General features: G+C 46.3%; 3 protein-coding genes across 8 annotated transcripts in view; all 3 read left to right on the top strand.

The window, feature by feature from the left end:
* Nucleotides 1–28,948: 28,948 nt before the first annotated feature.
* LOC119405361 (uncharacterized) lies at nucleotides 28,949–32,001 on the top strand. 4 transcript variants are annotated; one of them, XR_007417483.1, is made up of 9 exons: nucleotides 28,949–29,410; nucleotides 29,488–29,595; nucleotides 30,135–30,274; nucleotides 30,351–30,467; nucleotides 30,542–30,725; nucleotides 30,961–31,053; nucleotides 31,213–31,339; nucleotides 31,422–31,471; nucleotides 31,531–32,001. XR_007417483.1 is itself a non-coding variant. In XM_049418946.1 (3 exons), exons 1-3 carry the CDS (start codon nucleotides 29,403–29,405, stop codon nucleotides 30,609–30,611), a joined length of 594 nt encoding a protein of 197 aa, XP_049274903.1. In that variant the 5' UTR covers nucleotides 28,949–29,402; the 3' UTR covers nucleotides 30,612–30,933. The 4 variants fall into 4 exon arrangements, 1 of the variants encoding a protein (XP_049274903.1); XR_007417482.1 differs by having other exon boundaries at nucleotides 28,949–29,595; nucleotides 31,531–31,751; nucleotides 31,830–32,001; XR_007417481.1 differs by having other exon boundaries at nucleotides 28,949–29,595.
* Nucleotides 32,002–33,311: 1,310 nt separating this feature from the next.
* Nucleotides 33,312–80,310, top strand: LOC119404619 (GTP-binding protein 2). 3 transcript variants are annotated; one of them, XM_037671186.2, is made up of 12 exons: nucleotides 33,312–33,478; nucleotides 41,143–41,347; nucleotides 43,049–43,224; nucleotides 43,974–44,128; nucleotides 50,688–50,887; nucleotides 51,882–51,976; nucleotides 56,016–56,105; nucleotides 58,615–58,833; nucleotides 63,292–63,420; nucleotides 63,625–63,850; nucleotides 73,516–73,739; nucleotides 79,343–80,310. In XM_037671186.2, the coding sequence occupies exons 2-11, from the start codon at nucleotides 41,197–41,199 to the stop codon at nucleotides 73,728–73,730; spliced, it is 1,656 nt and encodes a 551-aa protein (XP_037527114.1). In that variant the 5' UTR covers nucleotides 33,312–33,478; nucleotides 41,143–41,196; the 3' UTR covers nucleotides 73,731–73,739; nucleotides 79,343–80,310. The 3 variants fall into 3 exon arrangements, with proteins under 3 accessions (XP_037527114.1, XP_037527112.1, XP_037527115.1); XM_037671184.2 differs by having other exon boundaries at nucleotides 79,336–80,310; XM_037671187.2 differs by having other exon boundaries at nucleotides 73,516–73,766; nucleotides 79,336–80,310.
* A 15,817-nt stretch (nucleotides 80,311–96,127) lies between these two features.
* Nucleotides 96,128–134,136, top strand: part of LOC119404618 (mediator of RNA polymerase II transcription subunit 8) — a 43,168-nt gene continuing 5,159 nt past the window's right edge. The window contains exons 1-5 of the mRNA XM_037671182.2: nucleotides 96,128–96,333; nucleotides 96,440–96,558; nucleotides 103,091–103,235; nucleotides 105,344–105,484; nucleotides 110,722–110,806. Of these exons, the coding sequence (XP_037527110.1) occupies nucleotides 96,328–96,333; nucleotides 96,440–96,558; nucleotides 103,091–103,235; nucleotides 105,344–105,484; nucleotides 110,722–110,806 (496 nt within the window). The 5' untranslated portion in view covers nucleotides 96,128–96,327. The remainder of the gene's footprint in view (nucleotides 96,334–96,439; nucleotides 96,559–103,090; nucleotides 103,236–105,343; nucleotides 105,485–110,721; nucleotides 110,807–134,136) is intronic.

Below are 134,136 nucleotides of genomic sequence, written 5' to 3'. Positions count from 1 at the left end.
CCTTTGGCACAGCGTTTCTGTCTATCTATCTACCCGGGGGGGGGGGGGCAAACACATTTGCTAATAGTTTTTTCTGTCTGTCTGTCTGTGCGCTCGTCAGCTCAAAATTGTCAAGCCTGGTGAGGGGCCCTCTAAAAATTACACCACTACATTATTAAATTCGAAGCATTTGTTAGCGAACCTAGGGCACTTTGGTCGTTTCTATCTATCTATCTATCTATCTATCTATCTATCTATCTATCTATCTATCTATCTATCTATCTATCTATCTATCTATCTATCTATCTATCTATCTATCTATCTAGCCGCCTACGTCTGGGTGCTCTTATGATCGCCTCCTCAACTTGGTGTAGACCAAAATTGGCATGGCAGGGTAAGAGGATTTGACGAATATGACTGTCGGGTCATGACATGAATAACGTGAAAATCCTGTCGCGTACGTCGCCAAACCCTTTCCCCCGGACACGTGTGGCACATGACCGTTTACCACGGGCCGCGGTGTACGGGTATGCGCCACGGGTGATTGACAGTTTATACCTACCCAGGAACGGTGAGAACAGACATTGGTAACTTAGATGACACAGCGTTAGGAAAAACCGACATCGGCAGCGTTGACCCGACGAATAGAAAGAATAAGAATTAGGATCCCAGCAGGAATCGAACCCAAGCATTCTGCATGGCTATCAGGTATTCTATGACAGAGCCACGCCAGGTCTATAAACTGGTTTGGAAAAATTGCCTATGCAGGCGTGTTGTACGTGCAACGTCAATTGTGTTAGTGGTGCTGGCTACCTAATTTTACAAGAAAGCAATAAATACTACATATGTACTCGTACGATGCAGGCGTCATATCACATTAACGTCTGTGGTTCGAGAGCTGGCTCCGCTTTTGTAGCTGTCTAATAAACAGTTCACTTTTATTCCTATGATTCAGCAAGCTATGTTGAAGCATTGCTCGACCCCGGTGGAATACATTAACTAAAGTTACGTGTGATATTCACATGATTGCACTATATAAAGAGCACTCAGTTTTGATAATACTGACGTATGCACTGTAACGTGAGGGCTGACGTTACCGTATCACACGTAGCTTTAGTTAATGTACTCCACCGGGGTCGAGCAATGCTTCAACATATAGCTTGCTGAATCATGGTGCGACGGTCGCACCATAAGTTACCCTTTAAAGGCCAATGTTGTCGACGTGCCTGGTAAGCCCACGATGAGCACATTGATACTACACTTACAAAAACACCTCGATCCACCTCGTAACGCCTGGCTCAAAGCCATAAAGTACAGCATAGAAGTACTCGCTGACTGCTTCGCATGAAACCGATTCCCACAATGTGTGGGATCTGCCGATTTTTTTTAAATGCGAAGCATTTCTTAGCGAACCTCTGGCACTTTGGGCGTTTCTATCTACGTATCTATCTATCTATCTATCTATCTATCTATCTATCTATCTATCTATCTAGCTAGCCGCCTACGTGTGGGCGCTCTCCTGGTCGTCTCCATAGGTTGTAATATACCAAAATTCGCACAGCATAGGATGAGTGTATAACGAACACGATTCACTGGTCATGACGTGAATAACGCAAAATACCTGTCGCGTACGTCATGAAATCCTTTCCCTCAGTCACGTGTGGCACATACCCGTATACCAGAGTTCATGTTATGCGGGTATGTGCCTCAGGTGATAACATAGTCTCAGTCAACGCAGTAACCGCGAACATACACAATGACACGGAAAGAAAGTGACAATAATAGTGATTGCTGGGGTTCTACGTCCCAAAACTACGATATGACTATGAGAGACGCTGTAGTGAAGGGTTTCGGAAATTTTGACCATCTGGTATTCCTTAACGTGCACTGACATGGCACAGTACATGGGCTTCTAGCATTTCGCCCCCATCGAAATGCGACCGCCGCGGCCGGGATCGAACCCGCGACCTTCGGGTCAACAGCCGAGTACTGTAACCGCTACACCACAGCGGCGGACGCAAGAAAAGTTAGGGATCTGTAGACAAAGCACCCCTGAAAGACGCTAGGCTACCATCCACTCGTCCACGTGGTCCGCAACTTCGACCACGTGGATTACGCAAAAACCGGGGTCACTGCTTCCTATAATAACCCTGCCGAGAGGACCATGTACCTCATGATTACCGGTGACTTCAGCATTGATTTATGAAACCCAACAACGCCTGGTTCTTAGATGGCATAAAAGACGGCTTGGATGTGGAGAGTGCATCACAAGACCTCGGTGCAATGTCCAGGACAGGAGGCATCATAGATCACTTCTTCGCAAGAGCCATCTGCGTTTCAACTAGCTCTTCTATACCTCGCATTTCACAACACTTAGACCGTTCGCAGTCGCGATCACGAACGGACCCGATAACAAATCCTGTCCAGCTGCTGGTGCTCCCTGATCACGGTGATGATGACCTCATTCAAGAACTACATACAATGCATACAAGTTCGTGAAACGTGCGTGCGTTCTCCGTCATAACGGATAAGTATAAGCATTTAAAACAACTGTAACGCAACTGTAACAACTGCAACTGTGACTGTAACGTACGTGCAGTGTGCCTGCTCGTGCCACTCGGCTGTGTATATATAACTAGGGAAACTTTTCTGAATAAAGCTTAGTTGCGAGTAGCGCCTGTCCTGTGCATCTGTGTTCCTTCATTTTCCTATTCGAATTCGCGCTATCGAGTATTGAAGAATATAAGCACTACATATCAGCTTAATGCGTCAGGCGTTGGTAACACCTATGTTGCTGTTGGCATCGTTAAGCAACTGTAAACAACTGCTTATATAATACATATGCGAGTCTTCAAAATATGTATGCGTATACCATTTGCACATTTCTCGAGCGTCATTCCCCAACGTCTCGCTCAATGTGAAAAATTGCGACACAGCCACCTTCGTGCCCATGCTTCGCATAACATCGATTCCCACGGTAGGTGGGATCTGCGGAATTTTTTTTGCGTTATTCATGTCATGACCAGTGAATCGTGTTCGTCAGGGGCGTAGCCAGAAATTTTTTTCGGGGGGGGTTCAACCATACTTTATGTATGTTCGTGCGTGCGTTTGTATGTGTGCGTGCCTATATACGCAAGCAAAACTGAAAATTTTCGGGGGGGGGTTTGAACCCCCCCAACCCCCCCCTTGGCTACGCCCCTGGTGTTCGTCATACACTGATCGCCTGCTGTGCCAATTTTGGTGTAATACAAGTTATGGAGACGACCAGAAGAGCGCCCAGACGTAGGCGGCTAGATAGATAGATAGATAGATAGATAGATAGATAGATAGATAGATAGATAGATAGATAGATAGATAGATAGATAGATAGATAGATAGATAGATAGATAGATAGATAGATAGATAGATAGATAGATAGATAGATAGATAGATAGATAGATAGATAGATAGATAGACAGACAGACAGACAGATAGATAGATAGATAGATAGATAGATAGATAGATAGATAGATAGATAGATAGATAGATAGATAGATAGATAGATAGATAGATAGATAGATAGATAGATAGATAGATAGATAGATAGATAGATAGATAGATAGATAGATAGATAGAAACGCCCAAAGTGCCTGAGGTTCACTAAGAAATGCTTCGCATTAAAAAAAAACCACATATGGTTATGTTATCGAGCTTCGCTGTCGTTGCTCACGATAGAGCCGCAGAATACTACGATCGCAAAGAAAAGCCACGGCAGCGTTGCGCAAAGGAGAAGGACAACAAGAAGCTCATTCTAACATGGAAATTCACTGTATTGGAGAAAGGTAGCGACTATGTTTATGGAGAAGCCCGCTCCAGTGAGACCGCCTCAGTCGACGGACACGGTGGGACGCGCGGCTGTCACGTTGCAGGCGGAACAGGAACGCATGGTTATGTGTTCGTTGCGTTTCTTGTGCGTTTATGAGTTCTTTGCAACCGTTTCTAATCTTTGCAGGAGCACGTGTTTCCGTCTTTTTTCGGCTATCAATGATGTAAGAGCGCGTGATACTTGGTGAATGTTTAAAGATTGATTGTTCTTTCTAATCAAGTTAGTTGCGAGACGGCGCTCTGTGGTGTGTAGTACCTTTCTTTTGTCCTTGTTTTTGCGCCTCCCGCTTCAAAGATGCATGAGCTACAGCCCGTTCCGCTCGCCGCCAGCACCTTGAACAAACAGGAACCGCCGTCGGCGGGAGGCAAGTTACTCTACCGTGGAGAACTCGGCTGAACACATGAAGTCCGATGGAGTACGACTTCACTGTGCAATACGCGACAACGCCGAGTGTAGACTTGCAGCCTCAGTTAGCGCGCGTGCTGCTTTTACTGCATTTGTGGACGCCTTGTGAAGTAATTACATGTGAACACTTTCGGGTTTTGTCCGTCCTCCTGCTTCGAAAAGTTGTGGAACAACTTCCTCAAGTGTAAATGCCGCCAAGACATTTGAGCGGTCACCCCAGCCCCGGGAAAAAGAGAGGTGCTTTTCATTTGGTTTTCCGTTTCCTTTACAGTCATAATTGCTACAGCACAGTTAAAAGACCCTCTATGCTATAGCCTAAACGTCTGTTGGATTCATTTGGTTGTGTCTAACAAAGAAACGAGCTTCCCAGGAAAAAAATTTTTTTTTTCCTTCTTTAGCTTCGTAGGTCCTTAAAAAACCTGGAGGACAGCCGAGCTTCGTCTTCAGGACTAGAAGGCGAACCGGGCCCTTCTCAATCGGTAGCCTGGCTTCGCTTCTCGCTGGACACCGTGCCGCAAGGAACGTCTCTGCATGTGCCCGTAAATAGACTATCCTAAATGCAAGTGACAACATGATTCTTCCTTTTGCGAGTTGGTGAGGTACCCACGACGGTTCCGTAAGGCAACACGCGCACCTGCGCAGCGGCACACGTTGTTGATGCTGTTGTTGATGATGATGATAATTAGTTACGCTTTGGTGCTTTGTACCAATTGATGGGCCTTGGAATCAACCAGTCGCGGCGCAATTCACATGTTTTGACGCCCGGTGTGATTCGACGTTTCTGCCACTCAGTGTCACCTCCTCGCGCTACATAACATTCATGTGGCGTTTTCTTTCTTTTTTTCTCGAAGTAAATTCGAGCGCGGTCGCGGCTCTGTGGTGGAACACCTAGCATGCTTGCCACGCAGGAGTCCTGGATTCGATTCCCACTCGAACCGAAGGTGTTTATTATTTTATTTATTCGCATCTTTCCCGATTTTTCGCTCACAGACAACGACACCGACATCGACGCCGGAATTTCTGCGAAACGAGCTCTTTGACGCTGTCGCGTTAAAATCCTGCCGCCCGGTTCTCGGCCCCTCTGCGGGTGGTTGTTGACACGCGTTTATTCACATTTGTGTCCTTGGAGGGCGGCGGTGATTGTAAGGGGAGAGGCGGCATCAAAAAAAAAAAAAAAAGTAGGGGGTACAGGAAAAAAAGCAGCATAGGCGTGCGCACGGGGGAGGGGGGGCAGGGAGGGCGGCCGCGCCCCCTATTCACCTAAGAGGGGGGCGCACAAAGCCAGCCCCACACATTGACATAATAGGGAGGGGGGGGCGCTGAGACTTGGGGGGGGGGGGGGGCAATGTCAGAGCCATACATGGACATAATTGGGAGTGGGGGGGGCGCTGCGACGAACCTTCACCCCCCCCCCCCCTGAAGTGGAACCCTGCGCACGCCTATGTTAATGAGCGTCTTGCGAGTTGACGTTCTGGCTGTCACGCCTGAGACGGAGCCTGGTGCCAATGCCTGGAGCCTTGGGGTCGTCCAGATACTAGTGATGCAGAACTATCGGTAAATTGACTATCGATAGCATCGATAGTTTTTTTTTTTGAAACTATTGATAGTGTAGACAAACTATCGATTGTACTACTATCGACAAACTATCGATAGCGCAATCGGTAGTAAATATGGTTAATATTAATAGCAATATTACTGCCACGCGTGTTTATTGCTTTGTTTTGATGTATTCGGGTTTCACCCACAAACACTTATCAACGTTTGACGCAGACCTCACCGTAATGTTTGAGAAGCTTCACAATTGTTTGAGATCATTCTGTTTTAAAATTACGCGCCAGACACGAATAGTCAAGTTCATTCGAGAGCTTACGCAAGCACCAGCGATAACGCTGGAAGGTTCGATGACTGATGTATAAAAGACGACGCGTTCCACCGATGATCAGATTACTCGACTGCCGACGACTGCTCTCGCCGCTGTATCAGTGAGCAGCCTGTATCGCTTGTATTTTGAGTTTTGATTTTCTGGCCACAATATCACCCAAATAAAGAGCTCCGTATTTCTTAGCCTTGTTGCAGCATTCTTCACCGTCACAACCACGTGGCAATACTATCGATAGTGGTGTGAATAATGATGTAGTTGCGGGCCGGCCATATTGCCAAAATATTTGCTATAACCTACTATTAGCTTCGCTTAATTTATGAGCAATTCTTGGCGAAAGAAATAAATTACTTCCGCAGTGAAAATGGCGGAATATGTCCATCAATAAATCAATGAATTCACATCCAAAAGCAACTAGTTACGCCTTACAATTAACAAACTTAGTTTATGACATCTTTTTGTATTTTGAAATCATAAAGTGCTATATAAATTTGAAGCTGCGCAGTTCCACTACATGTAACGCCTTCCTTTCCGCTAAAGCTGAATGGTCTGATTTTATGTGTCAGCAAAGCACTCGGGTGAAGAACACACGCACGTCAGCTTCCTTGCCCTTCAGCCTGCTCTTCCAGCTCCCCTATATATGTGCCACGCGCGCGGGGAACCAAGTTTATTCTGCAATGAGTTCGCGCTGTTGATTTCATACTATCGATAGTACCATCGAATTCTTTACTATCGATAGCGCTATCGATAGTACTTTTTACCATCGACAGTTCAATAGTGACTCAGCTATCGATAGTATCGATAGTACCATCGATAGTTTTGCACCACTACCAGGTACTCGAGCAGCGACCGCCATATCTCGTTGGCGGCGGTCTTTATTGTAAGAAACTCTATGGCGGCGGTGCTGCGCCCGGCTAGGCCTGGAATGAAGTTGGACGCCATTCTGGTGGGATTGTGGCAATGACCCGTTGCCTGGGTCCAGAGTACAGTTGCAGTGGCTGCAGATGTTCGGGGTGACGACAGCCTTGATTTCCGCGAAGGCGTTACACGAGGAAGGGCAACAGAGCGGAAGAACCCTTCTTCGCGGGTGAGTGCCGTCAGGATATCATCATCATCAACATCATCGGAGCAGGCCGACAGCACTTTCTGGCTGCTGGGGTGAACGCGTAGGTTCTTGACTGTGGCGCGGCACAAAATATATTTTCAAGTGTTTCTGGTAATTGACAGTGAGCAGAATTGGAACCTGTGTCACTGCAGCGTACGCACGGGAGCGTCAAAAATGGATTTCCTCGATTGCACCATTTCCTAGCAGACCATTAACCGATGAGGTTGTGTTAGGCCTGACGCCAACAGCGACTGGATGCACGTCTTTAGAGTTACGTGAGGGGACTGTATTCTCACCTGCCCAACTTACCATCGCCGCCCTTTGCCCTGCAGAGTAGCAGGCCAGAGCAAACTATCGCTCAGGCCGACCTCTTTGCCTTCCTGTAACTAAACCTCTCTCTTGAGTCTGGCGCAAAATCTATTTCGACAGAAGAGCAGTACCCCCTTTTCGGAAGCTGGGCCTGGAAGAACCGGTTATTATTTCTTTCGGGGCCACTACTCTGGGATACAGCCACAGGGATGTTTTCTTCGCCATTGAGGAATTCATCAGCGAGACTTATAGAATTGTCTAGCTAAACTCTGCCTGCCTTAAATAGTTCATTACCAATAAGTGGTACTTGAAATCAATATATTAATATATAGCTTCTAAGAATGATACACTACAGAAAATATTGGATAAGTTCACCCACTACTCGGCCAATCCGTTGCATTGGGCCATGGTAGAGGAAAATAACGACAACGGCACTCCCGGAAAGGTATACGGGGGAATCAGACTCCGCGCATGTGCAACGTGGAACGACACGGTCGAGGTAGCATGTCATCACGAAAGCGCATTTCTGATGAATACAAAGTTGTCTCACTGAGGCCCTTTCTTTTTGATACAGGAAGCAGTTTATCACTTTTGTCGAGAATCAGCACTTGCGCAAAACGTGGCACACAACAGCAGGCGTTACAATGCGCAGGAAGATGCACAGTGACAGTGCGCATCTTCCTAACTCAAAATAGACAAAGCATGACAATAAATCACACCTAAGAAGCCACACAGGAATTCGAAGCAAAAGCAAGTCCGGTTGGGTCTCCGGGTGATGCGCTTTGCTTCGTGCGAAGAACAGGGATATCTGGAGTCATGCCGCGGTGCCTCCACGTAAGAGGCTAAACTTATAATTTGGAGGAGGCCGGACTCTCCAAAAGTTATAGATACCGGCTGTTTCACGTGAAAGGTGGTTAATCGGAACTGAATGAAACCAAGGACATACGGTTTGCCAACCTTGGCGCTCGTTATGGTATTCTTTATCATAGGCGTATCTACCGGGGGGGGCAAGGGGGGCGCTAGCCCCCCCACTGAGAAATGTAGGGGGGGGGCGGAGCCCCCCCACTTTCGACAGTGGTTATTATCGGCGGCAGACTGGGAAGCTAACAAGTCAGGCAAAGTTTTACTTGAACGCAGCAATAACGTAGTTTTGTAATAAAATTTGTCCTACGATTCTGCTGTGACGACTGTCCTCCGTGTGTAATGACCACGCACTACCTGCGGTGCGGGCTGCATATTCCACGCTTGTGCGTCTTGCGCTCGAGCATTGCAAATGAGGCTATCGCTCAGCAGGAGCTCTATAACGTTACAGCAATCTGTCATGATTTTAGTTTGTCCTGCCTGGCCTGTAATTTATGTAATCCGCGTCGCAAATATGGGCGGGAACCAGCAAACGTTTTAGAGCCCGATCAAGCGCTCTCCTTTTTCAGAAAATTCAGTTCTTTGAAAACGAATAGCATCGCCACTGCTCCATATTCAAGCTGCTGTGGGTTGAGTGTGCAGAAGTGTCCAGTATTTTAGTTGTGTCTAGCCAGGACAGCTAAAAGAGATTCCCACTTTAGTCTCCGATTAGCCTGCTTCACTTGGCTTATCATATGGTAGCCTGCAGCGATCGTAGCGGCTTGTAGCAAGGCAGTGCACTCGAGCACATTGAGAAGCCCAGCTTTCTAGTTTGCCCCGTTACTTGATCTACGTCACCATTGAGATGATCAGCGTTCACGGTTTTCTGGACTAGGAGGGCTGCCTACCTGCAAGGGATTGTGTCTGTTCTTAATATTGTTTATTTCTCTCTCTACCTCTTTGTCAGCAACGATGAATTCACAGAGAGTTGTACACGCGCAGAAACAGCTCAGCACTACAACAGAAAGTATCTATTATACACATATGAATCCATCTCGCCCGCCGGTATAAGCAGCCGATGCCAATGCTATTGGCGGGCAGCCATCTTAAATTACGTTCAGAGCGAGACACAGTCTGGCTATTCCAAAAAAAAAAAAGTTATTGTTCAGAAAAGTAATGTGCTGCTTATTGTGCACACTTCATTTTACACCGCGAGCTTTTGCAGACTTGTGACGTCGCGTAACAATTGGAGGCGATTTTACGGCACAATGAAAATTTTTGACGAATAGCGAAGAACCAATGACAAACAATACGCCGTATTGAAAATAGATCATTATTATGTTTTTTCACGCAGTGGTGCGTACGTGGTAATTACGCGGTGGATCACTTACGCGTCATTTGTTGCGTCATTTTACGAGCAGGCGCTGTGAGCATAACCCAGAAAATTTCTACCAATCATTAACAGCTAACGACCTATACGGAAGGAAACAATGCGGGGTAGTTTAACGTTACAATCACCCACATTTCTTCAAGAAAAATTCGAGCTTACACAGTTTACGTAGGCTATTTACATGGAGGAACCGGAGGGGACGAGTAAAGGACCACTTCACCGCTTTTCCGTCCACCCCCACCCAAGCTGGGAAAAGTAGGAGGGCAAGGAACGCCACCTAGTATATAAATTCCTAATCATTTATAATCTTATAACTATACACTACCAGCTCAATGTGGTTAGCTTAAGTATTAATCGACTGAACTTGGTCTTCTTCTGAAGGAAGACTTTATATTAGAGGGCTCTAACAGTATAGAAATTGGCACTCAGCTTATTCTGAAGACTTGTGCGAAGTACCCTGCTTTGTCAGCCACATGTGTTTAAAAACTTGCAGAGCGCTTGAGCTTCGCCTTCAAGAGTAGAACGCGATAGAGTAATCGGGCCTCCCCTACGTCTTCTCTGGACCCCAATAAAGTTTGCATCATCATCATCGTGCGCATCGCCTTCTCAATTGCTAGCCTGGCTTCGCCTCTTGGTGTATGCCTCAACCATGCCGTGAGGAAACGAACGAGTGTGCGCGTGACATTGGCAGTTTCAAAGTATCCTCTAATGCCTACTGCAAGTACAGTTGTTGAAGTGCCCACTACGCCATAATTATTCATTTTGCTAATCAGTGAAGGGCCCACTACGCGTCCGTAAACCAACACGCGAACTTAGGCAGCTGTTCACTTTGTTGATGTTTTTGCTGCTGCTGATGATGATTACAAATGTCTGAGCGCTTTGTGATGGGTGGACCTTTAAAGCACCCACTCGTTGCGCGATTCACATGTTTTGACGCCTAGAGCGATTCTACGCTTCTGCCACGCAATATTGCATACGTTAGACACACCTCCCACTACGTGACATCCATATAGCGTTTTTTTGAGAAGCAGTTTAAAGAAAAAAGCGTGGCTCTGCGGTAGAAGCCCTGCTTGCCACATAGACGGGGTGGGCTCGATTGTCACATGAACCCAAAAATTTTTATTTATTTTATTTGCGTCTTTCTGAATTTTTCGGTCACGGACAAGATGATTTTTCGCTCACAACCAATGACGCCGTCACCGAAGCCGACACCGTAATTTCTGCGAAACGAGCTCTTTAACGCTGTCGCGTTAATAAGTGAGCATTTAAGGTACTAGAGTCATAGCAGGTTGTTCATATTCGTCGTATCTACAACGCCAAACTAAGACTGGGAAGTTTGCTGACGGAATGCTCAGATGGTCATGTTAAATTTGGGTGCACGTTTTAAACTTCGTGGTATTATTTCCAAAATGTTATTAAACAGTGCTGTGTTGTCGCGGTATATTGCGGCCTAGCCTGAACAATCTGTTTGTGCAGATTATTCCTTGATTTAAAATAAACAGTTTTGAAAAGCAAGTCATCTGATCAGCTCTATGAATATAAAAAATCGCCTGAACATATATATATATATATATATATATATATATATATATATATATATATATATATATATATATATATATATATATATATATATATATATATGTATATATATATATGTATATATATATATATATATATGTATATATATATACATATATATATATATATATATATATATATATATATATATACGGCGGACAGAGTGAGCGACGCCAGCCCCCCCACTCGCGAACGAGTTGGTACGCCACTGTTCTTTATATTAATGAATGTTGGGGTTTTTACGTCGCAAAACCAAGATATGATTATTAGGGACGCCGTAGTGGAGGGGTCCGGAAATTTCGGCCATCTGGTGTTCTTTAACGTGCACCTAAATCCAAGCACACGGGCTTCTAGCATTTCGCCTCCATCGAAATGCCGCCGCCGCGTCCGGGATTCAATCCCGCGACCTTCGGGTCAGCAGTCAAGCACCATAACCGCTAGACATCCGCGGCGGGTCGGTATTTTTTATATTGCGCTTGATTAGTTAATTAACTAATTTGAATTGTGCAATATTTTTAACATTCACTTTAGGGCCGAGTGCGTATCGTTACGCTGCAGAGGGCATTCCAAAACGACCGATCTATAATTAAAGGGGTCATGGCGCTGGACGACACGGACAAGTAAGACAAACGAAACGAGCGCTGATTATGTCCGGAAAGCGCATTATTTGTGACCACGAACAATTCACTTTTCTAGATGCTGCTCGTTTTCATGTGCGATGATGAGTGTGCGTGGTCACAAATAATCTGCATTCCGGAAATGAAGAACCAGTTGAACGCTCGTTTCGTTTGTCACTTCCTCGTGGTGACCCCTTCAAATGTATCCAACCAATTCCTTCAAGAGGCCGTACTTTCAGGGTTTGATAAATTTCTTTCTTTATTTTGTGGCAACGGGCATGCTGCGTGCTGATATTTTCCTGCGTTTAAAGAAAGCTCGCGAAATGTGAAATAAAGCCACGTAACCGCGCTCGTGCGCTGTTGCAGGTCGGTTTCACAGTGCATTTTTGACGGTGGCAAGGAAGCGCCGTCGTCCCAGCTACGCGGTGCCTGCCCCACCGCGCTGCAGTGTCGTAGCGCGTAAGCGCAGCCACGTGGTTTCATTTCCTATTTCGCTGGCTTTCTTTAAGCGCCGGAAAATATCCCCATGTCTTTGAACAGCGGAGCTGTTTGAGCCGAACGCGCAGGGCGGACAGAAATTGATCGTCACCGTCCTCCTCTGCTTCAGAACACGTGCGCCGATTTGTTGGGCGAGAGAATGAGCAGAGAGAGAGAAATTCTCGCGAGAAAATTTCTCCGCGTGGCGAGATTCGAACCCACGTGCCCTCGATCCGAAGGCGAGCGTCTTAACCACTCGGCTATCCAGGCACGCTAGCAGAGTATAGCATAGCCTTGTATAGTATAGCAAAGGGGTGGGAAAGAGGAGTGAGGCTGAGGGAGAAAGGTTAGAGAGAGATGGAAGGGGAGAGAACGACTACAGAGGGAAGGTATAGAGAGAAAGATAGAAAGACAGAGAGATCAAGTGATAGAAAGAAACAGATAGAAAAAAGTCACAGTTTCGCCGCAACGGCGAAGCAATGAATGCGATAGCAATAAATTGCAATGTAACGCGAAGAACGGAAAGCAGCTCGAAATTGCCAGCGCGTCGCTCGAGCCCAAAGAACGCACGCAGGACGAGCGCGAACTATCATGCGTCACAGCTCGACACTTGAAGCGCACTGCTCAAACATAAAGCAGGACGCACGAAACGAACGAACAGGTACACACAGGACGAGCGCGAACTGTCACAGCTGTTACTTATTTCGGTTTGAACAGCGCGCTCCTTTCGCAAACGCGGCCGCTGCAGCGAGCGAGGTGACCTTCGTACGCTCTGTGACTTCAGCGCGGACATCGCGGGGAAAGCACAAGACATACAATTCCACACTCCACTCCCCCTGGCGCCCCCTTCTTTCCTCGAGATGAGCTCACGAAGGCGACCACGCGTTCGCAGGAGCGGGGTCTTTAAAGCGCGCCACGCGCGCACTTCGCGCAATCTATGTGATGACTAAGAAAGCATGCTGAAGTAAATGGTGTATATAAAAAGCTCGCCGTTAGCAGGCTGAAAGACGGTGCTGTTCGTGGCCTAACCGTCTAACGCCGCGCGCTGCGACGCGAGAGGTCGCCCGTTCGATTCCGCGCGTCGGAAAGTTTTTCTGAATTATTTTTCTTTGTGGCTTATATATATATATATATATATATATATATATATATATATATATATATATACACATACATACATACAGATACGGTGCATGACGGCGACGGCAAAAATCAGCCGAGACTGCCCATATATTTGCTATCGCAATTAAAAGAAAGAGAGCACAGCCGTGTGTAGTATAGAATAGCAAGGGGTGGGAAAGAGAGAGGATAAAAGCCTAGCCAAGCCAGGACCAGCGAGGTGCGCACCTACTATTGCGCGACTTAGTGCAACACATGTTTCGCAGGACATGTTTCGTATGAGCTTTTTAAACTCATCGATGATCACACAGAACTTAGATGCCCTGTTCTACTTTGGTTTCACTCGAGGATGGGAGGATGAATGACTTATCTGCGAACTGTACTGTTGAAGTCTTCTGCCACATTTACAATGTCGTCAAAATGTCTAATAACGTTGCCCTGCTTATCTTTTACCATGGGCATTATCTCTATCTCGTTAATTATATCTGTCTATCGTTGTGGTTCCGTATACGTCACTAAATTTTTTGTTGTTGATCAGCTTTGACAGTTCAGCAAATTCCATTCTGCCTCTTGATCGAGGTATAGCCATTTCCATGTGTTGTCGTTCCTTCATTAAAAGTCATTTGTGGTTTGAAAGAGTTTGCTTACTTCTTCCTTGGTGCTTTACCTCCGAATCAGTCTTGGTTGTGTTGAATGCACACCAACTTGCCCAAGCGTCAACCCTTGCAAACCCCAGCAACACATTGCAGCAAAGAAACGCGAGGCCAGAATTTTTGCGTCAGTATACCCCTTCAACAGATATATAGAACTGAACACGCAACCGTTATTTGACAAGTGCCACCAACCAATAATGCGCATTTTTAACTCGCGACACTGTACACACCAAAATCAACCGCACTGGACAACTCGTCCACCACAAACGTACGTAGTCAGAGAAAAGCTCGCAAGAATTATCGTGCAAAGGTAGGTTACTTGGTTACCACACGTTTAACTAATCTTATAATCTCGACCTGTACTGGGTTTTGGCATTGTCATTGGTTGGTTAGTTGGTTCATGGAGTTTATCGTCCCAAAGCGACTCAGCTAAAAGAAATTCGGAAGGCGGGGGAGGGGGGGGGGCACGGGCCCGGTGTGCCACCCCCTGGCTACGCCACTGCCTACCAAGCGCATTCCTGCTGGAGTCTCAACTGCACTTTTGATATTTCTATAACTGTCATCACCATCATCTTATTAAGGCGAAAGCCTTGCCTCATCAAAAGCGAAAATTGACCGGCGGCGTCAGCACGAGTGGTGCAAAAATTCATCACGCAATGACATCACCACATGACGTCACCACCATGTCGCATGTCACAAAAAATTTGTGACGTCACTATGTCGTCAACGTGACGTCACATGGCTACGTCATCACATGACATCGTCGCTTGTCAAAGGCGATCCGATCACGGAGGCAGTGGAAAGCCAGGCGAGTTTGCAGAGAGCTTGCCATGTCTCCTATATCCTGGAGAGGCCACGTTATAGGTGCGGAGGGGGGCCTTTCCTCTCCTTGTTCTAATTGATTAAAGAATAGTATGTGTGCATTCCAATACGCTCTAACCACTGGCGTAGCCAGAGGGGGGTGGTTAACTTCCCTCCCACCGAAAATTTTCAGTTTTACATGTGTGTATACACACACACACACACATAGGTGTGCGCAGGGTTCCCCATTAGGGGGGGGGGGGGCTGTTGGTCGAGTCCAAAGGACAACATGCTTCACTATGGATGAAAAAAAATGAAAATGAAGCGATGACGTGCTTCTCACACTGCCCTGCCCCCTTGAAGTAAAGACGGGAAGCAATCAGTTTTTTAAATGCGCTTTGCCATGACTACAGACTTTGTCCCCCTGGCTCTAACATATCGCGTTGTCTGTGCAGTGTCAGGTTTCCGTATCTTGCTTTGTATACGCCGCCTCGAAATTGGAAACAACATGGATTCTTTCCCCAAGGTTTGACGCGTAGCGCGTCGAATAAATGACGACATTGGATAATCATCGATTCTGATCGATCTATGCATGAGTAGTAATATCAGGTAGGTCGCAAGAGACCGGACGTGCTGATTTAGATGGAAGCATTTGTAGCCAACAGAGCAAGCTTGCTTGGGTGACATTTCTAAAGACTATGGGTAATTACACATTGACAGAGATCAATTACAACACGGTTGTTGCTTTTCCGAGCGTCGTTATAAGTCCAAATCACGAGCGTCGACACAGCCGCCATGGCGGTGAATTTTGTGAGGCCGTAATGTTATTATTGAAAGATGCGATCGGTAGACGCCCCCGGCAGGTCGGCCGACAATTAGCCGTCCGGTTGCCCGGCGCCGTTCACCGGGGCGCGGCGCTGCTCGTTAGTCGGCTGACCGTCGCGCATCGATCCAAGAGGGCGTTCCAACATGGCCGCCGTGTGACAGCCCGGGGATCTCTTTATTACGCGCGGGAAAATACCGTGGGCCACGTGCCGCCGGCAATTAGGCGGCTCTGCGCCCGCCTGTCGCGCGCGCCACTAATAGTGCCAAGAATTTAATAAATCCCGTCTCCCACTGACAGGCCGGATTACAGCTGTTCGACCATGCATGTGCTCCTCCTGTTGATCGAGCGCCGCTGCCGGCAAACATGGCGGCTCCCTCCTCCGGCGGCGGCGGCAGGTGTGCAGCGAGTGTGGACGCATTCTTGCTGAATCGCTGACGTCATCCCGTATCGCAATACTGCAGCATCTATGACGTCGCGTGAATTAGCAATTGTGCTATCATAAACACATAATGAGAGACGTGAGTTGGGCTAGTTGGTGCGCATTAACTGCAGACACGACTGAATAGCGCAATAAAAACCACAGACAAGGTAGAGACGACAGACGTCCTGTCTGTCGTCTCTACCTTGTCTGTGGTTTTTATTGCGCTATTCAGTCGTTTCTGCAGTTAATCGTAAACGCGTTCTGCTTCATTGCGTCTTGCTTTACACCCAGTTCCTTTTTCCTTCTCTTGTTTTCGTGAACTTGTAAAACATCAGCTTTGAAAACACAATTTGTTCTTGTGATTCTAACTTAGAACCCCGCTAGCCTCTAACCAGCGTTGTGTATTTTTCTAATAAAAATCGATGGTGATGATGAATGACATGCACCCGGGGGTCTGTTCTGACCATTCCTTCTAACACTGTTGCAGCAGCGAGCCATCCAAGACACCGTGCTGCAGAACCCGTGACGCCACGTGCCAGCCACAATAGATTCGGCAACGCAGTGAAGAAAAGCTCGAATGGCCAAACAGGAATAATCCAGTCCTGTGCCGAGTGATCACAGGCGCTCCGAGGTGTGTTTGGAAAGAGTGCGTGGAAAAGGCATTATGCCATGTGGCATTCTCGCTACTTGGGTGCAATGGCTCGTCGCCAAATCTGGTCTTTAGTGCGAAGCATTCTTACAAACGCGTGTTCTTCCGCTTTAAATTTTTTTCTTAATTTTAAGTTTTAAGTAATTAATAATAATATCTCGGGTTTAACGTCCCAAAACCACGATATGATTATGAGAGACGCCGTAGTGAAGGGCTCCGGAAATTTCGACCACCTGGGGTTCTTTAACGTGCACCTAAATCTAAGTACACGGGCCTCAAACATTTTCGCCTCCACCGAAAATGCAGCCGCCGCGGCCGGGATTCGATCCCGCGACAAGTTTTAAGTAATTGTACATTCAGACCACGCAACGCGGTTTTAGGTCATAAATCATTACGATATATGTAGCAAATTATTAATAACAATAAAACTCGGCTCGGTTTGTACGTTGCTGTATCTGAATTTTTTGGTCTCTGTGCTGCACCTCACTACACCGGTCGCCGTGCAGTTGTGTTATCATCAGCATCATTTTTTTTTTTGAAGAGCCCTGTCGGGGTTAAATAGGAAGTAAAACAGATCGGCTCACAACATCGATCGAGCGCAGCTCTCAGGGAAACGCATTGCTTGAGGTGCTAGACAAAATGTCACAGGGAAAAAGACAGCGTAAGCTAGGTCATTATGAATATTACAGCTTGAGGTGATCAGCAAGCAACTGTTCGAACACGATGGTGTTACGCTCGGTGAAAACTTTGTCTGGCAAGATGCTCCACTCCGCGATGGCGATAGGCAAAAACGGTATATAAAGTTCCTTGCAGCTTGCGGCCGCTTCTACGTATAGGGCAGCTGTGTTAATTATAAGAGATTAATTGAGCGTAAGAGGTCATTAACCGGAGGCTCACCACCATATCTTTCGATGAATTCGCGGTCTTATGCAGGCACAAGGATGAAGATGGTCGAGGCGTGGCATATACCGATAGTATATATGCCAACCGTTGATTAACTTGCATAAAGAGCAAAGAAAATGCCTGGACAGTTATGTATCGCGTACACCCCCACGTGTGCCAGAATGACAGGTGGCGCTCCTTTATTACTGCGCATGCGCGGGCAAGTTTTCCGTCGCGGTGCATGGTACATGCGCCTTTCCAGTCGATTATCGGTGTTTGTGCCGTCTCCATTTCTTCTAGCTACGTGTTTTTATATGATGAACATTCACCAACTAGCTCAACTTTCTGGCAGAAGAGTTGAGATCTGGGCCAGTTGGTTCATGATACTTGACGAAAGCCAGCAAAAGAACGGGACACGAGAAAAGGCAGACACACACACCGCTGGAACTAACAACTGTGACTTTATTGAAGAAAAACATTCAACGAAGAAACCTCACAACGCATGTGCAGCACGTCTGTATCACCGACAACGTCACCCGGTGAAAGATTACGCAATCATCTTTCTTGCCATCGTTGTAACACACTAAATTCCTTGTCAATGAGGCAAATTGACGGTGTGCTTATACATCTGTCTCCGCTTTTCCTAATGAAGTATGCCTCCACAATTTCCCTTTCTTCTTTACCCTTACCTCTTCCCAGATAAGTGTCATTGTGGGTAGCAACCGCATTCCCGACAGTGACGTGCAAGATTCGCCCCATCATTCGAACTCAAAGAAGCGTGATGTTCACGCAACCTAGTATTAATACATCGGCCGGTTTGGCCGATGTAAACCTTATCACAGGTCAACGGAATGTTGTACACAACACTTGTAGCACATTTCGTGAAACAACGCTCGTGTTTCGTAGTGCACACCGGATTGCTAGTCATTCCACGAGCCACACGTGAGCATAGGCTAGCAAGTTTGCAGGGAGCTGAAAGAACAATGTTTACGCCCTGTCGCGCGGCAACCTTTTTGATATTATGTGAAACCTTATGTATGTAAGGTAGGATTTCAAACGGTTTCTCCCGAATGCGTTGTGCTGGCAGACCAGTGCTATCTTGCGGCCTCTTAATCTTTTGTAGCACAGATTCTGCCACCGCGTACAGCAGATCCCTTGGGTAACCAGCAGCTTCCAGCCCCTCGAACTGGTTGTCTAGGCTGGTCTTCATAGCGTGAGGGCAACTTTTTTTCAGAGCATTTAAAAAACAGTTTGAAATAATGCCTCTTTTAACAATCTTTGAATGTGCTGACCCAAACGGCAAAAGAGCTTTCTTACTCCTAGGCATAAAACACCAACAAAGATGGTCATCACCATGAAAAGTTAATTGAAGCTCTAAAAATCTGATGGACCGGTTGCATGGAAGTTCATGGGTGAAGCTAAGAGCGTCAGAAGAAGCCTCAAAAGCTTCCACGACCTGGTGTACAACCCCAGGTAAGGAGTCAGATGAAGGCACTTTTAAAACAATGAGAAAATCATCGACGTATCTAAAGATACGGCACACACGTTCATGATCTATCAAGCCCCGAATCGAGTTGTCAAAACGAGCTAAAAATATATTGCACAGCACAGGAGCAACGCATGACCCTATGCAAATACCCCTTCTTTGCAAGAACATCGACCCCTTAAAATCTACAACCGTGGATGACAGATACATCGTCAACAATTCTAAAAAGGCATCAACAGACACACCACAGTCATTCTGGAAGGCGATCGGCCCCGAGAGTTCTATTACATCGCGTACCGCCAAAAGCAGTTCGTCATGTGGAATGCTGTAGAATAAGTCTTCAACGTCGATTGAAAAGGCGAAATTAGCTCCTGGAATTCCTTCGTCGAGCACCTGCACGACGTCATACGCGCAGTCGACACCGTACGGGTCTTGGACTCAACTCAACTTTCTGCCGGCTGCTTGGAGAGCACTACCCCAAAAAAAAAGGGAGTGGCCTGTGTGGTAGGCCGAAGTGGTATGCAACGAGGCTCGACAACCACGACATGAGACGGGTCAAACAGCTTGTCGGGTATTTTGTTGTTGTAGTTGCTGTTGTTCGGGCCCCACCGGCCCCTTTTAAATCACCTAAGGACCCAAGCGCCCGCCTCCTAAATTGGTGCTTCCTCAAACAGGTGCTTTCACCAAATAGTCCTCAACCCGCCCACACCGAAAAAAATACCAGGCCACAAGCCTGCCCACGATATACCAGCTCAAAGTGCACAAATAAGTGGGTCCAAGTCGCAACGCTTGGCTCAAAGCAACGAAAAAATGCGGTGTATAGGCCTACAGCTTGGCATATGACATCGACTCCCAGAATGTGTGGGATATCTACCGTAATTCTCATTCATTGTTAAGCATGTTGTCTACTAGTTGGACTCGACCAACGGGAGGGGGGTCCCTGAGATAAAACTAGCTCCCCCCCCCCCCCCCGATTGGGAACCCTGCGCACCCGTCAAACAGGCACGCGTGCGGGTCCACTGGGTATCTGTTGATGCCACTACCCTTTTCATCAACTTTATCATGATTCAATTCCTTCTGGCGATTTCTCTCGCACCCTGCAGTCATTTTTAACTCGACAGCGTTAAAGAGCTCGTTTCGCAGAACTTACATGCGTTTAACGCATGTCATATCGCGCGGCAAAAGCGTACAATCGCACCAGGCATCCATTGCGCGACGGGTTAGTGTTTTAAAGGCCCACCCTTTTCAAAGCCATAATTAGTCAGCAACAACATCCACAAAGTGTGCAGCTACGAATGTGCGTGTACTTCGCCAATTCGCACAAGGAAGAATTACAGGCTGCACTTGGTAACCAGTAGGCATTCTAGGCATTCTAGTTTGAAACGGCCAATGTTATGCGCACAGACGTTCGTTTCCTTGCGGCACGGTTCAAGTGTTTACGAAGAAGGCGATATGTGCACATCGCGTTCTACTCTTGAGGCGAAGCTCAAACGTCCTCCAAGTTTTAGGAGCTGGCTCACCAGGTTCTTAAGCTGGGGCCAAGTCCCGTGCCGTAACCTGCATCTATTCATTCAAAGCGTCGTGGAACGCGAAGAGGAGCGCTACGCGCGTCGTGTCTTCCCTCTAGCCTGGACGGTATACGTCTTCATATGATGTCACGTCTTCATATGACGTCACGTGTCACGTCTTCATATGATGGTAGAGGACTAGCTTGTACGGAAGATTCACGGGTTTTCCCGATCCTCTCCGAGCCAGCTCCTCAATCATCATTTCCTTCGTGGATATTTTTTCCTTTTCCGACATGGGACTAGCCAACGGCTGGGTAGGGGCCTACCTAGTTGGGCCGCTGCCTTGCCTCTCAGGACCACAATAAAGTTGTCTGTCTGTCTGTCTGTCTGTCTGTCTGTCTGTCTGTCTGTCTGTCTGTCTGTCTGTCTGTCTGTCTGTCTGTCTGTCTGTCTGTCTGTCTGTCTGTCTGTCTGTCTGTCTGTCTGTCTGTCTGTCTGTCTGTCTGTCTGTCTGTCTGTCCTCGCTGCTATCACCAGCTAGTACAAAGTTACAACGACCGACAACGCCGACATTCTCATCGTTCTTCAAATTCATTTATACCACGCACTGTCGTCGAATGTAAGCGCTTGCCATCACACGTAACTGCTCAAGAAAACGCAGCAGAATTCCCGGAACTTGTGGCGCACACCCACACTGGCTGACCTAATTGATGAAGAACAAGTTTTACGACGCAGCTGTTACGCTCGAGGTTTGCCGTGTGTCAGAAAATCATCATCGTCATGAACCGGCACGCGCCCTCTTCGTCCTCCTCTGCTGCTTCACTCCCACGAACACGCGTGCGCCGATTTGTCCGGAGTGGGATGCGACACGGGCGAGAGAACCAGTAAGGAAAGGCGAGATTCGAACCCGCGTAGCCACGATCCGAAGGAAAGCGTCGTAAGAACTCGGCGATCCAGGCACGCTATAGCAGAGCATAGCATATCCTTACACAGTATTGCCACGCTCGCAATTCTTACCGCAGATGAGATTGTCGACGGCCGATGCTCTGTTCACCGCCATCAGTGCGCAGCGTGTATCGCTTCAATTGTACTTTGACTTCTCATTTACCGGGTACAGGTTCGCCCAAATGAAGAGTTGCATGTCCGACTACCGTCTTGTAACAGGGGGAGAAGGATGGGAGAACGAGTACAGAGAGAGATGGAAAGAGAAAAATAGACAGAAAGACAGGGATAGAAGCCGGCCACAGACATAAAAAGAGGTAGAAAAAAAAAGGGGTCGCAAAGAGAGAGGGTCAAAGCCAAGCCAGGCCCAGCTCTGCCTTGCGCGACTTGCGCTAATTTTGTGATGGCGCGCTCACACATGAAGGGCCAGGGATCGGGCGGAAGGAGGCTATAGAATAGGGATCTGTGAAGTTAAGACATCGATGCGTGGTCACTTTTCAAGCGTCTTTGTTTTCACAGCGTACATTCACACGATGATTTTCCTCCTGTTCTTTTTGGTCCACATTTCGCGTTTGTATTGTTCTTCAGTCCCTGTGCATATCTGTAAGGCTCTGTAATTTTGTGCATTCTAATTACAATACACAAAATTACAAAAACCCTGCAGAAATGCACAGAAACTTACAAAAGAAAAAGAAGACTAATGCTAAATGTTCGAACATACTCATAAATGCATAGCAAGAGTATGCTTACAAAAATACACGTCTAAATGTGTATTTTCGCAAATATTCATTTACTATTAAAACTCAATCTAACGAAACCCGTCCTTACGAAGTTCCCGATCTAACGAAGACATATTCATTATCCAGCAGGTTCACGTAGGGTTCCATGCTGTCATCAACCCGAAGTAACGAAACTAACTTTGTCAAACCCGATTTAACTTTTCCTGAAGCAAAAGAGTACTACAAAAAGGGGTGATTTCTTTCGAATTTCGAAGTTTTTCTTCGAGCGTGCGCGTTGAAACATCTAGCCGCCCAGGTCACAAGCCTTGTTTTATTTTGACGACTCTGCAGCACGCCGTGCCCGTGAGCGGAACAACGCTGACGGCGTTAGGAACGGCGGTGGTTAAAAAGAAACGCCTCCTGCGTTCGTTATTTCATGCGTTACGCGACATATATTGCAGCTTCTCGCAACTTTCTTGCTCTGCCTGCTCGCACAATCACTGCATTCGTTCGCTATCCATCTTTATATATCGGCACGTATAAGCGACCTGGAATGCATCGACCGGACATGGGAGGCTCTGTGTTCAAGCATCCAGGCCGCTATTTGCCGCAAGTATACCATGCCGCGGTGGCCTTCAGGTGACGCTGCGTTACATTTTTAGGAGCGAAGCTCCTTAGGCCTTGAGCAGTTTGGTACTAGCGCATCAAAAATTCGAGGTTAAAATAAATAAGCTCTGCGCACAACTTGTTAGAGTGGTCATCTTCACTTTCACCACCTTTATCGTGGATTGTGAAATGACAACCATTATTCTAGCGCACTACGGGCGCTTTGTCGAAGGTAGTAGCAGACGGTCTCCCCACCCGGCGCCGGCTCAAAAAGACAATGAAACGCTGCACGCGCCGAACCCCGCGCGCGGCGTTCCGTCGCCGCCGTCGAAGGTCCCCGCCGCATCACCGCTCGCACCCCTCTCCCTGCGCTGCGCTGCTCGCACCGCACACTCACTCGCTCAGTCGTTCCCGCCATCGAGCGCAGCAGACGCTCTCCCCACCCGCTCCCTACCCTACCGCCTTCATGAAAGCCAGCAGCGAGATCAGGCGCATAGTCGTTTGCTTCCCATTTCTATAAGGAGCTTCGCTCATCGTTTGTGTTCGTACACGGAACAACTGCTGTTTTTTTTTTATTCTGAAGAACCTAGAAATCCGTTGCTCGATTTTACGAACTTCCCGACTTAACGAAATTATTCAAGCGTGGTCATCACGTCGTTAAATCGAGTTTCAACTGTATGCCTAACGCCTCGAAAGTAAAGGTACCGATATTCAAGCGTGGTCATCACGTCGTTAAATCGAGTTTCAACTGTATGCCTAACGCCTCGAAAGTAAAGGTACCGATATTCAAGCGTGGTCATCACGTCGTTAAATCGAGTTTCAACTGTATGCCTAACGCCTCGAAAGTAAAGGTACCGATACGGAGGAGCTTCAACTCGCACACATTTACCACTTACCCTCAAATGGCAATGTGTATTGAATTGTAAGGACAAGAATTTGCAAGCTGCGCGTCTCTCATAAATCTGACTTCGCGGCGAAAACATGCTACTACATCATGAACCCTTTATGAAGGCATTATTAACAGCGCAGCGGTTCTTAGTCGAGGCTTCCCCGTCCGATGGTCTAGCGCTGATCACGTGGCATCGCAGTGTGGCGAGAGTGAGGCTCCGTAGGAAGGGGAGGGCTGCCGATCGGGAGTGGCGAGGGTGAAGCTTGACGGGTGAACCAATGAGAGGCGCGCTAGGAAGGGGGGAGTGAGGTCTTGCGGAAAGAGCGAACCAATGAGAGGCGCGTCAAGAGGGGCGAGAGTGAGGCTCAGCGGATTAATCCAGCCGTTCTGCGAGAACTAGGTCAGTGAGTACACGCTGAGCCGTGCTTCCGAAAGGGTTGCAGAAAAAAGTGCCTCTTCAATCAAGCACTTCCTCCTCAGTGAATGTCTAGTGTAAAGGAGCCCTACAGCGTTGCTTCTTTGTGAGTTTTCATAATGGCCTTGACTGCTCCCGAGCCACCTGACGCGGGAACGGACATGTCGTCGCCGAGCCAACCACGATGTTCGCGCAAGAGAGGCCGAAGCTAAGCGCCATCGAAGGGAAGACTTGAAAAAGTACGAGAGCCTGATGAAGGAGGGACATCAGCCTCCCTGTTTCGACCGTGTACGCTGGCTGGGTTTTTTAGCCAGACTTTTAAGTCAGGCTTACGCAGCACAGTTCCAGAAAGGAAGAACATTCAATATGGAATAAATGCTAAGAACCATTGACAGTGTACACCTTCAATTACACGCCAACATATTGCCACGGTGTTACAAACGCAGTCTTCTCTCGGTCTCTCTCGTCGACTTCAATTTGCCAATAGCCGGTCTTGACAAGTTATTTTAACCTCCTCGGGTCTTGAGGTCCATAGACGAAAAGTACTTCTCGTTGTGGAGTCGATCCAAGGCGTCGTCTATCCGTGATAGAGGATACACGCAGTGGCGTATCAACTTGTTCTCGAGTGGGGGGAGCAAACCTCTCGCACTTCGTCGGCCCTGTGTGTATATCTATCTATCTATCTATCTATCTATCTATCTATCTATCTATCTATCTATCTATCTATCTATCTATCTATCTATCTATCTATCTATCTATCTATCTATCTATCTATCTATCTATCTATCTATCTATCTATCTATCTATCTATCTATCTATCTATCTATCTATCTATCTATCTATCTATCTATCGAAAAAAGACGATTCTGGGTCCGGGTATGTATACGCAGTGAAACAGACACGCGTACGAAGAGATTTATTGACGTTTCGGCCGCGGGTCTTGCCTTCATCAGGAACAGGTATAAATTCTGATGAAGGCCGGACCCGCGGCCGAAACGTCAATAAATCGCTTCGTACGCGTGTCTGTTTCACTGCGTATATATATATATATATATATATATATATATATATATATATATATATATATATATATATATATATATATATATATATATATATATATATATATCGGACGCGTTATTCGAAGGTCGCAGGTTCGGTCCCTGCCCGCGGCAAGCTATCTTTTCGTCCACTTTTCTTTCTTCACAATTACCTTACATTTACTACTAAAAACATCCCCTATACTTTCCTTGGCATTATTGTCTGTTAGTTCTCATTAATATTGATTAACACTTCTTTCCTTCATTCATAGCGAGGGTCTCGTTCTGGCAGACTTGATGCTTTCAGGTGGTATGCGAGGGATTATTGGTCAGCTGCCCGCTCGTAATAAGTTCACGTGGTACGTGATGCCAACAGGCAGAAAAAGAGTGTTCCACACTCGCCGTCATGGCTACTGGCGGCGCTGACTGACGCTCCCACGTTTAAATGCACACATATACCCTATAAAGTGGACGGGGGGATGGCCGCCGCGGTAGCTCAGTTGGTAGAGCATCGGACGCGTTATTCGAAGGTCGCAGGTTCGGTCCCTGCCCGCGGCAAGCTATCTTTTCGTCCACTTTTCTTTCTTCACAATTACCTTACATTTACTACTAAAAACATCCCCTATACTTTCCTTGGCATTATTGTCTGTTAGTTCTCATTAATATTGTGTATAACAAAGAAAACGAGCCCTTGAAATTAACACTTCTTTCCTTTATATATATATATATATATATATATATATATATATATGAGAGAGAGACTTACATTAGCACTCAATTTAATGTCATTTTTCATCTACAGAAAGAGAATTTGCTTAGCAGCGTTTAATAACACTGTAGTTAACCTAGCACGCACTGGGACAACCAAACATATACGTGTCATGCATGTAACAGCATTACAAGCTATACGACCTCTATGATTGGCTTAAAATGCCACCATCACGGAAATTGACAAGAACTTGGAGGACGCTTGAGCTTCGCCTTCAAGAGTAGAACGCGATAGCGTAATCGGGCCCCCTGCGCATCGCCTTCAACCGTGCCGCAAGGAAAGGACCATTTGTGTGCGTGACATCGGCTGTTTCAAATTATACTGCAAGTACTGTTGCGAAATGCCCACTTCGCGCCGTAATTCTTCCTTCTGCAAATTGTTGAAGTACCCACTACGCGTCCGCAAGGTGCACAATGGGTGGTCAGCTTGAAACCACCTACTTGTTGCGTAATTCAAAGGAATGGCGCGACTCTGCCACGCACATGCGTCTCCTCCCACTATGCATGACACATATAGCGCTTTTTAACGACGCAGTTTCAAGCACTGGCGTCGCTCCGTGGTAGAGCAATTGCCAAGCAGAACGCCTGTGTGCGATTCTGACCCGGACCGAAGGTTTTAATATTTATTTATTTGTATCTATCTCGAATTTTCGCTCACAGACAACGCTGATTTTTCGCTCACAACCAACGACGCCGACAGGGGATTTTTTTCGAAACGAGCTCTTCCACGTTACCGCGTTAATAAGCGTTGTAATATACAGAAAACCTTGGCAATATGGGGCAATTTGATAGTGCGTAGAAAGCACTCCAGGCGTGCTTTCTGGACAATGTCAAATTCCGCCGTCAAATGTTATAATGGCGGGTTTAAGTGAATCAGATTTGAATGGATGGATGGATGGGAAAAACTTGATTTCGTCAGATAGTGGGTGCGAACGGTTCCGTGCCATCAACCCAAGGTCCGCGGCGGCCTGTGTGGCCCACTCCACGACTGGGTCCGAGCTGGCCACTCCCACTGCTCGAGAGATGGATCACGCATATACCGTGTCCCACGTGATGTGGTTGCCACTGCCTGGCACCATTTGCATTCCGGCTTAATCTACTCCGGGTATATATTTTACTCAACACGGGTTGGGAAAAGATCTCTGCAATTTTCTCCAGACGCATTCCTGCGCCTTGCATGGTCAATCAGAGATGTTGTAACAGCGTTCTGGGCAAATCATATTGACCAATGGCGGAATTTGACTGTGTTCCCAGGTGAAAATTTGAAGTGGGATTTCAAGTGGTTCCACTTGCTGCCAAGTGGTCTCTAAAGTGGTACCACTTGCAGCCAAGTGGTCCCTTAAGTGGTCCCACTTGCTGCCAAGTGGTCTCTCAAGTGGTCCCACTTGCTGCCAAGTGGTCTCTCAAGTGGTCCCACTTGCTTTCAAGAGGGACCACTTCAGAGCAAGTGGAACTGTCCCATTTGCTGCCAAGTGGTCCCACTAAAGGGTTCCACTTGCCACAAAGTGGTCCCACTTGCTTTCAAGTGGGACCACTTCAGCGCAAGTGGAACCTATACAGGTTCCACTTGCCACAAGGTGGTTTTCTGCCCCACTTGTTACGGGACTGTTCCACTTGCAGTTTCTGAAGTGGTCCTACTTGCTTTCAAGTGGATATTAAGACGGTACCGCTTGGACCATAACAGGTTCCATTTGCTGCCAAGCGGTTTGGTATTTTGTGCTTCTGTAATCATGCTTTACAGAACGAGTTAAACATGCTCAAGTTTTGCTATATCAAATGCATGCCACATGCACTTGCAGTAACTATTGACACTTTCCTGTACTTCAAAAAATTTATTTATTCGGCACAAAAAGGCACAGACAGATATTTACACGATTTACACAAGTAATAGCATAAGTATATGTGAAAAACGGAACTTATAAAGCTTTTAGTTTCATATACACTCACCCAAGCAAAATAATCAACAGTAGATCTTATGTATATGCGTAATTGAGTACCATTAAAGGGGGATGCATATAGAAAATCTGCAACATATGACAAATTTTCCAAACAAGAGGTTTCTCAGAAATTGATACAGTCACTTTAGCTAAGCAAGAGGCCATAGGGCCACGATAGAATTTGAAAACGTGTAGTCCTTTCCACAGCACATGCCAGACACAATGTTGCGCTCACTTAAGCTGCCACCCGTCTTGGCCAGCAGCCGATTACAAAACGGGCAGTAAAAGTAGAACTTCATGTCTTCTGGTGAGGTTGCACAGAACTTTCGGAAAAGGTACTTGCTGTCTGGAAGCACACTTGAGCCTAAAATATTATTACACAATCTCAGGAGATCTTCTACAGCGGTCCATGACAGACCATGCTTTATGGCGAAGTCCATAACAAGTACAAGTGCATCCCCAACAGACAAGGAGTTTGTGTTGCCAAGCGGGCGCGCAAACTCCAATCGGAAGAAGTCCGAGTTTGGGAGTCCATCACACGGCTGCGTCGCATTAGAGAGATTATCTTCGGCGAACTCATCGTCAGTAGTGTAGCAGTCACTAGCCGACTCATCTCCCACAAATGAACTCACGTAGTTTTGTCGTCCAATATCCTCGGCTGACTCACCAGCTTCATTATCGTCCGAGGATTCAGAAGCGCTTGAGACCGTACGTTCTCCCGAAAAAACGTCCGTAGAAGGCTGTGCAGGAGCATTCTTCCTTACTTTGTGTTGCGTCGATTTTGGCAAGCGGTCATTCCACGCTTCAGGCTCCAGATATCGCTTGCGGGTTTTTTGACTCGTGTTCATCACGCCTACCACAGATTGTCTATTTTTGCTGATGAGCACGCTGCAGCGGTCTAAAGACGTCCAAGTCAACAATGAATAATAAAAAAGTCAACGGTAATCGAACATCAATAGCCATGTACGCACGCGTGCGCGTTCAAAGACGGTGGCAAAGATTACCGACATTGCTTGACACGGCTTGGCCTTGGCTTGACCGTAGATGCACAGAACACTTATGTAGATACGTGGACTATTTTTTTAGTGCTAGACAAATTATTATTAGGCCCCTGCAAGTAGTACTTTATATTATATATTCTGTTCATTTCATTAAATCAATAGCAATTTATATTTTGACGTTATGACTTGTTTTAACAGTAATCTCTAGCCAAGCCAAAGACGAAGCGCCACGTTTTGACTTTGTCGACGGTCGGACACTTTTGTCTCGTGGTGCACGGCGTGTGAGCGTCAGGATGTTCGCGTTAGTGCGATTCTTGAACAGTTTTGATAAGAAAGAGTATATAATACCTGCCAATATCATTAAGGAGTTTTACCCAGAAAGCAAGGAGGACTTCATTAAAAGTAAAGTCTACAGGACAGAGTGGGTTGATCATGAAGACCCGGAAAACACAGGATCGTACACGTGTAGAATTCTGCTGCTGGCAGGTAAGTAAATGAAGCTAGAAATTTATTGCGATTCGACACATGCTATATATATAGGTAGCGTCATTGCATGCCAAACGCATCACCCATCATATCGGGCTCTGGCCACAACCTGTGCCCGCGCTGACGCGATAGCGCGTGGGCGATCGAGAGGCTGGCATATGATTCCACGTGCGTATACAGTCATGTGATCTACAACTAATGCTATTCGTTATTGGTATATGCTTGTAGGATTAATATAGGAGTCATCATCTAAATTATGTTGCTTGCTGAACAGTGCTGGCCGCGTTGAATTAACCAGCATTACTCTCGTTGGGAAAAATTCGGACATTTTTATTGTATCGCAGGGTATGTCCTTTCAGTAATGTCGATATATTATGGCTTGTTGCCTTTTTTATCTTAAATTTAATACCTATGCTGAATTGCGTTGCGCTTTTCACTGGCGCAAAACTGCTAAACACACACACACACAGTGTTTATACGTATAGCAGCTTTTCCAGACTAATATTGGCGCATTTTGACTTCATACGTGTGCCTAACAGACTCGGAACAAGAGCGACATAAACAAAGGGGCAGCAAGCGCCTTCCACGGCCTCTGATACACCAGTCAGATATTGACCAAGAGGAAGAGCTCATTGACCTGCAGCTGTCAGCAGTAAACACCAAGCAGACTGCAAAACAGGTATTACCCTAATTGCGCTAAAATTTTGCCACGTTTCTGTCGAAAATTGCTTATTGGTCTTCATTTCTTTTTGCAGGCACACAAAAAAATGAAACAGGATCAGGCAGCATCAAGAAGTGCTGTTTATGAGGAAATTTTGAGCAAGCATGCCTCTCGTGCCCTTGAAAAAAATAAAGCCGCCCGAGCTTTGCAAGTAGGCATTAAAATGTACACTTCTCAGTTTTATTCAGCACTTTTCAACTCCTTACTCTCTTTTCTTGTGCACAGACACCCTCAAACAGGCGTGTGGAGTTCAATGAAGACACCACAAACAAAGAACGCAAACACAAGCAAATGAGGAAAGAGACTTGACAACCTTATGAGAGTGTGCTGAAAGAGCGCAATGAACTGCGACAAGCGGTTGCCAAAATCAATTAAAGAATTGATCGAATAGACGTGAAGCTTTCAATGAGTAAGTATACTGCCATTTCTTATATTGCTATATCTTTGTTGTCAAAGGCTGCTTTGGTAGAACCTCTAAAAAAGTGTCAATGGTCTGGACAGCGTGCGCTATACCATTTCTAATGCTTGCGGCTGTTCGTGCTTTATTTGACACCGATAGCACAACATCTTATTCTATGTGCTCTTTAGATTTATTTATAGTGTTACCGGCATATATTTCTTAAGTGTTCTTTCTATACCTGCAGTTGTAGAAATGCTACAGGCGAGAAGTGCCCCTCAGCCTCAAAAGGCACAAAAAAGTGCCCCGCTTCTCGAGCAAGCACAACAGTCCCCTACAGGTAAAGTCTGCACAACTGCATGAACATTAATGTTTCTAAACTTTTTTTGCTGGTCAAAAAGCTGAACCCTCAGCTTTTTGACTAGATATTGAGAATTAGAGTTGTATCTTGATAACAGCCACTGTAAATTGTTTGTACACTTCTCTACTGTGGGTGCAGATCTGTGGGAGGATGGCCAAGACCTTAATGGTTTGGATTACAAAGTTGAACCGTCACACACAGCCCCCACCACCAGCAGCACACGTGGACACTACATCCAAGCCTGCTGCAGACGCACTCCCCACAGGTAGAAGCCCAAACGCTTTAAATGCCATTATGTTGCTATTATTTTGCTGTGAACATCAACTTCACTCCTTATTTCTCATCAGCTGCAGACCCAAAAGCCCACACTCCTTTTACTGACATTGGTGATGGCAAGGTAAGTGCATGACTGTGTTCCCTTCATTTCTTTTTTAAAGATTTTGTTTTCATTTACAGTATCACGTGAAAGATGGCCTCATGATTGGAAGCAAGCAGGCAGAAAAAATCCTGGGCCATAAAAAAACCTTCACTCGTAAAGAATATGGCCCAAGCCATATGGGGTCGCGAAGGATTGGCGGAGCGAAGTTATGGAGGCAAATTAGCCCCCAAGGACTACAAGAACCCCAACGCAGTCGTGCGGAAGCAACTGAGTCCACACAAGGTTGCTTTGATTATTGGTAAGATTGTGGTCAATTTAATTGTGCTGTACATAATTATGTATCCCACGGCTGTTTTAATTTCTGCCTCCTTTGCAGACACCGTGACACATTGGGGGTCGAGGCGCGGAGTCCCAGTTAAGGAAACGCTGGACAATTTGTCTACCATTTTGTCTCAAAAAATTCAAGACGTCAGGAGGACAAAGAGAAAGGAAGATTGAATGCTTCAAAAATCTTTTCTTTTGACTTCACATTATTTCCTTTTTTTTTAAGTGCCATTCACTTATCAATAAATTATTGTAAAAACAAGTTTTTGTTTCTAATATTCATTGAAGTGCACCAGTGGTTCCTAAGACCACTTGGCAAGAGGATACGTTAGGCAGGCGGTCCCACTTGCGAAGTGAGACCACTTGGCAAGTGGAACCACTTGAAGTGGATTATTGAACCTGGATTTGAAGTGGAACCACTTGGCAAGTGGTTCCACTTTGCAAGTGGGACCACTTGCCAAGTGGGACCACTTCAAATCCAGGTTCAATAATCCACTTCAAGTGGTTCCACTTGGAGAAAATTTTCGCCTGGGTTCAGAATAGCACCCCAGATTTCCGAGCCACTCGATCATGTGCTTCGGCGCATAACGTCAAAATACTGTGATAATTAAACAGGCGGGCACACGTACGGAATTAACGAGAAAGCGTTTCTTTCTCTCTCTCTCTTCTGTAATGAAAACAGCAAGCGTGCGGACGGTCCGGGACACTGATCTGCGATAGGAAACTTGAAAGCTCAGGCGACGCATAAACAGCTTGATTTGTTGTAATGGTTCGTGGTAAATTTATGTTTTGCGTGGTATTTTTGTTTTAAGGTATGTATAGGTAAAAACTTTATTTTTCCTCTTAAAATGAAAGACGCAAGGGGAAAGAGATAGGGTGTCCTCCGCAACCCTCTCTGCCCAACCAGCTAGGATGGCCTCCTGGACGTCGGGTCTTACAGGAGCAGGTTATAGGGTAGAGAGAGGGGCACTTGAGCAGTCGCCACCTTAGCGGCGGACGGCCGAGGTGCTAGGCAGCTAGTGGCTGCAGATGTCATGAAATGCTAGAAGGCGATCCCGCGCAGCAAAGCGAGCCGTTGCCGAAACGGAGTTTGGCTCGTTTGCCTCGGCTCGGACCGTAAATCCCCGGGCGCTGTTGTGAGCCGCTTCGTTACCGGGAAGGCCCGCGTGCTTGGGAGTCCATAATAAAGCGGTATCTTGTTGCAGGGTATGGGCCAGGACTCAGGAGGAGAGAAAGGGCTATTGTGGATACCCTACCCACTCCGAAATTGTAGATGGCAGGTTTAGAGTCACTGACAATGAGAGCATAATTTGGAATGGTAAGGGCTAGAGCAATGGCCGTTTTATCCGCCTCCTCAGAAGAGGAAGCATAAATTGAGGCAGCAGTAGTTATCTGGCCTTGAGAGTTAACAACTGAGAGTGTTTTATTAAAATGCTGATAGAGTCGCCTTGCATGTTTAAATTTCGCGCCTTAAGCACAGCGGTCGATTGCAGCGCCTTCTCCTTGGTGTCATCGCAAGTGTGATCGTGGTTCCACACCATGATGCAATGCATGCCAGCAGCTGATGTCAACATGGCGTAAGGTGCCCTGCTCTTGCGATTGCATTGGGTCGTTTGGATGCCTGTACAACTCTTGCCGATTGTCAGCGAGCGCACCAAGTTGATGCGATTACGCAGCCGACCATACCAGCGTTTCCATACGGTGAGCGTTGTCTTGCGAGACCATTATCGGCCCGCGCGAAAGCAACGGCTGTGACATTAGTGACGGTATCATTGAATTAAGACATCACATAAACAGTTGACGCTGTGTGCACGGTGTCAATCACGCTGATACATGTTATTGATGTGATGTGCGTTGGACACGCGCAGGATCGTCATGCCAGTGCGCTTGCTTGCACATTACGTCCCGTTGCATCAAAACCAAGGTCGCGCCTTGGTCGCGCGCGTAGAGTTGGCACGCAAATATTTGGCAGTGCTTGAAATTCGCCTGCGTGCATTGAACCCATGGTTCTTCGTTGCGGTTCTTTCCGATTGAGGGGTGGACGCAGGCGATCACGCTTACATGGTTTTGCCCAACGATGTATTATGCGCAAACCGGTTTTATCGCCCAGCTGCTGCTGCAGGTAATTTAGGCAGTGCCTGGGTAACCTTTGCCAGTGCCTCTGGCCTGCTGCCGGCGTCCTTACCAAAGTGTGGGTTCGTTCACACTGGTCACACGGTACACTTTCGACCGCGATCGAGTATTTTGATTACGAGTGGCTTACTTACGCGGGACGGCCAATCGCCGTTCAGAAATTCGATGCCGATCGGGGCTCGATCGCGATCGAAAGTGCGTGTATGACGCCCAAATTACTTTCTGCGCTTGCCGTTGTCAGATGGGAAGGGGAGCTGACACCCCAAGGCACCTTGTCCTAGAGCATAGTCGGCCCCGGAAGGTCTCCCTACCCTGGGGTTACAGAGCGGGAGTTTTTGATTCGGGCAACAGTCCTAACAAGGGTGCCGCTGCTTGGTGCAAAGAACAGGCGTAGCCAATTCGTAATACCACAGTACACTTATACCCGCTTTGAGGTCTTGAGCCACCGAGGCTTCTGCCCTACCCGGTCTCGGGGGGCTGCTAACGCGACGAGATGAATCGCCACGCACAGAACAGACGCAGCCAAATGGTGCCTCGTGGCCAGAGGCCAGGTCGGATTGCTGCCGCTCAAGTGATGCGAGAGCACACAATAGTGGGGACTTCATCCGTCATCACCACGGTGAAGCAACCGAGGTCGTGTGCACTCAGGCTGGCTCGAGCCATCGGCCCCCTGAACACAAAAAGCACGCAAGCCAAGGGTGACTGGCATGCGAAGCCGAGTCGAGCAGCTCAAAAAGGAGCCATCAAAGAGCGAAGCTTTTACGCCTCACAAATGGGCATTTAACTAGGTGCCTGCGAGTCAGAGTTGCCAGTTCCGCTTATAATAAGTGGATTTGGGCTTCTTTTTTCCCCGAGTCACTTGTAGAATTTCTCAGTCGCTTGTCGCGTTTTTTTGGGCTTGTTTGCATTTTTCAGCAAATATAGATATTTTAGTGATCATCACGTTCCCCTATAGCGTGGTTGTCGATGTCTTTGAGTAGTAGAGTGTTGAAGTCAAACATACGTTGGGGGAATCAATCGGTCGCCTTAAAGGAATACTGAACAAAACTTTTTCCGCCATGATTTTCAGTCAATTCAAAGATTGCGTGCTGCAATCGATAGAAACAATCTTCATTTCAGGCAGCAACTAGAGGGAGATAATGAATTTAAAGCGTTTTTCACAAACTGCCGCGTCTAGCGACCGCACCGAGAACTAGAGGAAGTGACGTTTGGTGACGTTACATGCACCTGAAACGGGCATGCCAACAACGCCAGCCATCGCCCGCGTCTCTCAACCCAGTCAGCTTCCACTGCGGTTCCCAAAATCACTGTAGGAACAGCATGGCAGGAACAATGTTCCTGGCTGGGGTAAAGTATCCGGGCTTTGTGTAAGGTGGAAAGTGGGATGAAAGGAGAGGTGGAGAAAGATAAGCGGTGGACAGGAACAAGTGCACCCTGCATGCGCCTCAGAGAATGTGATGTCACGGCTCGCGCTTGTGTGCAGACGCCGTGCGCTGACAATCCACCAAAAAAATAGAGCCAACTGTTCAAAAATATGCAAAATAAACTCTGTTTATTGGAAAATTCGCTTCTTCCGAGTAGAGTTTCGATATTTTCATCAGTTTGTCCAATTTTTGTTCAGTATCCCTTTAATAATGCACTGGTAAATGTACATTCAAACGGAGACTACCCTGGAGACAACGTTAAAAGTTAATATATGCGCTTTCGTTCCTATTGCGCATATTTTCGCTGCACAAAATAGTTAAAAAGATTTCTTCAACTCCCCTTCGCATTTAAGTGACGTTTTTATATTAAAAATATTTTTAAGAATAGTAAAATTTATCCAATTTCCGCTTCTTTTGGGCTTCTTTGCAAAGCCGCACCGCTTTTTCTGGGCTACTTTTGTGACGATTATTCGCTTGTTAGCTCGGTAGCATCTAGCAACACTGCTGCGAGTGTGCAGAAATGCTGGTGTACACAAATAAAGCCCTCGAAGGTGCGCTGGTCAGAGGCATAATTTTATGCGCCGTTATCCCACAATCGATCTTGGGCTTGTCGGCGATCAGCCGTTTCTGATATCTGATCTGTTGTCATGTCACGTTGCCACATTTCATTGTTGCCTGGATATGAACCCATCAGTGTCTCCGTTGCCTGTCGCAACTCAAGTGTTGTGCTGCTAAACACTTGAGTGACGGTCCCCTGCATCGAGGAAGGAAACAGTTAGGAGGGAGAATTGCGTAATGCGATAGAAAAATATATATATAGTACGTCGTGCACACACATTCCAAGTTTTGCTTGCCCCGGTTTTCCTGATAGGGCAAGGGCGCCTTTATTTCTTTCCTGTTCAGATATTGGTCAGTTGATAAAAGCTGCGAAGGTTTTGCAAAACCAGCCATGCTGCCTCTACAGTTAACTGTTAATTGTCGAGCCCCTGGGCAGAACATGCTTTTCTCACATTAGTATGGGACGGAGGATAGGAAACACACTTATCTCTGCAACCCATGTAGGAGCACAGTGTGTTGTCATCTAGAAGCTAAAAGGTGGTGAAAGAAGAGAGCACCCCTCTCCCCATTAGAAAAACTGGAAATGGAAGCCATTACTGCCCTCGTTGGAGGCAGACGCTTTAACCACCGCTGCAGTTCACACTAGCAGTAACAAGCTGATCCGAACTTGGGTTCCATGCTTGTGCCTCGGCACAGGAGGCGACCCTTTTGACTTGGGCAAGGATGGCTCGCTGCTTGTTTTCGTCAGGTATCTTAGCAGCTGGCCATAGAATGTGGCCAGTTGGCTACAGTTTTGGCAAAGTGGGTCATCATCAGTGCACACCAGCGTCATCTTCATTTGCCGCTGCAATGCCATGCCTCGTGTTGCATAGCTCGAGGTGTGAGCCAGAACAGAACACTCCACAATCACGGCTGAGCAGGACACCACAGCCACCGCCGCACCGTTTCGGTTTTCACCTCTCTCCAAATAAAGTGGCGACAATGGCATGGCCACAGAGTCATGAATGTTGGCAAAACTATCGGGAAGCTCATTCAATTGACACTTGGCAGCTCGAATACATTGATGGCTTGTCTGAAAAGACAAGCAAAGCTGTGTTGATTATGAAGCTAGCAACATGTGCAATGGGTTGTTGATGACGGCATGGTGCGTGCTGTGAACCCTTTAACAAATTTGAATAAGCAGATCGGTGGTATTCAATCTCTTTCGCCAGTTATTAGAGCCTTGAAAAATGAAGTCGAGGGGTTCAAGTCAGAGGTACTATTGGTTCAGAAGAGTCATTCTGAATTAACGCGAATAAATGATGCACAAGAAAATGGAAGCCGAAGAAACAATCTAGTTATCGATGGCATTGATGAGCCCAGTGGTGAAACCAAGGATAGCCTTCTCGGTCTAATGAAGAATGATCTGCTGTTAACAGTATAGAAGATGCTAGAAAAGGAAGGCAAATCAAGGACGGCCGGTCATTATGAAACTGTTGGATTATCGCAAAACGGTATTGAAAGCATGTTCGAAATTAGAAGGTTCTGTGATTTCAGTCACTGAAGATTTTTAACAAAAGTTCGAGAAACTAGGAGAAAATTGTGGCAGAGGTTCTTTGAGGAGAGAAAAAAATTGAGCTAAAGTAAAACTAGCTTTTGATAAATTGGTCATAGCCATCTTACCTTGGGATGAAGCCACTGACGAGCATCAGAAGATCACTAGAAGGGGTAATGGGCCAGGGCAGAAAATGAACGGTCCAAGTATTTTTAACAACTGCTTAAAACTCTTTTGGCTTTACACAACCCTGAATTTGTCGTACTAACAGAAACCTGGTTGGGGCTGATGATATATTTGACAGCAAAATAACTCCTAAAGATTGCAGAATATCTCATAATGATCATAACAGACGAGTCGCAAGCTTATTTAAAGCTTCTCTTCAGCTGTTTAGAATGCCTGATGTAGAGGCCTTGTTTTGCAAAGCATATGTGAATAACACAAGATACGTACTTGGAGCTTACTATCGACCCCCTGACCTTATGGTCTTGAACAACTTCAGCCTTATATGCAGTGTCATGTTAAAATTGATGATAGACTAATCCTAACTGGCAACTTTAACATACCTAATGTTAATTGGGATACTTTTGCAACTCAGTCTTCCAAATCTCCTAAACCTGAAGCACTCGACATTGCCTATGATTTTGATCTCCTACAGGTTCATACCTGTAGAAGTGTAGAACAGTGCATTTGTGAAGAAAATTATGAAATCAAGTTTAGGAATGAATGCGGAAGTGGAAAGTTTTGCAGAAATACTGATTTTTTATTTAATTCTACTTATGTCGGGTGGAATGATGCAATGTATGTGCAAAAACCCGGCCCATGTATAGGTTCAAAGGTAGCCCCCTTACTCAGTGATATTTTTCTGGCACGAGTGAGCCAAAAAATTCATTATGCCATTCAAGGCATGGATAAAAGAATTTTCTGCTTTGTTGATGATTTTTTATTATATTTGATGGGGCTGACTGTGGGTCCAATGCTTTGAATGTACTGAAAGTGTTTTGTGAATGTGGCCTGGGACTCAAGTTCACCCATGAGATAGCAAAAGACAAACAACTGCAGTTTTTAGACCTTTCACTAAGAATTTTGCCTTGCCGCATGTGCTGGATGTGCAGCCCTAGATCGGAAAAGCCCCTGCTCCAGTACAAGTCGGGGCATTCAAAGGTTGTTAAAAATGGAATAGCAGTGTCTTGCCTTCGAGGGGCTATGGTGAAGTCTTGCTATCATGCAATGAAAGAAAGCTTTTCAAAACAAGTGGCACGGCTATCCTCAGCAGGTTTCCCGGAACAGGCTATCACCAGAGCTGTTGATAAAGTTATAAGGATAGTGAAGGGCGTGCAAGCATCACCTTCAAGGAACCGCTTCAGTAAAGATAAAAAGCACTGTATGGTTTTGCCATACGTTCATAAATTTTCTCACGGGTTAAAAAAAGTTGGCGGAAGGTATGGGATTAAGCGCCGCCATTAAGGCTCAACATTTGTGCCAGGCCGTTGCTAAAAAGTTAAAAGCAGGGAAAAGAAAATGTAGCTGTGGCTTAAAAGAAGAATCGAAGCTAACGAAATGCCGAAAAGGAGTGCTATATCGGATACCGTTAACATGTGGGAGCATGTACAGTATGGTCCACTGTTAAAGGGAATGCTCGAATGAGCAACTTTCATTTTGTTGGCCCCCTCACGGCTAGTGGCTGCGGAAAGATTCTTCGTGCACGTTACTAGTCTATCGTAAGGGTTTGGAACTGTCAACCACCAGTAGTGTTATGCAAATCCAAGACATTATGCTTTTGTAGGAGAGCGATATTCGTACATACCCGAAACGCAGGCGTTCCCTTTAACAGTGGACCCGTCTGTACGTAGGACAGACTGGCCACTGTATCAACACACGACTAAAAGAGCATACAAGATTTCTGTGTGCCGTTTTTTGTTGACACAAAAATCTTGTTTGTTCATAATGACAGCTACACAAGAGAAGTAGCTGAAGCATTCCACATATCAAGGAAAGCAAGTGATTGCGTTAGCCAACCTTCCCTGGCGTTATCTTCAAAGGAAATGGGCCTCTTAACCAGGGGTGACTAGGGAGCTCACACGAGACTTTGCCTTACGGTTTGACAAGTGAATCATCTTTGACAACGATCATGAGCGCTCGCCTTAAAAAAGTATGTGTCGTTTTTTTTTTCATTAAACCAGTTGCAAGTTCAGCGGCGTGTGAGTCTCTTCTTCCTTCGTCTCGTGTTTAAGAAAGCGCTGTTTTATATTTTTACCATGGAACCTCACCAACTCGCCCGATTTGCGTGTCTTCTTCATTCCTGTCCAGCCTAAGTGCTTGCCACTTTTGTCATCCCCACCATGCTGTAATGTGAAGCGTGGAATTATTCAAGCGAAAGCCTCATCAGATGCGAAAAGTGACTGTCGGCGTCAATACAAATGGTTAAAAAAAAAATCAAACAAAGCAAAAAAGGCAACTAGCATGCCTCGTAGTTTCATGCATCATACAAGATGCCTAATGTCCATTAAAGCACTACAAAGGGAAGTAAGAAGCGATTGAGAGTAATTAATGAAGTGATTGACAAAAATGAGGAAGTAAGAGAAGTGATTGAAAGTAATTAAGAAATAATTGAACGTAATCGAAAGTAACATCAATATATAGTACAGACATTAATGCTTTGTGCGACAGCGGGACACATACATCCCACTTTTCCGTCTGCAGGAAAAATATTCTCCCAGATCACTTATTGCAATTAGCGCAACGATAAGTCACTCATGTCTTACCGAAGTCTTCGTATTCTCGAGGAAAAATCTTTTAGCGCACTTTCTAAGGGCGGAAGTAGTGTTGCAGGGACGTTGAATTTCGATCAATTTTTCATGACAGCTTCTGAATGTTGTTCTTCTTCAGATAGAAAGAACCTACCAATCAAAATACCGGATAAATTCCTCTTTTTCTAGTTTTTCAGAGAGGTGATTTTAGCTTCCAGTCACCATGTGTTTTGTAGATTTGAGGAATAACTTGGCCGATAAATGCATCAAAACAATCACCTGCGATATTGCCATGCTCATTCCTCAGCGTAATTGTGAATATTGGTGTGTGAAAATATTTTTCTTGATATTATATTCTTCTTGAAAAGTAGGCGCATATTCAAGGACAACAGTGGTACTTGACAATTTCAACAGCCAAAGCAAGGACAGGCGAATAGAGAAAAAAATGGTTGGTGCATGTGGTGAAGTAAACTTTACTGGAACAGACCACAGTGCAATGACGGCTTACAAGAGGTGCAGGTGCTGGTGGTGTTCTACTGCCGGAATGAGATCCCCACAACTTTCCTCAGCACACCTTGAGAAGCGATACTCTGTGCGACTTGCTTCGGCTGTTTCATCCAAAATATCTGTTGATGCAATCTCAAGATGGTGCCTTCATGAGTCAGTGGGACAATGTTTTCCCACTTTTTGAAAACACTCTCGTGAGTCAGTGGGCCCCACTTTTTTTCAGTAAAGTGCTGGCTTGATCTTGATGAAATTTGTTTTATACTATTTCTTTGTAGCTTATATGAACATACCACAGCCGGTTTTCATATGATCATGTAAAAAATATAGGCAAACCCACCAAGGGTTAAAATAGCACAGACGTAATCGCTTTCACCATCAAGTCATCTTAGCATGCGATAAGTGACACTGATTTTTTTTATACACTATTCTGTCTTATGTTTAACCTGGTTAATTTTGTAGGTCCTCATGAGAATGTCTGAGTAAAGGACCTTTGGTGACACCAGCTATCCTGCAATGGAGTCTCTGTTTGGGCCTGATTCAGAGGAGCTGTGGCTGCCCCCAGAGGCAGCCGAAGGAAATGTTGAGTACAAACTGAAGTTGGTCAACCCATCACAGAGCCGCCTGGAGCACCTTGTCACCCAGATGAAGTGGAGGCTACGCGAAGGTACGCATTCAGTTCCCCACTAGATGCCCCTGACCTCCAGGAATTTCCTCTTGCGTGCAGCCCACAGGAGGGGCAGGCACTCCTCCTAATCATCTATGTGGGATGCCATGCCAGTCCTACACTGTCCAGTAATTTATTGTGCAGGGTTATGGCCATGCAGGTTTTTGATGATAGTGGCAGATCCCTGATGTGGCATTCCAAGAACTGTTTACTTGTCCACTTCAACCCCGGCCAGTCAGGACCAAAGGTGTGAGGAGCACATCATTGCTTCGTTTTCATTTTTGCATCCATTGCAGGCTTGTTTTGTTCCGAACTCTACAAAAAAAGGGACGGGATGCCGGTGGTGAAACTTGGCTCGTTCTACTGGAGAACCCAGTGCACACCTGTGGTATAGACTAACAACGGTTGTTTTATGCTATTATATGACACCAGCTTCCAAGATAATAAATTTTTTCTGTTTACCATTGGCAGAAATGCAATGCAAGTCTCGTTCTCCCGAGTTTAAGAAATGATGGCACATAGTTAGGTGGTTCTCATATAAACAACTGCAGTTTATAAGCCATAAGCATGGTATTTTTTGTTGGATGTTTCTTCGCCTTCAGCTACAGTTCAAGCTGGAGAGCTTTAGTGAGTCATGTTTGAGGGCCCACCACAGTACTAACAATTGCATTGAAGGGTTCAGTCATCTGGTAGTTTCTTGTCTAGATGTAGCAACTCAAATGAAAATGCTCTACACTTTTTTTTTGCTTTCAGTGCCAGAAGTGTTGTGTAGCGTGGAGGCATACTTGACTACTTGACTGCTGTTCAAGAGATGTCAAACTTCTTATAGTGTTGCCGTGGTTACACCTATCTGCTGCTCAAAAACATGAACGAATGTACAGTTACAAATGACTGAAAATAATAAGTGAATTGCCACTGCTGCATTTAAAAAAGCTGTTCACAATGAATTAGTCAAAAAAGTACATTGCTTTTGGACGTTTTCTGCACTGGAAGAGTTAAAGGCAACAAAATTTTGCTTTAGCTGAAATGGTTGGTAAGCAACATATACTACGAGTGAAACAATCTTGGTGAAGCTGGTAACTTTCTGATTAGCAGCCTCGCAATAGTGTCTGAGCAGATGATGCCAGCTGTTAGAGAATATGACCCAACCTCCAGTATGTCGCCTCCCATTGCACCTCCTCATCTAGGCGGTCACACCTAGGAAGCACTAGACAGTGTGTGTATCACTTTTACTGAGCAGTAGCGGCATGACCTTTTTCCCAGTTTTGCCGTTGAAGATATTTACACTTACTAGCCTTTCGTGATGCATCTACTCATATGTCAAACACAGTTTTTCGTGAAGGCTGCTCTGTACTTACGCTACCAGAAAATAGGCTGCTAATGTAGCCATACATCTTGTTCAGTAGAATTAGCTGTTGGACAAGTTTCAATTTATAGAACATATCTGCAGTGGGCTTAAATGTGCTCATAGAAATCCGGAAAGACTGGTTTTCCGGCTTCGGAAAATGAACTGGTGCTGTGTCGAGGAAACATGAAAGAAAAGATGATGTCTCTGTGCCGCATTTTTTCAGTGTTTCCCAATGATGAAACGGCCCATCTGAAATATTTATTTATTTGAACTAACAACTAGTGTCAAGTGACGCTAGGCAGACTGCATTGGCCACCGTAGTCTCTGGATTATTGCATGTTTGTTGCGTGCAGGCCAAGGTGAGGCCATCTACGAGATTGGCGTGGAGGACGGAGGCCTGCTGGTGGGACTGAGTGCAGCCGATATGGCCGCCTCCTTGGCCACTCTGCAGTGCATGGCCACCAAACTGGGTGCCTCACTGACTGTGCTGCGTGAGCGCTCCATAGGCAATGCTCGCAAGGCAGCTGAGGTGGGCATGACAATCATCCTATAGGGCCTCCTACCAACGATCTCCTATTATCCATCTTATGCCATCCCGATTCTCAAATGTGTCTTTCTTCCCTTGGCAGCAGTTCTGCCATTCTCTCAGCCCCTGACCATGTCATTTTGTCATTCTGAGGATGGGACCCACTTTATCGTCATCCTGTGGCACAGAAGCATGGCCAACCAGGAGAAATGGTCATATCTAACAGCTGTCCCACTGAGAAGTGCTGGAAAAGTGCAGCTTATAGCCAACATGTATAATTGGGGATGTGGACACTATTAGAAAGCTTGTGTTTTAGCACCCTTCTGTTGCGTTATTCTCAGTTATAAACCATAATAATATTTCATTGTATTTTGAAGCACATTTCAAATGATTAGCATGTAGTTGATCTACTTAGTTGATGTACCTGCATATGCATCTGCAAGATCATGCATCATCAGTAAACACTGTTGGATGCATTCATTGTGTGTATCTTGCTCTTGTCTTCTGCACTGTGCTTAGTTTTTTTTTAATGTAACCAAGAACAGTTTTATGAGCCTCTGATATCAAGGATCAACTGTATTTAGTAACCAGTGTCAATGGCACACTGCCACCAGTCTACGTTGGGCATAAAAAGTGAGCCTTTCATATGGTGTATGCCTGCCCATCTTGACTGCTACCATCACGGTACCAGTGTTTCATTTGTATGGGTTGTGTCCTTTGCATTGTACAGACATCTGTTTTTGGTACGACAGGTGCTGGTGCGCAAGGTTCCGGAGGACCAGCAGAGCATCGAGATTCGGGTGGCTGTGCTGGGCAGTGTGGATGTCGGCAAGAGCACTGTCCTGGGTGTGCTCACACAGGGAGAACTGGACAATGGCCGTGGTAGTGCACGGCTCAACCTATTCAGGTGAGGGCTAAGTCACCATCCGATTCCTTGTTGTCCGACTGGGAGCACACCTCATTGGCATGGGGAGTGCCTCTCGCTTCTGGCTACCCGGGCATTGCCAAGGGGTCTGGTTCAGGTTTCTTCACTCACTGCGTGGCCCTCTTCCTTTGGCTGCTTGGTTCTGGAGACTCACCAGGTCTTGCAGCACTTGGGAAGTTGTCTGGCTAATAGACCTCAAAAAGAGACATCTTTGTGGGCACTCGATGAAATGTCACATCGGTGCTTGAGGACTCTGGTTCTCTTTGATTGTGACATTACTTTCTAAAGCCCATTGCACCTTGCGAGATGGCATGATTCAAGAGGCGGTGAAGATTTCAAAGGTTGGGCCACATCACATACCGACTGATGGCAGAAAGGGAATGCCACAACTGTGCAATTTCACCATGGGCCCCAGCAGCTAGATGTGGGAGGGTGTCTCATGGACCACGGTGCAGTGATTATTTGCACTAGTACAATAACCCCCTGAAATATGGAGGAATTATCGCATTCTTCCTTTTTTTTTAAAGAGTCCATAACTAAACAGTTACTCAGCTTCAATTGTATTTTTAAATAGTCGTTTATTATGACAGACATATGGAATCCCGCTTTTGTTTGGGGAGCAAATTGTTGTAAATGTAGTACTTTTCCTCTGTTGCCTGCCATTGCTGTAGCCCAACTGAGGTATCTGTAATGATATTGTGAATGGAGCAAGCTGCCATTAGCCTAAACTTAATTGCTGCAATGTGGTTGTAAAGAAGAGTCTAGTCTTCGTAGTTCACAAATAAACTTGCAAATTATTCCTATCAATCCAATTTGCAATGGTTTTTACCATCTTTTCTCAAATGTATTTCATTTACTCAGGATTTTACTAGCCTCTCCATTTTGCTTTCTTTATGAATGCAACACTGTTATTTGCTGTTTGAACGGAATCTTGGGACAGAGTGTTGATATTCTTACATCTCTACAAAGGCGTTTTTACTTTCAAGCATGCTTACTAGAAAGTGACAGCATATGGTCTCACTGTCAGCCCCTTTAGAGATCAGACGGATAATCAGATAAGTTGTGGGATTCAGGCTTGCCCGTCGCCATTGCGCGGGTTTTTTGCCTATTTCTGCCGTCCACATGACATATCATTAAAGCCCTTGAAACTTCGTAAAGTAGCAACACACATGGTTAAAAGCGCGCCTCCTTTCTTTTCTCCCTCTCTGCACTCTCCGAGGCTGACGCCGCGTCGGTATTGGCCAGCTGCCATCACGTGGGACCGTGCGCAGCGTTCGTTTGTTTACAGTGGCTCTCGACTGCCATCTTTTCTCATGAATCGTAGACTCGCTGGTGCACAGCGCATGTGTTCTATGGATACGCACTTGTCATTTCGTACACGTGCTGTGAAATAGTTTTCACGCAAGACCGACACCACTGTTGGCTGCCATGGGCGGCTGCTGCACCTTCCGATGTCAGAACAAGTCTAGCGAAGGCAAAAAGCTCCTCATGATACCGTCCGGTAAGCGCAACAAGTTGCGACGAAAGTCTTGGTTGCACATAATCGGAAGGGAGAGCTTCAGGCTGACATTTTTTACTTGACTATGCGAGGTAAGTTGTGAGACTCTCATACTATAAGTACGCGTTGAGGCTCGCGAAGTTCGATGCTCGCTCTGCGCCGTAGTAAAGCGGGCATCGCACTGCAGTACGTCGCCATCTCTCACGCACATTTTATTACTGCTTCTGCGGGGTATTTACTTTGTTTTTGTTTCTTTATCAACAATACATGGTTACGTTTTCTGCTTGACGTGACATGCCGACTGGTTCGAGTTCACAGTATTGGTTTGTGCGCAGCTAGCATCGTGCACGCGGACTGACGATCAACGATGTGATTGCGGAACTTCAGAGATTCGGTGCAGCTCTTTTGAATAAACTAAGCTTGAGTGCGAAAACTCGCATTAAGGATTTATACTCTCAGTTTGTTTTTGTTGTGTGCTCGTTTAATTAAGAGGAAATAGCTTTCTCTGGCTTTTTTACGTTGACTGATCGGCCGGTGGAAGCTTGCGACGCAAAGGTAGCTATGCAAAGCGTGCGTGCCCAACCGAGTCGCAGGGTGCGTTCATCGTTTAGGAACCTCACGTATACGGGCCATGTTGCATGTAGGTTTATGTGCTATTTCGTGTGAAGGTTTATATGAGCGAGTGGAGGTCTTGCGAAGAAAACGTTTATGGTGACACACTAGTTTTTACATTCGCTTTCTCGCGCATTCAGCGATATAGTTCATATGTAAGGTACATCTACAAGGTGCACTTGCGCAATATGGTTGGTGTGTGTAAAGCCCCTATACCTTCAGAAAAGTACAGCTTTCTCTTGATCTACGCCGCTTTCTCCTCTCCACGGATAGGGCGGCTGCGGTCACGTGGTAGCGCGCGCCCTCTTTCTCGATATTTTGTTTCCTTTGCCTCTCGGCGCCATGTTGAACGCTCCAACGTTCCATGTGCTGTGTGTTTGTCCCATGTGAAGTGCACGAAGTGTGAAGTGCACGTGTGCGTCTCGCTCGTTTTGTCGCGATGCTTTGTTGCTGTGCGTTTGGCTGCCATAACTATGACACCCAAGGGAAAAAGTTTTCTGCCATTCCTCACGGAAAAGAGAATGTAGGTCGTCGCAAAGTCTGGCTCCACAGAACAGATTGAGCAAACTTCGAGCCGAGATCGGCGCAGCTTTGTGAGATATGTGCTCATGCGTTTTAACTCTTGACAGGCGTCTTGCTTTGCCGTGTAACATATGTGGTGTATTACTTACTTAATGTCCCGCGAAATTTTGCGTAATTTGTCATGTACCAAGACAGTCACTCTCTTGAGCAAGTGACTGTCTTGAACACCAGATGGTCAAAAATTTCCAGAGCCCTCAACTACGGCTCGCCTCATAATCATATTGCGGTTTTGGCATGTAAAACCTCACATATTATTAACTCTGAAAGAACGAGTGTCGTGCACTGCAACACTAGGTTGTGTTCCACACATTCTACTAACCTTTCACTGTGATGTGCGGATGGAAGGGCAAAGACAGAGCGAGTGTCAGAATGAAAGTGCGATAGGAAAAAAAAAAAAAAAGAACCTAGCGCGCAGAATTTATCGAAAGCTGTGCATTTACGTGCAGCTCCTTCAACTTCTTAATTCTTCCACCCAGCCAGACAGACTTCTGTCGAAATGTTTACATTTAAGCTCCTCCATCATATTGTCTAATTAGGCGAACCACTTCTGGGTGACAGTCAGAACTTTCTGCAAATTCGGAACATGAGCGGGGCTTTAGTTCAGCGGACCGCGGCTCATCAGCCGGCGTGTCATCATGAATTATCGCGTGGGGTAATGTCGTTGGTTTTAGCCTACTGGTTTTCATTCATTTATTGGTTTAATAACTTCAGTTATTGTCCGTTAACATACAAGCATCATGCATACGACAATGGGTGCAAGCTGCTCCGCACAGGCCAAACGTCCCAGAACGGCGTACTGCGAGCACACGTCATTGGGCAGGCGAAGGAGATAATAATGATACATGTGGTTTTACGAGCCAAAACCACGATATGATTACGAGGCACACAATAGTGTAAAGCTCCGGAAATGTTGACCTCTGGTGTTCTTTATTGTGCACTGACATCGCACAGTACGCGGGACCTTTCACCTCTATCGAATTCCGACCGCCGCGACCGGGACTGAACACGCGACCTTCGGATCAGCAGGCGAGCGCCGAAACTGCTACATCACCACTGCGGGCAGGCCGAGGAGAAGTAACATATGTGAAATGTCATGAAGTTTTGATCGGGCACCTTCATGGGAATTGCAGGCATTGCTGCAGTTATATATGATAGAGATAGTTTAGGGAACTATTCCTTCCCAAACGGCGTGGCTTGACATCACAGCTGTCATGTAAATATTTCTTACCGATGTAATAAATAGCGCGTCATGTTTACAAAATTTTATGCCAACCTTTTTTAAGTAAACCCAGTTACCGATATCCGTGCCAGATACAAAGCGAAACGCTATGCTCCGAAAAGAACCGTAAACGACGTGCAATTTGCTACAAATTGTACATGGCTTGCAGTAGCTCTTCTGGTGCGCTATAAGGGAATTAGAAGGTGCGCACACCCACACCAACTGAGAAAATGAACGCAGAAATAAAGAGAATCATTACACACGGCCATATGCGAGACATGGCACGTGGCCACGGCTGGAGTAGAAAGGCTGTGGCTAAAGTGGCAGTGCCAGCGTGCAACTGGCCTGAAAGCTTCACGTGTCCACCTGGCGCGTTCGAGGGGGCGCTGCCGTCGCACGCGAAAGATGCGCAGGAGAGGAGGAGGCGGAGGGGGGGGGGGGAGCAGATGGCGGTACTTTTACGAAGTATAGGGGCTTTAGGTGTGTGTAGTCACTTAACGAAACAACCAACGCCGTCCAAATATATCAACTATAATTGATGTACACCTTCTAGTGCATTACTAATGCGAAAGCTTTAGATGCTTCATGAAATGCTAAAACTGACCGTCGGTGTCCCGCATCGGCGGCGTCAACATGAGTGATTCAAAATATTATCCCGCGAAGACGTCACTAAATGACATCATCACGATGTCACAGATAGTCAAAACTGGTGACGTCATGGCAACGCTGCTATGACGTCATCGTGGCATCACATAACTTGACGTCACACAATGACATGAGATTACATTGTCGCTTTGCATTGCCTCCGTGATCGTCGGGCCAATCACGGAGGCAATGCAAAACCAGGTGGGTTGCAGAAAGCTTTCGGAGGGGTGCGAGGTAGGATCAATACGTCAACAGAAGAAGAAGAAAATGGCTTTCGCCTTCGAGTCATCTTAGGCGAATGCATAAGGGACCCTGTGAGTTTTGCCTAAGCACCTGATGTCTAGGACTAGTTGATCTCACGGGCGGTGACTTCACGGACTGCATTGCGTCTCGCGAGTTGAAATTTACCAATGGTACAATACTGCGCATTCATCAAATTTTTGATGAATGCGCAGTGTTGTACCGGCATAGAAATGAAGAAACGCGCCTGATGATTGAAGCACGGCATATCGAGAATAGTGGTAGCACATGCGTGAGCCAACCATCGATTAACTTGCATAAAGATGAAATCAAATGCCTCAACAGTTATCTTCCACGTAGACCGCCACGCGTGCCGGATTGATAGGTTCGCCTGTTGGATGGGCATGCGCAGATAAGTTTTCGTGCCTTCTTTCTTTTCAGCCGTTGTGCATCTCTTCAGTTGTTAGTCGGCGTTTGTGGTTTCCTGACTTCCTTCTTTTGTCCGTGTTTGCACGCCTTGTCTTTTTAGATAGCAGGATAATCACATGTTTTTCTTCCTGTCCGTTGGCTCCTTTGTTCTTGCGGTTCGCTCGGACGGAGTTTGCTGACTCTGCCTTGCGCCAGCGGTGAGCGCTTACCTTACATTGTCCCTTCTGGACGCTTGGCCGAAAAGCGGTGCAGTGTGTTCACGTGTGGTCATACTACGCCGAGCCGCACTTATCGAAAGCCAAAGCGAACGGAGTTTGCCCTGCCTCGAGCGGTCGGGCCCTGTGGTCGCTGATCATGAGGGTACACAGCATGGTCGCGAGGGACCCTTTCCCTTAGCGGCATGTCGCCGTGAGCCATTGCCCAGGGAGACGTGCTAATGGCACCCTTTGTTCTGTATTTCCGCCCGTGGCGTGGTTAAGCCTCTTTGCTTTTCCCGCCGCCTTTGGGAGTGTGCTTGGTACGGTTTTTGTGGTGTTGCCGCAGGCAATAAAGTGTTGTGGATATCGAGAACAGTACTGTGTACATGCCGCGCTGCACTCAGCGCCTTTGTCACCCGAATGCACGTGTGCAGTGGCGCGCTAGTTCACGCGAGGCAACGGCAAACGCAGCCGTGTGGCTTGCTAAGTCTGAGCCCATGCTAGTGGCCATACTCTAGTGAGATACAGGCATACTATGTCACGTGGGGAATTTTACAAAAGAACTTGGAAATCTGAGGGAAGCATAAACTTAGTAGAGAAGTCACCAAATCCTAGTCTGAATGCGAAATCCTTATTAGGCTCCTTGGCAGGCAATGGGGAGTGACATGTCTTGTGGCAGTGGCCTCTTTCCATTGAAATTTGTTGCGTATGTTGCAGCTGCATAATACAGCTGCATTGTGGAGGAGCCGACTTTTAGAACCTTGGCACTCATAGGTGTGAATGATGAAGGTGGATCACTATTAAAGTGGTGAATCCTTTTAAAGAAAAACACAGCCCTGAGAAGCAGAATATTTAGCAAATGTCAAACCATGATGGCTATGAACGCCAACAGATCGGCATGCTACAGTACAGGTTTGCAGTGATAGTGGCCTTAATAATTAATGCCGTTTCATCATCCAAAATTTCAAATGTGTCTTATGAGGAAAGGCTTCTGAATTATCAAGCATGTTTGACAAATTGCTCGTTGACTGCGTGCCACTTTTGCGGACGCGTGGGTTTACATGTAAGTTGTGATTTGGCCGAGGTTGCATTTCAGTATTGTCTGTTCTGGATATACAGGCACCTGCATGAGATTCAAACAGGACATACATCATCAATTAGCCGTGAGATCCTGGGGTTTACAAGCCAGGGACAACCTGTCACATACAACCACTGTCGCAGTCCAGAGGAGCTCTGCGAGCGTTCGGCCAAGCTCATCACTTTCATTGACTTGGCTGGACACCAGAAATACCTGCGCACCACTGTCTTTGGACTCACAGGTGATCATCATTGCACGATCGTAGCTGGTAGCCTAGCATGACTGGAGGTGCACGATGCGAGAATACCATGTTGTCACTGTCATGCTCCATTTGTTTCTAGTAAAGGCAGAGACAGGCCTGGTGGGCTACAGTGCAATGCTCTGTGTGCCATGAACACTACGTTGAGGAATGGAGTATAGCAGCAGCTGTGATCACTAGCTAGGTGACGGCGCAGTGACAGCCTCTTCTCATACTTCGTGGCCTCAGTTATGTAAGGCACTGCATGGTGATGATGCTACGTGACAGGATGGCAGTATGTAGTCTTCAGTTTTAGCTCTGTAAAAATAAGCCTTGGTCTGTGGTCATGGAAGCCTGGAGGCTGTGAGCTGCTCAAAAGAAACTCCAGTTTGGCTAGTGCACTAGGCCTGTTTGAAATGGACCATTGCACTGTCAGCATGAATAGTTTGTGAGGCCTGTGAGTGATAGTCTGATGGCACAGCATTGACTGTTCGTTTATCATTGGCAAGAACGCTTTTCACGTACCTGTCTCATAGCTGGTGCACATCCTGTGCTCGGAACAAGGTGCACAAGTTGACTACCATAAATATCAATTTTAGGCTCACGGCAAGTCACACATACCTCCTAAATGACACTCTGCCAAACGGCCATTTAATGGGGACCCAAAACTGAGGGCTTTTGGTGTGACACCGTGTTCTGGTATCGAGCACTGATATTGCTTCCAGTGCAATCCTAGGGTGATGAAAAAATGTCGTCCACGTATAATGCTGATAGAATGTGCACAAAGTGCACTACCGCTGTGTGCCTCCACTTCTGGCCAGAGTGCAATTAAGTTTTCAGAGCTTTCTTGCATGACAGGTGGTGCAGCTGCGGAACTGTGCAGAAAGTAAGTCATTCATGTGCTGTGCATCAATTGCTTGCCACAGTTGTTCAAGTTCAGCTACACGTGGTGGTTGTGCATGCATGGATAAAGCAAGTCCTTTGCCTTGATGTGCAGGTCACAGTCCGCACTTTGTCATGTTGGTTGTGAATGCTGCCAGTGGGCTGACTGGCACAGGCCGTGACCACCTTTTGCTTGCCCTGGCTCTTCAGGTGGGTGCCACTCCTACTGAAGGATGTACATGCAGTACAGCAATTAGTTGTACAAAGTAGAGTAATATAGTAGTACAGTAAAGGCTCGTTAATTTGAACTCGGTTAATTCGAACTTACAGTTGATTCGAACTGACGCGCTGGTCCCGACACAGCCTCGTATTTGTATGGGGGAAAACTCCCGATAATTCGAACGCTTCGGTATCCACAACGGTTTATTCGAACTGGGAGCCCCCTGGCTTTCATCGCTCCTCGCAGAAGTCGGCCCAGAGTGATCACAAGGTGTTGCAAAACCAAACCAAGCCAAATTTGCTACAGATGCAAAAACAACAAAACAGCAGCATTTCTCCGCAGAAGAGAATTCGGACACTGTGCTGGAGCTCTTGGGCAAGCTGCAAACGATGCTCGTGGAGTCGCAACAGAAGAAGCGCAAGCAAATGCAAATTACTGATTACTTTTAATTTTGATCGTGTTAACTCTGCCATGTAAATGAACCTATTATATCCCCTCATAGAAAATTTTTGCTCTTGGTGCATTGGTTTCTATAGGAATTCCAAAGGGAAATATGCATAGGCATGGGCACAGGGAAGGAGGGGGGCCAGGGGGTGGGGGCACCCCGTGCCCCCTAATCATGTAAAGGGGCTGCCAAGTATGCCTCACAACTTTCCTCAGCCAGGCCTGTCCCGCCATTCTTTAAAGGCCATGTGGTTCATTATGATAATGGCAGCTGAGGATACCGGGTGCTGCATTCCACCATTAACAAAGGAAAGCTGGGGATTGCTGGGGAAAGCTGGGGACAAAGGAAAGCAGGCCATTGTGAGAAGCACATCCTTTTCATTTTTCCACCCATTGCAAAGCTTGTTTTCTTTAGGATTCGACCACTGGGGGGAGGGGGGCTACGGTGAAACTTGGCTCCCCCTGATGGAGAACCCTGCACATCCATTAGTTCAGCATAACCTGTTTGGTATTAGTCCCGAGAAGTTGGGGTGGCGCCACCTGGCGGGAGGCCTGTATGACCTGTATGACGTCACAGCACGGACTCCTCGGCGAGGCGCATCTGCATAGCATGCACTCACTTCGTGCGCTGTTTGCGTTCGCTTTTTGCTTGTCTCAAGATCCAGAGTAACGACGAAAACAGCATCGGTAATGTTCCTAATAAAACGACAAAAAGCTGTGCATTTTTTTCAGTACAGTCATCAACGGTGCCTGTGCTTCATCGTGCACAATTTGATCAGGTTTGTTGTGTCCAACCGCGAGGAGGGGTTCGATCCTCGGCCACGGCAGTCGCATACCAGTGGGGGTGAACAGCAAGAACATGCATGTGCTCAGATACAGGAGCACATTAGGGAATGCCAAGTGGTCAAAATTATTCCACAGTGTGCCTCGTCGTGGTTTTGACACGTAAGACACCATATTCGCATTACTAGATTGCGTTGTGCACGGGCGATTCCTTTCAGAGGTATGATGGTTTCGCCTCCACAAGTGTTATTTGCATCGGACTCATGCACGTATCAGCAGTCGGCGTTTTTGCCAGTGTGCCAAGCCCCGCCCATGCACAGTTGCAAAAATGCATGCAGTATCAAGTCTCGCGAAATGTCTCGAAAGCTCTCGCCTGAGAATACCGCCACAGCTGTTGTGTTAGTTTTCCTTGTGTACTTGCCCACTCATCGTGTTGTCTAGTTTCACACTTTTCTTGCAATAATTCTGGAGCTTCATTTCACAACAAAAACAAGTTGACGCTAATGCGGACCCTTCTTATTGCTGTCAGATTGTGTCTTCATGTAGAATTGTAGCAATGGCACTGTTACACTTGTCAGTACCAGTTTAGATAGCCAGCTCATAAATTAATTTTTGTTGCATTTGATTACCTCTGAGCATCGTCAACCTGTATGTGGACATGACTCGCGAGGCCAGTCGTTGACTGATTGAGGTGAAGGACGTTTAATTATTACATGGGCTATATCGTTGAGTGCGCCATTGAAACAGTTCAGAACGCACATTTCGACTTTCAGGTGTTTGTTCTACAAATGATTGCTATGAACAGTGCCCCCACGTGAATTCAACATTACCGCTTGTGACGTTGCGGTTGATCGGACTAGCAGTTCACGCAAATCAGGGTATATGGCCACATAATCCCATATGACTTTTGAGAAGAAACCTTTACATAATCCAAATGTACTAACATCTCAGCATTTCCGAAACCGTTGTGTGTCTGACAGTATTATTTTGTCTAATTTTCCAAATAAAGTGATTCTTTACGTAGACAGATTCATCTAAAGTCTCCTGTAGTGGAAAGCGCAATTCTGTCAAATCACCTAGATTATCTGCAAAGGCAGCCATAACTTGTACGATAAACTGCAATGTAGTTAGTGAATTGAAAATGTCCTAATTTAATTTGTAATACTTCGGGACACATTTTTTAACCGTGGAGTGTGCACCAAGTTGTAATGAAGTTGGAACAATTAGCGCAAATGTTTTCTTAGCACCTATTTCTGGGAGTGTGTGGTGAAAAGAATGGATGTCTTGCTGTCCTGTGTATCGTCACAATCACCGTGAATCTTCCATTCGATGGAGCCACTATAAGCTATATTATCCAAACTGTCGACAGCTTACTTAACTTTCGCTAGTAGTGAAAACTTCCACCTTCTACATTGAGAGATTTGCAACGCAAGAATAAGCAGTAATCACCTCCGTATCGTGGAAGAGCGGGTATACGGAGCGCGCAGAAAAAGGCCATGCTCGGCCACGGAGCAGGAAAGTCCTTGCCGTGACATCACATCACCACGACTTCCGCGCCACCAGTGTTCATTCTCGGGGCTAATAGAGAGGCTTACCTGTGGACATGATTTTTGCGTTATTTGTAGAAAATATCATATGGCACCGTTACCAGTACAGTAAAAGCTCATTAATTCAAATCTCGCAGGGATGCTTGCCAAGTTGGAATTAAAATGAAATTTGAGCTAACGAAAGTGATAAACTGGAGGCCATATATGATGAAGAAAAAAGGCGTGCAAGCACTTCTGAAACCATCACCCTTTATTTAGAAAAGAAATTCTTGATCATGCTTCTGTTTTTATGTCTCGAAAAGAGATCACTGTCACTGCCTCTTTTAAGTATATTCCTGCAATTGGCTTTGAGATTCAAGGGTGCTGTTAATGAGCTGTCAATCTCCGACAATAGTAATCAGAAGATGGGGATGATGGCCGGTCACGCCACCTGTTGCTTAGCGGAGAAAATGGCCTTCGTGAATCCGATTCAATTTATGAGTTTTTTTTGTACATTATGTACTATGGCACTTGGCCAAACCATGCCACTTGGTTTTTAATTATAGAAAAATTTGAATTAATGAGGTGTGAATTAATGAGATTTTATTGTATGACATTTTCTTTATGTAAAGTGGAATATCTAGGAAGAGAGTCTTGGTCTTGCCTCTCATGGTGTCAATGCACACACTGTGGTAGTCCATTCTGTTCGAACTGCGCGGTGGGACGAGACCTGAAGAGAAAGGCAAGACAAACGAGCGCAGACTAATAACTGAGTTTATCGAACGATGAAACCAGCCTTTTTAACAGCCTCAGCACATATGACAGGTCCCTCTAGGAGCTAACACGTAACCACGTAGACTGAGGTGGTTACGTGCACGTAACCACCTCAGTTTACGTGGTTGTTTCCACGTGCGCATAATCATTCTCATGCACTTCGTGTTTTTTCATGTTGTTTGTCGTGGTTTTATAGCCTGTCACGTGTCTTTACGATAGCTTTTCAGCTGTTTCATTGATAACTCCTTAACGTGCTTTTTTTTTTTCGTGGCTTTTAGCGGTTCCTGTGTTAGCCCCTATGGGGACGTGTCGTATGTGCTGAGGCTGTTAAAAAGGCTGGTTTCATCGCAGTAAACTCAGTTGTTAGTCTGCGCTCGTTTGTCTTGCCTTTCTCTTCGTGTCTCATCCAACTGCACAGTTTGACCAGAATGAACTTGTACCAACTCGCACAACTCTCCACGCCACTGTCACCATAATGAAGTGAGTCTTGGCACTTGCACAGGTGCCTCTGGCCATCGTGGTGAATAAGGTGGACACCGTGAGTTCAGCAACGTTGGCCAAGACCCTAGCGCAACTGCACCGCCTGCTCAAGGCAAGTCATTGCCACATTGAACCTTATTGCCCTTACTGAAATCACTTCAAAGGGCCCTAATTTTGCAAGTTCATTTCATTGCTCTGCTCATTTGCCCAACTTATGGTGGTCATTGTTTAAGAGGGGATGCTACTCTTTAAAAGCTTTTTTTTTAATTATTAACCAACTTTATTTAAACTAGGTGAGCTTACGTATATTTGTGTGCTTGTTTCAATTATGTAATTATTTTTCACTGTGATGACATGTGGGCCACCCTTGTTGTTGGAGGATAATGTCCATCTGGCACCACCAGTGACCTCTGCTGTTCTAGACGTATAAAAGCATGCTGGCAAGGTGCAGACAAAATAAAAACTGATGCAGCTTCAGCAACTTTTTGCTTAATCAAACCACACAGCACATTTTTGGGCTGCTTAAATGCAGAGGCAAAGGTTGAGGTGACACAAGAAGACGTTATTGGTCAGCGTTGCGGAAAGCGTGTGATCGTGGGAAACGATATAAATTACTTGGGAAAATTTCTTTAAATGTTATTTACGCACAGAGATGAAAAATTCTTGAACACGGGGTGTCGCTGGAGTAAACCTTTCAACAAGCTGTCTTGTCTTCTTCAAGGCTTCAGTTATTTACGCAGAGTGTGCATCTCATGCGGAACATGGTTCCAATATCTTATGCACCTGGTGGAAGGGCAGTAAGAAAGTGCCTCTGTTACGGCGCGCCTGCTGATTGTGGAATTCAGTTGCGGGTTAAGCTGGCTTACCACAGGATGCAGATGCCTTGCTGTGTACACAAGGCGAGTTTTGGCAAAGTCAGCTAAAACGTATGCTCGCGATGCCTCACATGCTCTTGACAAACAATTAAAGGAGTCCTGACACAAAAATTTTCGCCCCGCGTTTTTTTGCTGCAATGTGTTGCTGGGGGCCTGTTAGTCATAACACGGCACATCGTTTGCTGCAGCGCGCGACAGATGATTAATTACAAGCTCCTTATTACCGACACAGTCTCGGTTTCGGTTTGACAGAGCTCCAAAAACGACAAGCCGCCGGGTGCAACTATCACCACCTAGCGAGTGAAGCGCTCGCTCACGTGAGCACAAAGAACAGTGACGCATTTCCGCGCGGTCTGTCGTCGTCGGGCTTATTGTCGTCTGATGGCGACGATTTTCTTGCGGCGGGGATGGAAGGAATTTTCGACGTGGCGAATCACTTCAGGTTTGACCTGCTGGCAAGGAGCGATTCGTTGGGAAACGCGTCAAAACAGAAATGGCGGCTACGACGTCATCATAACTTGTACCGGCTGAAACGGTTACGTAGGGGAAGTAGGGGGGTCACCTCGGGTCACCTCCGAGGGTGTCAATGCACCAGGTGCGGCCTATAATGCTGGATCGCGCTCGCGAACTTCAAAATTCATATAAAATACCTTCCAAGCTTTATTCGCTGTCGATATTTCGCAGATGGTACACGCACGTACACGGGAATCGATCCAGCAGGCTATCTCGGCCGCGAAATTTTGTGTCAGTACCCCTTTAATGGAGCGGTAAGGTGGGTTGCCATGATGCCAAAATAGCGGCACTGCGCCAAGAGAAAGCCGAAAGAGTTTGTGGGGGTGTGCTATCAGCCCCTGTAATGTCGTTTGCGCCTCATGGCGCACGTGCGTCTCGCAGATTAGCCGCAGTTAGGTTTAACAGCTGCCAAGCGAGAGGTGGCGCTGTGATCGCGCGGTGTAAGGTGGTGCGGTGGTTGGTGAGGATAGACCGGCGTACAGAAAACAGCAGCGATGCTCTTTGGGGTTAGGCGACGTGCGCAGACAGACGTCTCCCGCGGTGGGTCCATGGGGACGATACCTCGTGGTGAGTCGAAGGTCGGAGACGCCGCATTCGCAGTACATCCTGTGTGTTATGTTTTCTGTGTATTGTATTGGTATTGTATAAGATTACTTAGCATGTTACCACTTGTGTATTAGATTCGGCGGGCGGGCTCGCCGTGATGTAAAAGCAGGTTAAATGTACAGGTGTTTGTTGCATGACCGCGTCTACTGTGTCCGTGTGTTCCGAGAGCGGTGGTCTTCAGACCCCACAACTTGCACCTTCTGAAGCCCAACTTTTTTCATAGTTTTTGATGGCTCACACTAGTAAAGGGCTTTTTTCTCAATTCCTTCTGCTTAGTGTGTTCTGATATTTCACCATGACGTAAAAGGGGGTCTGAGGATTGCAAAAAAAAAAAGGAAGAAGAAGTATTGAGTAATTGAACATTTTGACTAAATTTACCATTCCCATTGCCACGTTCCCCCTTAAATGGAACCTAAAGAGACCAGGAAAAATGTTCCATTTAACGGGAGTATCGTTTACTGAGATGTGAACAGGAGTGCAGAATTCAAGCATGAAACCAGTAATATTAGAAGCAGTTTAAGCAGCAATTCTGTCATTTCTGTTTACCGAGAGTCTACTTATCCTCGTATGCACGTGGCAGTTCACTGCAACAGAAATGCCCAACAATGGCTGCCCTTGATGGTGTAGGGGCCTGGCTTCAAGAAGCTTCCCCTGGAGGTGCTCACCGAGGACGATGCATTGACAGCAGCAGCACGGGTTCGGGAGGGCAGTGTGGTGCCTGTGTTCCTGGTCTCGTGTGTGCACGGTGACGGCTTGGGCCTCCTGTACACGTTCCTGCACGTGCTGCCTCCCGGTCACGGGCCCAAGGAGCGCGACGGGCTCATGCGACTCACTCCCGAGTTCCAGGCAAGGCTGTTGTTATGGCACTTCCAGTTAATTCAAATAAATTCACAATTTTTGGTTTGCGCAGTATGTTTTCAGTCTATGCTTTATTCAAACTACTCCATCACATTAATTCAGTTAATTCGTAGTTTTTGCTTGTTTGTGCCGGAATATATCTGCACTGACAATCCTGTGTTGACTGAGGAAGAAAGAAAAAAAGCCGCTGTTTTGCTGCAAGGGCAAGGCAATGAGTGTGATAGATTGGAATGTTCCTTGGCAAAGAGTCGCCATGCATTGACATCGTTCGCCCCATAGAGAGAGCTCCGCTAGATTGCAAGTTCGCCTTTACGTTGGCAGATTGTTTTTCTAAGTGGCCTAAAGTACAATTCTGCAATAAGGTCTCAACAAGAACAGTCACCAACTTTTTGCTCCTCATCTTTGCCCGAGAGGGATACCCTAAGATTGTCAGTGACAATGGGGCGCGATTTAACCAATGCGACTAATTTACAAAAACTCGTTCATTATATTTGTAATTATTGACTTGAGTACATTTGTTTATATTAGAACGTTGTAGTGCATGATCATTTATGGCATACCCAGTTTTTAGAAATCACAAAAGTTGCACGTAGTTCGAGATATTCTTCATCGAATTTCAAGGGCGAAATCGAAACTGATCACGCCCGGTGCGCACGAAGCACGACCGTTCTGTTCTGTCAGACCGGAACTACCCGTGACAAGGCAGTGACGAAATTTGAATGAAGGTGCGCCGCTGCAGTATCATTTCGTGAAAAGCTGCTAGTCATCTCACTTGTGCCAGTGCATCGCCTTACTTTTGTCTGTAGTTTTTGGTGCTTATCTGTTTCTTTCAAGCTGCGCACAAGAAAACTGCAATATCAACAGTTTTCCTTGTCTGGGAAGCATAAAACTCGGGGGCAGCCACTGCAGCGCTTCTTGTTGCAGACAGGCAAAATAGTTTATCGCGAGTCTTTACAGTTTAAGAAAGAAACCGACAAACACTACACATTACACGCGAACAATAAGCTGTCTGCTTGTGTATTTCAGAATGCTTGCCAATTTTTCTGACCAGATTCTGCTTCGGCGCGCCTTGATTCTAATTTCGTCACTACATTGACACGTGTAGTTTCGGTCTGACATAACAGAACGGTTGTGCTTCATGCACGCCGGGTGCATTCAGTTTCCATTTCACTCTCGAAATTCGATGATAAATATCTTGAACTACGTGCTACTTCTGTGATTTCTAAAGACTGGGTATGCCATAAATTATCATGCACTACAACTTTCTGATATAAATTCCTGCCCTCAAGTTGATAATTAGAGAGGTAATTAGCAAGTTTTTGTTAATTAGTCTTATCAACATCATTTTACTGCGGAAAAGTATTTCTGCAGAGTTCATCTGCGAAAGTGACAGGAGCCTGACTGTCATTGAATTTTTATCAGAAATCTGTATTGTCTAAAAAAAAAAACACCCTGTATAATTGGACTGTGCAATAAAAGAGTCAGTCGTCAGTAGCCCACGGCAGTGTTCATGTGTCCAAATTTGTTGGTATTGGGCTAGTTGTTCTTAACGACCACTTGCTTGTTTCCACTGCCATAAATTTACGATGACAACCCTCAAAATGTTTTGAATGTTCAAACTAACAAACATTATTTGTAGGGTGTGCGAATATTTGAAACTTCAAATATTCAATTTGAATAGTTTCAATTCGATTCTTTAAAGGCCAGTAAACAGGCTCCGACTTTTTTTTTTTTTAGACCCCCAAACAAGCTTGCTAATTCGTACAATAGATCGTGGCAATCACATTCTGCAAATATTGCAGCGCTGCGCGCCACGCAGACCCTCCATTTCTAAAAACAATACCCGCGCCTCTTTCCTATGCCTGTCCAATCGTCCTCGTACGCGCAGTGATTAAATCTTGCCCATGGGCAACATTACGTACCACTGAGCTTGTCGATTGGTCCTTTGCACAACCAGGTGGCACCTTGGCCCTGCAGTGATGCAGTTTTGGCTGTGCTGCCCTCTGCCGTTCTGTAGAGCCGGGACATTGCCCGATCGAAAGCCTCCGAGATGAAGAGGCATCTCACTACTTAGAGGAAGGGCGCGTACCTCACCAGTGCCTCCTCGCACTGCGCTTCCTCCCCGTGCCACTATGACATGTGGGGGAAGCCTTGCTCGGTCATTGGCTGCACGTCGTGTTAAGTCGACGAAGTGGGCGTAGTCACGACAGAGGCCTATGCCTACCCCTCTGCGCTGCGAGAGAAGGGTGGGAAGGACGAGCGAGAAAAGTCAACGCAGGTCGTTCTATAGCCTGAACTTCTTAATATACAGCACTGATTCGCAAAGTTCTTGCGGCAGCATGTTTACATTGTACAAGTGCACAGTTATTTCTCCATTAGAGGTTGTTTACTGGCCCTTTAAGGCACTTTTACTATTCAAAATATGCAAACACCACAAAACTTTATAAGAAGTGCTATTGAAATCGGCACAGGGAGTTGCATATCTGAGCTAAATATTGCAACAATTGATGCGGAAACAGACAAATTAGTTTCATTTACTCCATTGCCCTTTCTTTTTTTCTTTGCAAGTGTCAGTTGTTGTACTATTCATATTTGAAAATATTTTATTTGATTCGCTCTAAATATTGATACAGTAGAAGCCCGCTGTTACGTTCCTCACTGCTGCGTTTTCCCGGCTGTTACGTCGTTTTCCGCCGGTCTTGGGATAGCTCCCATAGGATACAATCTATTGGGAACCCCGCTGTTACGTCGTAACTTTCGGGCCGTTCCCGTATGATACGTCGTGAAGTGCGCTCGGAGCCGACCGAGTGACTACCGAAGAGAGCGGTCATTGGTGCATTTTCACGCAGCTTGGCCTGGTTTGACCGTAACATTAGCCGCATGAGAGGCGCAAGCAACAGGATCTTTCGATTGATGCAAACAAATGCATCGCCTTCGAGATTCGTACTTCAAAGATGGCGTCTATGACGTAATTACTCGCGAAAGCAAGGCCTTCGAGATTGGCATTTACTATTGACAAAAGCATAGCCTTTGAGATTTGTATTTCACAAACATGGCGTCTATGACGTAATTGCTTGCGAAAGCAAGGCCTTCGAGATTGGCATTCACTTCTGCCATCGCGTTGGCGTAGACTCATCATCATCGTTATTTGTCGGAGGACGGGAGGAGTTCGAGCTGGTTGGAGCTCGCATGGTCGTGCGCGCGGTTCACGGTCAGGCTCGCCGCGCTGGTCGTGATTGCGTGTGCTTAGTTCTTTCATGCCTACAGCTGTTGGTGTTAAAAAAATCACATACGTTGATTACATTTCTGTGGATGAGGCCGTCCCCAGCTCCGCGCTTCTATCCGTCGACTAGATCGTGGCTGAGCGCGCCAATTTTCGTGCTGCTCGTAAGCATTGAAATAAAATTCTGTACCACTAAATATTTTGTCGTTTTTTTTCTGTTTTTCGGCTCTTGCGTTTCCCGTCTCTTACGTTTATTTTCTACGGTCCCTTCAAAAACGTATCAGCGGGGTTCTACTGTATTCGCTCACCCCTTGTTATTTGTTGAAAATCTGTGGAAGGAAAAAGGTGTGCTAGGGGTACGGAATTAATTGAATCATCATCACGGGTGACTAATTTAGTGCATAATATGACCACTCGAAGTTAATTGGCTCAGAAATTCACCTGGATGAGAGAAAGGTCAAGTAACCAGCTGTGTCTTATGCATTCTGCTGCAAATCATGCACATCATTGTGAGCCATAATTTAAAACCTGATGACGTGAAAGAAGAAAGCACCTGTGTATTTGCCAATATTTCTTGGACTGTGGGCAGTATTTTTTGATAAGCATTGTGGTATGTGATCTTTTGACTGTGTGCATTCTCACAAACCAACTTAGGCAAAGTGTGCCAAGCTTTATGTCATATTGGAATAAGAGAGGAGCAATGGCAGAGCAGATTCATATCTACCCATTTCGACGATGTTAGGGCTAATTTCGGCAAGAACAGTTTTTGCTGAAGTTCGCAGGCAAGCACAAACTTCTTTGGGGCTCCCCTAACGGTACACTGGCATTATGTCCTGAACTCTTTCAACTGTCACTCCAGCCCAAGGTATCTCCTGTACCTCTTTTATTGGGTTGCAATAAAGTCAAGCCTTTGCTTGGCATACATTGCATAACCGGCCATGTGCATGATAATGCTGAAACATGCAGAAAAGTGGCTCATAAGTGCCTGCATATTATCCTACTTACCTTGAGCCACATGCAAACATATACATCAGCTTGACTCTATCTGACACCTCACTTGCCTCTGAATCCCAGCTTTCTTTGCTGCCAGTGCAATTAGCTCTCGGTAAAAAGGAACCTGCCTACCAAATTTTAGGCTCATGTCATTGTGTGTATTCGGTGATTGCCATTCACGAGGTGGGTTGTGCCTGTTGAGGTCTTAATCACGATTAACGGCTGTGCAGATTGACGAGACCTTCCAGGTGCCCGACGTTGGCCCCGTCGTCGGGGGCCTGCTGACGAGAGGTGTCCTGCACGAAAACGACCGGCTGCTGGCAGGGCCCAGCCACGATGGCAGCTTCCATCCAGTCAGGGTCAGTTTCCCTTCCCACCTCACCAGTTGTGCCATTATTTTGTTTTTTCTGCTCCTAAAGCAGCTCCAGAACACCAAAATCCCCTTCCATTGCTGTGTGGCGGAACAAGCCAACCTTTGCAATTAACTTGTGTTGTCTGAGGCCACGCCTCAGAGCAAAAGTGGTCTGCTGAAGTAGGCTGCATGGACGCCATTGTCTGTGCAGGTGGTGTCAGTGCAGCGGCACCGAGTGCCTTGTCGCTTGGTGCGTGCAGGGGAGAGTGCCACCCTAGCGTTAGCACCAAGTGCAGGGGCCCTGCTGCGACGAGGAACAGTGCTGTGCAGCCCCGCAGATGTGCGTCCCACAGCCACGCGACTGTTCCGGGCACGTGTGCGAGTGCTGAGCCACCCTGGGCGCCTGGCAGTGGGTTTCCAGGCACTGGTGCAGGCCGGTCAGTTGCCACCATTTGTCTCGGTGTTTTCACATAAGTAGAGTGGTTATCTTTTTTTCTCTTTAACCCCTATTAGTACATTTGACCAATGACAATTACCGTATACAGTCGACTCCCGATAATTCGAAGTCGCTTAATTGGAATTGTCGGTTAATTGGAAGTGGAGTGGGGGTCCCGTCAGTTTTGCATGCAGTTCAACAGGAAGAAATTCTCGGTAATTGGAAGCTAGAGGTCTGAAATTTCAGTTAATTCGAATTTATTTTCAATCGAATTCCCGGAGGAAATCGTAATGTTTATTAAATTTCCTATTTTTGAAGTGCTAAACAACAATGCGTGTGCGACCGGCACCCAAGGGCATCGCAGTTGACCACAGCGCCGTAGCTCAAAGCGTCAGCTGATGGCATCGCAGTTGCATGCAGCGCCCCAGATCACGAAGCGGCTGCTCCGGCGGTTCCGGTTCCGGGCCTCATTGTTGATCTCGTTACGGTCGTGTGCGGACTCAGCGTTTCCACGTGCGACGAAGCTCCACGTGCATTTACTATGGCAACTCGCGGGCCTTATCGGACGCTTGACTTGGCGACGAAAGTCAAAATTTTGAAAGAAGTTGAACAAAGAGGCACCGCCAAGCAAGATATTGCGCGGAAATACGGCATCAAGCCTAATACCCTGTCTAACATCCTGAAGAACAAGCGCTCGGTACTGGACGCATTCGAAAATCACCAGTTCAAGATGTCTCGCAAGAGAATGCGCACCGGCGCCCACCCGGAGTTAGAGCAAGCGCTGCTCATCTGGATTCGGAAGGCTCGAAGCAACAGACTTCCTCTCAGCAGCGACATCGTTGCAGCGAAAGCGTCATCGCTTGCGATTATGCTAGGCCTCGAGAACTTTGCTTCGTCCGATGGGTGGCTCACACGGTTCAAGCAACGCCACGACATGGCTGCCGTCAACGCTGCAACATGTGCTACGTGGAGGGAAAATCAGCTTCGCAAATACTTGGGAGAATATCGGCCGGAAGATATCTTCAATGCCGACGAGACAGCACTTTTTTACAGAATGTTGCCCGAGAAGACGCTGACCTTTAAGGACGATGACTGTGCTGGAGGGAAGCGTAGCAAAGAAAGAGTGTCGGTGCTGATAGCGGCGAACATGACGGGCACTGAGCGATGTCGCCTGCTCGTGATAGGCAAAGCTGCTAAGTCTAGATGTTTCAAGGGCGTGAAAACGCTGCCTGTCGACTACGCGTCTAACAGGAAAGCGTGGACGACCGCAGACCTATTCAAGGATTGGCTGACAAAATTGGATCGCAAGTTCGCGTTATCTAAACGCAATGTATTGCTCCTTGTGGACCAATGCAGTGCACACATGAATGTGCCGCCCTTGAGTGCAATACGTGTCGCCTACCTGCCAGCGAACACTACATCGGTGTTGCAACCACTGGACCAGGGGATCATCAAAAACGTGAAAGTACTGTACAGGAAGCATCTTCTTGAGCGGATGCTGTTGTGTATGGACAATGCAAGTCAGTATGAGGTGAGCCTTCTCAGTGCTATCCATATGCTGGCGCGAGCGTGGGGTTGCGTAAAGGATGAAACCATTGCGAACTGCTTTAGGGCGTGCGGCTTCATTCCAAGTGGTGCAGATGATGACGCGTCTTGTACAGTGGGGGAAGAAGACACAAGTGAGCTTGACGTCGACGGTCTCCTGCCAGCTCTCGGCGACGTCCCTTTCGAGGAGTACGTTGCCACTGACAGTTCGGTAGAAACGTGCGGTGCACTGTCGGACGCTGAGATCGTGGAGATGGTTCGGCCCAGCGAGCCTAGTCACGAAACTGAGGTTGACGGCGACGACGCCGCAAGTGAGCCACTACCGCGGGCTGCTGATGTAGCCGCAGGCCTTGCCCTCGCGCAGCGGTTTTTCACTGCTGAGAGCAACGCCGAGGAAGCACTCAGGCACATATACAGCCTGCAGGACTTGCTTTCTGCTGCAAGATTCAGCAAACAGAAGCAAACGGCAATCACAGATTTTTTCTCATAAACTGCTTTGAAATAAATGTATTTTTCGTTCATTGTGGTTAATTGGAATTCCGCTTAATTCGAAGTTTTTCGTGGTCCCCGTGAACTTCGTATTAACGAGAGTCGACTGTATTGCCGATTATAAGTCGACTCCGATTTTAAGTCGACCCCCAACTTGCAACTCCTTCTAGGGGAAAAAAAAAGTTGACTCTGAGCACAGCCTCATGCTGCGGCCGTAGCTCACCAATAAGTTTTTCGGAAGAGGGAGGGATGCAAAGAAACATTTATTTGCCCGTGAAACATTGGTTACGACTCGTCGTCGCTTGAGAGAAGGACACAGTCACGGTCATTGCCATCGTGTGAGCCACTGCTGCTGCTTGCTGTCGGAACAGGTGCCGGTGGTTGTGAACCCAATCTCGAACCGCCTCCTCAACGGCAGGGTATCGTCCAGACTTAGGTCCGCGAAAGGAACAGTGTGTAGCAGCGCACGCGAAGATCTTGGTCCTTTGTTTTCTCCATTCCCTCACACACTTTTCTGACACATCAAAATTGCGCCCTGTTTCAACGTTGCTTTCCGACTCTGCGTAGAGGATCGCTTGCTTCTTGAAAGCAGCGCTGTACTGTTGCCGGCGTAATGGTGGCATCTTGGCGTCTGTTGGGCAGCGTCGCAAATCGCGCACGCCACTGCTCGCAAGTGAAGCGAAATGCAGAAATGGCGAACAGGTGTAAGTGCAAAAAGACGCGAAGATGCTTGTGGGCGCATGTGACTGGTCATGTGGTTTAGCTCCCCGCGAATTGTTGCCAGCCCACACGGACGCCGATGGTTTGTCAACGAATCGTTTCTATTGTATGAAAACAACACTGCAGGGTGCACCGCAAGGGAAATTCCTCTTTATTCATAGAGCATCGTTCGCCCTCTGTACTCGCGGACAACTTCTTTTCTTGGCAATGAAGAGAAAGCTACAGGGCTGGAGCGTCTGCACATGTACTGCTACGCGAAGTAGTCCGGTTTGGCGCGCGTCTCGTAACACCGTGGAAAGTGAGGGCTAGCGTTGCATTTCAACGCAAATGCTGCTTAGCGTCTAAGGTACGGGTAAAAGGCGCGACTTTTTCACGCACGCAAAAATGCAAAGTTACAACGTATAAAGTAAAAGAAATGCATATATCTCGCTTGTGAGCGCTGCGTTCCGTCTCAAAAAGCTACATGTAGAAAATAAAGGAGTATTTTATATATCTCACGCAGAAAATACGGACGCAATTGTGGGACTGCATTCATTAGCGGCAGGATACGTGCATTGTGGCTCTGTAGCCTTCGCTTCATTGCCAAGAAAAGTTGTCCGCGAGTATATCAAAGGTTTGGAATGCTGCTTTCGAGATTGGTTTCCCGAGCAGTTTGCATTAATGCCACGCGGCGGTGATTTTTAAATGCGCTCTGTAGTTTCGCCTCGCGTGGTTTCGCTATAGTTTGGCGATCGTCGTGGCAGATCGCAAAAATGTCCGGCTCCGGAAGCGGTGCACGCACGTTGGGAGATAGCTGTTGTCGCGACTCTGCTGCCTCTGCGGCTGATGTTATCGATGCATCGAATAGTAGCAGGAAATCCGAGGACGACAACCTTTCGTCGGACCCCACAGATAGGTCGACTCCGATTATAGGTCGACCCCCAAACTTTGGAAGGTCATTTTATGAAAAAAACGTCGACTTATAATCGGCAATATACGGTAAGCTGTGCTTGATTTGATTCCAACTGAAAGTCTTTGCTGGCAACCATACACTTCTGAAGGCCAACCTGTTATTTCGATACTGAAGTTTGCCTTTGTTGGATAATTCAAACTTGACTGGTTAGCACTCGACTGGCCGAACTGGCCACTATTGATGCTTGACCCCAATAGTGGCAGCATCTATCTTGGCACCACATTGAATGTAAGTGTTGTCTTCGGGCGTCGTTGAAAACGCGAGACGTAGTAAAGAAGAAAGATAATTTACTAAAACATCAGAAATAACATGCCACAGAGGTAACACAACGCCACACAGGCGAACACGCACGAGAGTCTCACTTGTCAACGTCGTCTTCTTCTTCCACTGCTCACACCAGCACGCGCACTGCTCATAGAGGCGCTAGCGATGTGCTAACATAAGGAACTGGCTTCATCTCCTGCCAGAAATTGTTAGTAAATGCGAAGCATTTCTTAGTAAACCTTTCAGGGTGTCTACCAACCTGGAAAACCTGGAAAACTGAGGGAATTTGAACACGTCTGGAAAACTCAGGGAATTTGAACACATCTGGAAAAGTCAGGGAAAGGGAAAAGTCGGGGAATTTCTGAAAAATCTGGCCCGGTCATGGAAACTGACTGTAGTCTTTAAGATCGTCACGAAAATATTCATTAGCATTGATCAAAGCTTAAAAAATCGCTCCTTCAACCACACAGAACAGCTAAGCAGAAGAATAGTGAAAAAAAAAGCAGTGCATAGCTGGTGCTTCTACAGATCACACGGACATAGATCACTTTCCGAGTACAACCTTACTCAAGCGCATAAAATTGTGCATGTTTGTCTTGGCCGCGATCTCGGCTCAGCTTGAGGGCCTTCTGGTTAGGCTAGAAGTGCCATCAGCAGAGGGCAAGGTGCACAGAATATGCAAGCTGTAATTATTTTTTACTGCAAAGTGTAGTTTACAGGTGCATAAATTAGACTGGGATACAAAAACAGTAGTAGAGTAAATATGGTAATCCAGATCGGACCGGATCCAATCCAATCCACATCTCAAGCTGCCTGGGCTGCAGCCATATTACCCATATTGCCATTCTTCTTGCAATGCAGTGAGCACGCAGTGAGTTGCTATGCCTCCCGCGAAGAAGTGTTCATTTAACCCTGATTGGGTGAATGCGGAAATATCCGAGCACGCCCCATGGATTAGAGCAGTGCCGAACGACACAAGTAAGGCTCAGTGTGTAGCATGCAAGAAGACTTTCACGCTCAGCAATATGGGCATCGCTGCAGTCTCCAGTCACGCTGTGAGCAAAAAACACCTCGCTGCTGTGAGCATGGTGCAAAGTGCTTCGGAGACAAACATCCGCGCGTTTTTCAGTGCTGGACCCAACTTGCCATGTTCTGTGACTGCTATGAGTGAATGTGTATCAGCTGTGCCAAGCATGAGTGCTGAAAGCGTGCCTGCTAAACCAGTGGCCGTTGCGCCTGACGGGAAGGCATCCTTAACTTATATATGCCCAATCTCAGAAAAAATGACAAAGCAAAAAATTTTTTTACAAAAAGTGTACTTCTACCCTCATAAGAAAGCACAAGTTTTTTATTTACTCCCAGGTAAATGCAACACTGTTTTTTAAGCCGTCCTATACATATAGGACACTGGGCATTAGGGGTGCTATGTGCGGGTGTTGTAAGCCTTTAAACATTTCACGTGCACACCGATATTGCACTTCTTCCTCTCCATGACGTCTTTCACACAAAACACGCGTTTTCCCAAAGAAATCGGTCGGCATTTCACGTGCACTTCTTCCTCTCCATGACGTCTTTCACGCAAAGTACGCGTTTGCCCGGAGAAAGCAGTCGGCACGTGGCAGCATGAAAGGCAAGCAATGTCTAGGCTTGCACACGTTGAGAATAAGGCCTGCTTGATGTGCTATAGGTGGCGCTAGTCATCAGCTAAAGAAATAGTGATGTTAGAGTGCATCAAAGAAGCGTCCTATATATGTAGGACACTGGGCATATATGGGTTAAATGGGTTTCTAGTCAAGAAATGTGTCACAAAAGCAGAAGTGTTGGACTTTGTTATAATGAAGTTTGAGTGTAACATCCCCTATACTTTCCTTGGCATACTGTCTGTTAGTTCTCATTAATATTGTGTCTAACAAAGAAAAACGAACCCTTAAATTGTGGTGGTGCTATCACCCCCTGAAAAGTCGTTTGCGCTGCATGGCGCACACGCGTCTCGCATATTGGCCGCAGGTGGGTTTAAATGGCCGTCGAGCGAGCAGTGGCGCTGTGCTTGTACGCGTTAGGGTTAGCGCGGTGGCACCGCGGAGAGGTTAGGCCGGCATGCAGAAGCAGCAGGGGTCTCTCTGGGTTTGGCAGCGTGCGTGGATGGGCGTCTCCCGCAATGGGTCCGTGGGGGACGATACCGCGGCTCGTTTCCCGCGGGCCCTGCATTTTTGGTGAGTCATACATCGGCGACACTGCATTCGCGGTGCATTGTATGTCTTATGTTGTTCTGAGTGTGTGTTGTGTTTTCCAGGTATTGCGTTGTCATTGTGTAAGCTTTCTTAGCGTGGTCCTAGTTGTGTATTAGATTCGGCAGGCAAGCTCGCCGTATGTAAAAAGCAAGCTAAATAAATGTACACGTGTTGTTGCACGATTGCGTGAACTGTCTCCGTGGGTTCCGAGAGCGGCAATATATTCAGACCCCACAAAATGTAACCTTCTTTCCTTCAAACACGTCAATCCACCTCGTAACCCTTGGCTCAAAGCCATAAAATACAGCATAGAAGTACTCGCTGACTGCTTTGCATGAAACCGATTCCCACAACGCCTGGTATCTGCTGATTTTTTTGTGAGCTTTGTTTTCCACTGAGTTCATGGCTAGGGCAAGTTTGAGTGGCTGAATGAAAAACATGGGGCAAAAGGGGAGGCACACAAGGGTGTGTGCCAGCCAAATTTTGTATTTGTGCACACTGCTACATTCTGCTACAATGGCTGAGAGCAGCAAGCCATGCAAGTGTTGATGTATGGAAAGAACACGGGAGCTAAGACTCAGTGGCGTCTGGCTCTCTCTTTTCATGCGATCACGCACTGTGCAACGTAAGGGTTGCTATGCAGAATTGTGTTTTATCTTTTTCGATGATGCCGCAGCTGCACGCTGTTGTGAAATTATTTTTCTAGGATATTTCCACTGTTGAGATTAGGGGTATACACAACAGCTTTTCAAAATAAGAGGTGAAAAATACGTACTTGAACTTTACTGAACGTCTTCACTTGGGGTGGCATGTATCACTGTTCTAGTTAATGAAAGTTCACTGTCATTTACCAATGCAGCTAAAACAATATCTCTCTTTAGTTTCCCTCTAATAAAGAATATTATCCCGACATGTTCTAGCTAATGATCTCACTCGCGTAACGATCACAACCCTGAATTCTGTCATTGAAATTTAATGGTTTTTTTCTTCCCGCATGTTGGTTGCACCCTGAAGTTAGCATCGCAGCAGTGGCAGTTACTGTCGTCATGACGCCACATGTGTCTAATCATTTGGCAATGTGGCCACTGTACAAAGTAGCATGGTGGCACCTTGCTTTGTATTATTTTCCCATGAATGCTGTAACTGAATTACACATCGCCTGGTGCATGCATGAATCAACAACACTGTGCATTTCCTCTGTCGCTAAGTTATGGACGTGGTACAGGATTGCAGAACCCATTACACTTTTTCTGCGGTCCAACACGATCAGTGGCTAGTCTGAGCCTCGGAATAAGCGCTTTCTCTGTCACCGCATACGATCAGATTAAAGTTGCGCTGGGCACACAGCTACACGATTCCCATTCGGACCCCATCAAAATGAGCTTCGTTTAGCCGCTGTTTATGTCGTGTAGTTATCCTACAAATAAACAGCAGATCAGCTGTTTTCCTCGGGCAAGCACTCCGCGGGTAGCGTTGGTAGCCACAAACTGAGGTCGCATACATCTTGAATTTCATTAGACCTGGCTTTATCGTCGTCTTTTTTAAATTATTTTAGCTGCTTTCCAATGCAGCCATTGTATGCGAGGAAGGTGGTATCAGGAAGGCGGAACTTCGAGCTTTCGAACCATGTCAAGATGGTGACGCTTGGCGGTGGGAAAGACAAGACGCCCCATAAATTCTGGTTGTTGCTCAATTTCAACTGTCTTAAATTGTCCGCACTGATTCAGTTACTTTTCTGGGAAAGTGCAGTTTCAGCTAAGTCGCTTTGATATGGCGTGGATGAAAGGTCATTGAAGAAGGGCCGGTTTCTTGTTGCTCCCTCCCTTTTTTTTCGCCTGCTATCGGTGAAGCAGTTCATGCAAAGTGAGGTGGACGTGTGCTTTTAATGCAAAGACAAGCTTTGTTCAACCTGATTCTTTGGTTGTACTCACGGTAGGCATTTTAAATATTCCAAGCTGCAACTTGATTCTTATTGCAAAAATTTTACCCACCTGATGATAGCTCTCAGGTCAAGTTTTTTTTAGAAAAAAAAAAATTGCAATCGTTACACAAGTAAATATGGTAATGATGGTGCTTGAAAGTGACTTCCCGTACATTGATACCATTCCATGCTGTAAGGAAGTGTGCAATGACAGTAATCAATGATGGCAAGAATACTGCAGTGTTCCCCAGACAGTCACCAGCAGCCCTCTCTGCTGGCATGACACATGAAGAGCCTTGGTGAAGGTGTTCTGTACTGATATCTTGGCCGTTGTAAATAGGGGCAGCCATCAAACACAAAGATAAAACTTTCACGTCATTTGCAACATACGCCTTTAATACAGTAGACATTCAGTAAACAAAGATCTCTTAAAGGGGCCATGACAGGGTCACCCAACAATTTGTAGTTTTCAGCGAGAAATAGAAGTAGAGGGTCTGTTATGCCTCTGCATATATGAAAAGTGGGCTGTAAAAGAATATTTCAGTGCAAAACGAGCCCTACAAGTTGCCGGCTATAAACCCCGCCCACCGCCGGTGACCGCCATTTTGCCATGGCGTCCGTGACTTCATGTGCTGCATGGAGCAGAGCCTTCTGCCAAAGTTTCAGCCGCTGCAAGTCATTCAGTTTCAGAGCCAAGCTGAAGAAAGCTAAAATATCTCGATTTCACGTGCAGCTGACCACGGAACTATGTCGTTCGTCGGAATGCAGACGCTCGCACAGCAAGGAGCTTGTTACGTCACAGCTCGTGAGTGCACCAGTGCTGCCCGACTATCAGGCCGCTGGCATGTTATAAAAATATCCAATCATAAATTAAGTGCTCGACCATATGCACTAAAATTTCGCCAGCTTATTTGTGAATGCATGAGGATTAACCCACATAACACGGATTATGATCAAAAATTGGGTGTCATGGCCCGTATGAATGGAGTTGCTGCTTAAATGGAACTGCCTCTAGTATGATTGGTTTCGTAGCTGAATACTGCAGCCATGTTCATCTCTCAGCACTGAATAAAACTTCTGTTAAACGGAGCATATTTTTCTTGGTCCCTTCAGGTTCCGTTTAATGAGAGTCTACTGTATACGAAGTGTGTCACCTAACACTTTTGAAAATTCCTAAAGATAAGCTTTTTTTTAAAAAAAGGCAACTTCTATTGAGGAGCAAGCTGTCAGGTTTGGCAGACATCAGTAATTACGGGAGGCATGCAAATTGCATAGTTAATTAACTGAAACTATTTGATGAACCATTTAATTAGCAACATTCGGCAGTTATTGCCAGTGGCAAGTTTGTAGCCAGAGAGGCGCCGGTGCTGTGTCAGTTCTTAAAGCCAAGAAAAGGTCATTCTCTGAAGCCTGCAGCCAGCGAAAACGTTTTTTTTGTTTTTTTTCCACGTGAAAGCAAACCACAGTGCACAAGGAGTACAAATGCAGTGTCAATGTGTTGCAGTGAATGCAGTGGCCAAAATGTGTTTTCCCTGTGATCTCAGGCAATGTTCAGCAGGCCGCAGTAGTGGTGGGCGTGCGCGGGGGCAACAGCGCCAGCCTTGGGGTCACTGACCGGGGGGTGCTACTGTTCAAGTTTGTGCGTCAGCCCGAGTGCCTGCGGCCAGGCAGTCGCCTGCTCTTCCACCAGGGGCAGGCACGAGGCATTGGCTGCATCCTGCAGGTGTACCCGCTGCACGTCCCGCCTGTCCTGCACTGACCTCCATGTGTGAGTGTTCACCCAATTGAATAATAGGTAAACTGGATTCAAGACAAGTACCCATTGCATGTTTCCCAAATTGAGACAAACAGCTTCACAGCTATCCATAGCTCAGTAATACCTTATTTATCCAACTGTCACAGTCTATTTAGTGCCATCTTTATTCAAATTATATTAAATCTAGCTTACGAGGTCCTCCTTACACATCCTTGTAAATTTTTAAAGGCACACCTTGTACAGATCAGTTATTCTTTCTGAACTCTATTGTCATGAATTTCACCCTCGTAGGTTAATTATTAGAAGAGGAAACGTGTGTCAAAGTTTCATGTTTGAATTCCATGCCAGCACTTCAGCACAGTCATTGTGATGTCACAAATTTCAAAGTCCTTTTGCATATTCTCGCCATACTGGTTCAATGAAATTTTCTTAAACTTGCTATGCTAAGACTTTGTGTTCCTTAGAACAGTGTAAACAATTTTTACCAATAAACGATTACATAGGCCTAAGTAGATGCTGTCCAAATTTATGACATCACGGCGAGCTGGTGCAGGAACTTTAAGGCAGCGTCAGCACGTGTATTTTCTTTCTGTGGGCTTTCTTGCTTACCAAGCACCTTCTCGCATTAAGAGTGGTACTTTTGGTATCGTGAAAATGTAATTTTCCGATGCAAGAAAAATCATTTTTCTCTTTAGTGTCCCTTTAAAGGGGCACTGAGCGAATTTATGGGCCCAATGAGAAAATATTCTACAGGTATAAGCAAGACAGAGCTGTGAACATCTGTGTAAAGTTTTGCAGTCGTGCACAGCGCACAGAGTTCACAAGCGGACTGCAAAGTTGACTGCCTTCTAAGCAGCCTCTTTTTAGGAGCTGGCTCGCCAGGTTCTTAAAGGGACCGACAACTGATTTTTCTCGACCCATTTTTTTACGACGCGACAGAAAGCTCACCCTTCGCAGTGTTTGTAGCTGCAGTAGTTAATCCCAAAAGCACGTAGTTATTTTACAAGCAGTATTTTATTATCTGAAAGGCTCTAAACACGGATGCAGCTTTCCTCCAGCAACGCTGAGAATTGATAGCGATGCCGCCAGCCCTTTTCACAATTTGTAAACGCTATCGTTCTGCTTTCGCAGAAGTTCCTGTAACTATGCTTAACCACCTTTATTTATAGCTTTTCAACTATTTTTGAAAATAACAAGTTGTTACAATGAGATGATGTGGCATTATACACCTTCCCTGTATTTGTACCGCGTTGTGTGCACATGCGTCCAAGGTTGCCTGCACTTGTGTCATGGGTGGCTTGTCCCAGCGTCGTTACTCTCTCGATGCACGAGCCAATCCAAGTCATCGAAAACGTCACTACGCATATGCACGGCCGTGCCGAGTAGCAGCGTGCGTCATTTCTGAGACGACGTGTAGGTAGCATAACTATGTCGCCCCAAAATCTTAGCGACCCGGAAACTGCGTGCACGGTTGTATGAGCACGCTGAAAAAGTTGCTCAAGACGCGCTAACGAGCATGGGATCATTACGTCACGCAAAGTCAGCGCCACTTTAATGCATACTACTAACGCAGGCCTATATGTAAATTATTATGGAGTAATACCTTTTAATATAAAGAAACGAACAATATTTCAATACTACTAACAAAAAAATCGTCGACTGCGTACAGCAATCAACGGTCACGTGGCCGTCTTCATCGGATCATTCATGTTTTTGCCGCCAGAGGCGCCACGGGTCATTTTTCGCGATTTTCAATTAAGAAATAAAAATATAAATCCATCTATCACGAAAAAAACAGGGTTGGTTTGAGTCAATGCGATGGACAATCTTTACATCAGTGGAGTCAACTCATTTCTTATTCTGGGCAGTTGTCGGTCCCTTTAAGCTGCGGCAAAGTCCCGCGTCGTAAGCGTAACCTTAGTTCCAGACGCAACCGCTACCGGCGCAGCTCACGCGAAAGAGAAGTCTTCTTCCTCTTCTTCTTTGAGTGCCTTGATGATGATATTAACACAGGCAAAACCGCATATAGCATAGCCAACTGTAGCATGCGCACGCTCGCTTGAAAGAGAAGTCTTCTTCCTCTCATTCTTCGAGCGCCTTGATGATGAGACTAATGCAGGCAAAACCACATTTCCTCGATTTCCTCGACCACGCGTTAGGCTACAGCTGCAAGGTCTGTGACCGCTTGTGGTTCAACAACCTGACCACAATTGCTACTATAACAACGTGGGACGTCTTTATATGACAGTAGAGGAATTGTACGGAGCATTCACGGTTTACCCGATTATCTCCGAGCCATCTCCTCAATCATCATTCACTTCGTGGATATGTTTGGTCTTCTTTAAGGGTCCACTAAATGGAGACTGTCTGTTTCAGCGTGCACTGATTATATAAAGGTGGCTTTCCCATTAACATCACTACACTCCCACAAGAGCAGTTCAATTCAATTTATTCAGACAACCATACATTTGCTCACTTACAGTGGAACATAAAAATCTCTTTTTTTAGGAACTTAAAAGCGGCATTCAAAGAGTAGAAAGAAAATGAGGAACACGCACAATCAACAGCAATCACCCACAGTGAAATAAAGAAAAAAATATGTAAAGAAATGAAACCAGGTATAATTAAGTTAAAATGCAAGATTAAAATACATTTTGAAAGAAATGAGCGACTTCTACACAATTATACAAAAGTACAAAAATACTGAAAAAAAATTTCTGACTGATAATATATCTAGCGCAGAGTACAAGAGAGTAAGTACATTTTAACATTTTTCTTTAAACTGTGTTTAGTACTACTTTGTTCGATAAGTTCATGGGTATAGCTATAGTTGTGAAGTAGGTTAGGTATTTGATCTGGCAAGGTTTGCTTTCCGTAGGTTTTCCTGAATTATGGTTGTCCAAACGTAGATCATAGGGAGCATTGCTTAGGTAGCAATGTCCCGTATTACTGCCCACGTTGTTTCCAATTCCTTTGCTGATATATATGTTGAGATTCAGATTGCATAGTCGGCGGACAGTAAGTATCTTAAGCTTTTCAAAAGGTGGAGGAGTGTGTGCCACAGGTTTCTGTGCAACGCAGTACACAGTAAAAGCTAAAGAGAAGCTTCACCGGTTCGCCATATCCTATGGGTAGAGCCAGAAAGCAAATGTGTACCTGTAAACAAGCTGCATCATCCCCGATTTCTCATTTGTGTTGGTGTAACTGGCCATACACATTCTGTTTTCGATTGACCCCCAAGTGGGGATTTGTTAATTAAAATAAAGTAGGCCAACTTACAGTCATAAAATATAGTAACTTTTGGGTAACATTGAAGCAACAGTTTTGTTTTATATGTGTACTTTCATAGAACTTCCTTTGTTTTGAATAGGTTTAGCACTACTGGGGCCCATACATTGAAACATTGAGTTTTCTACATTTTTCATGTGTCATGCTGTAAGTTCAAACACCACAAAGGCAGTGGTGTGATGACCCCTGAGCTGCATACAAAGCAAGGACGAATGATCAGAGGAAGGGGAAATTAATTGGATTGTTAGAAAACACAGCACTGAACATATGGCGATGGTGAGAGCTAGGCAGGGATTTCAAGAGGACAGGCTAGTTGGTAGTACATAATTCAGACTGTAGCGCAAAGAATCACATGGACGGCGAAGGCAAGACAGGGCACAACGCTAACAACTCAGAGTTTATTGCACGTAACTGCGCGCGCGCGCACACACACACACACAAACACGCACGCGCGCGCACACCACTGTGCCAAGAAAAAAAAAGGGGGAGGGGGCACACAAAGCAACCGATCCAGGAAGTCAGACAGGGGGCGCTGACACGATAAAAATAGAATTTCCTTCTCCGATAAACAGATTGATAAGCAGCTTACAGCATCTCTATTTTTAATCTCTAATTTAATAATCTCTACTGCTTCAATGTTTGTATATCCGTTTATAACGAATTTTTGGATATAACAAAGGCATTTTCGTTGCGACTTTATTATAACGAGGCTGGACTGTAAGGTGCACGAGCCATTTTTCGTCGTGCAAAATACCCATGGGGGTGTCCAGGAGGTGACTCTGGCAACCTTGAGTGGCCAGGCGGCTCATACGTGCTGTGTTCTCACCGCTCAGTCGAAGCAATAGACAACTCAAACGTCGCTTTGTTTGCTGCAGCGGCCGCATTTCTTTGCGCCAGCAAAGTTACGCCAGGTCGGATGCTAAAGGAGAGAGTTGCCAGCCTTACTTCTCATAACTCCAATCTGTCGCTATTGCATTCATTGCTTTGGCCTTTGAAATTTAGACTTTTCTGAGACAGCAATGCTACTCTCGCTTGTGGGTGTTGACATTCCATGCCTTAATTCAGGCAGCAGCACAAAGAATAACATGGACGGTGAAAGCAAGACGGGACACAACGCTAACTAACAACACAGAGTTTATTACACGTAATCACATATATATATATATATATATATATATATATATATATATATATATATATATATATATATATATACATACACCGGGTGTGCCAGCTATCTTTAGCCAAGGGTTAAAAAATATAGTGTTAGAGGCAGGCAAATGAAACAGTTGCAAATTACTGACAGTCACCTTGCGCACTACGGACAATTTTTTGTTAGGTAATTAACTGATTTGTTAATTAGGATTATCTAATTAAATTGCTAAATATTGACTGTAGGCAGGAAATGCGCCTCACAAAGTTTGAGAGCGTCTTCAGAAACCCCAACTGCATTATTTTCGATAAAGAAAGTCTCACGTATGCCATTTTTTCCAAGCTGCAAAGAAAGCCTGCGAAATACAAAAAGAACCACGTGACTAGCGCACTCGCATGCCGCAAGAATGCCGCCCTCAGCCGTGGTTTGAGCGAACGAAATCAGCTGCGGCCGCGACTCACCGTCTCCGTGTCAGCGGTAGGCTGATAAGTTAACGGTGGTTTCCTGGCCCGCACGTCAGCCAGTTGGCACGCGTGACGGTGCAAGTTGTAGCGAGCGGCCTACCGCCCGGTGAGCAGCCTTATCGGCCAACCGCTGCAACGGAGACGGCGAGTTGCAGCTGCAGCTGATTTCGTTCGCTCAAACCACGGCGCTGAGGGCAGCATTCTTGCGGTGTGCGAGCATTCTTGCACGTACAGCATTATTGCTCGTTGCAGGTGCTCGTCTGTAATAAAGCAATTGCATGCCTCTGGCCAAGTATCTCACAGTTACACTTTAAGTGATGAGAAACAAGATATAATTTACTTTTCCTGGCACCCTTAACATGAAACAACATGAGCGCGGATGTGAGCAAGCAGCAGTAAAATAAAGGAAGTAGGAATGTACTTCTAAACTGCCGCAATGGCAGGAACCTCTGAGCTGAGCAAAAAATTGGTTTTGCCTGTAGCCAAACGGCAGTAGCACAGCCTAGTGTGTGTGTGTGTGTTTGCATGTGTGTGTGAGAGAGAGTGTGTAAAGCATGAAGCCACCAAGTTAGCACTTGCTGAAGGGATACACCATGCCCATGTGTGTGACACTTACTACCACTTGGATTGCAATTATTTTTGTTGTTTGTTTTAACTGTGTATCCTTGAATGTGTGCTCATGAAGGCTGTTATTTTTTGCTAGAATGCAGGTGCTGATAATAACAGCAAGGCAGAGGAGTGGTGGTCAGACCATGAGATTACAGTGTAAACACTCCCAACAACGGTGATGGCTCTTGTTGTTGGAGTTATCGTGGAAGCAGCGTCAAACATTGTGCAACGGCAGACCCTAGCGGCAAAGGAATTTCATAGCAAAGGATACAGCGAAAGATCATGACAAAGCCTTTTGTGGCTAATATAACCACAGCGGCACTACGGAGCAGCAGCAGCATCTTTCTGGGCTTCTCTGCCGCAATTGTTTTCACCTCCTTGCCTTTGAAAGCACATAAGCCATTAAGATGTGCCTGCCCATATAACTGCTGCAAAATGTGTTGCTTAACATCTCGAGAATCTGTAGAGACCTCGTAGCTATCCTGTTTGTTTGAATCTTGATAGTGGCCAGTTCAAGGGCATGCTGACAGTAATGCTGCCGTATTGCATCCTAGCCTGAGCACATGGTGCGGCGCTGGTGCGCAGGAATGTGCATTTGAGCACAAGATATTTGATGCTGTAGTCAAGGTCACTGCACGGGCTGCACAAGGCTGTGGTGTGGAGACGGTGCTGACCTGTGCGTGTGGCACTTGTGTGGCAACAGCAGCCACCTTCATTAGAATGGCATGGTCTCCCATAGGCATCACTCTTCACGCATCAAGTGCTTTTCACATACCTATGAGCCCATTGTGATTCTCCGCAAATGCCAACAATGCACAACAAACTCTTGTTAGGATTTTAACCTTTTAGTGTTTTAGTGAGACTCTTTGCAGAACTCACGTGTGCAGAACCTTGTATGGAGGCTTGTGATCTTGTTTTTGTACCTATTTGATCAATATTTTATGTGCAAGAAATGGCGCTATGCTAGTCATTGCAAGTGAAAAAGACCCAGTCTCATACTGCTAATAACTTTGCAGTGGAGAAGAAAACATGAAAAGTTGCAAAGTGAATAAAGACTGTTTTGCTGTTATGTGCTTTTGTCTTGTGACCTCTTAGGGGTACTGTTGCTGACCAATTGTTGGGAAAATGGAAGCAGAGTGCCTTTTGCGTACAACTAGACTTCACACTCTGTAGCCGCCATCCTTTCACGTGTTCTTTTTGCATCAGTGACACAACTGCATTGTTTAGTTCACCATCTTCTTACGTTGCCTCTAGGAAGAGCAGTAACCAATCGCTAATAAATCACTGGTCAGCAGTGTTTACCTGATAGATAACCAGTTGAGTTAGATCAGTGAAACTGGTATAGTGAAGCAATCAGTCATTTTATTGATACAAGCCATTAATGCATTTACAAAGTGAACACAATACCGAAGGAGGTCTCAAAGTAAAAATCTGTGAGAGGGACCTCATGTGAGTAAATGCGTAAATACCTTGCGTGCCTTGACCCATCTCTCCAAACAATAGAAGGGGAGGGCAGGAGGGAGCTACCAAGATAGGTCGGTGTGTCGAATGAAGTCGGGGGAAATATAAAGGAAAGCACACAAGGGGCCTTGTTCACATCAACTGGGTTGAGAGGGGAGCGGCATTTCGCTGAGTCGTGTATCAGCTGGGGTTCAGAAAAATCGTGCCATTGTATTTTGCAAAATAAAAAATAATAAGAGCACAGCACACGTGAGCAGCAACTAAGCATGAGATATTCATGGTCAGAATGGTTAAAAATTAACTCTAAGGCCTATAAGTCTTGCACTAAAACAGCACCAAAGAACACAAAGGACCAGATGGAAAGCAACAACACATACACAGGGTGCATTAACAACTGAAAGTTTATTCAGTGGATGCACAGAATAAGTACTGGCTGTACAATAATAAGCAGAAGGTAGGAAAATACAAGAGATTTTACTGAAAGTATGAACCAACCAGTCCAAAAATACGTCTTATTGGCTGTCATCATGTGCCTACTTGCCATTTTACTGCCTACTATTGGCCGCGAGATCGACCTATAGGTGGCAGCACCGTCGGCGCGTTAGTGTGGAGAGGCGGTCGGCGGCGCGTACAAATGCACACAGCGGCGCTTCGTTGTGAGTGGTTTGAGCCTATTGTCGGCGAATAAAATGCGTTGATTGTAGCTGACTGGTAATATATACGCTCTTCATTATTGAATTTATGCACGAAGATCATCCAATGTTACTATTACTAGTTAGAGAAGCGCAATCTGCCGATGAAAGGGATGTCGCCCTGGTTGACAGTCTGCACTTACGCACTGTATGACGTTTTTGTTGCTTTCTCTGTACGTGTTTAGCTTGTGTTCTATGTAGTACTCACTGCTGTAGCATGACTGAAATAGTGTTTACTTCTTGTTCATCTGTATACCAGCCCATATTCCTGTGCAATGAGTTCAATAGCACTAAGTTTGAGCTCATCGAAGTTGTGACCTGCCATATGTAAATGCTATGCCACTGCTTTCGGCAGTTTCTTCACAATGGTTGCACGATGCCCAGTTAATCTAAAGTTAATATTTTGTCAAATTACTGCCATTGAGAAAGTGAACATTCGAGCATATAAGTAATGTTTTAACTAAGGCAGGAATCATTGAAGAGGATTCGTTGCTGAGCTATTTGGTTCATAATTGTGAACTGTAGAGCGCAAATTGTGTGCTGGACAGGTGGCATTCAAAACGCCGAAAATCAAAATGACGAATTATCAGAATGCCGAAGTTTAAAACACCGCAAATTTAAAATGACGAAAAGTCAAAACATCAAAATGCCAAAACACCAAAATGCCGGCGTCACCTAGCTATACTGGAAGATGTATGTTGACAAGAAGAAGGTGGCGACGGCCTTGTACGATGTGCATGCGCTTTTGCCCTTTTTTTCTAGTAGCCATGAAATGCTCTCTTCGCATGGTTCAAGCCTTCAAAAGAGGAAATATATATTTCTGCATATCTCATTGCACAGCAAAGCGATTTCTTGTTTATTGAATTTAAGACAGGTAAATTGTGTGCAATTCACCAAATAAAACTTAATTGTCCCGGTCGCCAGAGCAGCTGCCATACAATTTTCGCGTAACTTTTGCTTCTTGCTTTGTGTGCGGCGGGGTCGGCCTCTGAACGCTCCCTGCATATCATCTTCGATTCTAGCCCGTTTCATGGTGGTGATGAAGCAGAAGGGCATGACTTGCGTGTGTCACTGTCTTCTAGCTCACCTTGTGAGTATCTCCTACAGTAGAGTCGGTAATCACTCTGGCGTTGCATTCGCCTCGCTTCCGGCGTCTGAACCTATTTCCTTGTCAAGCACGTAACCGTCTATGCAGTTATTGCTTTTCCGTTCTAGGAGCACACCTTCGTCCATTTTCCTCCGAATCACTGAAATGATTACTGCCGCACATTTCTGCCGCTCTTGAACACGGGCAGTGCTGTTTTTTTCATGCTGACCCATAAGAGCTGTCCTGTCCGACCGATATGCCTAGCTTTACGAGAGACAGAAAAATATATTTTACATCAGTTTATTATACTGATACTGGTGCCCTTGCAGAAAGAGTAAACAGGCTCGTGTCGGTGGAGACTCGAGAGTGAGATGGTGGAAAACGAACAAGTGTATTCACAAATCGCGTCATTTCTTTTTCACGTGGTTTTCGGCGTATGACTTTTCGGCATTTCGTTTCTTAGGCAATGCAATTTTCCGGCGTTCTGACGTTCGGCCTTTTCATTCGGCTTCTTGATTCGGCTATTCGGCTTCTTGATTTTCGGCTATTTGATAGGGACTCGTGCTGGACAGAGAAGAACACACGTGTGTTCTTTTCTGGCCCGTACTTAATATTGTGCACCCTACGGTTATTTGCACCTGAAGTCAAGGTACGGTCGGGAGGGGGAATTTGCAAATTACCTCGCATCTGCAACAGCACCATTCGCCACCCTAGTGGAGAGAGATCAAAGATCCGGTCGCTATAGCGTGGCCTCCACGGTAAGCTCTGCTGTCGGCGCTTATCGCGGAGGCCACGCACCACAGGCAAAGATTGAAAAACTGCAGGCGGTAGGTGGCGCTTGCTTGAGTTGCGCTCGCGACAGGCATGGAGGAAAAAAAGAAAACCAGGAGGTAGCGTCACGTGACATTTTTGAAGCCCAGCCAAAAGAAATGAAACAGGGGCATGCTGGGAAATGAAACAGGAGCATTATGGGAAATGAGCCTCGAACGCGAGGAGCCAGCGGCTTCAGAGGAGGTTGGCGCGGTTTTGAAGGAGGATGGCGCGGCTTCAGAGGAGGTTGGCTTGTGAACGCTAGGCGCGCTCCCTCCTATATTTTTTTCTTTCCTCCATGGTATAGTGCCTAGAATATACTGGCTAGTGTGCTGAGCGGAGGGGGTTTCCTATGGGAGGAGGTGGCAGGGCCGGTGATGCCTTCCAACTTTCGCCGGCAGGCGGCGAGGCTTGTCGCAAAGGTGTAGGCCGCGCGCCGGTTTGGCCTCCGCAGCTTTAGTGCCTCGTGTCCGAATTTGTCTTGGTGACGTCTGCGCTGCTTTTATCGTGTTTGCGCTGTCCTTTGTGTACGCACGAGTAAATGAGAACTGCAAAGAGTAGTGATGCAACGGGATAAGCATCAGGGCGGGCAGAAAACATGCTTCGTTCCGCTGTGTCGGAGTGGCTATCAGATTTTCTGTTGAAGTACAGATCGGGTTTTTCACTAATATGTTTGTATTAAGCAGTTGTTTGAATATTTCCCTGCCCGTTTAACATTTCTCACTGTATTTTGCTGATTTAAGAACTGGTATTATGACTATTTGTATTGTGTCTCTTCTGTTGAGCGTTTGTTTACATATTTATGTGTGCGTTGTGTGTTTTGAACATTATTTATGTTAGATAAGTTGATGGCTAAGTTGTGGAACAGTGGGATTTTTCATAGTGAAAGTCAGATTATATTATCAGTTATTAAGGTGGGGTGAAACTTCGAAAGTGAGTTTCAAAGCTTGGCTAGCAGCGGTAATGAAAGCTATGACTAAAATTTGCGAGGTATCTTAAGGTGGACGCAGGTTGCATTAAAGCTCAAAAATGGTTTGAAATTGTTTAGTATTTTTTATTTGTGTTTCTTTTTCTACTAATGTACTTTTTAAATAAGATCTGCCAACTGCAGACCATTGCAATATTGCATAAAGGTAGCTACTAACGCTTTACAGAAGTGGAACTAAAATTGTGAGCGTACAACAAAAACTAGATTTGTTATGTTTTCTTACGTTTGTTGATTTATGGAAATTGCCACTTATGACTGATTTTTTATTCTAAAAAATACAAATGCGCATAGGCTACTGCTTCTAGTGCCAGTTATGTAAATGCCATTAGTTACCACGTGGAAATTTTTGTTTTCTAAGCCCATAGTTCTCAAGAAAAAGGTACAGAAACTACAAAAATGTTCTTTTGAGAAAAACGCAGAAATAACGTAGGGGTACGTGAGCATTACCTGTCAATGTGTCAAAGAAAAAGGACCTAAAATTCTTTTTGAAACTTCGAGTACCCTAATGTGATATATTTTCTGAAAGATAAAGAAATGTTGTATCAGGTAATTCTGAAATCCCAAAATTGAATTTATTTTACCAAAGGAAGTCTCATCCCGCCTTAAACTGTTAGTTCATTGCGGTTAAAAACAAAAGCCCATATTCACAAAGATGCCTCGCACTTGATTTTTTCAGGCAATATTTCAGCTAATCACAATGCTAGACTAATGAAATTTTCTCATTGAGATGTCGATCTTGACTAATGACCCCTGTTCGGTTTCTTTGCGCTTATGTTACCTTCTGTTAAATGAAGTTCAAGCTCCAGGCACATTCGTAATGTTTTTTTTTTGTGTGTGTGTGAAGGGAGTAGTACCTTTCAGATAAAATGCCTGAGTAGTGAATCGAATTCAGACTGGCTTGTGTTCATGGCATGTGGTCTAGAAAATACGGATGCCATGCTGGAAAACGCAGAACAGTGGAAGTGACCCCACCCCACCCTACATTTGCGTATAAACGATGCTCTGTTAACTACAGACTTGCTCATGTAGATACAACAATGCAGTAGCCACAGCTGAACTGCAGAAACATCGAAACAACCGATCCGAGAGTATGGGGCCTATGCTGATATCTGCAGCACTGGGTGTGCAATATTCATCCTGTTTGTGAAATCGAACAATGTGCAAAAACTAGTGCCATAATGTCTGCAAGAAATATTAGTGTATTTGTGTAATACCAGCGTTACACGGGAATTTGCGATTACTGTCGACCTGCTCCGAGTCAAATATCTGCTCGCGAGAATTATCGTAGCCACCGATCCGACTACATCGGCGCATAATACACTCTGCAAGTCCATGATGGTGCATCATACCGAGTGTGACGCGCCGCTAATATAATAAAATATGACCACGACTGATCGGTGCGAATTTCAGTTGACTGGATCGACTTCGAGTAACATCGCTGCGTTGAAAACAGCGCGAAAACGGGATGAAGGCTAAGATAACGAACAACACAAGCGCTGTTCCTTAGCCTTCGTCCCGTCTTCGCGCTGTTTTCAACAGAATAAGATGTACTAACTGGCCCTTCAAAGCACCCTGCTATTGCCAGCGAATGTTCACGTGTAGCAGCGAAGAATCCGAGTCGGACTTGATCGCGATCAAAATTGCCGTGAGCCATCCTTACGACACGATTGCTTGCACCTAACGTGTCAACCTTAGCTGAGTGTTTTCAACTGTCAAGTTGGGTGTATCATAGTATATTAATTGCGACTTTTCTACTTCGCTTTGGTGGTGAAGCACAATGTCACGAAAGCTAGCAGACGACCGTGAGGGACGTGTGAAACCTTCGTCATTTTGTAGTGCCCAACCAGTTGACGATTCTCTGCGGGCAGCAATTTGCCGCTAAGATTTCCTTCTTCCGATCGAGTGTTCTGTCGAGTGTGTTAAAAGGAACGAAGAACACTGTATTCGCCGCAGAAAGCGCCGTGCTACGCAGCAGCGTTGCCAGATTGGAAAGGGGCTTCGACACCAACCCTAGACCAAAATTTCACCAGATTTCACCAACACTTTAAAATGGCGACTATGACGTCATTTTTTTTTCTTTTTAGCGTTTTACTTTCCAAAAGCCCTGCCTCGGAGAAAATATTTCTGTTGTTTACAACTATTTTATTACAAAAGACAGTGATTTGATTATTTCTGCACTTTTTACTTGTCACTGTCACTACTTACTACATAACAAAAAGATTTTCGGAGCGTCGCCTGAAGACCAGCCGACTCGGCAACGTTCTGTGCATTCTTCACTGAATCCTTTGTGTGTCCTGCAGCAGCAGTTAGCTTCAGCCATGCATTCGTTTCAAGTACCCTTGTAGGACCCGAAATTGTCGCTTTTCTATGCATTTTCTTATGTTTATTTCGCGAAAGGACTGTGTATCGGCAGGCAAACTTCTGGGCAGCGAAAATAGCGGGAACCAACGAACGAGGCGCCACGGAGTGAAATACGAGAATGGAAGAAAAACAATATATATAAAAATAGAAGAACCAGGACGGAGTGAGCAGAGATATCTTCTCGAAGAAAGGTCCACCCAAGGATGTTAAAAAAGATGCTGGAATGGAAAAGCCGAACGATAAAACGTCGGCTAAGAAAAAGTAGCAAGTCAGCTGTCACATGTGCTCTTAGTTTAAAATAAATTAGCTTACCCTTACCCACGGTGTAAGATATATACTCCACATATATCTTACACCGTGCCTTCACCTCTCGTTTTCTCTTTGTATGATGAAGCCAGTGTCCACAAACAGACTTCAGTTATTTAGCCCTGTTTACAGTTTTTATCCACTTAGCACGTGTTAAGAAAACAAGAGGTAAAGACAAGGTTGGTTTTGAATACGGACCTTCGATGGCTAATTGTTCCGGACAGATACTTTCCAACGTGCCTCTGTGTTAGTGGCTTCCTTATCAAAGTCTTGGCAAGCTTTATTAGACCATCACATACTCATTCGGATATATTACTTTCCTCGGTATAGTAACGGACCAATGACTAGCCTAGCATTTACGTCACCAGAACAAGGGCATTTTCTAATCGGACATCACACGAGAAGGCTGTGTTTTTCAGGTAAAGTATGTCCAAACGCTGGCTTCACATTCGCTCCTATGAAGCTTCGATTGCTTCCACTCTAGAATTTTTTTAACCTCCGTAGAGCCCGTCGCCTTCTAGAGCCATAACGGTGGATATGCATAAACAAGGAGGAGAAAATAAACTTTATTAAAGACAAGAGGAACGAGCGGAGAGGGCCACGGTGGTGTTCCATGCCCGTGAACTGTCCCGCGACCTTCGCCACACAATCGGCCTGCTCGGCCGTCTTTGGTTTGAGGGTTTGGGAGATTTGAGTGCTAAAGAAACTGGCGCTACCCGTGGGATGTGGATGAAGGGCCAACAAGTCGTCGGCAACAACGCGATGTAAATACGAATAATTCTAGTGACAAGCCATTCCTCAACATTTTTCACCACTTTTCACCAGATTTTGTCTGGTGTAGCTGTGCTGGCACCTCAACACCAGCAGCCCCCAATTTTCACCAGATTTTCCCAATCTGGTGCCGTATTTCACCATATGGCAACGCTGCTACGCAGCCGCAAGCGCAAGAGCCGCCGACGCGCGATGGACCTTAGAAGGGGCTTTAGACGATGGATGGATGGATGCTATGAGCGTCCCCTTTAAAACGGGGCGGTGACATGTCTGCCACCAGGCTCGAAGAAAAAAAAAAAAAAAAAAAAGCTTCCTTGTTTCATGTTGGCCTAATACCTTATCTACATTGATTAAATCTATGTTATTATACCAAAAAATATAAATTCACCGTCCATCTCTCTGCCTCTTAAGGCAGAATGACCTTATTTTTCCCCCATTATTTATTTTTGTTCTTTATCTCTACTTTTCTGCCACCAATACTCTAACCGTCTCTTACTTATTTCTATCGCGGACGTGTGCAGCTTTCCATTGTTGTCCCTAAAACCCAAGGCTTCATGTAGACTCGTGCCCACACGTATACCTGGGTGAATATCGCCACATTCTGACTTCATGCACACCACTGAGTTCCCAAATGTAAGCCCCGGAACCATCACACCCTTCCACAGCCCTCGAAGCACCTCGTACCTATTGTATCCCCATAAAGCTCTGTGCTTCATAATTGCAGCATTCCTCTTTCCCTTTGCTACCGATGCTTTCTCTTGTACCTCCATATATCTATCCCCCTCATTTACCCATACTCCGAGGTACTTGTACTCGCTTACCCTCGGTATTTTTTGGCCCTGTATTAATACCGTATGGTCTCCGTGATCGTTGAATACCATCAATCCACATTTTGTTGCACTAAATCCTAGTCCTAGAGCCTCACCCTCCCTTCCGCATATATCTGCCAGTCGCTGTATATCATCTTGACTGTCCGCAAATAAGACAATATCATCAGCATAAAATAGACCTGGAAGCTTCTGCTCAACCATCGCTCCGACCTGTTTGTGTGACAAATTAAATCCAATGTTGCTACCTTCTAGCGCTTTTTCCATCCTCGCCATGTACAGCATGAATAACAGCGGGGACAAAGGGCATCCCTGTCTCAGCCCCTTGCTAATTTCAACGCTGTCCTTGCTACTTATTCCTTCCCATTCTATACAAACTGTATTTCCTCGGTATATTTCCCTCAAAAGCTGTACACAGTCGTCACCTATGCCCACTTCCTTCAATATATCCCACAAAATTTCCTGATTAACGTTGTCATACGCCCCGGTGATATCTAGATAAGCTACGTATAAGGGCCTGTTTTCTATTTTAGATATTTCTATACACTGGGTAAGAACAAACAGATTATCGTCTAACCGCCTGTCGATTCGAAATCCATTCTGAAGTTCTCCCAAAATATCATTTTGTTCTACCCACGCTTCTATTTTTAATTTTACTGCCTGCATCGCCAACCTGTATAGCACCGATGTAATTGTTAGCGGTCTATACGAGCGAATGTTATCCTTTTCTCCCTTGCCTTTATAGATTAAGTTCATTCTACTTTTTCTCCAACTGGCTGGTATTTCCCTCTCCTGTAAGCACTTTTCTACGGCTTTCAGCAGTGCTTCTTTAGTGTTATGTCCGAGTTCGTTAATGAGGCTGACGGGAACCCCATCTAAGCCCGGAGTAGTGCGCTTAGGAATTTTTCCTTCGGCCTTCTTCCAATTGAAATTCTCTAGTACTACATCTTCGTCGGTTGCACTCCTTTGCGTACTTTTACTCACCGGGGGAATCCCCTGGGGGACCTTTTTAAACGAATCGGCTGTTATCTTTCGGATGTAACCTAGCGCTTCATATCCTTCCAATTTATTTCCTCCTTCATCTACCATATGTTGTTGCATTGTGACAGACTTCCTACCCAGCGCTTTTAGGTGGCTCCAAAATATCCTAGGCGCGGCCTTCTTCTTTTCGCGAATCTCTGTCATCCAGCGTTCACTTTCACCTTTAATTTTTGCCTCGACTAATTTCTGCACAATGGATTTTTGCTCTAAATATATTTCCCATATTTGGTTGACTTCGTCCTGTGGCCGCTTCTCCTTTTTTGCCTGTCTGTGCTCCCGTGATGCCTGACGTCGCATCTCGATCGCTTCCCGGATTTCTTTGTTCCACCAACTTTTTGGCTTTTTCTTTCCTTTCCAACAAATAGTTTTCTTTTCTATTTCCATTTCTTTCGTGATTACATGTAGCAGCTCACTATACTTCCAGTCTTTGCCTGGTAGTTCGTCTACTTTTTCCTCGACTCTTGCGGCTATATTTGTTATTTGTTTGTCATTTAGATACGAGCTGCCAAACTTTGATTCTATGTTCTTATTTTCAGTTTTATATCCCATTTGTAATATTATGCGTTTATGATCACTACCCAAGCTGTTAATGCCTTCTTCGTCTATTCTCATCTCTCTAAGTTTGTCATATATTCCTTCTGTCATGAGGCAGTAATCAATGCTCGATTGCCTGTTTCTGACTTCCCACGTGATCTGCCCCTCACACTTAGGCCCCACGTTAACTATCTCAAGACTATGTTGCTCGCAGAGATCTAGCAATAACTTGCCATTGGTGTCTGAATATCCGTCAAGGTCATGAATGTGAGCGTTCATATCCCCTAGAAGGATTATCTCGGCATCATGACCAAATTCTTTAATATCGGTGCTTATGCATTTCACTATCTCCAGATTCTTTTCTCTGCAGTTATTGCCTGTCCACAAGTAAGCTACACCTAGCCACGTTTTCTTTCCACCTACTGTGCCCGAAACCCACATGTGCTCTGAACACGTTTGTTTCACTCTCTCCCATTTTGTTCTGCTATGAATTAGCATTCCAACCCCCCCACCTCTCCTTTCTGAGGTGATCCTGTTACATCCTTCCCAAATATAATTGTCAATATGTGGTGGCTCTTCCAAGTCTCTAAGGTGTGTTTCTGTAACCGCATAAACACCTATCTGTTCCTTGCTTAACTGCTCCTCAATCTCTAACCATTTTGCCTTTTTTCTGCCACCCTGCATGTTTATGTAACTAATTGCAACACGCGCCTTCTCCCTTCTTTTACTTTTTCTCTGGTTTTTCGCTATACTGCCTGTCAAAGAGTCCCCCTGGTTGTTTTCCTCATTACAAGCTACCTTGGGCACCGAAGGGCCCGCGTGCCCCCCAAAAAAGCTACTGCGCGTCCTGCAAGACGCCAACCCACCTCATGGCCAAGCCTCCTATCGAAGTGTATTCCGTCTCTTCGAAAACCACCCCACCTGTGCACCTCTCTGTTTATTTCCACTACCTCGATGCCTTTCTCTCTACTCATCTGCCATATCTCTTTGTTTGCGTCGACAACCGCTCTTTGCAGGTTGCCGTCACGCACCGGTACCTCCGGTATTGTGCATACCACTATCTGCACCTGAGGGGAAATGGCGCGCATGTCATCGACCCCTTTCGCCAATGTGGTCGCTAGTTCGGCTGATTCGTTACTCAAGACGTCGTTTAGACCTCCCGCGATTATCACGAGGTTACGTCCATTAGACTTAGCTGCGAGTTTTGCGTTAGCTTGTCTCATCACTGATCCCAGCCTATGGCCCGGGAACTTTCCTATTAAAACTCGTTTGTCGCCTCTCACCCTTTCCTTGACTGCTTCTGCGCATGTAGCTAAATTCGAGTCCCCGGCGATTATCACGTGATCCGACTTTTTCTGGTGGACTCTCCCGCACCTGGCCACTGCACCTGTTACTAGCGCGTGCTACTGCTGTTGTTTTGTCCCCTCCCGTTCCCAAGACTACTTCGCGGAAGGTGGGTCCTGTGTCCCTTGCACCTGTCTTTACCAAACCTGTTTCCCCCTTCGCGCCTACCACTGTGGGGGTCGATGCCCCATTTTTCCCGCTGTCGCCTGCTTCCCTGTTCCCCGTGGCTACATTTGCTGGCATGGCTACCTTTGTCAATCTCTCCTCGGCTGACTTAAGCCTTTCCGCCATAGCCATCGTTTTTTCCCGCTCTGTCTCTACCGCTTTCTCCAGCTCGGAGATTCTCACCTTGAGCTCATTCTGGGCGGCACCTTAGCGAGTCGCAGCGCCGCCATGCGGTGACTGTGGGAAGGCATCAGCGCGGTGGCCACGCCAAAGCGCGCGCTCAGCACACTAGCCAGCATGCTAGCCAGCTCTATGCTAGCCAGTATATTCTAGGCACTATATCCATGGCGACAGGCATAGTTCTCAAGGTTTTTTTTCCTTCGCCATTTTCTTGCTCCTTCGTCATCCTGGCAATGCGTTGTTAACAGCACCAGGTGAGTTGCACGACCACCCTTCACCTGCATCAGCCAGACTAGCAGTCGCAAGGTTTTGGACAGAAAAAAATACAACGCTCAATGACGAATGCTGCTTCATTTCTTTAGAGGTTTTACTCCTCAAAGGAGTGCCTAAGCGCAGGAATGCAGCTAGATGCACCGCGATGTATTCGGGGTGTTGGATCTCCTATGTGAAGAAGTCCGTAATTCCAATCGGTCTGCAAAAACTTGAATGCATGAGGCTTCCTCAAACACTGAGTGTCCAAAGCGCCGGCTCCCGCGTGGGCCTTTTGCGGTGAACTCCCGCGCCGCGCCGCTGCTGGGCGGGAGTTCACCGGGAGTTTTTTTTTTTTTTTTTTTTCTTCGAGCCTGGTGGCAGACATGTCACCGCCCCGTTTTAAAGGGGACGCTCATAGCATCCATCCATCCATCCGTTAACCCGTGGGCTTTCCGCGCTCGGGAAGCGCGCGGAAAGCGAGGGGCGTCTGCTACGCGCTGTAGTTTCTTTCGCCGCGTTTGCACACAGGGCACTTGAAGTCTACTTAACTTTTATAACGCGGTGCGGAATGGAGCTTATCCATATTTAAGCGTTGTGTTAGTGCTGGGGTAACAACAGAATGCAAAAAATCATGTGTCAAGCGGCATCAGCGGGGCCTAGTTCCGGTCACAAAGTTCGAGGACGTTGCTGCGCGCGTAAAAACGCACAAAAGGGACACGCACAAGCAAAGAACGAAAAAAAAAAGCCTTACTCGCACGAGTAATCGGGCAATAGCATCACGCATGCACGAATTAAGAGTAATATAAAAAACGTAAATTGCACGCGCAGTCATCTGAAATACATGCGCGCAGTGACCGCTTCACACTACGAGCCTTTTACTCCACTGGTTTGCTAGCCATATGCACACCGCTTTATTGGACAATTCATTAGCCTCCGCTAGCTCTTTATTATGGACGGAGCACACCGGAAAGACGCAATTAAGGCAAAAAAAAAAAAGAAAAAAAGAGTAGAGATGGCCATACGACCACAATGCTGTTGGCTTATTTTTGCTTCTGAGGTAGCGTACAACAAGGCTCACCGTGCGCAAACATTTGAAAAAAAAAAAAAAAGCAATGGCAGGTAAACTAACCTTATTCCACAAGTTTTTGCATAAAAGGCGCAATATAGAAAATTTGCTTTACAAATATCCAGATATCATGAAACAAAGTTGCAAATGACCCCATTCTTGCTGTACAAGCTGCCTGAACTGTTCAAATGCAGAGATCCCTTATGTACCTAGCCTGCAAAAATGCAACAGGCGATTATATATATATATATATATATATATATATATATATATAATCTCATGTCGCATTGAATCGCCGAACGTCAGTATGAAACGTTCGCGCGAGGTGCGTGCATTGCTTCAAGCCTTCACCATAAGAAATGAAAACAGTTTCAAACGACTCATTCTCAACTTCAGATGTTTTCACGGTTCTCGGAGGTTAGCGTTCGCCCTGTTCAGAGACTTTACAAAAAGATGTGGACGAGTAGTTACATGAAATACAATTGTTTCCGCGGCAGTTGAGTGCGCGCCAACAGGGCACCCGACCGCAATTTCCCGCTCTTTCCTGATGACCTCAATATAGCGTCCACGACAATTTCGTGCTGCAGCTCCGGAGTACTTAAATAGCGAGTCTGCTCATCTCTTAAATAAATATAAAGAGATGACCAGACGGGTAAAGCAAGCCTCTTTTGTCTCGCAGACGCGTGCAATCAGCTGCTCTGAACTGAGAACCACGTACGTTTGTTTTCGGGCGATCGCTCGTAACATGAAGTGAGGCATACACGATGAGGCAGCCTCATCAAACACGAAAATTGACCGTCGGCATCCCGCGTAGCCAACACGAGTGATGCACAAAATCACGTGATGACGTCGACAGAACTTGTGACGTCATTCAACATGACGTCATATGATGACGCCACCACGTGACATGGTCGCTTTGCATTGCCTCCGTGATCGGGGGCTGATCACGGAGGCAATGTAAAAGCAGGTGAGGTGCACAAAGCTTGCAATGCCTTCGATCCTGTCGGCAGTCCGAAACCACGTTATGTGCAGAAAGCTTTCGGAGAGGGGCGAGGGAGGGTCAATGCATCTACTGACGAAAAAGATGGCTTTTGTTTTCATCGTCTCAGAGGCGAATGCATAAGGGCCGGCCGTTTTTTCTTTCATGTAATTTTTTCGCATACATTTTACCTATGCGGTCAGTTCTTCAAAATGTATGGGCAAGTCTTATACATGTTGACATCGATATCGGTGACCACCACGTTTTTCATAACCTGACGGAAACAAATCGTCAGACCACACATCGTCAGAATTATTTCTGGCTAAAGCGGGTTTGCGCGCCACACACCATATTATTATTGCTAGTCGTTACGCAAACGGCAAGCATGTCAGGTTAGTGATGCCATGACCAGTCGTGTTGGGCATACGTACATTCGTGCCCGTCCGTGCCAATTTTCGTGTATACCAAGTGAACGAAACGCGAGTAATTTTTTTTTTTTACTTTTGGTACCGCGGCCACGCCGGCTGACACATTCGGCTTCGCATGAAATTGCTTGAAACAGCAGAGCGCCGGAGGCAGCCTTATTAAACAAATCGAATGCACGAAATAAAAGCTAGGATATGAAGAGTGCAAACGCGTTAGCATGCATGAGCTAGTACGTGCATATGTGCTACGTTCTCCTGGTTATTTCCAGTTTATTCTCTCCTGCAGCAAGTTTACGTTCGTCATTCCACACGAAAGTAACTTAAGCGCCTTTTCTCACGATGAAGTGCGCGCAGGATGCGTTCCTCAAACAGCCACGGAAGTGTGGACCAATGCAGTGACAAACCAGCTGAAAGGATATACACAAAATCCCCGTTTCACAACACATGTAAACTAACAAACGCGTTCTCTGTGTGATGAGTCGCTGCAGTATTATGTTGCAGTGACGCAGTATTAAATATTGCCCAAATCTCCGCAATTTCAGCTAATAGCGGCCAAATTATCAGGCGTGTAGCAGACGCTCGCCGCCTTGACGCGGCTTCCGCCGCGGAGAAAGCCCACGGGTCCTAGAGGTAGCAGAGTTGCGCATAGGTCCGGCTCGCTGCAGGTCAGTTCGCTGCAGCGGCGGCGTCAAGAAATAAAAAAAATTGGCCCAAGCGGCAGCTTCTCCGCAATGCATTGTTGCTAGCGGCGTTGGAAGACAGATGCGCTAAAGCCCTAAAGCCCCTCCATGCGTTTTCCACTGGCAGTAGACGCGATGGAGGGGCGTTAACCCTTTGCGGTCCGTTGTCGGGCAGCGCCCGACAACGCAACACGGCCGTAGCGGTCCGCTGTCGGGCCCCGCCCGACGGCGGCGGTGGAAACCTGCAGTAATAACCCTGGCCTGCACACAGGGGAATGCTTTGAGCGGTATCATACGTTGCCCAAATATCACTAAAAGAGTTGCCTGCAGAATGCAGGAGCAAAAATAAATATCCTGTGCGTTTCTCTTCCACAGCTTGTGTTTTTATTCGCGGCGCCAGAAACTGGCGAAATAGTTTCGGACCGCTAGAGCCGGAAAGTGGGTAAAGGTTTTGGACCGCAAAGGGTTAAGATGCGCAACTCTGCTACCTCCACGGCGCGGTAGTTCACCGCAAAAGGCCCTCGCTCCTCCCATGTATTCGCGCGGCGCCTTGGACACTCCCCCTATTCTAGGTAAGAAAAGAGACGCTCGTGGTCACTCTAATACCGGCGATTAACTTGACTGTCGATGACTAGTGCCAATACAGTTCACTGCGGCGGCGGCGTCAAAAAATTCAAAAATTGGCCCGAGCGTCAGCTTCTCCGCAACGCATGGTTGCTCGCTCCACCTAGATATATGAGGGCGTTAAAAAGTCAATCTAGAGATTTTTTCTTGCAATCTAGGGTATTTTCAGGGGTCAATATAGGGATAAAACGTTGGCTTCTATAGGTTAGCATCACTGACCTTTTTTTTCTTTTAATTTTCCAGGCTACGCCGCGCATTGAGCGCAGGCGACCCGATTCAAAGGGTATAGCCAGATCGCCATCGCCATCGGAAGCTTCGATACCATTTACCTTGTCACTGCCGTATAACCAATGCCTCGGTATAACCAACGTTGGTATAACACACCTAACACAAGCATTAGACCAGTGATTAGACGCTTACCAATGAGATACTCCTCTGAAACTATAGAAGTCTAGTCATTTTATTGTCCGAATGGTCTTCCGCTGCTGATGCTATGGAGGTGAGCCTACTACCTTTCGAACATACATACCTTTCAGGCGTTCATTTCTCATTCATTGCACGTGTACAATATTCACAGACACTGCGCCGTATTTGTGTCATTCTAGAGAGAAGAGAAAGCTTTGGATGTGGCCCTCGATGCCATGATCAGCCGAACACAGGACCTGAAGAATTCTATTGCTGGCTTCATCATCAAGCTTGAAACCGAGTACGAAACGCTGCAATGGTGAGTGCGTGGTTTTTTTATTGATTGATTGATCCTAGAGGAATGGCACAACCTACCACGGGGGATCGGCCACGGGGGCAGTAGGATGTGTGAGTGGAAAAAAAGAGAAAAAAAAGGACAATTCTAAAGAGATAATTTTAGATAAGCGAAAATATTATTTGTGTTTGCGGTTTCCCAATTGAATGCTAAAAAGATAGAAAAAAAAGGAAGAGAAAGAGTATGAAACTACTCATAGGCGAGTACAATGTTCCCCCACTGAACTTTTACCTGCACAGGTCTGGTCTGTCTCAGTCACATTTATGCCACCACTGCAACGAGAGTGAATCTCTGCACCACTTCTTTATAACATGCAGATTGTACAAAAATCAAAGAAAAAGACTGCTAGAGGAACCCCTCCGAAGGATGGGATTGAATTTATCCCTTCCGATGGTTCTTTCCTTTGGTGCAATTGAATTGGGCCACAGCCACAGGAACGTTTTCGAAGCCGTATGCGATTTTCTACGGGAGACAAAGCGAATTGCTTTGGCGCTCCTTTAAACCGCGTTTTGCGACCGATGCCGAGCGGCTGAGGTCGGAAAGGATATGGTAGGCACGCGCGCGCCGATATGACCCGAACTGAAGACGGTAGAAACGATAACATTTGCATTACTTAGCCCTAAATTGTCCTATTTCATGATAAACAGAGGGGCGCGATACTACGGCACAGACAGAGAAAGAAGGACACGGCACTGTAGTATCGGTGTGTGTGTGTGTGCCGTAGTATCGTGCCCCTCTGTTTATCATGAACCAACTCGCCCAACTTTTTACTTCACTGCCCTATTTCAATCTGCGAGTATTGTACATGACGTTGCGCATGTATTGTTCTCACAACATCCTGCCGTTCATTTTCTATCACACAAAGCGCGCTCTGCTTGATGCTACTAGCTGCAATTCTTATGCTGCCGAAGTGCTTCAGCCAGCCGTTCGTAATGCTCTAGAATCCTTCGGGTGCAAAGGATTGACCAGCGGGTTCCATAGCTAGCTGACGACAAAAGGCTGCGCCACACGTCATGGCACGTACACGTACTCGTTGCACCCCGTAACAAACCCAAGTGGAAGGAAAAGTTGTCCCCAGCCTCCTCAACTCGGGGCATCCTCTCACTTATCATATTCTGAAGGCTCAGCGAGAGAATAAGAAGCATTTTTCCCAGCTTTCATTACGCCCCTATCTCTGCTCCCTCCCTTATCCACCCATAAGGCATGGTATCCCATGCCTCTCTCTCTTTTCTTTAATTATTCTTCCAGATCTCGCCTTTGACCTCGTGGCAGTTCTTTCATTATGGGTGTCCGCTGTTTCCGAATGTTTTCCTGGATGGCTGCTGGTTGATGTGAAAAGCACGGGCCTCCCTTTCATTGATAGCATTGGGCTGTCTGCAGTCACTTACAGAACGACGCACAGTCCCATAAGAAGCGTAGACAAGAAAGTACAGGAAAACGGCGGGTGCGGTACGGCAAAGGTATACTTTAGACGAATACAGGTGCTACTGGCACTCACGGAAACGTAATGAGGCGGGTTGCTTTTCAAGTTATTTAAAGAGCCTTCAAGCACACAGATGCACACACACAGTGCTGTACGCTGCTACGCTCACTCTTTTTTTTGGGGGGGTGTGCGTGTGTGTTTGTTAGGCCTCTGACTTGTGCGCCCAGCTTCTTACCTCCTAGTTGACTTTCCCCCTATCAGTTTTCGACTTCTAAAGTTATCCCTGAACGCGTGATAGATAGTGAATCTTTGTGGCTGTGTGAAGAAAGTGTTGCTGCTTTTCTCCTGGCAATCTCTCTCTTGTATTTGCATTATGTGTTAGTATTTATTCATATTTCACCGGCGAAAGCACGTGTTCTCACCTTCCGGCCGTCAACAGAAAGGCCACCCATGTTAGAACAACATAACAAAAACCGCGAAAAGCCGAAAGAGGTAAGTTTACCCAGAACGAACAGCCGTGTGGGTCCATGTTATGTGCTCAAAAAACATGTTAACAATTTAGAGTACCATGCACTATACTACGGGAGGACATTAAGATTTTGCAGGACTGGGTTCTCTCTTTCTGTGTTGAGTGTGGCAGCCGTCTTACTGCAAAGATCTTATCGCTGACCGTTTCTGCAGTGCGCACTTCAAGCCTATTTCCTGCTCGTTCCTGCCTGCAACAGTGCATGAAAGCAAGAACCTAGCGTCAAAGGAAGAAGCAAAAAGATGGTTGATCCCTCCGTCATAGGAATCGAAATAACACGAAAGTAAAGCGTGCCCTTACAGAAGTAACTGAATGTTTACAGAAGTAACTGAATTGATATAAGAGAGTTTGCACGATGTATATTTATGTCTGGCAGCTATAGCACCGTTTACCGTGTACTTAGCTTTAGGTGCACGTTAAAGAACTACAGGTGGTCGAAATTTCCGGAGCCCTCCTCTACGGCATCCCTCATAATCACATCGTGGTTTTGGGACGTTAAACTCCGGATATTATTATTATTATTATTATTATTATTATTATTATTATTATTATTATTATTATTATTATTATAGTACCGCTTAACGTGAATGCATCCACTTTGATGATTGGTGGTACATCTCCATCCCGACGACTAACGTCCATGTTAAATGATTAAATAAACCCTTGTGGTAGCTGCAGTAGTTAACGGTGAAAGCGTAATCAGAGAACGAGGTGTGATAGCCAGAAGAGCGTCGCATGTTGGACGCAGAACTTGGTCGCCATTCCGCGGCAGTTTAAAATGTGATTGAACACCATGGCCGGACTAGAGGGAAACGCAAAGCGCATCGTGCTGCCCCGGTAGCCCGGCCGCGATTTTTCTCGGGGCGAGCGTGTCAGCAGGGAACGCGGTGTTACAGCCAGGTAAGGCAGGCGCACGTCGCAGAGCTATTTTAGGGGCGAAGCTCCTTAAAGCGGCACCCGTTTGTCCCCGTCGTAGTGCGTAACCAGTCTTAACGCTAGTACCAGATCTTGACCTCCAAGGTGGTGCCAGTGGGAGATTTCTCCTGTGCGTTGTTGAACAATAAAAAATTCGCAGCGTGCGCGTTAACTAAAAGCCGACTTCTGTCTCTCGTTCCCCATTAGCAGCCATTGGCATGTTCCAGTAGGAAACGTTAGTAGAAGTAGAAGTGTAAGTGTTAGCTAAAAGCCGACTTCTTCTGTCTCTCATTCCCCATTAGCAGCCATTGTTTACCTCCAAGGTAGTGCCTGGTGAGATTTCTCCTGTGCGTGATTAAACAATAAAAATTCACAGCGTACATATAAAATTAAAGTGAGCTGCAAGTCGCCATGACTCTCATCGACCCTTTAGTATAAACCGGCCCGATCTCACGTCGTTGATGATGTACTGGGCGTGAAGCTGCGCGACGCTGCCGCCAAGATCCTGCCGTACGAGAGCTTCGCCCCACTCATCATCATTAACCCCGTGGATATGCTGTGGAATTTTTTTTTTGTTTGGATTAGCGTGATGCTATGACCGAGGCCGACGCTTTTACGATGGATGGATGGATGCTATGAGCATCCCCTTTATAACGGGGCGGTGACATGTCTGCCACCAGGCAGACATGTCGAAGGCGAAAAAAAAAAAAAAAGAAAGAAGGAAAAAAAACTTCCTTGTTTCATGTTGTCCTAATGCCTTATCTACATTGATTAAATCTATGTTATTATACCAAAAAATATAAATTCACGGTCCATCTCTCTGCCTCTTAAGGCAGAATGACCTTTTTTTTTCCCGAATTATTTATTTTTGTACTTTATCTCTACTTTTCTGCCACCAATACTCTAACCGTCTCTTACTTATTTCTATCGCGGACGTGTTCAGCTTTCCATTGTTGTCCCTAAAACCCAAGGCTTCATGTAGACTCGTGCCCACACGTATACCTGGGTGAATATCGCCACATTCAATCAGTACATGTTCCATCGTTTCCTTAGTTCCCCCGCAGCATGTACATTGTTCTTCGTTACTGAATCTCGCTTTATAACTACGCGTTCTAAGGCAGCCCGACCTTGCTTCAAACAGTAAAGCGCTTCCCCTTGAATTATCATAAAACCTTTCCCTCCTTATTTCGTTTTTTCCTTTTCGGTAGTTACTCAGAGCCGGCTTCTTTTCCATCGCTGTCATCCAATAAGTCCTCTCCGCCTCTCTGACCTTCCGCTTAATGCTCCTTGTTGCCATATCGCCTGCACTGCTAGCCGTATATTTACTGGTGAGCCTCCTAGTTCTTTTTTTCCACTGCGTGTCAACCCTTTTTCTATACAAATACCTGAAAACCTTCTCTGCCCATCTACTCTTCTTCATTTTCCTCAGCCTCTCTTCGAATCTCATTTTGCTCTGAGCTTCCCTCACTTCAAAGCCCGTCCATCCCATATCACCCTTTACAGCCTCATTTGTTGTCTTCCCGTGAGCGCCAAACGCGAGGCGGCCCACCGTCCTTTGATTTACATCCATTCCAGTTTGTACCTCTGACCTCATGCACACCACTGAGTTCCCAAATGTAAGCCCCGGGACCATCACACCCTTCCACAGCCCTCGAAGCACCTCGTACCTATTGTATCCCAGTAAAGCTCTGTGCTTCATAATTGCAGCATTCCTCTTTCCCTTTGCTACCAATGCTTTCTACGACACTTGGTCTAAGATCGCCACCTCGCAGTGTGTTAAGGCATCGACAAAATTGAACTTCTATTGAAAACGCACCGAATGGGGTGGACGTGTAACGCGTTGCAGGTGCTAATCGTGGAGGCCACAGTAATGACGAATTGCTTTGCTTTACCGCTCCCAGAGGGCAGCACCACCCCGCCGACCAGGAGAGTGGTAGATATAAAAGGCGCGTTTGTAAAGCTTCTAGAGTCTGTGACCGTGGCACAGTGGATAGCGTGCCCGGCATCTGTTGTTGCCGACCGAGCGGTCGTGGGTTCGATGCCCGTTGGCGGAACTTTTTTTCTTTGCCATCTGATCGTGTAAATTTTTTCGACGTCATTTCCGTGATGGAAATATGTCACTGAAGTCTTGGTGGACCCCGGCATAAAACACTTTCGTGTTTAAAAAAGAAATGCAATGCAAAGCACAAGACAACACTACTTTCTTTAAATTGTTCTCACACGCTGCTTGTCAGCAGCTCACGAGTCTCGGGTACGGCGGCAATGCAGTCGGGGTGAGCATCCACGTTGCGGTGCCTACCAGATTGTTTCTCGTGGTCACTGCACGACAGCGCCACAATGCGTTGCAAAATGTGGATTCCCGCTATTCATCCTCTGAGTGAACAACACACTGCCATTCGATATAGAGTCCAAAGGGCAGCTGCTGATATAGCTGCCAACTGCTGACGCTGCCGGATCTCTTTGTCAGGAGACAAAGGGGCACAACGATTCGTGGGAAGTGATGACGGGGCGAGGTGCACCTGTGGCGAGGGCTGCTGAAAATTGTTCTACGCGTCGTTTTGTCTGCGGATGCGATATCATTCTACAGGTCAATTTGTTTCACTTGCATTTTGTAAACCATTTCGCAGTGGCACTGCACTTCGGCATTCGTTTCAGGAGTTTAGCATGGCGGCGTCGGCACCGCAGTATTCGTTTTGTAAAAGTGCAGCTGTGGTGCAAAACTAGTTCACAAATTCGCTGCACCTTCTCGTGAGGTAGTGCAGAGTCCGTGCAGCGAAAGATGGCTGGAACAACAGCAGACGACAAAGCCGACTGCATTTTAAAGGCATCCAACAAATACATCAGTGAACTTGTTCCGGTAGTTGCAAATGCCAGGCCACAAAAGCGGCACCGACTTCCATGTATCACAACCACCACAACTTGTGAGACAACTGACCATTAAAGAGGGCTTCCACGGTTTCTGCATCGTCGTATTCGTTTCAGCATCGCGTACATTTTACTTGGTTTGGGAAAACTGTTTTCAGCAAAGTGAATAAAGTTTTGTGAAAGAATGCAACAGTTGTGTAACTAGCAAGCATAGATTTTCTTTTCAAATGACTGGCACTTTGGAAATATGAAAGTGTTCCATCTCACTAATGCCAGCAGACAAGTACTACAAGGCAACAGATGTTATTGGCATCTGTAGCAGCCGATAATAAACTGTAGCGTCAGACTGAGGTGTGTCATGCAGCATTTATGTGGGTGATCTAGAAAGCACAGAAACACACCTCTTTATGAACCCCAGTAGACAGTGTGCATGCTCCTGGATATAGTGCAACATTACAGTTGGGTCACTATGTACAGTCGTCAGCAAGCTTAACTTGAACGCTCCGCAGTGCGGCCTGTACTGGTTTGACTGATGCCAGTCACGAAGCCCTGGCCGCTGTTAATACCTCAGTATGCTTGGATAGCATGTCGGCATGCATTGGTAACATTTCGGCAACAGAACCCAAAGTTATGTGGCGCTGGTGTCAATCAAACCGTTTCAGGACACGCTGCGGAGCGTTCGGGTTAAGCTTGCTGACGACTGTACACGTTGTCTTTGATTATGAGACTCCTGTGGGCCAACGAGGACTGTTTCAATATGTTTGCAGGCCGTCCGTTCTGAACAGTTTCGCCCTCTTGTCTGGACAACTGAACACCCTGATGAAAGTGCTGCGAAACGAGAAGACACCGCCACTCAGGAATAGAATCCTGCTGCCACTCTTTTTGAACCCCGAGCGGGATGAAGAGCTAGCTGTACGTAAGGCCAACGATTTGTTCAGTACTTGATTTCACTGCTTTTGACCCACCTGCACAGTTTTAAATGGGGCCATGTCAGCCACTGGCATAGTATGCACCGGCATGTATGCAGGGGGCTGTACCCCAAGAACAGTTTACTTCCCACCGTTGCCACCCAAAGGCAGGCAGGCCGTTGTGAGAAGTACATCATCGCTTCGTTATCATTTTCGCATCCATTGTGAAGTTTGTTTTCTTTCAAAATGACCATAGGTGGAGGGGTAAGGTGCTGCTGTGAAACTTGCCTTCCCCTGTTGGAGAATTCTGCAAACACCTATGGTAGTATCTACAGCAACCTCCACATATCATGACTATCCTGGGTTGTGTCCGTCGTTCATTTTTCATGGCTGATCTGTTTCTTGGCTAAAGAATTTGTGACACATTGTGAAGTATTTATTAATGAAATGCCTCAGAGCAGTGCTAGCACATCACCGCAACATTTTTCTGTAGCCGAGCCATCTAACTGACTAAACTTCCCGTCTAACTTTCCTTTGTTACTTGGCACTACAACCAGCCTGCATTAACACCCTTCACCAGTGAAGATCGTGCCCAAAACAGCAAGGGCATGTGGCAAGCTAGGCAAGACGATGCATGTAGCAAAGTGGAGAGCGCGGTCCTGGCGGGCTTTGCGAGCAAACGTTGCTTAACGTGCACTTCGATGGTGGTAGTGATTGATGTGTCACTGTAGACTACACAGTAGTTTGAACATTGACGTGCATGTCCACAACCTGGCCTTTGATACCAAACTGGCCTCCGCCATGCCACCTCTGTGCCGTGCGCTAAGAAGCTTCACTGGTCATCCACCTCCGCAGAGTGGAATGGCTCACGAACTTTTCTCCCAACATTGAGATTCCGTTATCCTTATACAGGGGTGACAATGCCAACTGTGTGAGCACTGCGCAAGTGAACGCTTCTAGCTTAAACTGAGCACAAGAATCAATGCACTAAACCTACACCCTCCTGCCCACCTGTTCCCCTCTAGTGTGCTCCTGTACAACTTAACAAGCATTTCGCACACACATGAAGAGCTGTACTTTCAATTTGTATTTGCTCTCCAGGGGCCGTATTCTGAAATGATCGTGAAAGGCGACAACAGCCAAGTTGTTGCTTTTGGTGTGTGCCGATTGGCTGTTGAGCAAAACAGGAAAGGTGACGGCGCCATCTAGTATTTCCGTCAATGTCACGGTGCTCTACAGCACCGTGGATGTGCCTGGAATAAACGAACACACCTTATTACCATATGTTGGTGGTAAAGTCTAGCATTTCAGTGACGTAGATGGCAGCCTCTAGTATTCAGTCCTTGGTGGATGTGCACAGCATTTTTTACGCTGAAGCTTTCGGCGAGCATTACCTTGTTGTGTTTTCAGTAATCGTTCTTTTGCCAGTGCATATTTCTTGTGGTCCGAACGTGCCAGCAGCATGCACTGTGCGTTGCTCGCATGGTTTATCGCACGCCAGCAGCACGTTGAAATGTTGAGACGATGTCGCTGCAGCGGCACGCCATAGCCGAGTTTTCTAAGTAAGCATGTTAAACTCTTAACAAAAATACACATCACACAAGGTTGCATTCTTTAAATATTATAAGCACTTTAAACTATTACACGTGTAACCACAGCCAAGCCTGGCCTCTGCGTAGAAGCCAGTGTACACTCAAAAATGCCACACTCGGGTCGCTCTGTATTCCTACAGTACGCTCGCTCTTGTGTTGTGAGACGTTTGTAACAACAGCGGCCAGAGCAATAATGACGTCATGGGAAAGCAGTTAATTCAGTTGCTGAACACGTCAGACTATACGTTGCCTTTCGCAGTTGTTTCAGAATACCCAGTGAGTCATGCCTGCCACCTAAGTACTTGCATTTCTTGTAGAAAAGGCTTAGTAATGTCCCAACAGATCACACTTTGGTCACTTGGAAAGTGTGTTATTTTGCAGTATAAGGAGGATGGAAACAGGTCTACATGTGAAAAATTAGGCGAGAAAAATTTACTGCTCATTTAATTGTTGACAGCCGACAGTTGCCTGTCAGGATTGTGTGGGAACCGAGCTGTAAAATTAAACCATTGCATTGCAGAAGCTGACTGAGAACCGAATTCAGTTCTTTAATCATGAAGTGGTGCCCGACTACCTGCGCACCAAGCCAGATCCAGAAATTGAGGCTGCAGAGCTCCAGATCAACACCAAGGCCAGCCAGATGTCCATGGATGCTGCCCAGGCAGGTATCTTCTGTGCATCACATTACTGCAGCCCTTTAATCCAGGGTGCGCATAGGTCCTTGAAATCCTTGAAAACCCTTGAAATTGAAAATTTCGTTTTCAAGGCCTTGAAGGTCCTGGAATTTTGTTCCGGTCCTTGAAAACCCTTGAATATCGGGGATTTTCTGAAGGTCGGATTGCACGACTTGCAATTCACGGCAGTTGAACGTGGTGGCGGACAAACTTAATTGCTTATCACGTTCCGCGACACCGCGATTGTGAAGTCGAAGTCGGACAAGGTCAAAGCGCCTGTGTTAGATTGGTGAGATCAAGGCATGCGTGCACATGCAGCGCAATTCTTTTTATCTGGCTTGCTTTGGCTTCGGTTGGCCAGAAGCCATAAGCTGATGGCCACAGTGAGGTTACAGCATCTTAAGCTCTCCGGAAAAAGAAAAGTTGCACGAATGCGCTTATTGCAGTAGACTTTACGAGTGTTTGAAATGTTTTCTTTTGGCTTCGGTTTTAGTGATATCCCTCAGCAACCCGCCAAAAAAAAAGTTTGCAGTGGCTTAGCTCGGCTATGCCAGGATATACATAGCGTTAGCAAAGGTTCAGCTGATTATTCTTAGCTTTCCAGATTGTCTAGGATTATTAGCCTTCTTCTGTTCATTCTTCGTACGCTGAACCGCTAATTGCCAGGCAACTACTTCGGGATCTGATGAGATAAGCTTCTCGGCTCTTCTGCGCCGTTGAGCAGCATTTGTGCTCTCCTTCTCCATGGCGTTACCCACCTGCAAACGCCAGTCAGAGGCGCTATCAAGCGGCTCCAGAGCTGTTTTAAACGGCGACTGCACAGCGAAGGCGAATAGCTGCCATGGCTACGACGTCACTCCTCTCGAATGCGCAGACCAGCAGCGGCGAGTCGCGCGCGGCGGTGGCGGAGTCTGCGTGCGTGCCGGCGCCAGTGTGTCTCCGCGGCTACGACAGCAGCGGCGAGTCGCGCGTGGTGGTGGCAGAGAGCGTGTGAGATGCCGGCTCCGGTGAGCCAGCTGTGTGACATCACTGATCCTCGCACATGTGCAGCACGGCTCATGAGGATCTACGCGAAATCGGCTCCAGCTAGGCAAGTGTAGCTAACGCTACAAAATACAGCACACTCTCACTAGCCTCAGCCACCTCAGCAGTATCTGTTGGCCACATTGTGCGCTGTGTAGCTTGTCAGCGCTTGCTCGTGCTCCGGTGATGTTTTCTTTCGCACGTGTCGGTTGCGGGGCTCGTTGAATTTTGCATGATCGTGCATGCAGGTGGCATAATTTGGAGTCATGCCTGGGAAATGTAAGTTCCAGAGCGCTTGGCTCAACAACGATGATTATAAGCGTTGGATTGCGCCGGATACATGTGACCCCCACCGTGCAAAATGCACTTTGTGCAAGACCTTTGACATCGCTTCTGTGGGCGAATCTGCTCTCAAGAGCCATGCAAAAAGTACAAAGCACTGTGGAATTATGAAAATGGCAGCTGGAAACTCGATGCAGACCTACCTGACAGCAAGCACAAGTGAGCGGCCCAGTAAGTCGGCTCCATCCCAAGCGATCGATCTAAGCAGCGCCTGCAAGTCGCACGAGGTGGTTACACTGATGCGGAGATTCTATGGACAATGAAAGTGATTACCTCCCACTACTCGTACAGATCGTCAGCACAAACCGGCGACTTGTTCAAGCGGTTGTTGCCTGACAGCGATGTGGCCAAATCATTTTCTTGCGGCAAGAAAAAATGTGCGTACGTGGCGTGCCATGGACTTGGGCCATTTTTCTTGTTGTGCTTGCAAGAAGAGGTACAGAAGTCCGAATATTACGTCGTGCTTTTTGACTAGTCAATGAACGACTTCCTCCAAGAAAAGCGAATGGACGTGCATGTGCGGTATTGGGACTCATCACACAAGGTGGTCACTAGGTACTACACCTCCGCTTTCATGGGGCACTACACGGCAGACGATATGCAGAAGGTACTTCTGAAGGCATCGGAGCCTTTGCCACTTGGCAAGATTCTTCAGATCTCTATGGACGTGCCGAATGTGAACATAAAGTTTTTCAGGAACATGCAAGCTCATTTTCAGGAAAACCATCAGGTCCAATGTGTCGACTTGGGGACGTGTGGCCTTCATACTGTCCAAAATGCCTACAAAGCAGGCGTTGCAGCCTCTAAGTGGGGCATCGACAATCTACTGTCAAGCATGAATGCACTCTTCCATGACTTGCGTGCACGAAGGGACGATTTTTCAATTTTCAACAAAATTCCTCTGCCGATTGTGTCGTATCGATGGGTGGAAAACACAATTGTGATTGAGAGAGCTTTGCTTCTTTGGAATGATATGAAGAAATATGTGGAGTCCGCAAGAAGCAAGCAGGTGAGCTTACCGAAGTGTGCATCCTTTGAAAATATGAATAGCTTTTGTCGAGACTCCTTGACATTGGCAAGACTGAACTTCGCCCTCTGTGTCGCATCGATTATTCAGCCATTCTTTAAAGACTTTCAGTCCGACAAACCCATGATCTTTCTTGGGAAGGACCTTGAAAGTATTGTGCGGAAGCTCCTTTCAGAATTCATGAAAGCCTCAGTGTTGTCGTCATTGGGAGGAGGGGTTGATAACCCCATTGACCACACTCCACTTGAAAAAGTGGATATTGGTCCCAAGTGTGAACAAGCACTGAAGGATTCAGTGCTTGTTCACACTTGGGTTCACACTTGCGCCCTGTGTGTTACATCGTCTCTCTTGTGTCCGTGTCAATTTTTGCGCAACGTCATACCCACTAAAGGATTCAAAAGCTAGTGCAGAGGATGCATTTCAATTCAGAATGGAGTGCAAACAATTTTTGGCAGCTGTGACCAAGAAAATACTGGAATGAAGTCCCCTGAAGTCATCTTTGGTTAGAAACCTGTCCTCTCTAGACCTGCGGCTCATGTGCTCAAAGCCAGATCGGTGCCTGGTGGCCCTAAGGAAGGTGCTAGACAGCCTGACCATGGCAGGAAGACAGCTGGCGGGAATAATGCTGGAAGCGTTCAAGCATGAGCTTCGCCTCTTTGAGAGGAGCGTCAGCAGGCTGGATGAGTTCTTTCGCGAACTCTTGAGCTTCCATCCCTCCTACAAAGAGCTATGGAAAACAGTCAAGTTCCTTCTTGTTCTTAGCCATGGACAAGCAAGTGTTGAACGGGGGTTTAGTGTCAACCGCCAAATCTCCATAGAGAACTTGAAGGGCTTGTCGTATATTTCACAGCGTGTCATATGTGACTCTGTGGAGAGGGCAGGTGGCATTTTAAATGTCGCCATAACAAAAGAGCTCAGATTGGCTGTGTCCGCAGCGAGGCAGCACTATGGTGCACACTTAGAATCAGAGAAGAAAAGGGGCCAAGAAAATACTAATCAAACAAAAAGACGCTTTATTATAGAGGAACTTGAATGTATGCAGCTGAAGAGGAAGAAACTGGGAGCACTTGTTGCTGATTTGATAACCTCTGCTGATGACTTTGCCGAAAAGGCAGAAGCGACCGGGGACATCAGACATGTAGTGAAATCCAACAGCCTGCGAAAGTTAAGACCGATGAACTTGACAGCATTAAGACATAAATAGAAAAAAAATTAAAAGACCTGCCCTGAGCCTTAGAGCTTCTAATGTAGTGAAACTGTGCAACGAGTGAAGTGAACATCCTTTGTGTGCATGCAGTTGCGATTCGTGACACCCGATGGACGCAAATGTCCATGTTGTGCCATTGGTGTCTCACGTTTCATTATATTGCTGCCTTTGAGAATACTGCATATAACACGGCTGCCTCATTGCCACAAGGGAATACAAGCACGTGTAGAACAGTGTTTTAATGACTACTTGTCAGACGACAGTTCTGTATGGAAACGGAAAGTGATGTCTTCTCATCTGAGGAGCCTGATGACATTTGGGCCATGCATGAAGCCTTATGTCGAACATGTCCAACATGGACAGTACGTTGGACAATCCTGATGTTGGACAGTATCTCCAACATCAGGATTTACTTAAATATGCTCTTGCAATTCTTTTTATGCAATTTGGTAAATAAAGGAACACCGTTTAATTGAAATAATGATGCCATTTCGCTCAGGAAAAAAAGCTTTACAAACCGAGCAAGAACAAATTTGGTACAATTTTTCTCCTCGTTCACGGTCGTGAAATCGTTCACGGTCGTGAAAGGTTTAAGGAAGAACATGAGACTGAATTTTTGATCATGACTTATGCATCCCATTGCAAAGTGGCAAAATTTAAGTGAATTCAGTGCAATAGAAAGCTTGTACCTACACTTTTCTCTACTGAAGTTGAATCATACGGACCACTGTATGGCAATACTAACTGGTGGCAAAATGAAAATAACACTCCTTGCTCCTTTGGAGTAACAGAAGCCTATCATAAAGCCACACTTTTTGCCAGATCAGGAAATAAGTCCTGGTTGCCATGTGTGGCTTCATTGCTGCCGCCTTGCTACAGGCGTTTTCTGGTTTATTCTACTGCATGATGTGCCATGCAGGAAATCCAGGAACTGTGCTGGCTTCACACTTTTAGACTCCATTCGAAAATAGTGGAAGGCAGCAGACATTTGAAATTTCAGTTAAGACTTTTTAAAACTATAATGGATGCTCTGGTATGCTGGGAATAGTTGGGCACCCAATTCATGGTTCTTTTTCGGAAGTCTTCTTTGTGCAGCTTTCTTTAGGCAGCCATTGAACTGATTTAAATAAAATAAATTGTATTTAAAAGAGAGGCAGTCATTCAGGCTTTCAAATATTTGAAGACTTAGATGAAGCTTGTTGATATATGAGATAGATGGTTATAGGTCTTGTTTGTTTCCGTGAAAGAAAATGGATGTTGCTTTTGGACAGTTGCAAGGCTTTTTATTTGCTCTGCCATTGGCAGGCCATCTTTGTATGTCCAACATCCAGATTGACTGAAATATGCTCTTGCAAACAATCCTACCATAAGAGGCTTTTGTAAAAAGGACCCTGCATTTATTCTAAATTCTTTGGGGAGAAATCAGGCTTAAGCTAATAGTGGTAAATCTTATTCGAGGTGCGAAAATTGGAAATGATCAAGTTTTGCCGATGTACATGCCTTAGCTGTACAAGCTCATTCAGCCATACAAATGTTTAACAAATTGATTGGAGGCAGTTCAGTGCAGCCAGCTTTCTCACATCTGTCCTGGTTGACATTGAGATGTACATTTGTTCTCATGACAGAAACAAATAGCATCACTCAACAAAATTGTGAACACCATTGAGACACTGCTGAAGACTACGCGTGAAGACTGGGAAAGCACATCAGGTGAGCTCACACTTGCCTCTTCCGTCCACCACATTTGTCGCATGATAGCGTCAGCAGTGGCCTGTAGAAAAGTGCAATAGGGCTTTCATGGCCTTGTTCAATTGGCTGTGCCTGTTGTTTTCCCAGCGAGGATTAACCTTCCCGCCTTTATTATATAAAGCTTAAAATAACAGAGCTGAGCTAGTTGGTCAGTATTCAGGTGAGAGAGACGGGGCGTGCAAACAAGGACACAAGAGAGAAGAACCACATACGCTGTTGTGGTGTCTTGACTTCTCTCTTGTCCGCCTTTGCTCGCCCTGTCTCTTTAACATGTTTGTTATGTAATTGTTTTTTTCTTATATGAGCTGGCTGCCCATACTGTGTGCTGTGTATGAGCAATGAAGGTGCTGTAATGTTTCTCACTGGGATGCACCTTGTGTGTGCATTTAATGGGGCTCACAACTGTTAGCAAAACTACCACTTTGTTTGAGCATGTGGCGGCCATGGTTGGGGACCCAAGATCAAGGCCCATCATTGGAGACATGTACACCTGTGAGCAGAAGTATACGGACCACGGAAATGCAAGCCGAAATCGCTGTTTACGCCGTTTAGTCGCGAACCATCTGCTGTTGAGAGTATTGCTTTGACGGAATAGCTCTTGAGAGCATTACTCTGACTGAATTTGTCAGAGAAACGTTCTTGACAGTTCACGGCTCCCCACTAGACGGCAAAGGTATACAGACGGCAATGGTCCGTATACTTTTGCTTACGGGTGTACATCTTCGTTGAGTGACACAGCATGCATTGTTTCTCTATTCTCGTACATCGCTGTGCTTTCCACTCGCCTGCATCCATCCACAAGTGTTTTTCTTCGTTGAAATGTAGCTTTCATAGTGACCCTCCATTAGGCCTACAAGATAGCATGTGCCAAGGACGCTTTAGGCAGACAAGCTTCTCTTTTAAAGGGGCCCTGCAACATGGTCAGAAAAGGCTGTCATTTGGTAAATGAAGCTTCGTGAACATGTGAGCCAACTATTATAGTACTGCCGGATCATAGGCGTGCTCGGGTGGGAGGGGGCCAGTTTCACGTACCGCTCGGCAGCGCCACGGTACGCGAAAGTTGCGAATATCGAACTCGTAAATTATCCCCTTGAAAATCCTTTGTAAAAGTATAGAAATTCGCACGTCTATATCGAACGGTATTTTTACCCGCCATCGGATATCTAGAATGCCACGCGAGCTGGAAGGTACGCTTCGGCACTCGCTGCGCCCCGCGACCTTCGCGGCACCGCGCCTCAGCCGATACCCGAAACACTAAAAAAACGTGAGGGCGAGAGGGCTCGGACTGTACTCCTGTTGAGCGCATTCTCCAACTTGTGGAACGGCTTTCTTTTTTCTTTTTTTCCTCTCTCTCTCTTTCTCATGCTTTCTCCGCGTTACCGTCGGCTCATAGAGCAGAAACGAAGGAGCTGGCAGCCTCCTCCTTTCGCCTTTTCTTGTTAGAGCAAGAACGAAGGAGCCGGCAGCCTCCCCTTTCGCCTTTTCTTTCTTTTTTTTTTTTTTTGTTGCTGTTTTGTGAGTTTTGGTCAGCCAACCACAGCCCGCCCTTTTCGTATTTGCTCAGCCAACCACAGCTCACGCCTTTCGTACATCGCTGCTGCCCTCACAGGTAGCCAGGGTAGCCATCGCCGCCATCACGACTGGTCGCGAGCGCTTTGTTGGCGGAGTTCACTTCTGTGAGTTGTCGCAAACCACTGCATTTCTCTTTTGCGTGCGTGCTCCCCTGCAAGCTCAGAAACATCGAGCTGAAGTTTCTGCTGGCCAACACGACAGCGAAGCTGCAACCGCTCGACCAGGGCATCGTCAAATCCTTCAAGGTGGGCTACAGGAGGCGACTCCTTGATAGGCTGCTGGTCAGCCTTCGCATGGGCCCCGAGCTGAAGGTTGACCTGCTTGGTGCCATTCAAATGGTGACGGGTGCCTGGCGAGACGTGAAGATGGGCACAGTGGCCAACTGCTTCCGGAAGACAGGCTTCGTGACGGCGGAACTTGCGGAAAGCGGTGAAGACGGCGGCAACGAGCGCATAGACGACGCATTTCATGAGTTGTCGTCCCTCTTCCCGGCTGCCGTTCTACCCGAAGTGTTTGCGGACGATTTTGTGGATGTGGACTGCAATGTTCAGGCTGTTGCGAGCCTCACTGATGAGGACATTGTAGATGCGGTCGCAAGGACCCAGGATGCCCAGGCCGACAGCTCAAGTGGCGACGAAGATCGTCCGGACGAGGCGGCGGCTACACGCGTACTCCGCCGCTGAAGTGGCGGCAGCGTTCGGCTCAATTCGCCGTTTTTGCGGCAACATGGAGTGAACCGGGCTGTCACACCTAACCAGCCCCGATAAGATCGAGGCCAGCGTCTTCAACTTCATTTCGAAGACGAAGAAGCAGGCCAAGATAAGCAATTTTTTTTTCGCGCAAATAAAACATTCTGTTGCATTGTGTGTGTGGAATTAGTTGTCATTCTTGAATGCGCCAATTGTAGGTGATCGTCCACCACTGGTAAGGTCTCGGGGCCTGTATTTCTTTATATCGAATTTCTCATATATCGAACTAATTCGCGATCCCCTTCGAGTTCGATATATCCGTGTTCGACTGTACCACTGTTGGGACGAAGCACTCACCTTGTTCGCTCTTCAAGGTTGCCCTGCTTTTCAGCGCATCTTTGGCATTCTGTGCCGATGATGCGCCTCATAGCTGGCATTGCTTGGATGCAGTCATGGGCACGTTACCAGTAAAAAGTAACAGCGTTACAGTTACCTAAGCCAAAAAGGTAACTCTTTTAGCTTTTTACAGTTATAGTTAGAGTTTCCAAAAGTAACCTGTTAGTTACCGTGAAAAAGTAACGTTGTTACTTTTCCGTTACAGTAAAAAGTAAGTTATCGATCACAAAACAAATGCTGGAATTTGTTTAATAAAAACACCCCGCCACGGTGGTCTAGTGGTTATGGCGCTCGGCTGCTGACCCAAAGGTTGCGGGATCGAATCCCAGCCACGGCGGCTGCATTTTCGATGGAGGCGAAAATGTTTGAGGCCCGTGTACTTAGATTTATGTGCACGTTAAAGAACCCCAGGTGGTCGAAATTTCCGGAGCCCTCCACTACGGCGTCTCTCATAATCGTATCGTGGTTTTGGGACGTTAAACCCCAGATATTATTATTGTAACATGGTAGGGCGCAGACAAGAACGCCAGCGAAAGAAGAAGACGAAGACGGTTGTTGTTGGTGCTCGCGCTTGCTTGGCTTGGACCGCTGATCGCTTCAGCTACGGCAATCTTCTAATAAACGCGTTACTGCCTCAACGTTAAACGCATACCATCAAGTGGTGGAGAGTGCTGGTTCTGTTCTCCATCCTGGAGCTCCGCAGCCGGACTCTACTTTCCCCTAAAACAATGCCGAACGATGTTACACCGCCGAATGCTACCACACCCCAAGCTGCCTGCTGTCCCCGTGTTCCAAGAGAGCGGGACCCCGTCATTTTCAGCGGTACTGATGAGCAAGACGTCGAGGACTGGCTCTCTTCTTATGAACGAGTGAGTGTCAACAACAGGTGGGATGACAACGACAAACTTGGCCGCGTCCACTTCTACCTGAGAGGAGTAGCAGAACTCTGGTTGAACAACCACAAGGCTGAGATTTCCAACTGGGCCTCTTTCAAAACGACCTTCGTGGACGTATTCGGCCGACCAACCGTCCGCAAGCTCCGCGCAGAACAGCGCTTGCGTGATCGCGCCCAACTGGCTGGCAAGTGCTTCACTTCGTATATTGAGGACGTCGTAGGCCTCTGCCGCCGCTTCAACCCTGTCATGTCCGAAGCCGATAAAGTCAAGCACATCTTGAAGGGCATTGAGGACGATGCGTTCCACATGCTTGTGGCGAAAAACCCTGAAACAGTCGCAGACGTCATTCAGCACTGCCAGAGCTACGATGAGTTGCGAAAACAGCGCATTTCCACGCAACGTCCTAGTTCGGACACGACGAGCACGTCAGCAGCGACCGTTGGCACAATATCTTCGGACCCGGCGGTTTTGACACAGCAGATTCAGCAGTTTATCCGAGAGGAAGTGGCTCGCCAATTATCTCTTGCGCCCTTTCTCCCTGGGAATACTCATGGGCTCACTTCGTCGCTGTGACAAACCATCGAAGAGCAAGTCTCCGAGGCACTTCCGCCCACGTACCAGGCACCGCCTGTATCCGCGCCCCTCACCTACGCTGACGTCGCGAGAAGGCAGCCACATGCGCTGCCACCCATCGCGGACACTGCTCCCCAAACAAACGCCTTTTACGCAACGCGGGCGCCGGCAGGCCCGCACGTTCCTCTTTATGGCCGTCCTGCAACGCCTTCCAATAACCCTTGGCGCACATCGGATAACCGGCCAATATGCTACTACTGTTGTCTACCCGGCCATGTTGAGCGGTTCTGTCGCCGGCGCGTCCCTCGTCCAGGTACCATCGATGACAGCTACAGCTACGTCCGCCCAGAGCCAACACAGTCAATGCCTCCTCACGCTACTTCAGACACCTCTTCATCGAACCGCCACGCCTTCAACCCACGTCGATCGCCCTCCCCGTGGCGATGTTCGCTTTCACCCATGGTTCATCGACCACCACCCGCCCAAACGGAAAACTGACCATCGCAGTTCCGGAGGCAAGAACTGCGCCGCTGTCAAACTCTACAAGGCCTCGTTCTCTCCCTGCTAACGAAATTTCTGTGTACGTTGATGGTGTTGCCGTGCAAGCATTAGTCGATACTGGAGCTGCTGTATCTGTATTGAGTGAAGCAATGTGCCGCAAGTTAAAAAAAATTACGATTCCGCTTTCTGGCGTCTCCCTGCGCACGGCAACCGCGGATCACATAAAGCCTTCTATGACGTGCACGGCTCGGCTACTCATTCAGGACGTTTTCTATGTGGTCGAATTCGTTGTCTTTTCGCAGTGCTCGCACGACGTCATATTAGGCTGGGACTTCCTTTCCACACATCATGCCGTTGTTGATTGTGCCCATGCCGAGCTAGAATTATCAGCGATCGCCGAAGTCGATTCTTGCAAGTCTTCTTTTTCTCGTGTCCTCGTCGCCGCGGACACGGACATCCCACCTTTGTCTTCTGTTCTTGTGCCGATCTCCTGCGACTATGCTCCCTTCTCTAGCGCCATGTTCACGCCATCAGCAGACTTTGGCTCTCGCAAGAACTTCATTCTTCCCTTTGCTCTTCTCACGATCGTCGAACCTTGCGCAACCATTTATGTGACGAATCTGCTTTCGGTCCCAGCCACATTATTTCGCGGAGAATGTATAGGCCGACTTGAGGACATTGATTTTGATTGCGCCAGTCAAATGCCTGATCGCACGACAAGTGTCCAGGTCGACAGTGTCAATTCCGTTACCACGTCCGACGCATCCTCCCTGGACGTCTTCCTTCCATCAATTGATTCGGAACTTCCTGTTGCTCAACGGACCCAACTTTTGAAGCTCCTCGACCGCTTTCGGACGTCTTTCGACTACAAGCAACCCACTTTGGGCTGAACATCTGCAATCGTTCATCATATTGACACCGGCACCCATGCACCCCTGCGCCAGCGTCCATACCGGGTCTCTCACGCTGAACGCCGAGTTATTGACGACCAGGTGACCAATATGCTTAATCGTGGCATCATACAGCCGTCCCACAGCCCTTGGGCCTCCCCTGTGGTGCTCGTTAAAAAGAAGGACGGTAGCATCCGATTCTGTGTTGATTATAGGCGCCTTAACAAGATCACGCGCAAAGATGTTTATCCGCTCCCCAGAATAGACGACGTTCTCGACTGTTTGCAAGGGGCGGAGTTCTTTTCATCACTGGATCTTCGATCGGGTTACTGGCAGGTACCTATGGACGAAGCTGATAGCCCCAAAACTGCGTTCGTGACTCCCGACGGCTTGTACGAGTTTAACGTGATGCCGTTCGGCCTTTGCAACGCCCCTGCCACTTTCGAGCGTCTTATGGACAACACACTTCGAGGTCTCAAGTGGCAGACGTGCCTTTGCTATATGGACGACGTCGTCGTTTTCCCAAAGGACTTCGATACCCATATTCTGCGCCTCGCAAGTGTCCTGGAATGTCTCACACATGCTGGGCTCTAACTCAACTTGAAAAAGTGCCATTTTGCCGCCCGGAAGCTCACCATTTTGGGGCATGTTGTCAGCAAGGACGGTGTTCTACCCGACCCTGCGAAGCTCCGCGCCGTCGCCGAGTTTCCCAAGCCGTCAACACTGAAAGAACTCCGGAGCTTCATAGGCCTATGCTCGTATTTTCGGCGATTCGTCCGTAATTTCGCATCCATAATGGCTCCTTTAACACGCCTACTTGCTGACAGCCAAGGTGTCACGGCATGGTCTTCCGCTTGCGACGACGCATTCGCGAAATTATGTCATCTACTGACATCACCACCGATTCTTCGTCACTTTGACCCAGATGCCCCTACCGAAATCCACACGGATGCTAGTGGAGTCGGCCTTGGCGCTATTCTTGGTCAACGCAAGTCTGGCTTCGACGAGTACGTCGTTTCTTACGCCAGCCGCACTCTCACCAGAGCTGAAGAGAATTATTCGGTCACAGAAAAGGAATGTCTAGCCATCATGTGGGCAATCACAAAATTTCGACCTTACGTATATGGCCGCCCATTTGATGTCGTGACTGATCACCACGCCCTCTGCTGGTTATCGTCACTCAAAGACCCATCTGGTTGTCTAGCTCGTTGGGCATTATGTCTCCAAGACTACGACATCCGTGTTGTCTACAGGTCAGGCCGTCGACATTCAGATGCCGACGCTCTTTCCCACTCTCCTCTTCCCCATGAACACGGAACTGCGTCTGTTTCCAGCTACGATTCTGCGTCACTTACATACGCTGACATGCCATCTGGGCAGCGCCAGGACCCTTGGATAGTCTCTATCATGGAGTTCCTGTCTCGGCCATCACCACCTACCGCCACTCGTTCGCTGCGACGCACAGCTCGACATTTCACCGTACGCGACGGGCTCCTGTACCGCCGCAACTACTATCTGAGAGCCGCAAATGGCTGCTGGTGATTCCTCGCCAGCTACGGGCCGATATCTGCGCCTCCTTTCACGCGGATCCCCAGTGCGGCCACGCCAGTGTAATAAAAACGTATGCACGCCTCCGGCTGCGGTACTACTGGCGTGTAATGTACCGCTTTGTCCGACAGTACGTACGCTCGTGCTCCAAGTGTCAACGCCGGAAGAGCCCAGCGCACACAGTCACTGGACCACTACAGCCGTTGCCTTGTCCCTCCCGGCCCTTTGATCGCATGGGCATAGACCTGTATGGCCCCCTTCCCTACACACCTGACGGGAACCACTGGGTGATTGTTGCTATTGGTCACCTGACACGCTATGCTGAAACTGCAGTGCTGCCAGAGGCCACATCACGTGAAGTCTGCTTATTCATTCTTCAAAAACTCGTTCTTCGCCACGGCGCACCTCGCGAGCTACTCAGCGACCGCGGACGTACGTTCCTCTCTGAAGCCATGCAAGCCCTCCTTCGTGAATGCAACGTTGTGCATCGGACAACCAGCGCGTACCATCCGCAAACCAACGGAATGACTGAGCGCTTTAACCGCACACTGGGTGACATGCTGTCCATGTACATGTCCGCTGACCACACCAACTGGGACCGCATACTACCCTTTGTTACGTACGCCTACAATAGCGCCACTCAGTCTACGACAGGATTCTCTCCATTCTTCCTTCTTTACGGCCGTGAACCTTCCTCGTTTATGGATACCATTCTTCTGTACCGCCCGGACGCTTCAGAATCCACGACTTTATCTGAAGTCGCCAATTATGCCGAGGAATGCAGGCAACTCGAGTGTTCTTTAACCGCCAAAGATCAAGCGCGCCAGAAGGACCGTCACGACGTAAACCTGCCTACTCCGTCATATTCGCCTGGAACGTTGGTGTGGCTTCGCGTTCCCTCCTCTGCTCCTGGCCTTTCTACAAAGCTACTGCCTAAGTACGAAGGCCTCTACCGCGTCCTACGTCAAGCATCCCCAATCAACTATATTATTGAGCCTGTTCAATCATCTACAGACCGCCGTCGTCGTGGCCGCGAGACTGTTCACGTCGATCGACTGAAGCCGCACTATGACCCACCAGTTGTACCTGTTCCTTAGGTCACCAGGATGGCTCCTTTTCCGCAGGGGAGTGATTTGTAACATGGTAGGGTGCAGACAAGAACGCCAGCGAAAGAAGAAGACGAAGACGGTTGTTGTTGGTGCTTGCGCTTGCTCGGCTTGGACCGCTGATCGCTTCAGCTACGGCAATCTTCTAATAAACGCGTTACTGCCTTAACGTTAAACGCATACCATCATTATTATTATTATATTATTTAATAAAAACTTACGAAGGCATGCGGGTAGTCAAAACTGCACGTGGTAAAACCCTAAGACGAAGGAAACATAAGAGGGCCCAACACGAGCAATCGTGTACACTTCATTTTGTTGCAGCAATAAAAGTCCTAGGATACCAGAACTGGTAAACGTAGTTGATGCACTGGAACGACTGCAGTATCCTAGGACGTTTATTAACGATACCCAGAAATGCATGCGAAGAGGAACAGGGAGTGCGTCACGAGTGAAGCCGACGTTGATTGGGCCTATTCCCTATGTTCAAGGTGTATCAGACCCTGTTCGGAGAGCTTTGCGTCTGATGGACATGCAAACCGTTTTTAAGTCCCGTTATACCTTGGGACATGTGTTGGCGAAACCCAAAGATCACACACCTGCGGACGATTTGAGCGGGATCACCTACAAGTACAATGCGGGGATTGCGCCGCGACGTACATCGCCGAAACAGGCAGGAAAAACGGGATGTTTCTAAAGCAGCCCATGCAATGCATTCTGAGAAAGACTGGGCTTGTTCGACTGCTGGACAACAGCACATAGCTTTGACCTAAACAATGGGACAACGCTGGCTAGTGGACGAAAGTGGGTGGAAGAAAACTCCTGGAATCGTGGTTCGCTAGGCGCGACACATCGGCTTGCAACAACCTGAGGATGCCACCTCCATAGGAGACGAAACATCTATGTCATTTTGTTAATAATTGTTGTGTTAAGCAAAGTAAACATTTTACAATCAGTTCCAAAGAGGTTTTAAAAAATTGCTTAGCTAGTTCACGGTATTGCTGGCTCTCAGCCGCTTCGTGCGCTGCTGCTTTCTAGCCGCCTGTCAAACACGATTAGCTCGGAGCCACGGACGAAGGAGACTACAAACTAGGCGTCCTAATGCTCCACCGGTACACCAAGAACAGAGCTAGAAGCTGAAGTGAAAAAAAAAAAGAAGATGTATGTGCTGAAAAAAAAAAATGGACGTGAACTTATCAAGCTGTTCGGTTGCAACATGACTGATTTACGACATCTAGTTTACAAGTAAACTCGAAGTTGCGTTAGAGATGAACCTCCAACCTCGATCTTCTGCAGGGAATGTAATCCTCTTGGCAACCTCCTCTCCTAAACTGTGAGGGGAGCCTTATTGTGGAAAGTTGAACGGTGGAAAGGATATGGTGGAATCGTTTAACGTCGGGCTTTAACGTGTGCTGCTGTGTATAACTTTTTATCAAAACAGAAGTAACTGTAACAGTATTTCCCGTTACAGTTACTATGTAAAAGAGTAACAATGTTATAGTTACAAGTTACTGAAAAAAAGGAACTAATTACCGGTAACACGTTACTAGTAACTAGTTACTGTCCAAGACTGCTTGGATATATCCGAAGACTGGGCGCAAGTGCCGTGGCTAATCAACCATTCCTGGACACCAACTTGATAATCACCATCTACCGGAACAGAAATGGCTATCGGCACTGGCTGGAGGCTGCATAAGACGCTGCTCAAGCGGGATCCACCGGGGCTCGATACCACTGTTGGGATGAAGCACCCACCCTGTTCGCTCTTTCAGGTTGCCCTGCTTGACAGCGCGTATTTGGCATTCTGTGCCAACGATGCGTCTCATAGCTGGCATTGCTTGGATGCATCCGAAGACTGGGCGCAAGCGCTGTGGCTAATCAACCATTCCTGGACAGCAACTTGGCAATCAGCACCATCTACCGGAACAGATATGGCTATCGGCACTGGCTGGAGGCTACATAAGACGCTTCTCAAGCGGGACCCACCGGGGCTCGATACCACTGTTGGGATGAAGCACTCACCCTGTTCGCTCTTCTAGGTTAGTTATTTGGATCGCTGCTTGTGTGTCAAGAGCTCGAATAGAAACCTTTTAGTGGTATCATGCCCCATTGATTGGTGTGGTGTATTCAACCGATGCAAATATCGTCTGATGTCATATTTATGTAGCCTACTCCTTATTCTCTCGGGCAATGTCGAAACTAACCCTGGACCTGACACTAACAGTACGCTTGCAAAGGTTTTAGAGACTGTTCAACGAATTGAAGCTGGTCAAGACAACATTGTGAAGGACTTGCAGGCCCATAAGGGCCTGCAAGTCACATGGCACCTGAAATTTTTTTTTTATTTCTTGATCGATTTTGATGAAACTTCCTGAGTTTATGTATATTTGTGTGCTAATTTCAAATATCCATTTATTTTTCTAGTATGATGTTTATTTTTTAAAATACACAATATTATACGTGCCTTTTAGGGAGCAAGATTTTTTTCTAAACTGCATTAGTTACAAAGTAAATCAGCGCATCACGATAATCTGGAATCGGAACCGTGTGCAGTGCAGCAAAAATGGACGTTCTAAACCCATTAGAACAAAAGTTATGATATGTTGAACATTCACGAGTGAAATTCCAGCTTGAAATTGACTCACTCGCGAATCATACCACAACTTTTGTTCAAATTGGTTTAGAGCATTCAGTTTTGTTGCACTGCACACAGTTCTGATTGCAGATTATTGTGATATGCTGATTTATTTCGTAACGCACTCAGTTTCAAAATGATCGTGCTCCCCAAAAGGCACATGAAATATTTTGCATTTTAAAAACTACAGATTATACTAGAAAAATAGTCACTACATACAGTCACCAAGTTTCATCAATATGGATCAAGAAATACAAAATAATTTTTAGGAGCAGTGTCCTCCCTTAAGCACTGGCAAGCTTCTGTTGATGTGGAACTTAAACAGCTTTCGACCAGAGTTCGTGCCATAGAAATCGACGCTATTGCCTTAAGGGGGGACACTGCTCTTAAAATTTTTTACTCATTTCTTGATCGATTTTGATGATACTTAGTGAGTTTATGTATATTTGTGTGCTGATTTCAAATATGCAATTACTTTTCTGGTATATTGTGTACCGTATTTTCCGGTGTATAAGTCGCACCTTTGTATAAGACGCACCCCCTACTTTTTACGACTTTCGAAAGAAAAAATGATATATAAGACGCACCTTTGTATAAGACGCATCTATTTTTAACTCAGTCGACATGATAAAACACAATGACCCACGCAGAGTACATTGATTGCGAAACGCGTAGTCACGCACGGCACTGAATATCTGTAAGCAGCAGTTTTATTAAGGCGCAGAAAACCACTATTTATTCTACTGGACTTGAAGCCACATCCTCCGGCGTACTGTCAAAAGTTCTTCCGCCTCGGTTGGCAGCATCGCTGGGTTGCCGTCGTCAGCCTCTGAGTAACCTTTACGCAGCATTGTAAGCACCTTGAAGCACATCGTTGGCAATGCCTGCACTGTGGTGGCTACCATACCTTTCGGGCATTACCAGACTGGGCGAGAACACAAACAACGAACGCGCCGCACGGTTATCACACGATCATCGGATACCACCTACACACGCATACAAAACGTAAATGGCGACCGGAAGCCGGAAGCTGCGACTACTGCTGGCTGCGTGACTGCAGCGACGTCTCACACGGAAACTGATGATGATGATAATGAAGTGGTACTTTCGCTTTTGTAACTGATATTGTGGGCGCTACAACGTTACAATGGACCGTTGTGGTGCTTTTTTATTTATTGCCTCAGTTCTGTGGGTTTAATTCCTCGTTTAAGAACAAACAATTCGAACAGTACAATGGGGCACGCGACAGTGGTGGCTTTTATTGCGGCCGTAATCTCCGTGGTCGCCGCGCTGCTTGAACAGCAAGTAGCTGACATCTAAGATCGCAGCCGCTTCATTGTTACAACAAAATTAGATATATTTTTACGAATGCTCTCGAGCTCAGTTTATCGTACTCATAAATTAAATATAAACAAATTGGTCTCGCAGAATCGTGACTTTTTGCGTATATAAGACGCACCGTTGTATAAGACGCACCAGCGAAAATCTAGGAAAAAAGGTGCGTCTTATACACCGGAAAATACGGTAGTTTTTAAAACAAAAAACATTTCATGTGCCTTTTGGGAGGATGATTTTTTTTTTTTTAACAGAGAGAGTTACACAGTAAATCAGCATATCACAATAACCTGTAATTAAAACTGAGTGCAATGCAACACAAATGGATGTTCTAAGCCCATTAGAACAAAAGTTACGGTATTTTGAACATTCGTGAAGGAAGCCCCAGCTTGAAATTGATGCACTCGTGAGTGTTCAACGTACCGTAACTTTTGTTCTAATGGGCTTAGAACATCCATTTTTGTTTCATTGCACTCAGTTCTGATTACAGGTTATTGTGATATGCTGACTTACTGTGTAACTCTCTCTGTTAAAAAAAAAAAGAATCATCCTCCCAAAAAGGCACATGAAATGTTTTGTATTTTAAAAATTACACAATATACCAGAAAAGTAATTGCATATTTGAAATCAGCACACAAATATACATGAACTCACAAAGTACCATCAAAATCGATCACGAAATGAGGAAAAAATTTTAAGAGCAGTGTCCCCCCCTTAAAACTAACCCTGTTGCTACATCGTTGGGATCTGCTGATACCGCGCGTAGCTTCTCCGACAAGTTGAAATCCATCGAGCATCATTGTGATGATACTAAAAACGGACTTCGTTGTTCAAATTCAATATAACGCTTCAGAAAGATGGTCTTCGTCCGAAGGCCATGTCATCGAAGTGTGCTCGACGCACCTTGGGATCACGTTGGAGTTGTCCCAAATCGACCGAGCCCACCGTCTCGGTTGATACCATGACGAAAAATGCACACCTATCATTGTCAAGTTTTCATTTTTCAAAGATAAACAGCGCATGATAGAAAAAGGTTTTAAGCTAAAAGGCAGCAAAACACTTCAAACACGTGTCGCTAGAAGAAAGCTGCTGGAATTCGTGAAATCGAAAAATGCCACATGCAAGCTTACTGTTGACAGAATGCGAATTGACGATTCGGTGTATGTGTGCAACGCAGCATCGGATACAATAAGAGCATTAACCCGATAGCTAGCACGGAGCTCTAATCAACGATCACCTGTCCAACCCATTGTGTCACGTGCCGCAGCAGCAACAAAGCTATCCATATCATTTACTAACATACGAAGCCTGATTCCAAAGCGCGCCGAATTGTGCTCCTATTTAGATAACAGTGACTGTGACATCCTTTTACTAACTGAAACCTGGCTTCATAAAGATATTACAAACTCAGAAGTGTTTAATGACACTGATGAGTATGTCATATACCAGAAAGACCGTGATATAAGAAGAGGCGGGGGCGTGCTCATCGCTGTCAAAAAGCACATTTCCAGTTTCCTTGTTTACGTCAGTAGTCCGTTAGAAATTCTATGTATCTGCATTGCACCCCCACTTCTAAGTCGCTCTTTGGGGTGTGCTACAGGCTTCCAGACACTTGTCTCCGATCTTCATACCAACCTTGCCTCTATCCGGCAAAAGTTCCCTAACGCTATAATAAATTTTTTTGGTGATTTCAATTTTCCTGACGCTGACTGGACTGACCTAACGTCATGCTCAAGTAGCACTCGCGATTTCATTGACCTGACCCTCGACTTCTCACTTACTCAGCTTGTTAATCAAGCCACACGCCAACAGAACATACTAGACCTGATATTCACATCTGCTCCTGATAACATAACGGCTCTATCTTATAACTCTGGGTTTAGTGACCACATGCTTCTGTCCGCTGCCTTCGAGATACCTCTCTCCTCATGTAGCATACAGTCGAAACCCGCGATAACGAAATCCCGAGGGAACGAAATTCTCACCGCAACGAAATATTTTCGGAGCACCGGCGAACGCCCATAGGAGTCAATGCATTTCGTAACTCGAGACTACGAAAGATATTCATACTGCAGTCCCTCATTAACGAAATTTTTGAAGCACCAGTGTGCAAATAATCTACTCTCGCAACATTAACTACATTTGAAAACTGCTGAAATGCATTCATGCTACACTTAAATTGTGCAACACTATCGCTACAGCGCACTTGAGAAGCACGCTGGAAGATAAGGCTGCAATCTTCAGTGAGGTGGAAAAGGGCAGGAAAAAAATGGACATCGCCGAAGAATTCGGTGTTGCGTGCAGCTCGCTGTCCACGATTCTGCGCTGATCCAGCGGAGCCCGAAGAAGGTTCGCCTGACGGCGCACTTGATGACGGTACTGGTGACAGCGCAGTGCCGCCGTCACTGACCAATGCATGGGGCGAACTTTTTGCCGTGGCAAACGAGATTCCCGATCGAGAGGCATGAAATTGTTGCGTGGTAAGGCCCACCAAAGCAAACTTACTGACTTTTGGAAATGAAATGTGCTTTTTTGTAAATTCCATGTCTTTTCTGCCGGATTCTCGCGCCAACGAAATTCCCGCAAGAGCGAAATTTTGTGCTTTCCCCACTGATTTCGCTATTGCGGGTTTCAACTGTAGTACAAAAACATATTTTGAACTACAACAAAGCCAACTTTGAAGCTATTAACCACGGCCTTGAAAACCTTTCTTACACTTTCCTTCCGTCGTTCTCTCGCTCTGTCATGGAAAATTGGTCTCTTTTCAACATAAACAGAGTTGGTTCATGCGCACATACCACGTATTGCGCTTACAGTTACCTCATCTAAGCCATGGTTTCACAGATCGTTACACACAATGAAAAACAAAAAAAAAAGCGGCTTTAATGTTTTGTGACCTTCAATTGCTTATTAAAAATAACCCTAGAAAGTTTTGGAAATCAATCTCTCCTGCTGACATAGTTGACAACATTTCACTGGTGGATGATGATGGGATAAACGTTAACCCCAACGATTGTGCTACCTTGTTCAATAATTATTTTACCAGTGTTTTTACTAAGGGAGATCATTCCAACATTCCATGTTCGGAAGAAGTTGATTACAGGTACATGGATCCCATAGTCATTACTACTGCCGGAAATCTAAAAATATCAACATGTGCAGGAGTTGACGTACTAATACTGAATTTCTTAAACAGACCGTTACATTTTCTAGTACCAAACAATCATTACTGACAGGTGAAATACCGTATGAATGGAAAATCGGCGATATCATGCCTGTATTCAAATCGGGAATCAAATTTAATGTCAGTAATTATCGCCCCATATCTCTAACAAGTGTCCCATGCAAATTACTTTAACATGTCATTGCCTCTAACATCGCTCAGCACCTGAAGCTAACAATTTCTTTTATCAGAACCAACATAGGTTCAGAAAAGAATTTTCATGTGACACTCAGATAATAGAATTCACCAATGATTTGTTCATGGACATGGATAAGTACCTTGACATTGACTGAATATTCATAGATTTCTCTAAAGCTTTCGATCGTGTTCCACATTGTCGTCTAATATCTAAACTTTCATCACTAAATCTGGATTCCTTAACTTTATCCTGGCTCAGAAACTTTCTTTCATTCTATAAGCAGTATACTGTTACTAATTCTTTCTCATCTCCTCTAACTGATGTAACCTCGGGTGTCCCCCAGTGTAGTGTTTTGGGTTCCTTGTTATATTTAATTTACATTAATGATCTACCATCGCATATCTCCTCTAATATACGACTCTTCGCAGGTGATTGTGAAATCTATCGTAAGATAACTTCATCATCAGATCATCTCGCTCTTCAAGAAGACCTAGATCTCATAACTAATGGGTTTTCACGCTGGCAAATGGCACTTAATACTGATAAGTGTAAGCTAATGACCTTCGCTCGCAAGAAATCCTTTTCAATCTTTAACTGTACCCTTAATAATTGTCATGTAACATGCACATCATCTTACAAATACCTTGGCGTGCATCTTTCACCCACACTATCATGGATCACGCATATCGAGAAAATTTCAGCACGGGCATTCTGCACTCTCGGCTACCTTAAACGTAACCTTAACGACGCTCCAACATAGACCAAATCACTTGCATATCTAGCATTTGCTCGTCCTCAACTTGAATTTGCCTGATCAATTAGGTTGCCTGATCAGGCCTACCTAATCAATGCCCTTGAACGTGTTAAAAACTGCGCCGCGGGCTTCATTGCTAAAGACTACAGCCGACATTCCAGCATCACTCACATTAAACCTTCGGTGTCATTGCCTTCCTTAGATTCCTTCCGAAAGATCGCTTTGATCTGCTAATTAAAAAAATAGCATCCGGTAAACACGTAACCACCCTCCCTCTTTCCCAACCGACACGAACGTTCTGCCGTTTGCACAATAAATGTTCCTTCAAATGCACTTACGGACGCGCTAACGCATTCAACTCATGAGCCTTGCCAGTAGCACTTGGATTATTGAATGGTCTTCCCGATAACATTGTCAACATTCATGACCTTATATTGTTTTGTCACGAAGTAACCACCATTTTCTCATGACTAGTGGCTTCTACCTTCCATTAAATCATATACATGCTCTTCGCTAACTATTGTATAATTTGTTGTAGCAAATGAGTCTTTGCAACTGTTTATTAGTTCTATGCCACGTTTGCTCTTGCTAACGCTTATATAACGTTATTTTATAGTTGTATGCACCATAATATGTATATTCGCGTTTTAATGCTTCCACTTATGTGATCTTATACACTGTATAATCCCCCCCCTCACACAATACTCCTGCTGGACCCTGTGGGGTCCAATGATTACATGGATATTTTATTCAGTTTCTGCTGTATCGTATATTTCGTAAAATGGAAAGACAATGCAATAAAACAGTGATGACAGTAGCATCAGTATAGCACCTTGTCTTTTCTGTATTGCACACTGGGTGGCTTCAAATGCATCGTGCATATATGGTCTCCATTTTTCCAAGCAGGAAGCCTCATTGAAGACACCCTGAATGAGCTCTTGCATTGCCTACAGCTTCATAAGTGTCATGAGTAAAGGGGCACGGGGCGCGCGCCAGACAGCACAAGGCGTCGATGGTGTGCGGGGAATGGAAAAATACCCGATGGTGTGCACCCCCGCCACGTCGACGCAAGCCATTGGCCGGAGGAAGGCACGTGCCACGCGACCCGAACTGAGGTGCGGAACCCCAGAGGATCAAGCAGTCATTGTTCGGTGGGGTCGTCGAGGAGCAAGGTGTGGCAAGCCAGCGTCGCACCCGCGACGAGAGAAGTAGGGCCTCGTTCTGGGGGCAGCGGCACGAGAGGCTCGGGAGGGTAGCCGTCGACCTTGGCGTCACCCAAGTGAGGCTCCCCGAGCTTGCAACAGCCTCATTCAGCAGTTCGCAGGGCACCTACGGCACTACCTTAGCTCGACGAGACGGCAACCCGCCGACAATCACCTGGAGAGCCACGTCGGCAGTTTGACCCAGTGGCACCAAGAGGATAGGCCGAGGGTTAGGCCTAACCGGACGAGACGACGTTCTCGAAGAAAGACCGACGGGTCAGCGACGAGGACGACTAGCGAGGCGGCAGCTTCGACGACGGCGACTCCCAGACGGCGAGGAGCAGCGTCGACGGGACTCAGCGTCGACTTTGGCACAGAAACGAGGCGACGGACTCACGCGAAGTAAGAACATTCTACTCGCGTAGCCAGATGTTCTCTGGCGTAGCTGCGTAGCTAGACCATGACCTCCTCTATAAACTTACGACCTGCTCACCGGCGCCATCCCTACGGTGGCGTGTGGAGCTAAAAATTGGCGTGTAGGGACCGGAGGTACCGCCAGGTGCCGCCACAACTTTCCCCCATAGCAGACGACGCACGACCGTTGTGGTGCACTCGTGTGTGCGCGTTCCTCTAATTGTTTTTCTAGTCTCTAACGCGTGGATCGAGCAATCCACTGATTTAACGTCTCGAAGCGACATTCTGGCTGTGAGACGCACCGTGGTGGATGGCTCCGGGAAGTTCGTTACCGGATTTCAATCTCTGCGCGAGCGCTTTTGCGTCCCCAACTAAGTGCAGGCAAACGAAACCAAAATGCGACACATAACCCAGAGAACGTAAGCCTTATTTCCTCACTTTATTTTGTGCAGCGGCGCCTTAACGAACCGCTGTCTAGCAGCCGAAAAAATAATTCGTTCGTGGGCGAGACGGTGCGATCTTGTAACAAGTTGAAACCGAAGTTTCTACGACGCAAATGAAGACGACATACGGTACGAACGACGCATGTGATGACCCGTGTAAGTTTTCCTGACCTGCCCGTCGCCCTTCAAGTATATCGTTGTCATACTGTGCACGGATGACGACAGAAGGGCGCAGTTGTACTATCGTCTGGGTGCTTTGGGTCTAGCGAACGTCTAACGATGGAAGCGTGCGACAAAACCGGCGGATTATCATAACGTTACAGCAATTTCTCGCACATACAAATATTATCAAACACAGTTTATTGCAGTTATGGCCTCTGTTCGAGCGTCGATGGCATTGCCGCGTCTCACACCGGCGATGCGACCACGCTTTTACTGCTGGAGCATTCACATACAAAGCGTTACGAGACAACAGCTCTTGCGTGCTCTATTTCCATCATAGGCATAACGATGTATAGAAACTCGAGTTTCATTTATAATCTAAAGCATGCTTTTTAAATGGCTAAATCACTTTGCACTGTCCCTGTTATATTCCACGAACTTTTAGCATATACCCATATGGTATTTCCCACCAATAATGTACTATTCCTGATGCTGCCTGAGGCTTCAGGTGCCAATTGTTTCCTTCACATCATCATAGGCGTGCGCAGAGGGAGGGCAGGGAGCCCCCCCCCCCCCCCCCAGTCACATAAGAAGAGGGAACGCAAAGTCTGCCCAATACATTGACTTAATAGGGAGGGGGTGCACCGCGATGAGCCTTCGCCCCCCCCCCGGGGAACCCTGCGCACACCAATGCACATCATGCGTGCGATGCATGATGTACCGACACACATCAAAAGCCTCTGTGGCATAAGATTGAAGTAGGAAATTTTATTTCACCTGATGCATTCACCCTTACAATAAAATGCTTAGCAGACAAATCCCTTATGACCGCTATAATTTAAATGTGCATAAATTGCTTGCTCAGTGCTAAAAATTGGAATTTTCCTACAAGTTTAACGCTCAAAAACATTTGTAAGTGGCTGTATTCACACTTTACAATTGCAAGAAACAGATAAGTAAGCTTATGGTTCAAACGAATGTCTTATTCCAAGAATCATTGGTACACTGCAGCACCAGTAGTAAATAATAATCTAATCCAAACATTGCTTTTGAAGCATCAGATACCAATACAGGAAAACCTAATCTGCAACGAAAATGTTGATACCTGCAAAATGCAATTTATTAGTGCCAAGGACGTAAAGGAATATATACCAAGGACATAAAGGAATATATATGCACATTCTACCTAGCACCCCACGCTTTTCCTACAGTCCATCAGCATTCCATCTGCAATAACTACTGGCAGAACTAAAATTCAGCCCTGCTCAAAGCAAAATACTGCCAGAGGATCCAGTAAACACTGCTTTTGGGACCAGACAAAATCTCCCAGATATCCAACAACTTTCAAATATCTCAATGCAGGGGTGAAATATCCGATGTCATTATCATGACCCGACTATTCTGTGTCCACTGCAGGGTAAAGACCTCTCGAAATGATCTATTGCCCCGTCTTGCACACGCCAATTCGGTTTTATCCCTCAATTATCAATTTTTGAATTTCATCAAGCCACCTAACTCGGCTGTTTACCTCGGCTGCGCTAGCCATCCTTCGATATCCACTCCGTCGCTCTCGCTACACGTTGGTTATAGGTCCTGTGCACTACGTTGCCTGGCCAGCTCTACGTTTTATCTATTAAAGACAGATGTGACAAGCGATAGCCTTTGAGTGACACAACGTCAAGCGAACGCACGCACGCACCAAGCAGAACAGCAGCTTGGCGGCTGCAGCGATGGGGGTAAGTTGTGGCGCCAAGGCTTGCTGCGGCACTTTGGAGAACTAAAAAAAAGCAAACAAGCAAAAGCAAATCTGGCGACACGGGGAGCGGCGGCATGAGCAGGTCGTAAGTTTATAGAGGAGGTCGTGAGCTAGACCGAGACGCCATAGTGGCCAGACTTTAGGGCCAGTAGAGCCGAACTTAGTTAGGAGTGTTTGTTGGATCCTTTTGTACCGCTTGGCGTTTTTGCACATGTTACTCCTAATTGTAAATTTTTAGTGTGTTAACTTTTTGTTTGCCGTGTTGTGTGATAAAGATTTGTTTGCAGTGACGCCACGGTCTCCCGCCTCGCTCACTCTCCCAACTCCATCACACATTGCAAGCGCTCCCGAGATACGTGACAATAAGGTTTACCTCAAAAGGCATGCTTCACTGTATGGATGAGAGATGAGTCTTCAGTTGCAGTCTCTGAATGTACTATAAGGAATCATGTGCTCTATGGAAGAGACATAAGCTGCACCAGTAAATCTCATTAATTCTTTCTAGCAGGCCTAGACCTTTATAAGAAAGCTAGGTATTAGCGAATGCGATAAATCGGACATGGAGCTATCTTGCGCATAGCATTCTTAACCTCTTCTTCTTCTTCTCGCAGTCCTAGGCTGCACACGTTTATTCTTTCTTTTTCTGCATACTCCTGGTCCGAAGACTTGCAGGCCATCCGTAGTTTGTAGAGTCCCTGCGTTGGTCTTTGCACGAACATGCCGTCTTGTCCCTTGACTGGACCGTCTTGCCCAGGAAAAGCTTCTCCTACCAGTCCATGAGGCCAAATCATCTTGAAACGGAAGGCTTCTCGATGAGAATTGTCATTGACCTTCAATTCATAGTTATTGCCCGATGGAAAGGGGTGAATGAACGCAGCTCTAAAAGGTACTCGTCTTTTTTTCTTTCCTTCTTTTCCATCGTACCCATACGTGATCGAGCAGCTCTTTACGGTATCACAACTTCTTGGTCAGACAGTCCGTTGTTGCTTGTGCACACCAAGCTTCATACTCCAGTTCGTGTGGTCCTAAAGAAGCACTCATAAGAGCGTCTGACCAGAACATGAGCTGTGCATAATGAAGATTCTTCTGCAGTTCTTCTCGGATTTGTGTTTTTCTAAGTCTCATCCTTTCCTTGAAGTCTACCACCGAGTTGAAGCTGCTTACGCTGGTTGATGAAAGGTTGACTATCTTTAGAGACTGAGTGTTGATGAGCAGCTTTTTGTTGCGAAAGCCGTTGTATGTCCTCAAGGAGAGCCTGTCGTAGAACATGACAGATCAGAAACATTTTGAAGTAACTGATCTCTTTTGCTAACGTTTCTGCATTGGCTGCTGGCATTCGTCGACTTTGATAAACAATGCTGAAGAGCGAAGCTGCAACACACATAAGTTTTTGCAGTTTGCTGAACTTTGTGATGTCACTGAGCATTTTCACGCAGCGCTGTGTCTGCAGATTAACAACACTTGGCAGGTCGTACATTGGCTCCATTCCAAGTAAAGGACTCTGTTCTGATTCTTTGGGCCATGCAGATCCCGGCTGTTCCAACCATCTGGGACCCTTCCACCCATTGCTACTGTTCTGCAAGGCTAGAACAGATATCCCCCGAGTCAATAAGTGAGATGGCTTATAATCGCCTGGACATAAACTCCGGGCCTCCAGACCAGTAGGGTCTATGATCTCGTTGACTCTATTTGTGACAAAGTGGGCTAACTTGTCACGTTCTTCTTTCGATAGTTGTGCGACGGTATAACTCTAATTCGATTTGCTGACTGGAATCAATCAATAGTCTGGTGCAGGGTGGAGTCGTTCTGGTTGATATCTGTTTCTTTGAATTGGCAAAAAGACTGTAATCTCTGCAATGTCACTTTGTCATGAAAATGGGTATTCACTTGTAGCGCACAGATAATCAAGTTCATATTGCTTGCGATGGATGATTTGTGTTGGTTTGGTCCTTGAAGTGTCCATCCAAACATGGAATTTATAACGACCCATCCTTCAACATCTGTGCTGCGTTCGAGTTCACTTGTCAATACCTTCCAGAGGTGATCTCACCCAATGAGTAAGCTCAGTTCGGCTTCTGCGTCTGCTCCAAGGAAGCATCGTTCATAGCGAGAAATTTGCCTTTAAGTTGTAGCTGTCTTACAAAGTTGTTGTTGTCGAATGGTGTACAAACATCGTGACAAACAAACGGTACCATGATTGCTTGCACAATGCAGACTTCAGAGTTGTGCTGGCTATGCAAAGGAATTTCCACGATCTTCAGCTTTGCAGCACTTGAGGGTGTCGCTCTTCCAAAAACGTTGAATGCGATTCTGGTCTCCCGAACGATCTTGAGTCGTAGCTTCATTGCGAGGTCTTCCTTGATAAATGAGCGTTGGCTGCCGCTGTCCAAGATACCTCTCATATATGTTGTTACGGTGCGTCATGGACATGAGCTAGCATGGTGCTCTCCGAAGATGAAGTTATTGTCGTGACCGGCCCAAGCACAGAAGGTCTGAAGGTATACTTCACTGTCTGTCTTAGAATGCACAATGATTCTTTACGTCAGAGTACAGCGTTGGCTGACACAAATGCTGTTGTGCTGTCGGAGCTTGTTGTACTGTCTTGTCTCTTGTAGTTTGGGTCAATCATGCTAGAGGCATGTCTGCCGTGGCAAACCGAACAAGTGAGCTTCACATGACAAGACCTTGCCTGATGGCCTCAGGATGTGCAGCTGAAGGAACGATTGTCCTTGAGTAGCTGTTGCTTCTTCGTATCGAGAGAAAGTTTTTGAGTTGCAGGTTTATCCGATTGACAAAAGAAACATTCATGCCTTGCCACAGAAGCGTTATGTATGACGGCAGCGGTACTATGGTGTTGTGGCTTTTCGCTGTGCACCTTTTGAACTCCTGCCAGCAATGCGAAACACTGCTCCCGACTTTCTAATTCGACCCTTGTGAAGGTGAGCAGGTCTGTTAACTCTGCTTTTGGATATGCGGTCGCCGTAGTGTGTTCCAAAACACTTCCCAGATGATTTGCAATGGTAAGTCCTCTCAGTGCCTCCATACGCTTCTCACACA

The sequence above is a fragment of the Rhipicephalus sanguineus genome, chromosome 9 (assembly GCF_013339695.2).
Source record: "Rhipicephalus sanguineus isolate Rsan-2018 chromosome 9, BIME_Rsan_1.4, whole genome shotgun sequence".
NCBI lineage: Eukaryota > Metazoa > Arthropoda > Arachnida > Ixodida > Ixodidae > Rhipicephalus > Rhipicephalus sanguineus.
This window is presented reverse-complemented; position numbering and strand designations above follow the sequence as displayed.

Bases quoted from the DNA above. Each gene is read 5' to 3' on its own strand.
- LOC119405361 (XM_049418946.1), top strand. From the start codon at position 29,403: ATGTTCGCGTTAGTGCGATTCTTGAACAGTTTTGATAAGAAAGAGTAT. The intron at 29,596-30,134 runs GTAAGTAAATGA...TGTGCCTAACAG, and splicing joins TAGAATTCTGCTGCTGGCAG to ACTCGGAACAAGAGCGACAT. The intron at 30,275-30,350 runs GTATTACCCTAA...TTCTTTTTGCAG, and splicing joins CCAAGCAGACTGCAAAACAG to GCACACAAAAAAATGAAACA.
- LOC119404619 (XM_037671186.2), top strand. From the start codon at position 41,197: ATGGAGTCTCTGTTTGGGCCTGATTCAGAGGAGCTGTGGCTGCCCCCA. The intron at 41,348-43,048 runs GTACGCATTCAG...TGTTGCGTGCAG, and splicing joins GAAGTGGAGGCTACGCGAAG to GCCAAGGTGAGGCCATCTAC. The intron at 56,106-58,614 runs GCAAGTCATTGC...TTGATGGTGTAG, and splicing joins AACTGCACCGCCTGCTCAAG to GGGCCTGGCTTCAAGAAGCT.